Source organism: Mobula hypostoma, chromosome 3 (assembly GCF_963921235.1).
Source record: "Mobula hypostoma chromosome 3, sMobHyp1.1, whole genome shotgun sequence".
In the NCBI taxonomy this organism is placed as follows: Eukaryota; Metazoa; Chordata; class Chondrichthyes; order Myliobatiformes; family Myliobatidae; genus Mobula; species Mobula hypostoma.
Window position 1 is genome coordinate 226,895,084 of NC_086099.1, and position 110,496 is coordinate 227,005,579.

Sequence of the window (110,496 nt, forward strand, 5' to 3'; positions counted from 1 at the left end):
GGACTATTACCTAAATGGGGAGAAAATTCAAATTTCAGAGATGTAGGGGGCCTTAGGAGTCCTTGTGCAAGGCTCCCAGAGGGTTAACTTACAGGTTGACTCTGTGGTAAAGTGGCCAAATGCAATGTTGGTATTTATTTCAAGGGGAATAGAATATAAAAGCAAGGAGATAATGCTGAGCCTTTATAAGACACTAGTCAGGTTGCACTTAGAGTATTGTCAACAGTTTTGGGCCCCGTATCTCAGAATTGTGTTGTCATTGGAGAGAGTCCAGGAGGTCCACAAGGATTATTCTGGGAAAGAAAGGGTTAACATACGAGGAGCATTTGGCAGCTTTGGGCCTGTACTCACTGGAAATTAGAAGAGTGCGTGGGAATCTCATTGAAAGCTTTGAATATTGAAGGGACTAAATAGGGTGGATGTGGAGAGAAAGTTTCCTCTAGTGCAGGTATCTAGAACTGGAAGCACAGCCTCAAAATAAAGGGGCAACCTTTTAGAACTAAGGTAAGGAGTAAGTTTTTAACCAGCGAGTAGTGAATCTGTGGAATGCTCTGGCACAGACCGCGGTGGAAGCCCAGTCCATGGGTGTATTTAAGGTGAAAGTTGATTGTTTTCTGATCAGTCACGGCATCAAAGGAAATGGTGAATAGGCAGGTGTATGGGTTTGAGTGGGATCCGGGATCAGCCATGATGGAATAGCAGAGCAGATTCGATGGGCTGAATGGCCTAATTCTGATCCTATGTCTTAAGGCCTTATAACATAGGAGCAGAATTAAGCCATTCAGCACATTTAGTCTTCTCTGCCATTCCATCATGGCTGATTTATTATCCCTTTCAACCCCATTCTCCTGCCTTCTCCTAAGTATATCCAATGCTGTATATCCAATGGCTTGGCCTCCACAGCCGTCCGTGTCAATTAATTTCACCACACTCTGGCTAAAGAAATTCCTTCTCATCTCTGTTCTAAAGGAGCATCTTGAGGCTGTGTCCTGTGACCCTAGACTATAAACATCCTCTCCACATCTACTCTACCTAGGCCTTTCAATGAAATCTAACCTTATTCTTCTATACTCCAGTGAGTACAGGCCCAGAGCCGTCAAACATCCTTCATACATTGAGCATATCATTCCCGTGAACTATCTCTGGACCCTCTCTGAAGACAGCACATCCAAAGTGCAAAGTTAATTAATTATCAAAATACATATATGTCACCATATACGATCCTGAGATTCATCTTCTTGTGGGCATACTACATAAATCCATAACAGAATAATAATCATAATAGTATCAATGAAACACCGCATCAACTTGGGCTTTCAACTGATGTGCAAAAGACAACAAACTGTGCAAATAAATAAATAAATAAGCAAGGAATAAATATTGAGAAAATGAAATGAAGAGTTCTTGAAATTGAGCCCACAGCTTGTGGGAACATTTCAGTGATGGGGCAAGTGAAATTAAGTGATGTTATTGTAATGTATGGATCTATTTCTTTTAGAGCCATGCCCCCACTCCTTAGCAGTATGTATCGATCTGTTATCTGTGCATGTGCACTGTTCGTTCTCTCTCTCTCTCTCTCTCTCTCGCTGCAATGTAAACACACCAATTCAAGCCATCATGAACTGCAACAACATTTACAGTACCAAACAGCAGGAGTCAGACAGTACAGAGAAAGCCATCATGGACACTAACAAAGGCACGAGTACATTACATAGTACTCAATGAAAGAAGCAACGAATTTTAAGTGAAAATAACATGGTGATGACATCAGTTGGGAAAATTGGCAAATTTGATAGCACTAATGAAGACTGGGAGTCGTATATTGAGACGGTTGAACAGTATTGTAACGTAAACAATGTGGAGGAGTAAAATAAAGTCCCTACACTTTACTTAATGGGTGCAAGAACATACCGTCTCTTACACAACTTAGTAACCCCTGAAAAGCCAGAAAGCAAGGCATTCGCCAAAATTGTTACAATTTTACATAATTGCTTGAGCCCTGGTAACTGCTGAAAAATTTAGATTTTACAAATGGAACCAGTCAAAGGATGAAAGCATTTCTGAATACATTGCAGAACTGCACAAACTTTCCCAGTACTGTGACTTTAGAGATGGACTTTCTGATGCATTACGAGACATGTCCAAAAGAGAGCTAACCTTTGACTATTGCAATATCGTTAGAGACTACAGCAAAGGATACAGCAGAACTACAGAAAAGAGGTTAGAATATTAAATGCACAAAATGTCCCTGAATGGTGCAAAAAGCCAAAGATGTCATCGATGTGGCAAATCCTCCCATGATACAAATGACTGTTGGTTCAAAGAAAGTGTTTGCAGAAAATGTCACAGACCAGTTCACATAGAGAGAATGTGCAAGGCAGAGAAAAGGCACAACTGAGTGAAAAGTCTCTCAAACACAAAACCAAGCAAATGAAACTGAATCAGACAACACAGAGTGTGACAAAGGTGTGCTATCACACCGAAAACTGCATAGTATAACTGAAGCAGATCACAACATCATATGGATCACAATAGAAGTGTCTGGTGTAAAACTGAAAATGGAGCTGGATACAGTGCCAGCTTTGTCTATAATTCCAGAGGATGGCAACAAGCAACTGTTTTCTAAGATACCATTAGAGAAGACCTAAGTGATGCTAAAGACTCACACAGGTGAAAAAGTCTCTCTCAAAGGCAAAATGAAAGTAAACGTGATGCATGGAGGCCAAACACAGCAGTTAGAGCCTTATGTATTGAAAAGTGGAGGGCCAGTACCTTTCAGATGTGAATGACTGAGGAAAATCCAACTAGACTGGCACTCAATGTGGCATCAACAGGCAACTGCAGACCAAACAGTAGCATTAACCAGAGACTGTCACAGCTTCTTAATGCTAATGAGAAGCAAATAGATAAACAGATTGAAGACTTGGCCAAAAGCTGTTTGGGATGCCAAAAAGTTCAAGTGAACCCCCAGGCACTGCTACACCAGTGGGAGTGGCCGTCATCACCACGGCAAAGAGTACATATTGACTTTGCTGGGCCATTCAATGACTCCACGTTCCTGATTGCTGTAAATGCTTATTCGAAGTGGCCAGGGGTTATACCAATGAAGTCAACCACCTCAGCAAAGACCATCTCCACCTGGAGGATTATCTTCACCGGAAAAGACAGCAGAACAAATTGGAGTGACAATAGACCATAATACATGTCAGCAGAGTTACAGCTGTTCATGAAGTTTTATTTGCTGTCATTTTAATTTTTTAAGTGTGGGCACATGGCCAAGTGGTTAAGGCATCTGTCTAGCGATCTGAAGGTCGCTAGTTCGAGCCTTGGCTGAGGCAGCGTGTTGTGTCCTTGAGCAAGGCACTTAACCACACATTGCTCTGCGATGACACTGGTGCCAAACTGTCAGTCCTAGTGCCCTTCCCTTGGATGACATCGGTGTCGTGGAGAGGGGAGACTTGCAGCATGGGCAAATGCTGGTCTCCCATACAACCTTGCCCAGGCCTGCGCCCTGGAGAGTGAAGACTTTCCAGGTGCAGATCCATGGTCTCGCAAGACTAATGGATGCCTTATTATTAATTTTTAATTTTTCGTATTTGTATCAAGTAAACACGTGTAGCAGGGCCTTAAGTTGGCCTAAGGGTTTGGTTGACCCTTCCCTTGCGATTCGCCCCAGGTCCAGCTGACCCGGCTGGTAGCACCAGGTAAGGGTCCCTTGCTCAGGGTTACGAGCGATGGCCAACAGCGGACCCAGCAGGAGACTGGTGGAGAAGGCGGAAGGGTTACCACCTTGGAAGACAATGGTTGCTTTACAAGCAGACGATCTACCGAGAAGAGAGGTGGTGATCTCTTTAAACTCACCCAGCAGAAGGCAAAGGCAAACCACTGCTGTAACCTGCCAAGTACAAGATTTCCCAATATGTCAGTCTCAATAAAGGATCAAAACAACGGTGTTAATGGAGCCACGAATAACAGTCGCGTCCGGCAACGGTAGGAATGACTCTGCCCTCAACTGTGTGTATGGAAGACGGTAGTGGTAATCCATGAAGAGATCATGGACAGATGGGTTGAGTACATCTCGGAATTATTTGAAGATAGGAGGATTGAGGATTTACCAGAATTAAATCAAATGACTAATCAACCTAAAATGTTGATGTCAGAGATGGAAAGTGCGATTTGGAGTCTAAAAGTCAGAAAGGCGGCCGGTGAAGATAAGATTTCCACTGAAATTCTGAAATCACTTGGTCCGAAGGGAAAAGTGAACCTTTTAGTGATATTAAACAACAGTTATATGACAGGAAATCTTCCAGAGGACTTTCTCGAATCGGTATTTATCACCTTAGCAAAAAAAGCCAAGGACGATAAAATGTAACGAACACGGGACGATGAGCATAATGTCTTACTGCGTCAAGCTACTGTTGAAAATAGTGTTCGGCAGAATGAAAGGTACAATCAGCGATGAAATTGGAGAAACACAGTTTGGTTTTCGTAAAGGCTCAGGAACAGGGGAAGGAATATTCGCGTTGAGAAACATCATGGAGAGATGCATTGAGGCACAAAAGACCATCTATTTATGCTTTATTGACTATGAAAAGGCTTCTGATGAAGTAAGACATGAGAAAGTAATAGAGGTGCTGAACAAGTATGATCTGGGATGGGAGAATGTGCAGATAATAAGGAACTTGTATTGGAAACAGAAAGCGGCGGTCAGGGTAGAAAATGAGCTATCGCCCTGGGCGATAAACGAGGCGTAAGGCAAGGCTGTGTTGGCTCACCGGATTTGTTCAACCTCTACGGAGAATGGATTTTTCAGGAATGCGACCATCAGGAGACAGGTATTCCAATCGGAGGCCGGAAGGTGGATAACGTCAGGTATGCGGACGACACCGCGTTGTTAGCTGACAGCAAAAGCGAACTGCAAATTATGCTGAATAAAGTGAATGAGAAAAGCCTTGACTACGGACTTAAAATCAACCCTAAGAAAATCAACGGTGGTAAGCAAAACAAACACTAAAGACTCATTCAAGATGGTATCGTTACAAGTGAATGGACAAGACATTGAACAGGTGCGAAAGTTTGAATATCTTGGCAGTTGTCTGACAGATGACGGGAGATGTGCAGTTGAGATCAGAAGGAGAATAGGTATGGCTAAGACCCAGTTCATGAAACTAAAAGATCTACTATGCAATCGGAAGGTAGACATCCGAAGTAGAATCCGCTTCCTCGAGTGTTACGTACGGTCGGTGTTGAGGTATGGATCAGAAACATGGACCCTGAAGAAGGATGACATGAAACGAATTAATGCTTTTGAAATGTGGTGCTATCGATGAATATTGAAGATAGACATAGACATAGACATACTTTATTGATCCCAGGAGAAATTGAGTTTCGTTACAGCTGCACCAACCAAGAATAGAGCATAAATATAGCAATACAAAAACCACAATCAAACAACAATATGCAAACTATGCCAGATGGAAATAAGTCCAGGACCAGCCTATTGGCTCAGGGTGTCTGACTCCCCCACGGGAGGAGCTGCAAAGTTCGATGGCCACAGGCAGGAACAACCTCCCATGACGCCCAGTGTTGTGTTGTATCTCGGTGGAATATGGCCGGAGTCCAACAGCAAAAAGTTCAAGATCAGCTGGGTAGAGAAAGTTTCAAATGAGAGGGTTTTGTCTGAAGTTGATAGACCACGGATATTGCTGGAGAAGCTCATGAAGTTAAAAGTTGCTTATTGTGGACACGTTACGCGGAGAGATAACATCTTGTTGGACTTGCGATGTGGAAAGGTGGAGGGAAAGAAAGGAAGAAGAAGGCAAAGAACAACGTGGCTGGACAACATCAAGGATTGGACCAAACTGGACAAGACTACGGATGATGTGGACAAGTGTCGGGGCGGAGCGGCGTGGAGAGAATTCGTCCGCCAACTGGAAATTCCAGATGCGACCTAACGACGACATGAAGAAAAATGGCATCAAACATTTTAAGTCAGCTCCTCCCCACCCTGCAATGAATGGGTTAGTTGAAAGGTTCTTCCAAACCTTCAAGTAGTCCATTAAAGCTATGGATAAGGAGGACATTTTTCTATAGCACAAGGAGGACAATTTCCGTTTTGTGTATCAGAATTCTGTCCATGCGATCACAGATCAAACACCTGCAATGCTGCTCATGAACAGGAATTTGAGATCTCACGTCGACCTCCTGAAACCAGATCTACAGAGGGAAGTGCAGAATAAACAATTCAGCCAGTTGCCAAGTGAAGCAGCAAGGAGCTTTAAGGTTGGACAGAAAGGCTTAGTGCATGATTACTAAAAGGACAAGTGTACACCCTGCAGGATAACTACAGGAACTGGACCTCTGATGCACACTGTGGATGTTGGAGATCAGATATGGAGACGTCATGTTGGATCAGATACTGGATACTCAACTGCAGAGCACTCCTGTGTCGAATGCATCCAACAAGACGGACACATTACAATCACTGGACTTGCCTCTCAGTGATGATCAAGTCACTGACACAGGAAACCAAGGAAGTTGTCATTGACAAGACCCCTGCCAAACCTGATGCCTCTCCATAGGTCCAGAGGCACTATCCTGAAAGACACAGAGCACCACCCAGAAGACCGAACAATTAGGGTCATGGAAAGGTCATGATTAGCCATGTCACATGACATGGCACATAATGAAGTTGATGACAACTGAACTGTGGGTTAGTACTCCTTCCATCAGTGAACTAAGCTACTCAATATAGCCTTCATAAAACTAAGTATTGACTACAGGATGGGGTGTTAGTTGAAGTTGGACAAGAAGTTGCTGAGGCCTAATTTGGAGTATTGTGTTCAGTTCTGGCCACCTACCTACAGGGAAGATGTTAATAAGATTGAAAGAGTGCAGAGAAAATTTACAAGGATGTTGCCAGGACTTGAGGACCTGAGTTATAGGGAAAGGTAAGATGGGTTAGAACTTTATTCCTTGGAGCGTAGGAGAATAAGGAGAGATTTGATAGAGGTGTACAATACTATGAGGGGTATAGCAAGCAGGGGCTGGCTGGTGGTGAGGTGGCATCAGCACTGGACGTCAAGGCGGATGGTCCTGAGTTCATTCCCAGCCGGGTCCCAACCTGGGCAGCAGTGTCTGTGCGGAAGAAAGGCCTGGCAATCTACTTCCATATCTTGCCATGAAAACACTGTGGACCCTATGGTCCATGAGGTCACGAAGAGTCGGACTCAACTTAACAACAACAAACAGAAGCAGGCAGTTTCCACTGGGGTTGGGCAAGGTCGAACTAGAGGTCATAGGTTAAGGCTGAAAGGTGAAATGTTTAAGGAGATCCTGAAGGGAGCAACTTCACTCAGAGGGTGGTGAGAGTGTAGAACAAGCTGCCTGAGGAAACGGTGGATGTACGTCTGATTATAACGTTTAAGATTGGATGAGTACATGGATGGGGGGTGGTGTATGGAGGGCTACGGTCAAGGTGCCAGTTGATCGGACTTAGGCAGATTAATAGTACAGCATGGACTAGATGGGCTGAAGGACCTGTTTCTATGCTGTAGTGTTCTATAAGGCAATGAAAATTGTCACTTTGGCCGATCCCTTTTCCCTCTTCTACCTTTTGGGAGAAGATACGGGAGTTTGAAAGTCCCGATTGCCACTGTTAAGACTCCTGAACTAGTCACGTCTTCCACATCGCCTTCCCGCTGAAGCTGCCAGTTTATTTACTGATTTAGAGATACAGTGTGGGACAGGTCCTTCCGGCCTACGAGTTATGCCACCCAGCAACCACCTAATTAACCCTGGCCTAATCTCGGCATAATTTATAATGACTGATTAACCTACCCAGCGGTACATCTCTAGATCGTGGAGGGGGAAGAACCGGCGCACTCGGAGGAAACCCACGCGGTTCAGAATCAGGCTTATTATCACTGGCAAATGTCGTGAAATTTGTCAACTTTGCGGCAGCCGTTCAATGCAATTCATGGTGAATATAGAAAACATTCCAAATTACACTACCCAGGCTAGAGCCCATGATGGAGCTGACTAATTCCCCAACTCTCTGCTGCGGGAGGAATGTACGCTCTCCTCACAGATAGCACTGGAAATTAAGTCGCGGTAAACCTTCTGGCCACTGAGTTTCCCCTCAGACGCCGAACTCCATTGCCCTCTCCTCAGCATCGCTTTGTATGCTACTTATTTTATTTATCGTACCTTTTTTTTAGGTCTTGCCCTCCCCTGCTGCCTTGCAGCTGTACCCACTCAGGAGCAAGGTTTCAGGTGACAACCCGGGGGGGGGGGCAGAGCTGGAGTCCCTAAGTTGGCACATCTCACTCCCGTCCTACGTCTAGTTCAATGGCTGCCACAGCGCTGTTGCCCAACTGTATGGGTCTTTGGTGTTCCTTTGGATTATCAGTTGCCTGGGCAACAGCTTGCTCTCCATATCGTGCTGCCCTGGCTAGCTGGGGGCCAACATCCATGGCTGACCCCGACCAACGGAGGCCTCGTGTCTTACACTGTACTGATACAACAAACTTCACGCCAAACCTCGGTGAAAAGAAACTTGATTTCTGATTCTGACATCTTGATGTCCAGCCTTGGGTTAACTTCAGGCATCGAGTGCAGGAGCCCCTGCCCTAGACTGGGCAGCCCCATCGGTCAATGGTGCGGGTCCATGGCACAAAAAAGGCTGGGAACTCCTGATCTAGTGGGAATGGGAACGCTCTGGGTGTGGTGATGAAGACGAGCTCTTCACAGCGCACCCAGCGAGACAGGCAGCTGGAGCAACTCCTGGCTTTAGGAATGATTTTCTGCACAGGAACGGCTCGGCAAGGTTGGTTTTGTGAACAGCCAGGATAGTAAGAGGCATTGATCGATCTAGATGGGCCAAAGGGCCTGTTTCTGTGCTGTGGTACTGAACAGACAGCCAGAGGCTTTTTTTGTCCAGGGCAGAAATGGCCAATACGAGGGGGCATGATTTTAAGGTGTTTGGAGGGAAGTGTAGAGGAGGATGTCAGAGTTAGGCTTTGTTTCACAGAGAGTGGCGGGTGCATGAAACACCCTGCCAGGGTCAGCACAATGTCGTGGGCTGAACGGCCTGTACGGTTCTGTGTACTTGAGATCACACTACAATCTTCGCACCACTCTGGTTTCCGCCAGTAACATTCTACCGTTTATGTTTTGACTCCTGTCGAAAACTGCACCTCATGCTAAACGTCAATCGTCTGGAACGATCTGTGATGGGCTGGGCTGTATCCACCCTTCTCAGGGGTTATACACACTGTGTTGTGCACCTTGGTCCAGTGGAACATCGTTTCATTTGGTGATGCACGCATGTACGACTGAATGACAATAAACCGAATTTGCTGTACGTTTAACGTTTACTCCGAGCTTCACACGAGCAAGGAATTCCATCACACTCCGCTGTAATCTGATTTGCTTCCTTAAGGAAATCATAGCGGGGGGGGGGGTAAATGGGAATGAGCTCCCACTACGTACTAAATGCTCCCAATGGTGCGCACCTCAGATAGCCTCTGACAACCAAGTCCAACTCCTCTCCTTCACGTGTGGGTCAGCTACTGAACCCAACAGAACTGTTTCTGCTGACAAGGGGAAAGCGGCAAAGGCCGGTTACTGGCACCTTAAAAGCAGCCACTCCAGGCAGATGGAACTTGTCAGCCATACTTAGCAGTTCATCTAGGAGAAGGAAAATTCAGATCTCAAACCTCTACTGCCTTGCATGGGAAAGGCTTCGGGAATAAACCCGAGGAAAAATCCCGAGCTGGAGTCCCTAAGGCAGTCCTACGTTGAGTTCAACGCTGACTGGCGACTCCTGTAATGCTGCTGGTACCAAACTGAATCGGTCTCTGCCGGTCCTTTGGGTTCGTCCGCTACGTGAAGAGAGGGAGCCTGTTGCAAGGGCAACAGCTCGCTCTCCATATCGTACTGCTCTGCCTTGTGTATCACGTAGACAGCTAGGACACAACATCCGTCAACGAAGGGACTCACAATGTGATTCACTTTTCCCCCTAGGGAGCGAGGAAAGGGGGTGCGCAGTCTTCCTCACCGACTAATTGTGGCCATTAGTAAGCTGACTGCTGCACGGCTTAACCTAGCAAACAGCAATCAAGGTCATGGCCAGTTATCTGTGCCAAGGACATAAATATCAGACCCCAACCCATTCTCCCCTGTATCCGACCCGTTTAAAACAAGAGACGGCCAAGTTGTGGTCTAACCGTGGGTTTATTGCACACTGACACTACGCAGAATGTATCTCCTTTTACCGTAGATTTGTAAACGGTCTTCCCAAGTTTCACCAGTCACCAGCCTGGAGAGAAAAAAAACTTTGTATCTTCTCGGAGGAACTCCGCAGGTCTCGCACCATCGATGGAAACGAATGAACAGTTGACGTTTCAGCCCCTGACCCTTCATCAGGACAGGAGGGAAGGGGGAAGAACCCAGAATAAGGTGGTGGGGGGAGGGGAAGGAGAACAAGCTAGAAGGTGAAGCCAGGTGAGTGGGGGAAGGGGAATGAAGTAAGAAGCTGGAATGTGATTGGTGGGAAAGTTTAAAGGGCCAGGAATATGAGACGAGAAGATAGTAGGTCATGGGAGAAAGAGGTGGAGGTGGGCACCAGGGGGAGGTGATAGGTAGGTGACAGCTCCTGGTAACCCTCCTTCTTCCCTTTCTCCTGTGGTCCACTCTCCTCTCCTATCAGATTCGTTCCTCTCCAGCCCTTTACCTTTCCCACCCACTTGTCTTCCCCATCACCTATCTTCCTCCCCTTCCCAACCTTATTCTGGTGTCTTCTCACTTCCTTTCCAGTCTTGAAGAGTCTTGGCCCAAACGTCAACGGTTTAATCATTTCCACAGATGTTATCTGACCTGCTGAGTTCCTCCAACATTTTGTGTGTGTTGCTCTGGATTTCCAGCATCTGCAGGATCTTGTGTTTATTTCTTCTTGTCCTGATGCTGGGTTCGACCTGAAATGATGACAGTTTCTTTCCTCCCGCAGAGGCTGCTGGAGTCAGTTATCAAGGATGTGATAACAGCACATTTGGAAAGCGGTGAAATCATCGGACAAAGTCAGCATGGATTTGTGAAAGGAAAATCATGTCTGACGAATCTCATAGAATTTTTTGAGGATGTAACTAGTAGAGTGGATAGGGGAGAACCAGTGGATGTGGTATATTTGGATTTTCAAAAGGCTTTTGACAAGGTCCCATAACAGGAGATTAGTGTGCAAACTTAAAGCACACGGTATTGGGGGTAAGGTATTGGTGTGGGTGGAGAATTGGTTAGCAGACAGGAAGCAAAGAGTGGGAATAAACGGGACCTTTTCAGAATGGCAGGCGGTGGCTAGTGGGGTACCGCAAGGCTCAGTGCTGGGACCCCAGTTGTTTACAATATATATTAATGACTTGGATGAGGGAATTAAATGCAGCATCTCCAAGTTTGCGGATGACACGAAGCTGGGTGGCAGTGTTAGCAGTGAGAAGGATGCTAAGAGGATGCAGGGTGACTTGGATAGGTTGGGTGAGTGGGCAAATTCATGGCAGATGCAATTTAATGTGGATAAATGTGAAGTTATCCACTTTGGTGGCAAAAATAGGAAAACAGATTATTATCTGAATGGTGGCCGATTAGGAAAAGGGGAGGTGCAACGAGACCTGGGTGTCATTATACACCAGTCATTGAAAGTGGGCATGCAGGTACAGCAGGCGGTGAAAAAGGCGAATGGTATGCTGGTATTTATAGCGAGAGGATTCGAGTACAGGAGCAGGGAGGTACTACTGCAGTTGTACAAGGCCTTGGTGAGACCACACCTGGAGTACTGTGTGCAGTTTTGGTCCCCTAATCTGAGGAAAGACATCTTTGCCATAGAGGGAGTACAAAGAAGGTTCACCAGATTGATTCCTGGGATGGCAGGACTTTCATATGAAGAAAGACTGGATGAACTGGGCTTGTACTCGTTGGAATTTAGAAGATTGAGGGGGGGATCTGATTGAAACGTATAAGATCCTAAAGGGATTGGACAGGCTAGATGCAGGAAGATTGTTCCCGATGTTGGGGAAGTCCAGAACGAGGGGCCACAGTCTGAGGATAGAAGGGAAGCCTTTTAGGACCGAGATTAGGAAAAACTTCTTCACACAGAGAGTGGTGAATCTGTGGAATTCTCTGCCACAGGAAACAGTTGAGGCCAGTTCATTGGCTATATTTAAGAGGGAGTTAGATATGGCCCTTGTGGCTACGGGGGTCAGGGGGTATGGAGGGAAGGCTGGGGCGGGGTTCTGAGTTGGATGATCAGCCATGATCATAATAAATGGCGGTGCAGGCTCGAAGGGCCGAATGGCCTACTCCTGCACCTATTTTCTATGTTTCTATGTAAACCGTTGAGTTCATCCAGATTCCAACATCTGCACTCTCCTATGTCTCCCTCGTCCTCTCCTCCTCCGATGCTGCCTGACTGGCTGACTCTTTCAGCAGATGTGGCGGTTTGCTCTTCACCTGGATTGCTTCATTGGGAGAAGGTGTCGTCGTCGCGTGAACACAGTTCCAACACCATCAGGTCCGCAAGGTGGAAGTCTTGTTGGGAGATCGCTGGGGGACGTAGCCCAGGCTGCAGGACAACGTGCTGAGCAGTGGATCAGGGTCAGAATCACTGGCATGTCGCAAAGTTTGTTGTTTTGCAGCAGCAGTATATAGTGCAATACATAAAAACAAAAACTATAAATTACAATTTTAAAAAATAAACACACATCTATAAATTAAGTAGTGCAAAAGAGAAGGGAAAAATACTGAGGTAGTGTTCATGGGTTCACTGTCCATTCAGAAATCTGATGGCAGATGCTCCTGACACATTGAGTGGGTGTCTTCAGGCTCCTGTACCTCCTCCTTGATGGTAACAATGAGAAGAGGGCATGTCCTGGGTGATGGGGACCTGAATGATGGCTGCTGCCTTTTTGTGGCATCAGATTTTGAAGATGTCCTCGATACTGGGGAGGTTGGTGTCCAGGATGGAGCTGGCTGAGTTTACAACTTTCTGCAGCTTTTATCGATCCTGTGCAGCCACCGGATGGGCTGCTGTGGGAAAAAGATGACAGCTGCCACTTGACACCGATGGTCTGGGCCCACAAACAGGCCCCAGAACATTCCACAGGTACACGATAAAGCATAGAGAGAGTGCCTTTGACACAGGGCAATGGAGGATAACATCAGAAAAGGCTGCAGAAAGTTTCAAAGTAAGCCGGGCACTCGCCTCCCCAGGATCCACACTGAAAAAGTGACGCCTGATAAAAGGGACCCCATCACCCAGTACTGGCCATCGAGGAGGAGGTACAGGAGCCTGAAGATTCACACTCAACTTTTCAGGAACAGCTTCTACTCCTCCGCCATCAGATTTCTCAATATACAATGAACCCATGAACACTGCCTCACTATTTTTTGTCCCCCTTTTGCACATCATTATCTACATCTACACACACTATTCCTCACTGTAATTTATAGCTTTTATTACTAAGTATTGCAAGTACTTTGCTGCTGCAAAACAACAAATTCCACAACCTGTGCCAGTGATATTAAATCCGATTCTGACTCGGAGTATGGAGATGTTTAATGAAGAACATAAAAACATCCACTGATTGTATTTCCTGTACAAAGAATAAAATATACTTGTATATTTTTGGAAGAAAAAATGGACCCCATCCACAGTGGGGATGAGATTACCCGCCGTTGATAAGGAAAGAGTCTGCAGAGCGGTAACTGAGCAAGGCACAACGCCCCAGTACACTTCAGTATCAGCGTGTGTCCGAATGTCTTCTGAATCTTCCGAGAAGAGAGTTGGAGCGATTGAAAGCACAGAACCCAGTGCAGTGGAAGATCCCAGCGAAGCGACACATCTAAACTGTATAGGGTGCAAACGAAATAAAAATTATGTGGACTGGGTAGGAGAGGCTTGACAGGCTAGGACTGGTTTCCCTAGAGTGACGGAGGCTGAGGGATGACTCTATAGATGGTTATAAAAACACAAGGGCCCACTCTCATGCTCACCTCCCAGTCTCCACCTGGCTAATAGGATCCACCTGCCGCTCACTCCAGACACGTCACCGGCAGCCTATTTAACCCCAGTTTTCATCCACAGTCCTCGTTCACTCATCGAACCAGCCAGCCCCAGAGTTTCTCCTAGTTTCACCCCCCCTGTCTAAAGTTGACCTTGTTCCCTGTCGTGTTTAGTTCCTGTTCTCTCTCGTTTTGTGGCCCCTCGTGGCTTGTTGTTTTGCGATCTATTATTGGAGTTATCGCTCACCGCTGAATGGTCTCCACTGCTCTGCTTTTGGGACAAGCCTCCTCTACCTTTCCTGACAGGCTGCAGGTTGTCATTGTTTTACCCTCACCCTCCACCCCTGGGGAGGAGGGGTGCAAAACTGGAGGGCATAGTTCTAAGGTGAGGTGGGAGATGGTTAATAAGCAGCAACTTTTTCTACAACTGCTATCTCTCACAACCCCACTCTCCAGTGTTCTCCCCGTAACCTTTGACACCCTGACTAATCAAGAACCTGACAGCCTCCCCTTTAAATACACCCAATGACTCGGCCTCCACAGCCGTCTGTGGCAACGAATTCCACAGATTCACCACCACCTGGCTAAAGAAATAATGGATGCCCACCTATTTTAAGGCTGTTCCCTCTGGCCCCAGACTCACCCATGATTGGAAACATCCTTTCTACGTCCACTCTATATTGACTTCCCAATATTCAATGAGATCCTCTCTCATTCTTTTAAACTCCAGCAGGAACGGGCCAGAGCCATCAAACATTCCTCATACATTGACCCTTTCACTCCCAGAATCTTGTATCTGTCCTAGTACCTTGCCTCAACCACTTCCTCTGGCAACTCGTTCCACAATTAACCGCCCTCTAAGCGGAGAAGGTCCCCTCATGTCTCTGTTAAATTTCTGCCCTCTGGTTCTTGATTCCCTGAGCCTGGGAAACAGACCGTGTCTGTTCACACCTCTCTAAGGTCAACTCTCAGTCTCCTGCACTCGACTGAATAAGATCCCAACACCCTCGACATCCTTGTGGATCTCTGCACTCTGCCCACTCTAAAGGCATCGTTCCTACAGCAGGGGGAACTAAAATGCAACACAGCATCCTGTACTCAGTACCCTGACCAGTGTGCCAAATACCTTCTTTGCCTCCCTGTCTCTTTGCAACAGTTATGTCAAGGAGCCACATAATTCACACTGGTCCTTTAGGGGGTCAGGAACAGGGCTGGCTACACCCCTCACCCCCTCCCACCCTGGTTCACGTACTGGCGGCACCAGGCGCATGGGAGCCAGTGCCCGCGCCTCGTTGCCGTGTTCCCCGGCCCATCCCCATGCCACTACCTTCCCCACCCCCTCGAAACTGTGTTCCCTGTGCTCACACCCTTGTGGGAACCCCTGCCACTGCTCCCACCCCCCCACCCACCCCGGTGAGCTGCTCCACTGGTTCAGCGGGTCACCAGCCCCCGACAGCACCAGGCAGGGGTAGCTGCTGTCCCACAGGCAGCCCACCTCCCCCTCCGCAACGGTGTGGACCTCACCCCTGCAGACACGGCCAATGGCTTTGACAGTCGATCGCCCAGCTGGGCTGCGTCAGAAGAGGTGGAGAATGGGAATAAGGGAAATATATGTGGCCAAATACAACAGCAAATTAAACTACATTCACAGGTACTGTCCGACTTGCTGAGTTCCTCCAGTATTTTGTCCATTGCTCGGGACCCTCCAGCACCTGCAGGACCTCGTGCCTATAATAAACCTAATTCCGATTCTGTGTGGTTGGACAGTCACACCATCTTCTGGTGTGCTAAGCTAACCAGAATAACATCTCCACTTACCCTGACATCCTCAGTCCTCATAGCGGATCACAGACCAGCGGGCACCTGGGAGATCTCGGTCTGCATTCGCTGCTGGAAAAGGTGCAACACAGAGAGATTTAATACCCAACAGTTTACAGGGTCCTGGGCAAACACGCAAAATGCCCGAGGAACTCAGCAGCCCAGGCGGGCTCTATGGAAACGACTAAACAGTCCGGGTATAGCTGGGAAAGGTAAAGGGCTGGAGAAGGAATCTGATAAGAGAAAGTGGGTCGTGGGAGAAAGGGAAGGAGGAGGGGCACCAGGCAGCCAAAGAGAAGAGGTAAGAGGCCACAGGATCAAGAGAAAGTTCCCGCTCTTTGTTGCTGGTTGAAAAAGTTTAAGAAAAGTTCTGGTCAGGCCAATGGCTTAATCATGGCTAATATGAGGGGGAGAATGTTAGGGTGTTTGGAGTGTTAAGGTGTTTGGAGTGGAGGAAAGTACGGGGGCAGATGTCAGAGGTAGTATCTTTTCTCTTTTTTTAAAAAACACACAGAGTGGTAGCTGCACGGAATGCCCTGCCAGGCTTGGTGGTAAAGGCAGATACATTAGAGACATTTAAGAGACTTAATTTATCACTTCCAATCTGCGCCTTGTAAGGCATGAAAATGCCCGACGCAGGCCTCTCATGGTCTGAGTCGACGTTCCCTCCCCCTAATTAATCACATGGATGATAGAAAAATGGAGGGAAGGGTTAGATTGATCTTGGGTCATATTAAAAGGTCAGCACAATGTTGTTCTAAGCTGTCAGACAGCACCAGACTGTGGGAGTCGTCCCCTTTTACTCTGGAGACCTGGTCTGGAGGGTGTTGCATAGAGCAGTGTATTGCACAATTCCAGTCCACCAGCTGCTTCTATGTTCAGGAGGAGTCCACGTGAGCCCACACACACACACACAGGCTGAGTGTGAGAGGTTACAGACCCCCCCCCCACCCGAGTGACTGAAGGGGGCTGCTCCTCACATCCAGCCCCACATTCCTGATCTCTGGTCACCCAGCGCGCACAGAGTGGGTCAGTGGACAATGCCATATCAAACTATTCCCGGGCCGGGCCGGGCCAGGCCAGGGTCGTGGTTCACGGGTTTGATGATGCCCCTGGAGGTTCCACCTGAGCTGACTGCCTACCCGCTCCTTGGAGTCCTCGCAGGGCTGCCGGATGCCTCAGCCTGATCGAGAAATCTCTCATTTACAGTACATACATGTCATGTTCTGGACTTCCCCAACATCGGGAACAATCTTCCTGCATCTAGCCTGTCCAATTCCTTTAGGATTTTATACGTTTCAATCAGATCCCCCCTCAATCTTCTAAATTCCAACGAGTACAAGCCCAGTTCATCCAGTCTTTCTTCATATGAAAGTCCTGCCATCCCAGGAATCAATCTGGTGAACCTTCTTTGTACTCCCTCTATGGCAAAGATGTCTTTCCTCAGATTAGGGGACCAAAACTGCACACAATACTCCAGGTGTGGTCTCACCAAGGCCTTGTACAACTGCAGTAGTACCTCCCTGCTCCTGTACTTGAATCCTCTCGCTATAAATGCCAGCATACCATTTGCCTTTTTCACCGCCTGCTGTACCTGCATGCCCACTTTCAATGACTGGTGTATAATGACACCCAGGTCTCGTTGCACCTCCCCTTTTCCTAATCGGCCACCATTCAGATAATAATCTGTTTTCCTATTTTTGCCACCAAAGTGGATAACTTCACATTTATCCACATTAAATTGCATCTGCCATGAATTTGCCCACTCACCCAACCTATCCAAGTCACTCTGCATCCTCTTAGCATCCTCCTCACAGCTAACACTGCCACCCAGCTTCGTGTCATCCGCAAACTTGGAGATGCTGCATTTAATTCCCTCATCCAAGTCATTAATATATATTGTAAACAACTGGGGTCCCAGCACTGAGCCTTGCGGTACCCCACTAGTCACTGCCTGCCATTCTGAAAAGGTCCTGTTTATTCCCACTCTTTGCTTCCTGTCTGCTAACCAATTCTCCATCCACATCAATACCTTACCCCCAATACCATGTGCATTAAGTTTGCACACTAATCTCCTGTGTGGGACCTTGTCAAAAGCCTTTTGAAAATCCAAATATACCACATCCACTGGTTCTCCCCTATCCACTCTACTAGTTACATCCTCAAAAAATTCTATGAGATTCGTCAGACATGATTTTCCTTTCACAAATCCATGCTGACTTTGTCCGATCATTTCACCGCTTTCCAAATGTGCTGTTATCACATCTTTGATAACTGACTCCAGCAGTTTCCCCACAACCGACGTTAGGCTAACCGGTTTTTATTCCCCGGTTTCTCTCTCCCTCCTTTTTTAAAAAGTGGGGTTACATTAGCCACCCTCCAATCCTCAGGAACTAGTCCAGAATCTAACGAGTTTTGAAAAATTATCACTAATGCATCCACTATTTCTTGGGCTACTTCCTTAAGCACTCTAGGATGCAGACCATCTGGCCCTGGGGATTTATCTGCCTTCAATCCCTTCAATTTACCTAACACCACTTCCCTACTAACAAGTATTTCGCTCAGTTCCTCCATCTCACTGGACCCTCTGTCCCCTACTATTTCTGAAAGATTATTTATGTCCTCCTTAGTGAAGACAGAACCAAAGTAATTATTCAATTGGTCTGCCATGTCCTTGCTCCCCATAATCAATTCACCTGTTTCTGTCTGCAGGGGACCTACATTTGACTTTACCAGTCTTTTCCTTTTTACATATCTATAAAAGCTTTTACAGTCCGTTTTTATGTTCCCTGCCAGTTTTCTCTCATAATCTTTTTTCCCCTTCTTAATTAAGCCCTTTGTCCTCCTCTGCTGAACTCTGAATTTCTCCCAGTCCTCAGGTGAGCCACTTTCTCTGGCTAATTTGTATGCTTCTTCTTTGGAATTAATACTATCCCTAATTTCTCTTGTCAGCCACGGGTGCACTACCTTCCTTGATTTATTCTTTTGCCAAACTGGGATGAACAATTGTTGTAGTTCATCCATGCAACCTTTAAATGCTTGCCATTGCATATCCACCGTCAACCCTTTAAGTGTCATTTGCCAGTCTATCTTAGCTAACTCACGTCTCATACCTTCAAAGTTACCCCTCTTTAAGTTCAGAACCTTTGTTTCTGAATTAACTATGTCACTCTCCATCTTAATGAAGAATTCCACCATATTATGGTCACTCTTACCCAAGGGGCCTCTCACGACAAGATTGCTAATTAACCCTTCCTCATTGCTCAAAACCCAATCCAGAATAGGCTGCTCTCTAGTTGGTTCCTCGACATGTTGGTTCAAAAAACCATCCCGCATACATTCCAAGAAAAATGTTCTTGTTATGGTTTTATTACTATTTATTATTTATGGTGCAACTGTAATGAAAACCAATTTCCCCCGGGATCAATACAGTATGACTATGACACATACAACCCTGAGATTTGTTTTCTTGCAGGCATTCACAGTAAGTACAATAGAATCAATGAAAAGTGACACATAAAAGATGGACTAAAAACCAGTGTGAAAAGGGCAACAAACTCTGCAAATACAAAAAGAATAATAATAAATAAATAAATAAGCAATAAATATCAAGAACACGTGATGAAGAGTGAGTCGGTAAGGAGTGGGTACAGTTCAGTGACGGGGCGAGTGAGGTTACCCCCTCTGGCTCAGGAGCCCGATGGGTGAGCTGTAATAACTGTTCCTGAACCTGGCAGCCTGGGCCCTGAGACTCCTGTGCCTCCTTCCTGGTGACAGTAACGAGAAAAGGGCATGTACACACAAAATGCTGGAGGAACTCAGCAGGTCAGGCAGTGCCTATGGAAACAGTCGATGTTTCAGAGCAACAGCCTTCGTCGAGACTGGATAGAAAGATGAGAAGTCAGCGCAAGAAGCTGGGAGGAAGGGAGGAAGAAGTACAACGTGGTAGGTGAAGGTGAAACTGGGAGTGTGGCGGGGGGTGAAGATAAAGTAAAGAGCTGGGAAGTTGATTGGAGAAAGAGATACGGGGCTGGAGAAGGTGGTTTTGATAGGAGAGGACAGAAGGCCGTGGAGGAAAGAAAAGGAGGTGGAGCACAAGAGGGAGGGGATGGGCCAGTAAGGAGATAAGGTGAGAGAAGGAAACAGGACTGGGGAATGGTGAAGTGGGGGAAGGAGAGGCAATTACCAGAAGTTCGAGAAATTGACTTGCCATTAGGTTGGAGGCTTGCCAGATGGAAAATAAGGTGTTGCTTCTCCAACCTGAGTGTGGCCTCATCATGGCAGTGGAGGAGACTATGGACTGACATGTCGGAATGGGAATGGCAGTCGAGTTAAAATGGGTGGCCACCAAGAGAACCCACTTACTTTGGCGGATGGAGTTTAGCTGATCAGCAAAGTGGCCCCCAATACATTAGGTCTCACTAATATACAGGAGGCCACACCAGGAGCACTAGGTACGGTAGATGACCCCAAAAGACTAACAGGTGAAGTGTCGCCTCACCTGGAAGGACTGCTTGGGACCCTGAATGGCAGTGAGGGAGGTGGTGTAGGGGCAAATGTCGCACTTACAAGTACCAGGATCAAGTGGGGAGGGATGAATGGATGAGAAAGTCATTTATGGAACGATCCCTGTGGAAAACAGAGAGTGAGGGGTAGGGAAAGCTGTGCTTGGTGGGATCCCGTTGGAGGTGGCAGAAGTCGGAAGTTTCGGAGAATTGTGTACTGTATGCAAAGTCTGGTGGGGTGGTAGGTGAGGACAAGAGGAACCCTATCCCTGGTGGGGTGAGGGCAGACATGCGCATAATGGAAAAGATGCGGTTGACGGTGGAGGAGGAAAACCCCCTTTCTTTGAAGGAGGAGAACATCTCATTAGTTCTGGAATGAAAGGCCTCATCCTGAGAGCAGATACAGCAAAGGTGGAGGAATTGAGAGAATTGTTTGGTACAAGTGACAGGGTGGGAAAAGGTATACTCCAGGTAGCTGTGTGAATCAGTGGGTTTATAGAAGATGTCTATAGAAAGACTGTCTCTAGAGATAAAGACAGAGAAATTGAGAAAGGGGAGGGAGGTGTCAGAAATGGACCAGGTAAACGTGAGGGCAGGGTGGAAGTTGGAGGCAAAGTCGATGAAGTCGATGAGCTCAGCATGGGTGCAGGAAGCAGCACCAATGCAATTGTCGAAGTAGCAATGGAAAAGTGGGGTAGTGATATCAGTGCAGGCTTGGAACATAGACTGTTCCACGTAGCCAACAAAAAGGCAGGCATAGCGGGGACACATGTGAGTGCCCATGGCTACACCTTTGGTTTGAAGGAAGTGGAAGGAGCCGAAAGAGAAATTGGTGACAGTGAGGACAAGTTCTGCCAGATGGAGGAGAGTGGTGGGGGAGGGAAACAGATTGGGTCTGGTGTCCAGAAAGGAGCGGCGAGCTTTGCAGCCTTGCTGGGGGGGGGGGGGGGGCGGAGGTACCCAGAAGGAGGTGGAGAGCTTTATGGCCTCCCCCCCCCCAATGGGGGATGGAGGTGGAACCTGGCCTGCTGAGTTCCTCCAACATTTTGTGTGTCGCTTTGGATTTCCATCACCGGCAGATTTTCTTGTTTGTGAAGAGAGCACAGCCTGGGTTGTGTGTGCACGTGCGTCCTCAGAGATCTTACACCCAGGAACTTGAAACTGCTCACTCTCTCCACTTCTGAGTCTTCCTCTTACCCTTCCTGAAGTCCACAATCAGCTCCTTCATCTTACTGACATTGAGTGCCAGGTTGTTGCTGTGGCACCATTCCACTAGTTGGCATATCTCACTCCTCTACGCCCTCTCGTCACCACCTGAGATTCTACCAACAATGGTTGTATCGTCAGCAAATTTATAGATGGTATTTGAGCTATGTCTAGCCACACAGTCATGGATATATAGAGAGTAGAGCAGTGGGCTAAGCACACACCCCTGAGGTGCGCCAGTGTTGATCATCAGCGAGGAGGAGATATTATCACCAATCCACACAGATTGTGGTCTTCCGGTTAGGAAGTCAATGATCCAATTGCAGAGGGAGGTACAGAGGCCCATGTTCTGGAACTTCTCAATCAGGATTGTGGGAATGCTGGTATGAATGCTGAGCTATAGTCAATGAACAGCATCCTGACATAGGAGTACGTGTTGTCCGGGTGGTCTAAAGCCACATGGAGAGACATTGAGATTGCATCTGCTGTTGACCTATTGTGGTGATAGGCAAATTGCAATGGGTCCAGGTCCTTGCTGAGGCAGGAGTTCAGACTGGTCATGGCAAACCTCTCAAAGCATTTCATCACTGTAGATGTGAGTGCTACCAGACGATAGTCATAAAGGCAGCCCACATTATTATTCTTAGGCACTGGTATAATTGTTGCCTTTTTCAAGCAAGTGGGAACTTCCGCCTATAGCAGTGAGAGATTGAAAATGTCCTTGAATACACCCGCTAGTTGGTTGGCACAAGTTTTCAGAGCCTTACCAGGTACTCCATCTGGACCTTCTGCCTTACGAGGGTTCACTCTCTATAAAGACAGCCTAACATCGGCCTCTGAGACAGAGATCACAGGGTCATCAGGTACAGCAGGGATCTTCACAGTTGTAGTTGTGTTCTCCCTTTCAAAACGGGCATAGAAGGCGTTGAGTTCATCTGGTAGTGAAGCATCGCTACTATTCATGCTATTGGGTTTCGCTTTGTAGGAAGTAATGTCTTGCAAACCCTGCCAGAGTTGTTGTGCATCCGACGTCGTCTCCAACCTCGATCGAAATTGTCTCTTCTCTCTATATATCTCCCCCCCTATACTTGACTCTAATCTCCCTACATTATGTTCCCTTTTATTAACCATTTCCACTCTTGGAAAATGTCTCTGGCTCTCAATACAAGGTGTATGTCACCTTATACATGTCAATCAAGTCACCTCTCATCCTCCATTATTCCAAAGTGAAAAGCCCCAGCTTGCTCAACCTCTCCTCATATAGACATGCTCTCCAAATCCAGACAACATCTGGGAAATCTCTTCTCCACAGCCTTTAAGGCTTCCATATCCTTCCTATAACAAGGAAACCAGAAGTGAACGCAATATTTCAAAGTGTGGTCTAATCAGGGTTTTAGAAATTTGCAACATCTTCTCACTGCTCTTGAACTCATCCCCTGACTAACGAAGGCCAAAACAGCATATTGTCCTCTTATCCTCCCTGACAACATGCTCAGTAACTTTGATATGGAGAAGGGCAGAGGAGCTTAGGACGATGGCGCCTAAGGCAACTCCTTTGCTTGCAACTTCGGAAACAGTTCTATCTCTATCTTTCATATCTCCATTTTTCCCTTTCAGGGTTCTTTTGACCTGGAGTCCCAGTCTGTCCAACCTCAAACCTTCCAGTCCCGGTAACATCCAGCTGAATTTTTTCCCGCATTTTTTCCATCTTAGAGTCATCCTTCCTATACGAAGGTGAGCAGAACTATACACAATACTCCACGGTCTGAGTACTAGAATGGTAGCACGACATCCCAACTCTAGTACCCACTTCCCTGTCTGACAAAGGTAAGTGTGCCAAGCACCTTCTTCATCTTCCCACCAATGAGCACACTTACAAGGAGCGCAGACACAAGACCCCCCACCATAAAGGGCCATACCCTCTTCTTGCTGCTGCCATTGGGCAAGAGGTGCAGGAGTCTCAGGACTCACACCACCGGGGTCAGAAACAATCATTACCCTACAACCATCAGGCTCTTGAACCAGAGTAGATAACTTCACTCACCTGAACTCTAAACTGATTCCCATGGACTCACTTACAAGGATTTTTACAATTCATGTTCTCAGTATTTTTAATTTGCACTATTTGTCTTCTTTTGTACATTTGTAGTCAATGCTGCCGCTGATGAAGGCAACGGACGAGGAATCTCCCCCAATACCAGAACCTCCCAAACCCATCGCCCTCCACCTGCACCCCCCAACCCACCGGAGAAGCCTGCCCACCACTCGTACCTGCTCAACCAGCTGCACAGAGGGTATCTGGTTTTCAATCATCCTCTCAAACAACGAGACGTTCAGACCCATCTTGACCGCGTTCTCATAATCCACCACCTTTGGTTTCACCTATAGGATGATTCAAGATTGTTTAATGTCATTTCCAGAACACAAGTACACGGCAGAACAAAATAATTGTTACTCTTGATCTGATGCAGCACGGAACAAGAAAACACAGTAAAGATAAAGAACACAACTTTAAAAAAAACACAATAAATACAAAAGACAGCTTATTTACATAGATTGATTGCATGTCCATAAAGTGACACTAGGCACAGGAGTGTCTGTACTTAAGGTGACTGACAGTAGTGGTGGTTGGGGGTGTGGAGGGGTGGGTTGGTGGGTGGAGGTGTTGATCAGCCTTACTGCTCGTGGAAAGTAACCGTTTTTGAGTCTGGTGGTCCTGGTGTGGATGCTAAGTAGCCTCCTCCCTGATGGGAGTGAGACAGACAGTACATGAGCAGGGTGGGTGGGATCCTTCATGATGTTACTGGCCCTTTTCCAGCACCTTTCTGTCCACATGTTCTTGATGGTGGGTAGACTGATGCCGGTGATACGTTGGACAGTTTTAAACACCTGCTATAGAGCCTTCCTGTCCACTGCAGTGCAGTTTCCATACAAAGTAGTGATGCAGTTTGTGAGGACGCTCTCCACTGCGAATCAGTAGAGTGATACGAGTACAGATGTGCATAGTCCAGCTCTCTTCAGCTTCCACAGAAAGTAGAGATGTTGGTGAGCTGTCCTGACTTTGTAGGATGTGGTCTGGGACCATGAGAGGTTGTGTGTGATGTGCACTCCAGGAGTTAAAACTGCTTGTTGTGGAAGACCAGAAGACCATAAAATGTAGGAGCATAATTAGCCTATTGTGTTTCCTCTGCCATTTGATCATGACTGATTTATTTTCCATCTCAAACTCACTCTCCTGCCTTTTCCTCTTACATGCCCTTACTAATCCAGAACCCATCAACCTCCATTTTAAAAACACCCAGTGACTTGGCCTCCACAGCCACCCGTGGTAATGAATTCCACAGATTCACCACCCTCTGATTAAAGAAATTTCCCCTCATCCCTGTTCTAAATGGACATCCCTCTATTCTGAGGCTGTGCCCTCTGGTCCTAGACTCCTGTACTACTCAGAACGTCCTCTGCACCTTTAGGCCTTTCAATATTCAAAAGGTTTCAATGAGATTCACCCCGTGCTTCCAAACTCCCGTGAATGGAAGCAACAGAAATGAGTGGGACACCAGCTTTGGGACCCCCACCTTCCATCTGCGGCCGATGACCTGGAAACCCACACCCTCCCCACCAGCAGCAGGCTTTTCACCGCCATCTCGCCCATTGCCCTGTCCCACCTCGGCTCTTCTTCCTAGGGCACCCCAGGGGTTGCTCTCAGTCTTGTTCCACTGTCCTCTGTGACAAGCTTAGGAGTACCCTTCCACAAACTATGGGAGTTTGGCCCAAGCAATGAGGTTAAATAGGTGATAGGGAGGTGAAGGTGGCATTTGCTATGTTGAGCATATGGTATGTTGGCCCAGGGCATTTAGTGATGGGGCATTTATTCTGCAAAACAACACAAAGTAGGCACTTCTGGCCCTTCGAGCTGCACCTCCACTCCCCAGCAACCCCAGAACACTGATGAACCCTAACCTAATCACGGGACAATTTACAATGACCATTTAATCTCCCCAGTATGTCCTTGGACTGAGGGAGGAAACTGTGCCACCTGTGGAAAACCCACGCATCCCACTGATAGGATGAACGGAGACTCCTTGTGGAGGATTCCGGGATTGGACTCCTGATGACACCAGCAGTAATAACGTCGCACCAACGTTTCAATAATTTTCAGATGACATGAAAGCTACTGGTGTGGATAATGTAGAAGGCCGTCGTAGCTTATCACGGGCCATTGACAGGACGCAGAGCCGGGATGAGAAACGACAGATGGAGTTCAACCCAGATAAGTGTGAAGTGATTCACTTTGGAAGGTCAAATTTGAAAGCAGTTTACAGGGTTAATGCCAGGATTCTAACCAGTATGGAGGAGCAGAAGGATCTTGGGGTCCATGTTTCTATGGCTCTTGGTACCCTAATCCCAAGTCTATCCCCCCAATGCAAAATTCGCCACGCTCTCCCCCCTCTGACGCACCAACAAGCCTCTCCAGTTCCAGCAGTGAAGAGTGTTCAGTCCTTTGAGTCCATTCTGTTTTCCAGTAGAATGCTCCACATCTCAGCCCCCAATCACCATCTCCCCCCCCACCCCTCGGCAGACCCACGCCATCCCAGATGCCAATCACTCCCAACACCGCTACCTGTCGATCACCGATCATAATGAGGTGTTGGCAGGCTGGAGTGAAGGTGGTCACTACTTGGGCCTCCAGAACCTTGGACACGTCATCGAAGACCACAATCCGTGGCTGGATTTGCTGCAGCAGGGCCCTGTGCCTTGCCGTACCTGTGGCACAGAAGCGGTATTGATTTATTTCTTTCACACGCTGAGATACGGTGCATTCAAAAGCTACAAAATTAAAGATTCCAGATGATTCATCCCCCATTCTTCAGTACATGAGTTTAACGGGGAACAAAATAGTTGCTGCTCTGGATCCGATGTGACACTAAAAACTACACAATTAGCATAAAGAGTATAATAAAAAGCAAAAATAGAAACCAGAATAAATACAGTGGATTCCAGTTAATAGGCCCATTTGATCATTTTAACTGCCACATTAAGACAATTACAAAGTCAGTTTACTACCATCTTGAAAATATAGTGAGAGTTAAAGGGCTTATGTCTCAGCAAAACTTGCCCATGCATTTAATTTAGTGGCTTGACTACTGTAATGTGTTTTCCCAGGTGTCTAAAAAATCCCTGACAGCTGCAGTTCATTCTGAACGTTGCTGCTGCAGTCCTCACTAAGGCCAAGAAAGTAGAACATATCACTCCAGTTCTCCGATCACTACACCGACTTCCTGTCTATCAGAGGACTGACCTTAAAGTATTACTACTGGCTTATAAAGCATTGAATGGTCTAGGGCAGGGGTACCCAACCTTTTTTGCACCGCGGACCAGTTTAATATTGATAATATTCTTGTGGACCGGCCAACCGGGGGGGGGGGTGTCCAAGTGGGGTTAAACTCACCTCAACATGTCTTTTACAGTTAGAGTTGCCATCTTTCTCACTCCCAATAAGGGACAAAAGTAGCAGTCAAATCCCGGGACACTTTACCCCGGGAAAAGACTACTATGACCATGAAGCCTTGCGCGGGCACCTGTGTGCGCATGCGCGCACGTGCTGATTCTTCCCCCCACAAATCGGTTTTGCCTTCATCTTCCCGACTATACTGTACATACATTATTTCTACTTTATATAGACTGTGTATTTATCAGGTCATTCCTGCTTTTACTATATGTTACTGTTACTTTAGCTTTTATGTGTTATTTGATATGATTTGATAGATTATTTTTTGGGTCTGGGAATGCTCAAAAATTTTTCCCATATAAATTAATAGTAATTGCTTATTCACTTTACGCCCTTTCAGCACGAAAGGTTTCATAGGAACGCTCTACCTTAGCGAGGGAAATACGGGATAAGGGCGGTCCTGTATGGGACAAACCAATTTAGCCCAATATACGGGATGTCCTGGCAAATACGGGACAGTTGGCAACCCTGTGTTCAAGTTCAACAGTGCGTGACAGGGAATGAGGAAAGGTGCAGCTGACTCGTATCGTTTCCTCACGGTCCGGTCGCGCATGCTTTGTGGCCCGGTGGTTGGGGACCAAAATACATCTCTGATCTCTTACTGCATTATGAGCCTTCCCCATCTCTCAGGTCATCTGGGGTGGTTCTGCTTACTGTCCCCATGGTTAAAACTAAACATGCTGAAGCAGCAATTGGTTACAATGCTCCACATGTCTGGGATAACCTTCCAGAGGATCTGGTCTGCCCCAACGTTAAGGCTCCATTTAAAAAAGCTTAAAACTTTTCTTTTCACTGTTGTTTTTAATTAGAATCTCCTGCACTGTAACTTCTATTTATCATGTCTATTTTTGTGTGATTTTATTCTCTTATATATTGTCTGAAATCTGATGTTTGACTTTTATATCTTATTCTATGTAAAGTACTTTGAACTGCCTTGTGTTTGAAAACTGTCATACAAAATTTCCTGTGCTATACCTGTTAGAATTCTTTGAGGCAATTACAAGGAGATAAAGGGGATGCAGTGGATGTTGTATATTTGGACTTTCAGAAGGCTTTTGACAAGGTGCCACACATGAGGCTGCTTACCAAGTTAAGAGCCCATGGTGTTACAGGAATGTTACTAACATGGTTAGAGCATTGGCTGATTGGTAGGAGGCAGCAAGTGGGAATAAGAGGATCTTTTCTGGTTGGCTGCCAGTGACTAGAGGTGTTCCGCAGGGGTAAGTGTTGTGACCACTTCTTTTTATGCTGTATATATATGATTTAGATGATGGAATTGATGGCTTTGTTGCCAAGTTTGCAGATGATATGAAAATTGGTAGAGGAGCAGGTAGTGTTGAGGAAACAGGTAGGATGCAGAAGGACTTAGGCAGATTAAAAGAATAGGCAAGAGAGTGGCAAATTAAATACAATGTTGGAAAATGCACGGTCGTGCATTTTGGTAGTTGAAATAAATGGGCAGAATATTTTCTAAACAGGGAGAAAATCCAAGAATCTGAGATGCAAAGGGACTTGGGAGTCCTTGTGCAGATCACCCTGAAGGTTAACTTACAGGTGGAGTCGGTGAGTGAGGAAGGCAGATGCATTGTTAGAATTCATTTCAAGAGGTCTAGAATATAAGAGCAAGGATGTGATGCTGAGGCTTTATAAGGCACGGGTGAGGCCTCACAATGGGTATTGTGAACAGTTTTGGGCCCATCATCTTAGACAAGATGTGCTGGCATTGGAAAGGGTCTAGAGGAGGTTCACAAGGACGATTCCAGGAATTAAAGGGTTATCATACGAGGAATGTTTGATGGCTCTGGGTCTGTACTCTCTGGAATTTAGAAGGACAAAGGGGGTTCTCATTGAAACCTTTCGAATGTTGAAAGGCCTTAACAGAGTAGAGGTGGAAAGGATGTTTCCTATTGTGGAGGAGTTTACAGCAAGAGGTTACAGCCTCAGAATAGAGGGGTGTCCATTTAAAACAGAGGTGCAGAGTAATTTCTTGAGCCAGAGGGTGGTGAATTTGTAGAATTTATCACCACAGGCAGCTGTGGAGGCCAAGTGGTTGGGTTTATTTAAGGCAGAGCTTGATAGGTTCTTGATTGGACGTGGCACCAAAGGTTTCTGGGAGAAGGCCAGAGAGTTGGGCTGAGTGGGGGAAAGAAGGATCAGCCATGAGTAAATGTTGGAGCAGGCTCGATGGGCCAAATGGTCTAATTTTGCTCCTATGTCTTGTGGTCTTCTGGTGGTCCTGGTGTGGAGGCTACGTAATCTCTTCCCTGATGGGAATGGGACAAACAGTCCATGAGCAGGTGGGTGGGATCTTTATGATGCTGTTGGCCCTTTTCTGGCACCTTTCTGTATGTACGTGTTGATCACCTCATTATCGGAAGGAGAGGGTGCAGAGGAGATTCACCAGGATACTGCCTGAACCAGAGGCCATGTCTTATGAGGATGGGTTGAGGGAGCCAGGGCTTTTCTCTTTGCAGTGAAGGAGGTTTGACAGAGGTGTAACAAGATGATAAGAGGCACAGATCGAGTGAACAGTCAGAGACTTTATCTCCAGGCAGAAATGGCTAATGCCATGGGACATAATTTCAAGGTGATTGGAGGAAAGTATAGAGGGCCCTTCAGAAAAGGCTGTTTTTTGTTTTTGCGCAAAGATTGGAGGTGGATCACACTGCCGGGGTGGCGGTAGAGGCAAACACACTGGGGGCATGTAAAAGACTTTAAGATAGGAATGGATGATAGAAAAATGGAGGGCTATGAGGGAGGGAGGTGTTAGATTGATCTTGGAGTAGGTTGAAAGGGCTGCACAACTTTGTGGACAGTAGGGTTTGCACTCTGCTGCAATGTTCTATGGTCTAAGGTCTACTTGTACCTAGAGCCGTCATGCCAACCACTTCAACCTCGCCCAAGAGCATCACTGTTTCCTCGAGGTCCAGTACAGAGAGGTCCTGTGCCAGACTGTCATACAGCTCCAGGTTTTCATTCATGGAGGCATTCAGTTTATCCTGGTAGGCTGTTCTCCATCTCCTGAACAAATAACAGAGAGCAAGCTCAGAGAACAGGTAGGAAGAACACTGTTACAGTCTTTGTGTTCATGTTAGAGACAGAGTATTAGATCTCACTCACTCAGGGCAGCTCCAGCATGTCCTATCACACACCCAGTGAGGGCTGGATGTAGTACATAGCTTCCCCTGAATTGTCCCTCAGTTAGACACAATGTGAAGCTCCCTCTGCATCGTCCCATTGTGCATTCCTGGGATTATATACAGAGTGAAGCTCCCTCTGCACCATCCCATCAGATGTTCCTGGGAGTGAAGCTCCCTCTACACCGTCCCGTCACACACTCCCGGGGTCAGACACAGAGTGAAGCTCCCTCCACACCGTCCCATCACACACTCCCGGGGTCAGACACAGAGTGAAACTCCCTCCACACCGTCCCGTCACACACTCCCGGGGTCAGACACAGAGTGAAGCTCCCTCCACACCGTCCCATCACACACTCCCGGGGTCAGACACAGAGTGAAACTCCCTCCACACCGTCCCATCACACACTCCCGGGGTCAGACACAGAGTGAAACTCCCTCCACACCGTCCCATCACACACTCCCGGGGTCAGACACAAAGTGAAGCTCCCTCCACACCGTCCCATCACACACTCCCGGGGTCAGACACAGAGTGAAACTCCCTCCACACCGTCCCATCACACACTCCCGGGGTCAGACACAGAGTGAAACTCCCTCCACACCGTCCCATCACACACTCCCGGGGTCAGACACAGAGTGAAACTCCCTCCACACCGTCCCATCACACACTCCCAGGGTCAGACACAAGTGAAACTCCCTCCACACCGTCCCATCACACACTCCCGGGGTCAGACACAGAGTGAAACTCCCTCCTCACCGTCCCATCACACACTCCCGGGGTCAGACACAGAGTGAAGCTCCCTCCACACCGTCCCATCACACTCCCGGGGTCAGACACAGAGTGAAACTCCCTCCTCACCGTCCCATCACACACTCCCGGGGTCAGACACAGAGTGAAACTCCCTCCACACCGTCCCATCACACACTCCCGGGGTCAGACACAGAGTGAAACTCCCTCCACACCGTCCCATCACACACTCCCGGGGTCAGACACAGAGTGAAACTCCCTCCTCACCGTCCCATCACACACTCCTGGGGTCAGACACAGAGTGAAACTCCCCCGGTCACACACTCCGGGGTCAGACACAGAGTGAAACTCCCCCGGTCACACACTCCGGGGTCAGACACAGAGTGAAACTCCCCCCATCACACACTCCCGGGGTCAGACACAGAGTGAAACTCCCTCCACACCGTCCCATCACACACTCCCGGGGTCAGACACAGAGTGAAACTCCCTCCACACCGTCCCATCACACACTCCCGGGGTCAGACACAGAGTGAAACTCCCCCCATCACACACTGCCGGGGTCAGACACAGAGTGAAACTCCCTCCACACCATCCCATCACACAATCCCGGGGTCAGACACAGACTGAAACTCCCTCCCCACCGTCCCATCACACACTCCCGGGGTCAGACACAGAGTGAAACTACTCCACATCGTCAGAAGGCAGTGACTCAAAAGGCAGCTTCCATTATTAAGGACACTCACTATCCAGGACATGCTCTCCTCCCACTGTTACCATCGGAGGGGAGGTACAGAAGCCTGAAGACACACACTCAATGATTCAGGAACTGCTTCTTCCCCTCTGCCTTCCGATTTCTGAGTGGACATTGAACCCATGAACCTTGCTCTCTTCTTGCACTAATTCACCCTTTTAAATATATCTTTATTGCGATTTATAGGATGTGTGCTGGGTCAGCAGGCTGAGGGTGGCAGACACCAACAGAATCAACAAACTCATTCGTAAGGCCAGTGACGTTGTGGGGATGGAACTGGACTCTCTGACGGTGGTGTCTGAAAAGAGGATGCTGTCCAAGTTGCATGCCATCTTGGACAATGTCTCCCATCCACTACATAATGTACTGGGTGGGCACAGGAGTACATTCAGCCAGAGACTCATTCCACCGAGATGCAATACAGAGCGTCATAGGAAGTCATTCCTGCCTGTGGCCATCAAACTTTACAACTCCTCCCTTGGAGGCTTAGACACCCTGAGCCAATAGGCTGGTCCTGGACTTATTTCCTGGCATAATTTACATATTACTATTTAACTATTTATGGTTCTATTACTATTTATTATTTATGGAGCAACTGTAACGAAAACCAGTTTCCCCCGGGATCAATAAAGTATGACTATGAATTGCACTGTACTGCTGCCACAAAACAACAAATTTCATGACATATGTCAGTGATATCATAATATAAAGTTTGGTATGGGCCCCCAGATCCTAAGAACTTTCTATAGAGGCAGAATTGAGAGCATCCTGACTGACTGCATCACTGCCCGGTACAGGAACTGTACTTCCCTCAATCACAGCATAAAAGCCAGGACTGACGGGCTCCGACAGCTTCTTCCTCCAGGCCATCAGACTGACTAATTAGATTATGAGAACACTCAGTCCTCTTTTATTGTCATTTAGAAATGCACACATGCATTAAGAAATGATACAATGTTCATGCTGATACAATTGTACTTCTATTTTATATTGACTGTCCTGTTGTACACACTATTTATTATGAATTACTATAATTACACATTGCACATTTAGAAAGAGACGTAATGTAAATATTTTTACTCCTCATGTACGTGAAGGATGTAAAAAATGAAGTCAATTCAATTAAAGACATACCAGTTAGTAGGTTAATTGGTCATTGTAAGTTATCCTGTGATCAGGCAAGGGTTAAATCGGTGGTTGCTAGGCAGCGTGGCTCATTGGCTGGAAGAGCCTGTTCACTGTTGCATCTCTAAATAAGTAATTACTACACCTGATTGTGATCATTCTGATCCTGTCTGGTCGAGATTCCCAGGCCATCTCCTCTACTCCTGCCTCTGTGGTCTCACTGTGCCCTTCTCCACGTCAGTGAAAGTAGGGTGGATTGGGTGACCACTTTTCTGAGCACCTGTGCTCCAGTGTCATGGGCTTCTGGACCCCATTCGCACCTCTTCCCATTCACACGCTGACCTGTCTGACCTCGAGCCCCTCCTGTGCCAGGGTGAGGTTAAACTCGAGCTGGAGGACTGCAACCTTGAGCCCCTCCTGTGCCAGGGTGAGGTTAAACTTGAGCTGGAGGACTGCAACCTCGAGTCCCTCCTGAGCCAGGGTGAGGTTAAACTCGAGCTGGAGGACTGGCACCTCGAGCCCCTCCTATGCCAGGGTGAGGTTAAACTCGAGCTGGAGGATTGGCACCTCGAGCCCCTCCTGTGCCAGGGTGAGGTTAAACTCCAGCTGGAGGACTGGCACCTCGAGCCCCTCCTGTGCCAGGGTGAGGTTAAACTGGAGCTGGAGGACTGGCACCTCGAGCCCCTCCTGTGCCAGGGTGAGGTTAAACTCGAGCTGGAGGACTGGCACCTCGAGCCCCTCCTGTGCCAGGGTGAGGTTAAACTGGAGCTGGAGGACTGGCACCTCGAGCCCCTCCTGTGCCAGGGTGAGGTTAAACTGGAGCTGGAGGACTGGCACCTCGAGCCCCTCCTGTGCCAGGGTGAGGTTAAACTCGAGCTGGAGGACTGGCACCTGTACTCTGCCCGGGACGGACCGGTTCACAGCGGCAGTGGGTGGGGTTCAATCCCCGTCACTGTCTGTGAGGAGTTTGTACATTTTCCCAGTGACCGCGTGGGTTTCCTCCGGGGGCCCTGGTTTCCTCCCACAGTCCAAAGACGTAGCGGGTAGGGTGAGTGAGTTGTGGGCGTGCTATATTGGCACTGGAAACATGGCAACACTGACAGGCTGCCCCCAGAACATCCTCGGACTGCATTGGCTGTTGATGCAAGTGGCACATTTCACTGTACGTTCGATGGCATGTAACAAATAAAGTTCATCTTTCATTTTGAACCTGATGGCATTCTCCATTTTCAGGCGCCCTTGTCCACCCCCCCCCGCCCTCTCTCTCCCCTCCTGGTCTACCCAGCTCTTCCTCCGCCCACTCCAGCCCCTATCACGCTGTTTCTTTGTTCCTCTACCTGCACACGCTCTCCCCAACCCCCTCATTTCGTCCAACCTCCCTTCCTACAGGTCCCACCACCTGCAGCCCTCTCTCGCCTCCATCCATCACCTGCTGGCCTCTACTTTCCGCTCCTCCATCTGCCCATCGCCTCCCCTCACCTGGATCCACCCATCAGCCGTTTATCCCTCACCCCATTATACCTCCCACCTCTCAGTCTGAAACATCACCTATCCATTCCCTTCCACACATACTGCCTGACCTGTTGAGTTCACCCAGCATTTTGTTTCTCCGGATGAACTGTTAGCCAATTAGCCAATCAGGGGCTAATATGCCTGCTCGAAACTGGGATTGCACTGTGCACTAAAGCAATGGTGAAATGCTGAGCAGGGAGAAAGGAATTGGGCAACATCCTGGGAGGCTGTAAAGCCACCCCTCCTACAGAGCTTCCTCCCTTTGGCCCATCAGCAGGACTGCTTTCCCAGTCGCAGGGTGACAGGGCAGGTACCTGTAGAGGCGCCAACGGTGCTCCAGGGACAGGTCCCACACGCTCTCGATCTTCTGCACTTCCTCTGCGGTCATGACGCTCTGATCAGTCAAGTGTCTTTGAATGGCCAGCTCCTGCTGGTCCCTGCAGGCCGGGAGAGGGGGTGATCAGTGGGGCATCATACACATACCTTTCCCCACCGATGGCTCCTCCCTGCTGACAACCCCTCCCCACCATCCCCAGTCACAGTGGGGCACCACACACACACACCGTTTCCCACCGACAACCCCTCCCCACCATCCCCAGTCACAGTGGGGTGCCACACACACACTGTTCCCCACTGACAACCCCTCCCCACCATCCCCAGTCACAGTGGGGCGCCACACACACACACCGTTCCCCGACAACCCTCCCAACAACCGTTCCTACCTCTGACAGCCCCTCCCACCCACAGAAAAGGTTAGGGAAGATGCCAGGTGTAGTTTTTTCAGAAGTACATACAGTGAGAGTGGTGGGTGTGTGGAACACCCTGCTAGGAGTGGTAGGAGAAGCAGATACATTAGGAACATTTAAGAGACACTCAAGATGGGCACGTGGACGATAGAAAAATGAAGGGTTATGTGGGAGGGAAGGGGTAGATTGATCTTAGTGTAGGTTACAAGGTTGGCACAATATTGCAAGCTGAAAGCTCTGTACTGTGCTGTAATGTTCTGTTTCACTCTCTAGAAACAGTGAGGACAATTCCCTGGATTGGGAAATCTATAACTGGAGGACAGAACTCCACACAGAATTTCTCATTTAAGACCTGAAAGGAGAACCGAGGAAAGTGTTAGATCAGTTGAAGCAGGCTTATCTAGGTTGGCAACATTGGGAACAGAATGGTCTATATTATTCTGGAGTCATAGAACAACACAGCACAGGTACAGTCCTTCAGCCCATCTCATCAGAGCCAGACTACTAACCTGCCTAATGCCATTGGTCTGCACCCAGATCAGAGCCCTCCCTCCATACCGCACCTATCCAGGTACCCATCCGAATTTCTTTTCAACGTTAAAATCAAACCAGCCTCGACCCCTTCTGCTGGCAGCTCGTTCCACACATCACCACCCTCTGAGTGAAGTTTTACCTCATGTTCCCCTCAAACAATTCCCCTCTTACCTTTAACCTATGACCTCTAGTTCTAGTCTCATCCAACGGAATCTCCCTCATTCTTCTACGATCCAAGGAGTAAATATCCAACCTTTCCCTAAAACTCAGGTCCTCAGCAGGCTTGTACATTGTACTGTTCTATGCTCCCACTTGGCCGTTGAGAAACATCGGGCACTGGGAGCTGAGCACAGGTCCAATCACTCAGACAGGACACCGGTTTGCAGCTGGCGTACCCCAGTGACGTTTCGCTACGTTGCGAGCAGCCTCCGTGAGCCACGGGCACTGTACCTTGTGTTGGCGTCGACGATGCAGGCAAACTTCTCACTGGCCCACTGCTCTGCGCTGCACGGAGACGACTTCCACTCACCCTCCTCTTCGTCAGAGGCCGCAAAGTCGGAGTTAGCTGCAGCGGGAAAGGGAGAGGCTTCGATTGGTTCATCGCTGTGAAAAGCTCGTTTTGCACAGATCAGATCAAGCACACGGTGCACTCAGGTAGAACGGTATCAGAATGCAGAAGGAAGTGTCACAGTGCCCGTAAACAGTAAGGTGCAAGACCATAATGAGATAGATCGTGAGGCCCAGAGTCCATCTCATTATACCAGGAGACAGATCAATAGTCTGATAACCATGGGATAGAGCCTGTCCACAAGCCTCGAGGTGCGTGCCCTCTGGCTTTTTTATCTTCTGCCTGATGAGAGGGGGAGAAGGGTGAATGACTGGGGCTGGGTGTCTTGTTTTTTTTTTAAAAAAGCCCCTCTCTCATATCCTCTCAAAACCACCTTCCTTTTATCTGAAACCTTATGCCTTCTCATTTTTGATACCCCAACAGAAGGAAATTGGGTGGTGAGGTGGAGATACGTCTCCACCAAGCGAGGTGTAAGGCACTGATTCCATCCACTAGCCTCCCTTGGGCAAGGTGTAGCAGCTGCTCAGCTCTCCCCCACCACCCCCACCTCCACCACGAGCAGGGTGACATGTAGCCATGGGAGCAGGTGGTGGACGGTCGTACGAGCAGCTGGTGCATATCACAAGTCCTGGTTATGCGATCACCGATGCCAGGCAGACAATCTCTGAAGAGTATTGATAATGGCAGGGGTCACCCATCTTGTAAAGACACTGCCCAGAAAAGGCAATGGCAAACCAGTTCTGTAGAACTTGCCAAGAACAATCATGGTGACAGAAAGACCACGATCGCCTACGTCATCCCACGTGGCAGGTAACAAACGCACAGAGGGAAAAGATTCCAACTATCTGCCCAGGTTATTTCTTGAGCAGTTTGATTGGGGCATGACTGCGCAAGCGCGTGGACATCAGCCAGTGAGAACAGCAAGAAGAGCTAAAAGGAAGACACCTTATAGAGCAGGCGAGAAAGTAAGGAGGCATGGGATCCAAGGGGAAATTGCTTTGTGTATCCAGAACTGGCTTGCCCACAGAAGGCAAAGAGTGGTTGTAGAAAGGTCATATTCTGCATGGAGGTTGGCTCCCAATGGTGCGCCTCAGGGATCTGTTCCCAGACCCCAAAGCTGTGCTTACCTGAGAAATTATCTAGGGTTACCCATAGCCCTCTTTTTTTTTTTGAGCTCCATATACCTGTCCAGGAGTCTCTTAAAAGACTCTATTGTATCTGCCTCCACCACCGTCACCAGCAGCCCATTCCACGCACTCACCACTGTGTAAAAAAAAACTTATGCCTGACATCTCTTCTGTACCTACATCCAAGCACCTTAAAACTGTGCCCTCTCGTGCTAGCCATTTCAGCCCTGGGAAAAAGCCTCTGACTATCCACACGATCAATGCCTGTCATAATCTTATACACCTCTATCAGGTCACATCTCATCCTCCTTCAGTCCAAGGGAAAAAGGTCAAGTTCACTCAACCTATTCTCATATGGCATGCTCTCCAATCCAGGCAACATCCTTGTAAATCTCCTCTGCACCTTTCTATGGTTTCCACATCCTTCCTATACTCCAAGTGGGGTCTGACCAGGGTCCTATATAGCTGTAACATTACCTCTCAGATCTTGAACTCTATCCCACGGTTGACGAAGGCCAGTACACAATATCCCTTCTTAACCACAGAGTCAACCTGCGCAGCAGCTTTGAGTGTCCTATGGACTCGGACCCCAAGATCCCTCTGATACTCCACAATGCCAAGAGTCTTACCATTAATACTATATTCTGTCATCATATTTGACCTACCAAAATGAACCACCTCACACTTATCTGGGTTAAACTCCATCTGCCACTTCTCAGCCCAGCTTTGCATCCTATCAATGTCCCACTGTAACCTCTGACAGCCCTCCACACTATCCACAACACCCCCAACCTTTGTGTCATCAGCAAATTTACTAACCCATCCCTCCACTTCCTCATCCAGGTCATTTATAAAAATCACAAAGAGAAGGGTTCCCAGAACAGATCCCTGAGGCACACCACTGGTCACCATCCTCCATGCAGAATATGACCCATCTACAACCACTCTTTGCCTTCTGTGGGCAAGCCAGTTCTGGATCCACAAAGCAATGTCCCCTTGGATCCCATGCCTCCTTACCTTCTCAATGAGTCTTGCATGGGGTACCTTATCAAATGCCTTGCTGAAATCCATATAGACTACATCTACTGCTCTACCTTCATCAATGTGTTTAGTCACATCCTCAAAAATTTCAGTCAGGCTCGTAAGGCAGGACCTGCCTTTGACAAAGCCACACTGACCATTCCTAATCATATCATGGCTCTCCAAATGTTCATAAATCCTTCCTCTCAGGATCTTCTCCATCAACTTACCAATCACTGAAGTAAGATTCACTGGTCTATAATTTCCTGGGCTATCTCTACTCCCTTTCTAGAATAAGGGAACAACACTCACAACCCTCCCATCCTCCGGAACCTCTCCCATCCCCATTGATGATGCAAAGATCATTGCCAGAGGCTCAAGAATCTCCTCCCTCGCCTCCCACAGTAGCCTGGGGTATATCTCATCCGGTCCCAGTGACTTATCCAACTCGATGCTTTCCAAAAGCCCCAGCACATCCTCTTTCTTAATATCTACATTTTCAAGCTTTTCAGTCCACTGCAAATCATCCCTAGAATCGCCAAGATCCTTTTCCGTACTGAATACTGAAGTATTCATTAAGTACCTCCGCTACCTCCTCCGGTTCCATACACATTTTTCCACTGTCACACTTGATTGGTCCTATTTTCTCACGTCTTATCCTCTTGCACTTCATGTACTTATAGAATGCCTTGGGGTTTTCCTTAATCCTGTCTGCCAAGGCCTTCTCATGGCCCCTTCTGGCTCTCCTAATTTCTTTCTTAAACTCCTTCCTGCTAGCCTTATAATCTTCTAGAATCTCCCTCATTACCTAGTTTTATGAACCATCCGTAAACTCTTCTTTTCTTCTTGACTAGATTTACAACAGCCTTTGTACACCACAGTTCCTGTACCCTACCATCCTTTCCCTGTCTCATTGAAACATACCTACGCAGAACACCACGCAAATATCTCCTGAACATTTGCCACATTTCTTCCGTACATTTCCCTGAGAACATCTGTTCCCAATTTATGCTTCCAAGTTCTTGCCTGAGAGCCTCATATTTCCCTTTACTCCAATTAAACACTTTCCTAACTTGTCTGTTCTTGTCCCTCTCCAATGTTACGGTAATGGAAATAAAATTATGATCACTATCTCCAAAATGCTCTCCCACTGAGAGATCTGACATCTGACCAGGTTCATTTCCCAATACCAGATCAAGTACAGCCTCTCCTCTTGTAGCCTTATCTACATATTGTGTCAAGAAACCTTCTGGAACACACCTGACAAACTCCACCCCATCTAAACCTCTCACTCCAGGGAGATGCCAATCAATATTTAGGAACTTAAAATCTCCCACCACAGCAACCCTGTTATTATTACTCCTTTCCAGAATCTGTCTCCCTATCTGCTCCTCGATGTCCCTGTTACTATTGGGTGGTCTATAAAAATCACCCAGTAGAGTTATTGACCCCTTCCTGTTCCAAACTTTCACCCACAGAGACTCCATAGACAATCCCTCCACGTCTTCCTCCTTTTCTGCAGCTGTGACACTATCTCTGATCAGCAACACCACGCCCCCACCTCTTTTGCCTCCCTCCCTGTCCTTTCTGAAACATCTAAAACCTGGCACTCAAAGTAACCATTCCTGCCCCTGAACCATCTAAGTCTCTGTAATGGCCACAACATCATAGCCCCAAGTACAGATCCACACTCTAAGCTCATCTGCTTTGTTCACAATACTCCTTGCATTAAAATAGACACATCTCAAACCATTGGTCTGAGCGCATCCCTTCTTTATCACCTGCATATCCTCCCTCACACACCGTCTACAAGCTTTCTCTATTTGTGAGCCAACAGCTTCTTCCCCAGTCTCTTCAGTTCGGTTCCCACCCCCCCACCAATTCTAGTTTAAACTCTCCCCAGTAGCCTTAGCAGACCTCCCCGCCAGGATATTGGTCCCTCTGGGATTCAAGTGCAACCCATCCTTTTTGTACAGGTCACTCCTGCCCCAAAAGGGGTCCCAATGATCCAGAAATCTGAATCCCTGCCCCCTGCTCCAATCCCTCAGTCACGCATTTATCCTCCACCTCATTCTATTCCTATACTCACTGTTACGTGGCACAGGCAGTAATCCCGAGATTGACTACCTTTGAGGTCCAGCCTCTCAACTTGCTTCCTAACTCCCTGTAGTCTGTTTTCAGGACCTCCTCCCTTTTCCTACCTATGTCATTGGTACAATATGTACCACGACCTCTGGCTGTTCCCCTTCCCACTTCAGGATATTGTGGAACGCGATCAGAAACATCCTGGGCCCTGGCACCTGGGAGGCAAACTACCATCCATGCTTCTTTCCTGCGTCCACACAATTGCCTGTCTGACCCCCTAACTATAGAGTCCCCTATCACTGCTGCCATCCTCTTCCTTTCCCTACCCTTCTGAGCCACAGGGCCAGACTCTGTGCCAAAGGCATGGCCACTGTCGCTTCCCCCAGGTAGGCTGTTCCCCCCCCCCCGCCAACAGTACTCAGACAGGAGTACTTATTGTTAAGGGGGACAGCCACTGAGGTACTCTCTAGTATCTGCCTCCTGCCCTTCCCTCTCCTGACTGTTACCCACTTATCAGTCTCCCCAGGCCCCGGTGTGACCACCTGCCTATAGCTCCTCTCTATCACCTCCTCACTCTCCCTGACCAGACGAAGGTCATCAAGCTGCATCTCCAGTTCCCTAACCCGATCCCTAAGGAGCTGCAGCTCGACACACCTGGTGCAGATATGGCTGTTTAGGAGGCTGGGAATCTCCCAGACATCCATCTGACATCCAGTACAGAACACTGGCCTCACACACATTCTTCCTGTCTGTATTCTACACAGATAACCTACCTCGCCTCAACCCGTTATCACCGAAGCCCCATTGAGCCAAAGCCTTCCTACTCTGTTCTCCTCTACTCTGATGCCCACTCTATATATCCCTTTTAAACTCTTCTCGCTGTTCTCACTGGCTGACGTCCACGCGCTTGCGCAGTCATGCCCCGATTAAACAGCTGAAGAAATAACCGTCTCCCTTTAAACTCTTCTTGCTGTTCTGACTGGCTGATGTCCACGTGCTTGCACAGTCGTGCCTTGATCAAACCGCTGATAACCAACAACATCCCATGCACCATCGGTCCACAGGACATGACACACAGGGACTTGGGGGCTCGATTACATTTTTTGTGTGTTTGTTGCTATCTTATATGTGCTTTGTGCTGTGTATGGCCATTGGTATTGTGTTTTGTACCTTGGCCCTGGAGTAATGCTGCTTCATTTGGCTGCATTCATGTGTGGTTAAATGACAATTAAACTTGAACTTGATTCAAGAGTCCTGATATAGATTATTCCTCTCCATAGATGCTGTGTGACCTGCTGAAAGACTGGGAGTGGGGTGAGAATATTCCCTGGGAATTCCAGCCCCTTCCCTCAGTAACCCACCGAATAGCCTTGAGGAGGGTTTGAAGACTGGCCGCTGGTCATTGGCCAAGTTCCAGACCCCAGCAGGCATGAGGTCCACTGGGATGGTGAAGCAGACTTGCCTGATGTGGCTGCCTCTGGCACTGGGCCCAGTGGACAGTGGTCGATGGGACTGGTGCTTCCCTGTGCCTGTTCCCTGCCCACATCCTGCAGTTCAGGATTCCAGTCCGTGTCCATCGGAGACCAGAGGTGGAAGGGTATATTCAGCCAGTCCAGGATAACCCCGCTCTTCGAGTCACTGAGGGGAATCTGTAGCGTGGGGAAAGGTGCCAGAGAAAGTGTAACTGCCTGTCCAAGGGCTCCCAGTCAAACCCTAACCTTGTCCATGCACCAGCTGTCCTCCCCCGAATCCCTTCTGTTCTCTCTCCCTGTGACCATCCCCTCCCTCACTCCACTGGTAAAGCTCCACCATTCTCCCCTCGATCCCTCCCCCCCGTCCCCATGACCATCCCCTCCCTCGCCCCACTGCCAAACCTCCATTCTCCCCAATCCCTCCTCCCCTCCTCCCTCCCCATGACCATCCCCTCCCTTGCTCCACCTGTAAAGCTCCACCATTCTCCCCTCAATCCCTCCTCCCCTCGATTCCTGAAACCCTTCCTCTCTCCCCATGACCATCCCCTCCCTCACACCACCGCCAAACCACCATTCTCCCTTCAATCCCTCCTCCCCTTGATTCCTGAAACCCTTTCTCTCTCCTGACCATCCCCTCCCTCACACCACTGCCAAACCTCCATCATTCTCCCCTCAATCCCTCCTCCCCTTGATTCCTGCATCCCTTTCTCTCTCCTCATAACCATTCCCTCCCTCGCTCCACCGCTAAAGCTCCACCATTCTCCCCTCAATCCCTCCTCCCCTCGATTCCTGCAACCCTCTCTCCTCATAACCATCCCCTCCCTCACACCACCGCCAAACCTCCACCATTCCCCCCTCAATCCCTCCTCCCTCCTCATGACCATCCCCTCCCTCGCCCCACCGCTAAAGCTCCACCATTCTCCCCAATCCCTCCTCCCCTCCTCCCTCCCCATGACCATCCCCTCCCTCACACCACCACCAAACCTCCACCATTCCCCCCTCAATCCCTCCTCCCTCCCCATGACCATCCCCTCCCTCGCCCCACCGCTAAAGCTCCACCATTCTCCCCAATCCCTCCTCCCCTCCTCCCTCCCCATGAACATCCCCTCCCTCACACCACCGCCAAACCTCCACCATTCCCCCCTCAATCCCTCCTCCCTCCCCATGACCATCCCCTCCCTCGCCCCACCGCTAAAGTTCCACCATTCTCCCCAATCCCTTCTCCCCTCCTCCCTCCCCATGATCATCCCCTCCCTCACACCACCGCCAAACCTCCACCATTCCCCCCTCAATCCCTCCTCCCTCCCCATGACCATCCCCTCCCTCGCCCCACCACTAAAGTTCCACCATTCTCCCCAATCCCTCCTCCCCTCCTCCCTCCCCATGACCATCCCCTCCCTTGCCCCACCACTAAAGCTCCACCATTCTCCCCAATCCCTCCTCCCCTCCTCCCTCCCCATGACCATCCCCTCCCTTGCCCCACCACTAAAGTTCCACCATTCTCCCCAATCCCTCCTCCCCTCCTCCCTCCCCATGACCATCCCCTCCCTTGCCCCACCACTAAAGTTCCACCATTCTCCCCAATCCCTCCTCCCCTCCTCCCTCCCCATGACTATTCCCTCGCCCCACCACTAAAGCTCCACCATTCTCCCCAATCCCTCCTCCCCCTCCCTCCCCATGACCATCCCCTCCCTTGCCCCACCACTAAAGCTCCACCATTCTCCCCTCAATCTCTCCTCCCCTCCTCTCTCCCCATGACCATCCCCTCCCTCACACCACCGCCAAACCACCATTCTCCCTTCAATCCCTCTTCACCATCTTGCCCTCGATTCCTGCAACCATGACCCTCATCTCCCACTTCCCCATCTCCAGACTTCCATTGCTCTTCGTCCCTCCTTCCCTCCCCCGAATCCCTGGAACCCCTTACTTCCCTCCCTCTCTCCCTCTGAGTCTCCCTTCCCTCCCACCACACCACCAAACCTCCACCATCTTCCCCACCCTCCCTGGGACCTCTCACAACTCTCCCCACCACCTGCCCCTCCCTCCACAAGACCCCACCACTCGCTTGTCCCTCACACAAATCCCCCACCCCCCAATCTTCCTCGGAAATCGCCCACCACTTGCTTGCTCATCGTTAACCTCCACTCCCTCCTGGGAACAGCTCCCACCCACTTACTTCCCCACCAATTCTCCCTCCATGGAACATCACCTATCCCCATATCCCTTCCTCCGCACACCCTTCACTTTCCCACTCCAACCTACAAAAGGGGGTGCCTAAGGAAGGCGGCATCCATCATTGAGGACCCTCATCACCCAGGAGATGCTCTCTTCTCAATGCTACCACCAGGGAGGAGGTACAGGAGCCTGAACACACACTCAACGATTCAGGAACAGCTTCTTTCCCTCTGCCATCAGATTTTTGAATGGACAATGAACCCATGAATACTACCTCATTGTTTTTGCTATTTTTACACTACTTATTTAATGCACAGAAATCTACAACACATAACAGGCCCTTCAGCCCACAATGTTGTGCCGACCATGTAACCTACTCCAGAAGCTGCCTAGAATTTCCCTACCCCATAGCCCTCTATTTTTCTAAGCTCCATGTACCTTTCTAAACGTCCCCTAAAAGACGCTATTGTATCCACTTCTACCACCATTGCTGGCAGTGCATTCCACGCACCAACCACTCTCTTGCCGCTGACATCCCCTTGTACCTACTTCCAAGCACCTTGAAACTATACCCCCTCGTGTTAGCCATTTCAGCCCTGGGGTAAAGCCTCTGGCTATCTGCATGATCAATGCCTCTCATCATCTTATACATCTCTATCAGGTCACCTCTTAGCCTCTGTCGTTCTGAGAAGAAAAGGCCAAGTTCCCTCAACCTATTCTCATAAAGCATGCGCTCCAATCCAGGCAACATCCTTGTAAATCTCCTCTGCAATCTCTCTATAGTATCCATATCTTTCCTGCAGTGAGGTGAGCAGAAATAAACACAGTACTCCAAGTGGTGTCTAACCATGGTCTTCTACAGCTGTAACATTACGTCATGGCTCTTGAACTCAGTCCCACGGTTGATGAAGGCCATCACACCGTACACCTTCTCAACCACACTGTCAACCTGCACAGCAGCTTTGAGTATCCTATGGGCATGGACCCCAAGATCCCTCTGATCCTCCACACTGCCAAGAGTCTTACCATTAATACTAGATTCTGTCCTCAAATTTGACCATCCAAAATGAACCACTTCACACTTATCTGGGTTGAACTCCATCTGCCACTTCTCAGCCCAGTTTTACATCCCATCAATGTCCCGCTGTAACCTCTAACAACCCTTCAGACTATCCACAACACCCCAAACTTACTAACCCACAACTTACTAACCCACCCTTCTATTTCTTCACCCAGGTCATTTATAAAAATCACAAAGAGGAGCAATCCCAGAACAGATCCCCCGCGGATCACCACTGGTCACCAACCTCCATGGAGAATACGAACCATAGACAACCACCCTTTTCCTTCTGTGCACAAGCCAATTCTGGATCCACAAAACAAGGTCTCCTTGGATCCCTTGCTTCCTTACTTTCTGAAGGAGCCTTGCATGGGAATCTTATCAAATGCCTTACTGAAATCCATATACACCACGTTCACTGCTCCAACTTCAATTTGTTTTGTTACCTCCTCAACGAATTCAATCAGGCTTGTAAGGCGTGACCTGCCTGTGACAAAGCCATGCTGACTATCGCTAATCAGATTATGTCTCTCCAAATGTTCACAAATCCTGCTTCTCAGGATCTTCTCCAACAACTTGCCCACCGCTGAAGTAAGAGTCACTGGTCTATAATTTCCTGAGTCATCCTTTCTCCCTTTTCTGAACAAGAGAACAACATGTCAAAAGCTTTTCTCTTCTTCTTAAACTAGATTTTCTACATCCTTTGTACACAATGATTCTTTTCCCTGCCTCAATGGAACACACCTATGCAGAACTCCATGCAAATGTTCCCTGAACATTTGCCACATTTCTGCCATGCATTTCCCTGAGAACATCCGCTCCCAATTTACGTTCCCAAGTTCCTGCCGAATAGCATATTTCCCCCTACCCTAATTAAATGTTTTACCAAATTGTCTGTCTCTATCCCTCTCCAGCACTATGGTAAAGGAGACAGAATTGTGATCACCATCTCCAAGAGATCTGACACCTGAGCAGGTTCATTTCCCAGTACCAGATCAAGTACAGCCTCTCCTCTAGTTGGCTTATCTACATATTGCATCAGGAAGCCTTTCTGAACACACCTAATATACTCTACCCCATCTGATCCCCTTGCTCCAAGGAGATTCCAGTCAATATTAGGAAAGTTAAAATCTCCCATCACAACAACTCTATTATGATTGCACCGTTCCAGAATCTTCCTCCCTATCTGCTCCTCGATGTCTCTCTTACTATTGGGGGTGGGGCTATAAAAAATAACACCCAGTAGAGTTATTGCCCCTTTCCTGTTTCTGACTTCCACCCACACTGACTCAGTAGACCATCCCTCCATGACTTCCTCCTTTTCTGCAGCCACGTACACATCTTTGATTAGCAATGCCACACCCCCTCCTCTTTTTGCCTCCCTCCATGTCCCTTTTGAAACATCTAAAGCCCGGCATGTTCAGCCGCCATTCCTGTCCCTAAGACTTAAGTACATTATTTAGTTTTGTAATTTATAGTTTCTTAAAAAATTAATACGAATTGTAACGTACTGCTGCCACGAAACAAATTTCAAAACAACAGATGCCAGCAGTATTATGCCCAATTGAAATTCTGATTCTGAACCCACCATCTTCCTTTTCCTATCCCCATCTTACCCCCTTTTCCTACCTCCCCAAGACCCAGGCATGCCCTCTTGTCCCCACCCAGCTGTAACAACCCTGCACCGACCCACTGACACACCCTTCCCTCCACTGACCAAGGATCCCCGGCCTCATTTACCGAGGGCAACCCCAGTTCCTTCGCATCAGCCTCCATTTCGGGGGCCAGCTCGTCGTCTCGCAGGATTCCCAACTGGAGCATCTCCAGGACCTTGGAGCAGTCAGCGATGTTCGCCTTGGTGACTTCGATCTTCTCTTTAATCTGCAACAGGTCAGAGCCGTCACAGGGACCTGGCCTCTTGAGGGTTAATTATACATTGTAATTCTACCTGCCTCTGGCATTTCAAAACTGCCCACACCTTGTTTTCTGGCATCTCCTCAAAGTCCTTCCCTCCCTCCCTAGAACAGCTCCTCCCTCACCTCCATTTCCTTCATGAAACAGCACCATGTACACTGCATTCCTGTTAATTGGGTCATCGGTTAGTTGAGGCAGCTTCTCATTTGGGACAACTCTAAACGAATAAAAACTAATGGGGAAAAGAGCCGTGATTCCCTTCATTTTTTTTTTGGGACACTATGCCACTTAATTACAACAGGAGAAGGGTGCCAAAGTTTCTAACTAATGTCAATCTTGTGCTGTTGTCTAGCCGTGAGTCACTGCACCTTGCTTAGAGCGATCAGTTTCTGAAATAGTGATCAGTGTTTGTGTTCAAAAAGCAGTGATTTTTGTCACTGATAGCAGTAAGACAATTCAGAACAGTTTTCTGCCTGGCCTGCTGCGTTCACCAGCAACTTTGATGTGTGTTGCTTGAATTTCCAGCGTCTGCAGAATTCCTGTTGTTCCAGAACAGTTTTGCTCACTTTGGTTTCAAGAATCCAGGCCCTGGAGATGCCAGAAACTGCAAGGAGTGAAAACGAAATGATTTCACCACTTCAGCCAGTTAGGAACTACAAATAATCTGAAGGGATCCACAGTCATCTTGAATGTTACCATGAAAATGGAGAGTACAACCCTCAAAAGCAACGTATGAAGGCAGTCCATTATCTGCGCTGATTTGGTTCATGTACGATCCATCAAAATAACATGGCTACGTAGACTGATGAATTCCTCCATCAATAAATAAAAGACAACAGACAATAGACAATAGGTGCAGGAGTAGGCCATTCGGCCCTTCGAGCCAGCGCCGCCATTCACTGTGATCATGGCTGATCATCCACAATCAGTATCCAGTTCCTGCCTTATCCCCATAACCTTTGATTCCGCTATCAGAGATTAAGGGAGCTAGGGCTTTACTCTTTGGGGAGAAGGAGGATGAGAGGAGACATGATAGAGGTGTACAAGATAATAAGAGGAATAGATAGAGTGGATAGCCAGCGCCTCTTCCCCAGGGCACCACTGCTCAATACAAGAGGACATGGCTTTAAGGTAAGGGGTGGGAAGTTCAAGGGGGATATTAGAGGAAGGTTTTTTACTCAGAGAGTGGTTGGTGTGTGGAATGCACTGCCTGAGTCAGTGGTGGAGGCTGATACACCAGTGAAGTTTAAGAGACTACTAGGCAGGTATATGGAGGAATCTAAGGTGGGGGCTTATATGGGAGGCAGGGTTTGAGGGTCAGCACAACATTGTGGGCCGAAGGGTCTGTACTGTGTTGTACTATTCTATGTTCTATCTTTAAGAGCTCTATCCATCTCTTTCTTGAAAGCATCCAGAAATTTGGCCTCCTCAGCCTTCTGGGGCAGAGCATTCCATACATCCACCACTCTCTGGGTGAAAAAGTTTTTCCTCAACTCCATTCTAAATGGCCTACCCCTTATTCTTAAACTGTGGCCTCTGGTTCTGGACTCACCCATCAGCGGGAACATGCTTCCTGCCTCCAGCGTGTCCAATCCCTTAATAATCTTATATGTTTCAATAAGATCCCCTCTCAGCCTTCTAAATTCCAGAGTATACAAGCCCAGTCGCTCCAATCTTTCGACATATGACAGTCCCGCCATCCCAGGAATTAACCTTGTGAACCTACGCTGCACTCCCTCAATAGCAAGAATGTCCTTCCTCAAATTTGGAGACCAAAACTGCACACAGTACTGCAGGTGTGGTCTCACCAGGGCCCTGTACAGCTGCAGAAGGACCTCTTTGCTCTTATACTCAATTCCCCTTGTTATGAAGGCCAGCATGCCATTAGCTTTCTTCACTGCCTGCTGTACCTGCATGCTTGCTTTCAGTGACTGATGTACAAGAACACTTAGATCTCGTTGTACTTCCCCTTTTCCTAACTTGACCATGCATCTGCCCACTCACCCAGCCTGTCCAAGTCACCCTGCATTCTCATAACATCCTCCTCACATTTCACACTGCCACCCAGTTTTGTGTCATCGGTAAATTTGCTAATGTTACTTTTAATTCCCTCATCTAAATCGTTAATATATATTGTAAACAGCTGCGGTCCCAGCACTGAACCCTGCGGTACCCCACTGGTCACCGCCTGCCATTCCGAAAGGGACCCGTTAATCGCTACTCTTTGTTTTCTGTCAGCCAGCCAATTTTCAATCCATGTCAGTACTCTGCTCCCAATACCATGTCAGTACTCTGCTCCCAATACCATGTGCCCTAATTTTGCTCACTAATCTCCTATGTGGGACTTTATCAAAGGCTTTCTGAGACTCCAGGTACGCTACATCCACTGGCTCTCCCTTGTCCATTTTCATAGTTACATCCTCAAAAAATTCCAGAAGGGACTAATACAGTTTCATAGTGTTGTTGAAGTATTGAGAGTATTCTGATTTAAACGCATAATTTGTTACTTAAATGGTAGTTTGTCCTTTTTATATGTTTTTAACCATTTCCATGAAACTTCAGCTAATTGGGGCAAACGCTTAATTGGGCCAAATTGTACTGTTCTTGTTGTGTCCCAATTAACCAGAGTCAACTGTATTGTAAAAGTGTTACAAACCCGCAGGTTTTGTTTGCTGTGGACTGTCACTTCAAAAGAGCGCTTCAGTGAGGCAGGGCTATGCTTTTGTTCACTGACTGGCTTGCAGCTTGTTTGAAAACAAGGGGGGAGAGGGGAGAGGGGAGACGGGGGAAAAACCTGAAAACGAGTAGCCGCTCTAGCTTGTCGAAGCTGGGTTTTGGAACTCTGCTATACCCACACAGGTGGGTTGCTTATTGATCCAATGCACATCGAATGTGTGGCTGTCACTTCGTATAATCCATAGGAGTGGATTAAGGAATGTCCTGTGGGACCACTCGAAGTTAACCCTTGCCTGGGTATGTTATGTGATAAACCCTTGAAGACGACATCCCTGTGACAGATCACTCTGGTGGTAACTTGTACGTGGATTTGGAACGGCTCGACGGAGGATCTTCGACAACTGATATTTATTAATTACCATCATGGAACCTGTGGAATTCAACGCAATTGCCTTCTCTCTACGTTTCACCCTGGATTACAAATAACTCTCTCCCATCATTCCTTCTGTGGATGAACTGAACTTTCATACTTTACCATCTCAAGACTCTAAGCTTTGTTTCCCCAAGCTTAACTTAATTTAGGAGCTATATTACACACGTAACACTGTTAACATCTGTTTATCTTGGTTAAGTTACAATATTATAAATAGATACTAATAAAGATAGTGGTTTTAACATTAAAACCCGACTCGGTGTGAAATCCATTGCTGCTGGTTTATTTCTAAAACATTACAGTTCGTAACAAAATTGGGGCCTGTGTCTGGGATATGAACAAATTTGGGGGCTTATTGATTGATTAATTATCGATTTGATTGGGGAAATCCTTTTTGATTTATTTGTGTGTGGAAATCAGCAGCAATGGATATTAGTATTGAGGAGTTTTTGGGAGATCCAACCCCGGAGGCATTAGGAAAAGCCAAAAAGGATGAAGTGTTGGCTATTGCTAATGCGCTGCACCTTACTTGGACAAAGCGGGCTATGAGGAAGCCAGAGATTCAGAGGAAAATAGTTGAGCGCTATACAGGTGTCCCCGTTTTCTGAACGTTCTCTTTACGACATTTCGCTCTTACGAAAGACCTACATTAGTACCCATTTTCGTTAACCGAAAGAGGATTTTTGCTTTTACGATAAAAGACGCTCGCTTTAAACTTGTGTTTACCCTGAGAAAGACTACCATGACCATGAAGCCTTGCGCGGGCATGTATGCGCGCATGCATGACGTGTGAATGTGTGTACGTGTGCATGCGTGACGTGCGTGTACGTGCAAATCCATGACGTGCACATGCGTGTACATGCGATTTTTTTTTCGACAAATCGATTTTGGCTCAAACTTCCCGATTCTGGTAAGTGAATACTACACTGTACCTATGTTATTTCTACTTTATATAGGCTATGTATTTATCATATCATTCCTGCTTTCACTATATGTTAGTGTTATCTTAGGTTTTATGTGCTATTTGGTATCATTTGGTAGGTTATTTTTTGGGTCTGGGAACGCTCAAATAATTTTCCCATATAAATTAATGGTAATTGCTTCTTCGCTTTAAGCCATTTCAGCTTACGAACTGTTTCATAGGAACGCTCTACACTCGGATAGCGGGGGAAACCTGTACATCTATGCAGGTGTTTGATGAGGTGGTGTTAAAAAGGTTTCCTGTGAGTAAAGAGGAGATCCAGTTACGACTGGAACAATTGAAGTTTGATAGTAGAGGCTCAGGAAAAACAAAGACAGGGGCAGTATGATGCCAGAGAAGCAGACAGACAGAGGCAGTTTGCAGCTGAAGAGGCTGACAAACAGAGGGAAGGAGCGGAAAACAGGTGGTTTGTATTGGATAAGTTAAAGCTCAAGAAAGAAGCTACTGCTTCTAAGGAGTTGGTTGTACCGTTTATTGACAGCTAGGCAGTTAAACTGGTTCCTCCATTTGATGAGACTGAGGTTGATAAATACTTCCAGCATTTTGAGAAAGTGGCTCACAGTCAAAAGTTGTCTGAAGAAAGCTGGTCTCTCTTGTTACAGAGTGCATTTAGGGGTGAGGCTCAATAAGCTTACTCTGCTTTGTCAATTAGAGATGCAGCTAATTATGAGGTAGTGAAACAGGTCGTACTCAAAGCCTATGAAATGGTTCCAGAAGTCTATAGACAAAGGTTTAGAAATTTGAGGAAATCTGTGAACCAGACTTATGTGGAATTTGCTTATGACAAGTTTGTGTGTTTTGACCGCTGGTGCACATCAAAAAATGTGAATGATGATTTCGACCGCTTGAAAGAGTTGATTTTAATTGAAGAATTTAAAAGGTGCCTCCCTGATGACATAAAGACATATTGAGATGAAAAGGATGCTGCCACTTTGCAGGAGACTGCTAGATTAGCAGATGAATTTGCTTTAACCCACAAGGTTAAGTTTACCCCGAGTAAGAGCTTCCGAAAGAGTAGCAGGGATAACCCGGGTAAACCAGAACTTAAATCTGGGACTAGTGACAAAAGTAAAGGTGAAGGGAAGCAAGTGAAGGAGAAATATTCTGGTCTTACTTGTTACTATTGTAAGAAAGCTGGTCACATTATGGCTAATTGTTCCATCCTGAAGGAGGAGGAAAAGGAGGCGGTCCTAAATGCTTGTATTCAGCAGGCTGAAACACCTATAAACCCACAGGGTTCTGAAGATTCTGATGAGGCTCAATTAAGGACTGGGAAGTCTGGCCGAGTTAAGAAAGGATTCGATCATTTTATGTCAGATGGGTTTGTCTCAGTAAAGGAAGGGTGAACCCTGGTACCAGTGAAAATTCTTCAAGTTACTGGGGCTTCTCAGTCACTTATGTTAGACAGTGTTCTAAAGTTTAGTGATGAGACTGACATTGGTGAGGTAAACCTTAAAAGGCATTGAAGGCCACGTTGTTTCGGTACCTCTGCACAAGGTAATTCTGAAGTCAGGATTAGTTTCAGGACCTGTTAAAATAGGACTCTGTTAACATCTGCTTATCTTGGTTAAGTTACGATATTATAAGTAGGTACTAATAAAGAAAGTGGTTTTAACATTAAAATCTGACTCAGTGTGAAATCTCTTGCTGCTGGTTTATTTCTAAAATGTTACAGTACGTAACAAAGGGTTAATCATCCTCCAATTTATGACATTTACTGGGAGTATTGTTATGAAGGGCCCGAACATTGTTGAGGATCCCTAATACCCAGCCCACAATCTCTCTGACCCACTACCGTCGGGAAGGAGGTTCAGGAGCATCAGGACTAGGATTGGCAGACTGGGAAACAGCTTCTTCTCTCAGGCTGAACCCTGCCGCTATTGAGGTCTCATCACTAGGGCAGGGAGCTGATTACTGCTTACCCATGCTAAATGCATTTTGAATTATATTTTATTAACTTTTCATGATTAATGGGTGGCAGGGTGGAAATAATTCTCTACCTAAGGAGGTGTAAGGCGCCCCTTCCCTCCGCTAGCCTGCAGGTCACCCTTGGGCAAGGTGTAGCACCTGCTTAACCCCCCCTCTACCGATCAGGGTCAGGTGAAGCCATGGGAGCAGGTGGTGGACGGTCGTCTGAGCAGCTGGTTATGCGACCACTGACTGCAGGCAGACAATCTCTGAAGAGTATTGCTAATGGCTGGAGTCACCCATCTTGTAAAGGCATTGCCCAGAAGGCGGCAAAGGGAAACCTCTTCAGTAGAAAAGTTTGCCAAGTACAATCCTGATGAAAGGTCTCAGCCCGAAATGCCAACTGTTTATTCACTTCAGTAGATGCTTCCTGACCTGGCCAAGTGGCAGGGTGCGCCACCCGGCTTCTGATCTTTATAAGTCTTTTACGTAGCACCTTATCAAATGCCTTCTGGAGATCCAGAAATAAAACATCCACCTGTTGCCCTCTGGCCACTGAATGAACTACATTCTACAAGTTTGTCAAACCTGTCTTTCATGACATCATGCTGAGTCTGTCTGTAAGAAAAATACCTTCCTTAATTACAGCTTCAAGCACTTTTGCGGCAATTGACTAAGCTAACTGGCTTGCAGTTACTGCAAGACCAAAGCACAGGAGCAGAATTAGGCCATTCAGCCCATCAAATCTGCTCTGCCATTCCATCATGATTGATTTATTATCTCTCTCAAGCCCACCCTCCTGCTGGAGCGGAGGAGTTTCGGAGACTGTCCATCAAAACTGGGAGCAAGGTTGGATTGGTCTAAGTGCCGAGCTGGTTTGGAAAGGTCGGACATGGGTCGGAACGTTGCTGGGGCCCGCTGTATTGTTGTGGCAGGGCTTGGGTCCCTAGTGCAGGGTTTGGACAGTCCAGTTAGACTGATAAGGCAGGGTGTCAGGACTGGAGGCGAGGGTTCGGACGATCATGCTCACTGCTCCCAGACGTTTGCTCCCCTCTCCGTGGCGCTGAGGCTGTGAGGACGGCTATGGCTGCTCCAGGCTTCGTGTCTGTGAACTTCACAGTCCGCAGTTTGATGGGCCGAGACTGAGGCTATGGGCCTACTCTGGGCTCCGGGTCTGTGAACTTCACAGTCCGCAGTTTGATGGGCCGAGACTGAGGCTATGGGCCTACTCTGGGCTCCGGGTCTGTGAACTTCACAGTCTGCTGTTTGATGGACCAAGACCAAGGCCATGGGCCTGCTCCAGGCTCCAGTTCTGTCAACTCAATTTGGCTCTGAATGCTGTTGCTTGCTTTTATTGATTGCGCAATTGTGGTTTTTTTCCATTTCTCTCACACATTGGGTGTTGGCCTCTTTTTTAAAAAATTGTTTTTCTGTAAGCAGATGAATCTCAAGGTTGTTTGATTTATACATACTTGAATAATAAATGTACTTTGAACTTTGAATTGGCTGTCTGTGGCAATGAATTCCACAGACTCACCACCCCTGGCTAAAGAAATTCCTCCTCATCTCCGTTCTAAAGGTACGTCCTTGCATTCTGAGACTGTGTCCGCTGGTCATAGGCGCCACTACTATTGGAAAACACCCTCTCAACGTCCACTCCGTACCTGACCAGAGGCCCTCCGTTGGTCAGGGTCGACCATGAATGTAGCGTCCTTTGCTGTCCAGATACACAAGCTTGGGCAGTACGATATGGAGAGCAGACATCCCACCCTGCAAAAACTCATTTCAGGGAGGTAGCACCATCAATTTGCGGGAGACCTCCGGGAGAGGTGGGATGTCTGCAATAGAGTAGCTCCTTTGCAGCCAGCCAGCTAGTTTAAATAACGTTAGCTATGCTAATGAACGAATGACACCTGTTAAACTCACCTCAACATGTCTTTTACAGTCTTAACCCACCATGGGCAATAGAAAAGTCACTGTTGCAAACAGTGCAGCGAGCAACACTGTCATTATTTTGACCCCTATTAGGCAGGGGTACACTTTAGGGTAGTCTGGAGTGATGTACGATTTATATTTTATTTTTTTGGAACACTCTCCCATGGTGCGTTCTTTCTTTTCTCTCTCTCTCTCTCTCTCTCTCTCTCTCTCTCTCTCTCTCTCACGCACGCTCTCTCTCGTGGTGGCTCTCGCGCTCGCTCGCTCTGAAAAAAATTGATTTCCGTGTTATTGTATATAATCTGTGGGCATCAGGGAGCCACTATTCATATGCAGGAGACTTCCGGAACTTTCGGGAGAGGTGGGATGTCTGGGAGAGCAAACTGTTGCCCGTGTAGCAGGCTCCCCCTCTCCACACAGCTGACAAATCCAAAGGAATGGCAGAGACCCATACCGTTTGGTACCAACAGTTGCCAGTCGGCGTTGAACTCAATGTAGGGACTCCAGTTTCAGATTCTCCCCCTCAGGGTTTACTCCTGAAGCCTTCCCCATACGTGGGAACAGCAGAACAAATGATTTTTAGATGTGACTGTTCCTGCCTCGATCACTTCCCCTGTCAGGTCTCTCCGTAAGCGACAAGGAGCGTGATGGAGACATTGCCCGAGACCCGCAACAAATCCAGGTGATAAGACAGACCCACCTCTTTGAATCGGCGTCTCTGCAGGGGCGTCAACGTTGCCTGCAGCCTCTGCTTGCGAACGTTCTCCAGCGTGAACTGCTGAAGTTGCTGGCTTTTGCAAACCCCACCAATCCGCACGATACTGCAGCAGTAAGACTCAAGGAGCCCTGAAGGAGTTAAGGAGGGAAAATCAGTGTGGTTCCCAGGAAAGGTGCTCCCGAACAACAGGAATTCTGCAGATGCTGGAAATTCAAGCCACACACATCAAAGTTGCTGGTGAACGCAGCAGGCCAGGCAGCGTCTATAGGAAAAGGTACAGTCGATGTTTTGGGCCGAGACCCTTCATCAGGACTAACTGAAGGAAGAGTTAGTAAGAGATTCCTAACGTGGTTGAATTTCGCAATTGCTTCATTGTTAATCAACCTCTATGCCAAACCATTAATCTGTCTCTTCCTAACAACCTGCATCGGGGCCACAGCCCCCCCATACCCCTCCCATCCAAACTTCTCTTAAATGTTGAAATCGTCACACGTCCACCACTTGCACTGGCAGCTCTCACTCTCCACACTATCACCGCCCACTGAGTGAAGATGTTCCCCTTAAACATTTCACCTTTCACCCTTAACCCATGCCCTCCAGTTCTCATCTCACCCAACCTGAGGGGGAAAAGCCTGCTTGCATTTGCCAAATCTATACCCCTCAGAATCTTCAATAGTTCTATCAAATCTCCAAGGGATAAATAAATAAAGGCATCCATTAGTCTTGCGAGACCATGGATCTGCACCTGGAAAGTCTTCACCCTCCAGGGCGCAGGCCTGGGCAAGGTTGTATGGAAGACTGGCAGTTGCCCATGGTGCAAGTCTCCTCTCTCCACGACACCACTATTGTCCAAGGGAAGGGCATTAGGTCCCATACAGCTTGGCACCAGTGTCGTCGCAGAGCAATGTGTGATTAAGTGCCTTGCTCAAGGACACAACACGTTGCCTTGGCTGGGGCTCAAACTCGCGACCTTCAGGTCGCTAGTCTAATGCCTTAACCACTTGGCCACATGCCCACATCAGGGGATAAGTCCCAACCTTTCTCTATAACTCAAGTCCTCAAGTCCTGGCAACATGCTTTGAATTTTCTCTGCACTTGTTCAATGTTATTTGCATCCTTCCTGTAGGTCGGCGACTAAAACAGCACACAATCTCAAAACTAGGCCTCACCAGCATCTTATCCAATTTCAACATAACATCCTAACTCCTGCACTTTATACTTTGATTTATGAAGGACCATGTGCCAGAAACTTTCTTCATGACCCTATCTACCTGTGACAGTACTTTCAAGAAATTATGTATCTACATTCCCAGATCTGTCTGTTCTACCATACTGCTCACCATGCAAGATCTACCCAGTTGGTAACCCCAAAGTGCAACACCTCACTCTTGTCTGCATTAAATTCCATCTGCCACTTTCCAGCCAATTTTCTAGCTGGTCTAGATCCCACTGCCAGCTCTGATTGTCTTCGCTGTCCACTACACCCCCAATCCTGGTGTTATCTTGTCATAATGTCAGATGTCCCGAGACACAGAGAAGCTTTGGTCACCTGCCATCCAGACAGATCATTGTATGAGGCACAAGATATTAAGACATACAGATTGAAAGAATGCAAACACAAGGAAATCTGCAGATAACAGGAATTCTGCAGATGCTGGAAATTCAAGCAACACACATCAAAGTTGCTGGTGAACGCAGCAGGCCAGGCAGCATCTCTAGGAAGAGGTATAGTCGACGTTTCAGGCTGAGACCCTTCGTCAGGACTAACTGAAGGAAGAGTTAGCAAGAGATTTGAAAGTGGGAGGGGAAGGGGGAGATCCAAAATGATAGGAGAAGACAGGAGGGGGAGGGATGGAGTTAAGAGCTGGACAGGTGATTGGCAAAAAGGATATGAGAGGATCATGGGACAGGACGTCCGGGGAGAAAGACAAGGGACGGGGGTACCAGAGGATGGGCAAGGGGTACAGTCAGAGGGACAGAGGGAGAAAAAGGAGAGAGAGAGAGAAAGAATGTGTGTATAAAAATAAATAATGGATGGGGTACGAGGGGGAGGTGGGGCATTAGTGGAAGTTTGTAAAGTCAATGTTCTTGCCATCAGGTTGGAGGCTACCCAGACGGAATATAAGGTGCTGTTCCTCCAACCTGAGTGTGGCTTCATCTTTACAGTAGAGGAGGCCGTGGATAGACATGTCAGAATGGGAATGGGATGTGGAATTAAGATGTGTGGCCACTGGGAGACCGCTTTGCTGAACACCTACGCTCTGTCCGCCAGAGAAAGCAGGATGGCCAGAAGGAGTGTGTGGGGTCCCAGAAAGGGTAGGGAAGAGAGTGGAGGTTTGTTGATGGAGAAGAAAGGGATGAGAAGGTGGTTGGGGGGGGGGAGGGAGGGATGGAGGATGGAGGATATGGAGGAGGTTTGGTAGTGGCCAGGGAGGGAACGAGGATGTGTCGCTGAGACTTTATAAGCCATTGGTCAGAACACACTTGGAGAACTGCAAGCAGTTTTAAGCCCCCAGCCCCAGCTAAGAGAAGATGTGTTGGCATTGGAGAGGGTCCAAAGGAGGTTCATGAGAACGATTCTGGGGTTGGAAGGGTTAATGTCTAAGGAGCATTTGGCACCTCTGGACCTGTACCTGCTGGAATTCAGAAGGATGAGGAGATCTCTTTGAAACCTATCGAATACTGAAAGGCCTGTAAAGAGTAGCTGTGGAGAGGATGTTTCCTATAGCACGAGAGTCTATGACCAGAGGGCACAGTTTCGGATTAGAAGAACATCATTTAGAATAGAGATGAGGAGGAATTTCTTTGGCCAAAAGATGGTGAATCTGTGGAATTCATTGCCCCAGACAGCTGTGAGTGACAAATCATTGGGTGTATTTAAAGTAGAGGTTGATAATTTCTTGATTAGTCAGGGTGTCAAAGATTACAAGGAGAGGGCAGGAGAATGGGGTTCAGACGGGAAAAAAATCAGCCTTGGCGGAATGGCAGAGCAGACTCGATGGGCTGAATGGCCTAATTCTGCTCCTATATTTTACGGTCTTATGGGTGTCTCAGGGAGGAAGGGGTGTGTGTGTGTGTGTGTGTGTGTGTGTGTGTGTGTGTGTGTGTTGGGTGGCTGAGTGGGATGGAGAGAGGGTGACTGGGCTGGGAGTCTTGCAGCGTCAGGCAGGATCGGCCAACTAGACACGAGGCCCTTCTGCAGTGCCCCCACCATGAGCAGATAATGACAAGGGTCAGCGAGGACAGCGTGCTTGATGATGGACTGCAGGGATATTACTGAATCTTGAAGACGACTTGCAAAAGTAAGCACCAGGGTTAGTCAGCTGGGGAAGTGGCAGGTGAAATTTAACCGACAGGCAACGCTTCAGAGAAGCTCTCACAGAGGTGAGGTTATGTTGATTGGCTAATTGCTAAATACAAGCTATTCTGCAGATGCTGGAAACCCAGAGCAACACAGCAGATCAGACAGCATCAAACAGTTGATGGTTCCGCTCGAGTCTGGTCGTCAGGACAGGAAAGGCAGAGGACGAAAGCCGGGGAAGGGGGGGTAGAGAGGAGGGGAAGAGGGGAAGGAAGACAAGCTGGAACTGACAGGTGAAGCCAGGTGGGTGGGGAGGGTTTAATGGACGAAGAAGCTGGGGGGTGATAGATGGAAAAGGAAATGGTCTGAAGAAGGAATCAGATAGGAGAGAGGGTGGACCTTGCGAGAAAGGGAAGGAGGAGCACCGGGGGGGGGGGGTGGGGGAGGCAATAGGCAGGTGAGGAGACAAGGTTAATTGGTATTTGCTTTATCATTCCCACGTGTACCAAGATGGTGAAGAACAGGAGCACCTCACCTTCCAAAAAGAGGTCCAGCTCGTGGTCCGTGTGGCAGACGACAAGGATGGTGTTGCCCTGCCCCAGCCTCTCGGCATTCTGCCACAGCCCCTGATTGTGAAGCAGCAGCTGCACTAGCATCCGTTTAACAAAGGTCTTCCCTGGAGAACCAAGAATCAGGATTAAAATCACTGGCATCGGTCATAAAATGTGCTGTTTTACAGCCGCAGAACATTGTAATACACAACAAAAACAACTAAATTACAAGTATACAGTATGTACTATGGAAGGGACCAATAGACAATAGGTGCAGAAGTAGACCATTCGGCCCTTCGAGCCTGCACTGCCATTCTGAGATCATGGCTGATCATCTACTATCAATACTTGGTTCCTGCCTTGTCTCCATAACCCTTGATTCCCCTATCCATAAGATACCTATCTAGCTCCTTCTTGAAAGAGTCCAGAGAATTGGCCTCCACTGCCTTCTGAGGCAGTGCGTTCCACACCTCCACAACTCACTGGGAGAAGAAGTTCCTCCTCAACTCTGTCCTAAATGACCTACCCCTTATTCTTAAACTATGCCCTCTGGTATTGGACTCTCCCAGCATCTGGAACATATCTCCTGCCTCTATCTTGTCCAATCCTTTAATAATCTTATATGTCTTAATCAGATCCCCCCTCAATCTCCTTAATTCCAGCGTGTACAAGCCCAGTCTCTCTAACCTCTCTGCGTAAGACAGTCCGGACATCCAAGGAATTAACCTAGTGAACCTACGCTGCACCTCCTCCACAGCCAGGATGTCCTTCCTTTACCCTGGAGACCAAAACTGCACACAATACTCCAGGTGTGGTCTCACCAGGGCCCTGTCCAAATGCAGAAGGATTTCCTTGCTCCTGTTTAAGAGATACAGGGCTGGAGAAGGGGAAATCTAATAGGAGAGGACAGACGGCCATGGAAGAAAGGGGAAGGAACCTCAGAGGGAGGCGATGAGCAGGTAAGGAGATGAGGTGAGAGAGGGAAAAGGGGATGGGGAATGGTGAGGGGAGGGGCATTACCCAAAGTTTGAGAAACCAATGTTCATGCCAGCATGTTGGAGGCTACCCGGACGAAATATAAAGTGTTGCTCCTCCAACCTGAGTGTGGCCTCATCGCGACAGTAGAGGCCATGAACTGACATGTTAGAATGGGAATGGGAAGTGGAATTAAAATGGGGCAGCTACTGGGAGATCCCACTTGTTCCTCTAGCCACCTCACCAGGGACAGAGCTCCTGTAGTCCTCACCTATCACCTCACCAGGAACAGGGTTCCTCTTGTTCTCACTTACCACCCCACCAGCCTCCGCATCCAGCACATAATTCATCATAACTGCTACCATCTGCAATGGGATCCCACCACCAAGCACATCTTTCCCTCCCTCTCACTTTGTGCTTTCCATAGAGATCGCTCCCTATGCGACTCCCTTGCCCATTCCTCCCTCCCCACTGACCTCCCTCCTGTCACTTCTCCCTGCAAGTGGAACAAGTGCTACACCGGCCCCTACACATCCTCCCTCACTACCATTCAGGCCCTAAACAGTCCTTCCAGGTGAGGTGACACTTCACCGGCAAGTCTGTTGGGGTCATATACTGTATCCGGTGCTCCCGGTGTGGCCTCCTCTATGTATCAGTGAGACCTGACGTAGATTGGGAAACCGCTTCGCCAAGCACCTACACTCCGGCTGCCAGAACAAGCGGGATCTCCCAGTTTAATTCCACTTCCCATTCCCATATGTCAATCCATGGCCTCCTCAACTGTCGTGATGAAGCCACACTCAGGTTGGAGGAGCAACACTTTAGATTCTGTCTAGGTAGCCTCCAACCTGATGGCATGAACATTGATTTCCTTGCACTCCCAGTAATGGTCACCCTCCCCCCCACCTTCACCATTCCCATTTCCCTCCCTCCCTCCCTCACCTCCCTCTGGTGCTCCTCCCCCTTCCATGGCCTTCTGTCCTCTATCAGACTCACCCCTCTCCAGCCCTTTCTCTCTTTCACCAATCCACTTCCCAGTTCTTTTCTTCACCCCTCTCCCCCACCCCTCCCCTGGTTTCTCCCATCACCTTGTATTTCTTCCTCTCCCCCCCCCCCCACCTTCTTCCTATGACTTCTCACCTTTTTTCTCCAGGCCTGATGAAGGGTTTTGACCAAAAGGATTGACTCTTTACTCTTTTCCACAGATGCTGCCTGGCCTGCTGACTTGCTCCAGCATCTTGTGTGTTGCCTTATCATCTTGCACACTTCTATCAAGTCGCCTCTCATCCTCCTACGCTCCAAAGAGAAAAGCCCTAGCTCCTCCAACCTATCGTCGTATGACATCACTTCTGCAACTCCCTCCCCTTTCTCAATCTCTCGGTCTCCATTTCTGCAGACAAACTGTTGACCCCCATCTTTTATAAACCTACCGGTTCCCACGGCCACCATGACTATACCTCTTCCCACCCCTTCCCAGATAAAAATACTATTCCCTTTTCTCAGTTCATTCGCCTCTACCACATCTGTTCCCAGGACGAGGCTTTCCTTTCCAGGGCATCAACGGTGTCCTCCTCCCTCAAAGAGCAGGGCCTCCCTTCATCCACCACTGATGTTGCCCTCACCTACATCTCCACAATTTCCAGGACATCCACTCCCACCTCACCATCCCGCCACCTTAACAGTGACAGAGTTCCTAACACCCCATCACCCTCCACATTTGAAGTTAGAAACAGGAAAGGAGCAATAACTCCACTGTTTTTTTATGGACCCCCCCCCCAATAGTAAGAGAGACATCGAGGAGCAGATAGGGAGGCAGATTCTGGAACGGTGCAATCATAATAGGGTTGTTGTGACGGGAGATTTTAACTTTCCTAATATTGACTGGCATCTCCTTAGCACAAGAGGTTTAGATGGGGTGGAGTTTGTTAGGTGCGTTCAGGAAGATTTCCTGCCACAATATGTAGATAAACCAACTACAGGAGAGGCTGTACTTGATCTGGTATTGGGAAATGAACCTGGTCAGGTGTCAGATCTCTCACTGGGAGAGCATTTTGGAGACGGTGACCACAACTCTATCTCCTTTACCACAGCGCTGGAGAGGGATAGGAGCAGACAATTTGGGAAAACATTTAATTGGGATAGGAGGAAATACGATGCTATTAGGCAGGAACTTGGGAACATAAATTGGAAGCAGATGTTCTCAGGGAAATGTACGGCAGAAATGCGGCAAATGTTCAGGGAATAATTGCATGGTGTTCTGCATAGGTATGTTCCATTGAGACAGGGAAAGGATGGTCCGGTTAAGAACCATGTGTACAAAGGATGTAGAAAATCCAGTTAAGGAAAAAAAGAGCTTACAAAAGATTCAAGAAACTAGGTACTGTTAGAGGTCTAAAAAATTACAAATTTGTCAGGAAGGAGCTCAAGAATGAAATTAGGAGAGCTAGAAGGGGCCATGAGAAAGCCTTGGTGAACAGGATTAAGGAAAACCCCAAGGCATTCTACAAGTATGCGAAGACCAAGAGGATGAGCCGTGTGAGAATAGGACCAATCAGGTGTGTTGGTGGAAACATGTGCATGGAGTCAGGGGAGGTAGCGGAGGTACTTAATGAATACTTTGCTTCAGAATTCACCAGGGAAAAGGACCTTGACAATCGTGGGGATGACTTACAGTGGACTGAAATGCTTGAGTGTATATACATTAAGAAAGAGGATGTGCTGGAGGCTTTGAAAAGCATTAAGTTAGATAAATTACCAGTACCAGATGAGATATACCCCAGGCTACTGTGGGAAGCGAGGGAGGAGATTGCTGAACCTCTGACGATGACCTTTGCGTCATCAAGAGGGACAGGAGAAGTACCAGAAGATTGGAAGGTTGCAAATGTTGTCCAACCACAAACAAGAGAAAATCTGCAGATGCTGTCCTGCCGAAGGGTTTCGGCCCAAAACATCAACTGTACTCTTTTCCTAGATGCTGCCTGGCCTGCTGAGCACCTCCAACATTTTGAGTGTTGCAAATGTCATCCCCTGGTTCAAGAAAGCGAGAAAGGGTAACTCAGGAAATTATAGACCAGTGAGTCTTACTTCAGTGGTGGGCAAGTTGTTGAAGAAGATCCTGAGAGGCAGGAATTATGAGCATTTGGAGAGACAAAAATCTGATTAGGGATAGTCAGCATGGCTTTGTCAAGGACAGATCGTGCCTTACAAGCCTGATTGAATTCTTTGAGGAGGTAACAAAACACGTTGATGAAGATAGAGCAGTGGATGCAGTGTATATGGATTTCAATAAGGCATTTGATAAGGTTTCCCATGCAAAGCTCATTCAGAATGTAAGGAGGCACGGGATCCAAGGAGACCTTGCTTTGTGGATCCAGAATTGGCTTGCCCACAGAAGGAAAAGGGTGGTTGTGGATGGTTTGTGGGGACTTCCGGTAGCGCTCATGGAGTGAAGTCGCGTTCTTGACTCGCTCCATTACCTCTGAGTTTTTTTTCTTATGATCAGCTATATTTTAATTAACCATTAAGGCATCAACTTTTACAATACTTTGAAATAAATTGGGCTCTCCGATAATTGGATGCGTTTAAGGTCTGCTATGTCTAAGAATGGAAAAAACGGGAAGGATGGCAAACCTCCGGTTAAACCGAAAGGTACTGATTTCCCTCCGACTGAACCACCGGTGACTTTGAAAGCTATATCGGAGCTAATTCGGGAGGAAATTTCAACTCGTCTCCAGAAAATTACCGATTCAATTGAGAAGATACAAATATCTATTACAGAACATCGGTTGGCTATATCTGATCTTCAAAAATCCACGCAACAAAGTGAGCTCAAGATGGAGAAAATCGAAGAAACAATTAATGTAATGAAGAAGAAACTCGACTTTCCGACCTTTAAAAACTCTGACTTAGAATCTAGAATGCGACGGCAGAATCTTCGAATGATTGGGGTGCGCGAAGCTGTTGAATCCGATAACCCTATGAAGTATTTTTCTCAACTTTTAAAAGATACATTTCCTACTGTATTTCCTGACCAACCACCGTTATTGGATCGTGTTCACAGAGTTCCATCATACTCGCCTAGGTCAGATAAACCTAGACATGTCATTTTACGTTTTCATTACTTTCAAGACAAGGAGAAACTGTTTCATTTCGTTCGATCTAAAGGTTTCATTGATTTTTTGGATCTTAAGTTCCGATTCGTGGAGGATTTCAGTAAACCAATCCGGGATCAACGGGTTCGTTACAGATCTGTGATGTCGGAACTCTACAAGATGGATTTAAAACCAGCGCTGTTTTATCCTGCACGTTTAAGGATTCGTACGTTGGATGGAGCCCTCTGTTTTTTTGAATCTCCATCGGATGCCCAGAGTTATCTGGATCAATTTTCACCTTCAACATCTTAATCGTAATATTTTAACTATCTCCGTTGATCGGAGGCTGTGAATTTGTCGGTCTTAATTTTTTTTTTGCCCTATTTGGGCAGAAAAGTTTATTTTTGATTACTTAATATGGTTGCTAAACTTTCTTTTTAACTGCGTCATTTCTTTCTTTTTCCCAGGGGATTCTGGGTGGTTACTTCCTTATCGTCATTTTACGTATTTCCTTTGTGGCCTTAAATTTTGTAGTTTTTTAAAAATCTATTTTGTTTTGTAGGTTTTTATAACTAGTTTATGTTAATAATTTCTTTTTTTTTGTTGTTTTGTTTACTCATGGGTCTGGGGTTTATTGCGGTTTTTTTATATTTTCTGGCTTTTATTCTGTTATGTGTTTATTTTAATTGAGTTATCTTTTTTTTATTCTTTTACTGTTTTATAATCAGCTGATCTTTTTTATATTTACACTTTTTTTTAGGGAGCGTATACCGGAAGTCATGGGGGTAGTTTTAGTGCTTGCTTCTTTCGGGCTGGTCTGCGTTAGATTTAGCCTTGGGGTCATGGGGTGGGGGGTGGTGGGAGGGGCTTCACGTTTTAGTTTCTTTCTTCTTGGGCTATATACATTATTGAAGTATTGGTTGCGTTCTCCTTCCCGGTATCTCTTATTTGTTCTGTTCCCTTTCCGGGTTCGTGGGTCGAGCCTATCGTCAATCCTCCTTGTTGCGGGTTGACTTTAGGGTTTATGGAGTCTATTATTAATTTTGTCTCCTGGAATACTAATGGTCTTAATCATCCTATTAAAAGGAAAAAAGTTTTTAAAGTGTTCCGGAGACTTAAAGCACAAATTTTATTTTTACAAGAGACCCATGTGCGGAGGGGGGACAGACTACGTTTTTTTAAATTCTGGAAGGGACAACAGTTTCATTCGAACTCCAATGCTAAGATTCGAGGCGTCTCTATTTTTATAGACTCCTCAGTTACTTTTATACAACATGATATTATTTCTGATCCGAATGGTAGATTTCTATTGGTTAGTGGTTTACTATTTAATAAAAAAGTAGTTTTGGTTAATGTTTATGCTCCTAATATGGACTGTCTGGAATTTTATAAATCATTATTTAATCAGTTTCCGAATTTGAATGAGTTTTCATTGATCTGGGGCGGAGATCTTAATACCTGCTTGTCTCCAGCTTTGGACCGTTCGGCTCCTTTACGGACCTTACCTAATAAATCTGCAACTTTGATTAATTCATTCCTTTCTGATTCTGGGTCGACGGACATTTGGCGTTTTTTGCATCCTCAGGAAAAAGATTTTTCTTTTTTTTCACATGTTCATCATTCCTATTCAAGAATTGATTATTTCTTTATTGATTCTCGTCTTATTTCTTCAGTGATTAAATGTGATTATGACTCTAGAACCATTTCAGATCATGCTCCACTTAAGCTTTCTATTAAAATTCAGGCCAATATACAAAATAATAGACAATGGCGTTTTAATTCGCTGTTGCTTCAGGACTCGGACTTTGTTAACTTTATGAATGAACAGATTGATCTTTTTTTTTACAAGTAACTTTACAGAGGATATTTCTGTCAACATTCTTTGGGACACTTTTAAAGCTTATATTCGTGGTCAGATTATCTCATATTCTGCTGCTTTGAGGATGAAGCTGAAGCAGGAGGAGTTGGTAATTGTGGACAAGATTAAGGAAATTGATAAGAAATATGTTATAGCTCCTTCTGAGAAGTTATATAAACAAAGAACTGAACTTCAAATGGAACACAGTTTATTACTCTCGTCCTCGATTGTAAACCAATTAAAGAAAACAAGAAGTGAATTTTATGTACACAGTGACAAAATTGGCAAACTGTTGGCTAATCAATTGAAGTCTAATTATGCTAAATCTCAAATTAATCAGATTTATAACCAAAATGATCGACTGATACTTGATCATGTGGGGATTAATCAAACCTTCTGTGATTTTTACTCTTCCTTATATCAATCAGAGTCTCCTCGAGATTCTAAATATATGAATGATTTTTTAGATAATTTAGACTTCCCTGAGATTTCACAGGATATGTCTTCTATGTTAGATACTCCCATTACCATGGATGAGATTAAGAATGTTATTTTCTCTATGAATTTGGGGAAAGCTCCTGGCCCTGATGGGTTTACCGTAGAATTTTATAAATGTTTTGCTCCTTCGTTAATCCCTTGGCTCTGTAGGGTTTTTGAGGCTTCATTGAAACTTGGTAAACTTCCTGAATCTTTCAATAGAGCGTCAATTTCTCTAATATTAAAGAAGGATAAAGATCCTGCTCAATGTGCATCTTATAGACCAATATCTTTATTAAATGTTGATTCTAAAGTTTTTTCTAAGTTATTAGCAAATAGATTAGAAAAAGTACTTCCTTCTATTATTTCGGAAGACCAAACGGGTTTTATTAAAGGTCGTTACTCTTTTTATAATATTCGCACACTGTTAAATATCGTTTATACTCCATCACAAAATGTTCCTGAGTGTGTTATCTCTTTAGATGCTGAGAAAGCTTTTGATAGAGTAGAACGGCCTTATTTATTTAAGGTGCTTGAAATGTTTAATTTTAGCTCGAAATTTATATCCTGGATTAAACTGTTATATCATTCTCCTGTGGCCTCAGTCCGACTAACTCTTTAAGTTCACCTTTTTTCCCTCTTTTTCGAGGTACTCGACAAGGTTGTCCTCTTAGTCCCTTATTATTTGATATTGCATTAGAACCTCTTGCAATTGCCATTCGAGAATCTCCAAATATTACTGGGATAACTCGGGGCTTAAAGTCCCATAAATTATCACTCTATGCTAATGATTTACTTTTATATATTTCCAATCCTCAGAAATCCATCCCGGCTGTTTTAGAGCTATTAGCACAATTTGGTCTTTTTTCAGGTTATAAATTAAATCTTAGTAAGAGTGAACTCTTTCCGATTAATAAACAACTTCCCTTATATTATAAATTTCCATTTAAATTGATTAATAATTATTTTTCATATCTTGGGATTAAAATTACTTGTAAATACAAAGATTTATTTAAGACTAACTTTTTACCATTAATAGACCATATTATTTAACTTTCATCTAAATGGTTTCCTTTATATTTAACTTTGATTGGTCATATTAATGCAGTTAAGATGGTTTTTTTGCCAAAATTTTTATATATATTTCAGGTATTACCAATCTTTGTTCCAAAATCCTTTTTTTGACAAAGTTGACTCTAAAATTTCTTCATTTATTTGGCAGAATAAAAATCCAAGACTGGGTAAGATACATTTACAGAAAGCTAAGAGAGATGGAGGCTTAGCATTACCTAACTTTAGATTTTATTATTGGGCAATTAATATTCGACATATGAAATTCTGGTTACTTGACCAGGATATACTATCCATTCCTAAATGGGTAGCATTGGAATTACAATCTGCTCAGGGTTTTACACTTGGCTCTATTTTAGGTTCCTCTCTTCTTTTTGATTGGAAACGCCTTAAACAGGTGTCTAACCCGATAGTTAAATATACCTTACGTATTTGGTTTCAATTCAGAAAATTTTTTGATCTTAATCAATTTGGGTTAGCGATTCCTATTTTAGGTAACATATTTTTTCCTCCCTCTTTTACGGATCGTGCTTTTCAAATTTGGAAGACTAAGGGTATTTCACGGTTTTTGGATTTATTTTTAGATGGTTCCCTTATGTCTTTTGAACAATTATCTAATAAATATAACTTATCAAGAATACATTTTTTTAGATATCTACAAGTTAGAAATTTCCTAAGTACTATACTTTCTTCCTTTCCAATGCTTCCTCCTACATACATTTTAGATACTATAATCAACCTTAATCCATGCCAGAAAGGTGCATCGGCTATGATTTATAATATTATTATGAAACTTAGGAAAGCTCCATTTGATAAGATTAGGGTAGATTGGGAACAGGAATTGGGGTTTACCATTTCCGTGGATGACTGGGGGCAGATTTTACAATTAGTCAATACTTCCTCTATCTGTGCTAAACATTCCCTAATTCAATTTAAAGTTGTTCATAGAGCTCATATGTCCAAAGATAAGTTAGCGCGCTTTTATTCTCATATTAATCCTTTTTGTGATAGATGTATGGGGCAGATAGCCTCTTTAACTCATATGTTTTGGTCTTGCCCTACTTTGGAAACTTTTTGGAGAGACATTTTTAATATTATCTCCAAGGTATTGAATATAGATATCTCTCCTCACCCTATTACTGCTATCTTTGGACTACCTAAAATTTCCAGTAATCTTTCCCCTTCAGCCCATAGAATGGTTGCATTTCTTACTTTAATGGCGAAAAGATGTATCTTACAACATTGGAAAGAGCTTAATGCTCCAACTACCTTTTTTTGGTTTTCTCAGACGATATTATGCTTGAATCTGGAGAAAATTAGAAGCAATCTTTATGACTCCTCATTTAAATTTGAACAGACTTGGAGATCTTTTATTCAATATTTTCATTTAATGTAATATATACCCTTCTTGTTTTTTTTACTGTTTTTAATGGAGGTCGGGATTGAGGACGTGATTTTAAGTTTAACTCTGTTTAGTTTCAAGTTAGCCCATTGCTTTGCTTTGCTTTTAGTTAGTTGCACGGTGGGTTTTTTTTGGGGGGGGTGGTTTTCTTTTCTCTATTGATATATATATAAAATTAGTATACTATTATGTTACCTTGGTATGTTATGTTTAAATTACATTGTTTGTAGTATTTTTTTTTGCATTAATATCTTCTGTAATTTTATTATATTCTAACAGTGTATTAGTGTCTATATGGCTTACCTTTTTGTATACTTATTTAATAAAAAGATTTAAAAAGAAAGGATGGTTTGTATTCTGCATGGAGGTTGGTGACCAGTGGTGTTCTGCAGGGATCTATTCTGCTATCCCTCCTCTTTGTGATTTTTATAAATGACCTGGATCAAGAAGTAGAAGGGTGTGTTAGTAAGTTTGCTGATAACACACAGGTTGGGGGTGTTGTAGGTAGTTTGGAGGGTGGTCAGAGGTTACAGTGGGACATCAATAGGATGCAGAACTGGGCTGAGAAGTGGCAGATGGAATTCAACCCAGTTAAGTGTGAAGTGGTTCATTTTGGTAGGTCAAATTTGAAGACAGAATATAATATTTATGGTAAGACTCTCAGCAGTGTGGAGGATCAGAGTGATCGTGGGGTCTGAGTCCATAGGACACTCAAAGCTGTTGCGCAGGCTGACAGTGTGGTTAAGAAGGCAGACGGTGTGTTGGCCTTCATCAACCGTGGGATTGAGTTCAAGAGCCAAGAGGTAATGCTACAGCTATACAAGACCTTGGTTAGACCCCACTTAGAGTACAGTGTTCAGTTCTGGTCACCTCATTACAGGAAGGATGTGGATACTATTGAGAGAGTGCAGAGGAGATTTTCAAGGATGTTGCCTGGATTGGGGAGCATGCCTTATGAGAATAGGTTGAGTGAACTCGGCCTTTTCTCCTTGGAACGACGGAGGATGAGAGGTGACCTGATAGAGGTGTATAAGATGATGACAGGCATTGATCGTGTGGATAGCCAGAGGCTTTTTCCCAGGGCTGAAATGGCTAGCACGAGGGGGGCACAGTTTTAAGGTGCTTGGAAGTAGGTACAAAGGGGATGCCAGAGACAAGTTTATCACACAGAGAGTGGTGGGTTTGTGGAATGTACTGCCAGCAATGTTGGTAGAGATGAATACAATAGGGTCTTAGAAGAGACTTTTAGAAAGGTACAAGTTTAGCAAAATAGAGGGCTATGCAGTAGGGTAATTCTAGGCATCTTCTAGGCTAGGTTATATGGTTGGCACAACATTGTGGGCTGAAGGGCCTGTAATGTGCTGTAGATTTCTATGTTCAACCCAACATACTTCACAGTTTCTACCATCTGCAAAGGGACCCTACCACCAAACACATCTTTATCTGCTCCCCCCCCCATTCTCTGCTGTCTACAGGGATCACTCCCTCCATAACTCCCTTGTCCATTCATCCCTCCCAACTACCTCCTTCCCGACACATATCCGTACAAGCGGCCAAACTGCTACACCTGCCCATTCACTTCCTCCCTCACCTCCATTCCGGGCCCCAAACAGACCTTCCAGGTGAGGCAACACTTCGCCCGCAAATCTGCTGGGGTCGTGTGTTGTGTCCGGTGCTCCTGGTGTGGCCCCCTCTACGTTGGGGAGACCCATCCGCTCCCTCCACCAAAAGCGGAACATCCCAGTGGCCAACCACTTTAATTCTGATTCCCATTCCTACATATTGGTCCATGGCCACCCCCACCCGCACCCCACCCAGAAACAGCATGTATAGCGTTAATGCTCTGCACGTGTACCACCCCTACCGCGCCCACGCACCTGTGCCGGGCGAGCCCTCGATGATGGCGAACTCCCGAGTCAGGGCTTTCTGCAGAGCCTTGAGCTGCAACCTGTCAACGTGCTTCAACCACGGCACCGCGCGGAGGTCCTGTCTGAAGGGGTCGACCATGTACTTGCTCCCTTTGGAGGGGCTTCCCGTCGGACTGGGGACCACCCTGTCATGCTGGACGGGAGGCCTGCTCTTTGCTCCCGACCGCTGGTCCGTCTTGGCGCCTTCCTCCTTCACGATGCTGATAAACTCTTCCAATGCATCCCACGTGCTATGCCCTTCAGTGACCTCCTCCCCTTCCTCCTGCCTGCCAGTCCCTGTGGCAGGGTGACCCATCTCATCCCCCGCACACTCTCCCACCTCTGCTGAGGATTCCCTCGAACCTACAGCCTCAGGGTCATCCTCAGCAGGGCAGTCATGTTCCTCCGATGTACTGACGTGATCCATCTCCGTCCCCTCCTCCTGCAGCAGCCCCACGTCCTCATCCGGTCCATTCCACGTCTAGGGGAAAAAGGCAAGATTGTCAAAATTAAAGTCAAGTTTACTGTGTCATATGTACGTATGCTACAGCACAGTACAGGCCCTTTGGCCCACGATATTGTGCCAGATTTTTAACTTACTCTAAAAGTCAATCTAACCCTTCCCTCCCATATATGTAATTCTATTTTTCTATCATCCATGGTCCTGAGAGTCTATTAAATGTCTCCAATGTATTTACCGTTACCACCACCCCTGGCAGGGCATGGCACACACCCACCCACCACCCTGTGTAAACTAATGTTACCTCTGACAGACCCCACCCCGCGATTTTAAAATGATGCTTCCTTGCATTAGAGATTTCCACCTTGGGGAAAAAGTCACTCGGGCTACACTCAGTGGCCACTGTATTGGTCACCACCTGCACCAAATAAAGCAGACGCCGAGTACGTTTGCAGTCCTCTGTCACTGTAGCCCATCCACTTCATAGTTCAACACGTCGTGTGTTCAGAGATGCTCTTCTGCACACCACTGCTGTAACCTCTGGTTACTTGAGTTACTGTCACATTTCTCTCAGCTTGAACCAGTCTGGCCATTCTCCGCTGACCCCTCTCGTTAACAAGGCATTTTTCTTTTTGCCAACCGAACCGCCGCTCCCTGGATGTTGTTTTGTTTCTCGCACCATTCTCTGTAAACTCTAAAGACAGTTGTGCACGAAAAGCTCAGGGCAGCACCATTTTCTGAGATACTCAAACCACCCTCTCTGGCACCATCATTCATTCCACGGTCAAAGTCACTTAGATCACATTTCTTCCCCATTCTGATGTTTGGTCTGAACAACAACTGGCCAAGCGCCAGATAAGCAGCGTCACAAGAGGTAAAGTAGACATTTCGTCAAAATCTTTTTTGACAAAAACTGCTGCACTTTATTCTGCATTATTACTTTCCCTTCGTACTACGTCAATGATCTGATCTCTATGAACAGGTTTTTCCACTGTACATGGAACAATAAACCAAATCCCATCAAAACAGAAGGAGATGACGTGCTGTCAGTGGAGAGAGTTCAGAGGAGCCTCACAAATCCCACCTGCCTGAAGCAGCTGGTTATCACCTGCATTCACCACTTGTATTGGTAGAAAGGGATCCACCCACCTTCGCCCCCTCCCTTGTCAGTAGAACCACAGAAAACAATAGCACAGACACCGGCCCTTTGTCCCATCTAGTCTGTACCAAACCATTTAAACGGCCTACTCCCATCAACCTGCACCAGGCCCAAAGTCGTCCATACCCCCGGCATCCGCGTACCTATCTGAACATCTCTTAAACTTTGAAATCAGACCGGCACGGACCACTTGTGCTGGCAGTTCGTTCCACTCTGTCATGACCCTCTGAGTTTTGAGGTTCCCTCTCATGTTTCCCTCAAGTTTTTCACTTTTCATCCTTAACCTATGACCTCTAGCTGTCGTCCCACCCAACCTCAGTGGAAAAAGCCTGCTTGCGTTTACCCTATCTATACCCTCATAATTCTGTATCCCTCCATCAAATCTACCCTCAATCTTCAACATTCCAGGAATAAAGTGCTAACCTATTCAATCCTTCCCTATAACTGCAATATCCTTGTAAATTTTCTCTGTGCTCTTTCAACCTTATTTACATCCTTCCTGAAGGCAGGTGACCAAAACTACACCCAATACTCCAAATCAGACCCCACCAACATCTTAGATAACATCCCATCTTCTGTACTCAATACTCTGATTTATGAAGGCCAATGTGCCAAGAGCTTTCTTTACAACCCTATCTACCCGTGATGCCACTTTTAATGAATTATGTACCTGTATTCCCAGATCCCACAGTAGAAAGGATTCTAACCGCCTTTGCCCCTTTTCCTGTCAGTAGAAAGGGCTTTGCCCACCTTTGCCCCCTCTCCTGTCAGTAGAAAGAATTCTGCCCATCTTTGCCCCTTCTCCGGTCAGTAGAAAGAATTCTGCCCACCTTTGCCCCTTCTCCTGTCAGTAGAAAGGATTCTGGCCAGCTTTGCCCCTTCTCCTGTCAGTAGAAAGAATTCTTCCCACCTTTGCCCCTTTTCCTGTCAGTAGAAAGGATTCTGGCTGCCTTTGCCCCTTCCCCTGTCAGTAGAGAGGGCTTTGCCCACCTTTGCCCCTTCCCCTGTCAGTAGAGAGGGCTCCACATCCCTTTATTCCATGGTTTCCTGCCCTCTCGTGGCCAATTCCTTCCTTAGCCCTTTGCCCCTTCAACATATCGCTTCCCGACTTCTCGCAGTTGGTGCCCCTAGTCCATCTACCTTGGCTACGCTGCTGCTCCCAAGCAGAGGTTGCATGTCGAAATGGGCGGCGTGCGGTGGGAGATACGGTGGTGGGCGGACGTGGCGTCTGCACCTCACCAGGTACCGCTGGAAGGGGAGGTGGGCAGGCTTCGTCTCCTGCAGACCCCGCAGGACGTGGCGGTAGAGCTCGAAGAAGGCTGGGGACTCCACCATGCAGAAGGTGTGTCGGTAGAGATGGCGGGACAGGTCCCGGTGGCTGGCAGTGAAGCGCAGCCACAGGAAACCTTGGGCATTTCTTTTCACCACAGTGGCGGGGAAGACCTGCTCGCAGTCAGTGGCGAAGAGGCAGACCAGGGAGCCCTTGGCCAGACACTTCGGGGGCAAGCCACGGCCGAGTTTCAGAACAGCCTTGTACGCGACTCCTTCCCACTGGCAGTCCGGGCCCAGGAGCCGCAGCCCCCGGAAGGCCTTGAGGGCGCCGGGCAGTTTGCGGCGCAGGGCAGGTGCGATCAGGCAAGCAGCCAGCCCGTCCCTCAGTGGCCTGAGCACGTCCTCGCGCAGCAGGCGATAGAGGGCATCCAAGTAAGCCCGGGTACTGGCGTGGGGTCCCTGCACCACGTTAGGCTGCAGCCAGGGGTCCGGGCCGCACAGCAGTTCCTCAGGCGTGGGGACGACGGGGAGCTGGCGGATGTCCCGGGGGCGCAACTCGCTGAAGGCGGCCTCCTCCGGGAGCAGCTGAGCGGCAGGGGGGAACTGAGCGTTGACGGTCTGCCGCAGGTCGCACAGCCGCCGCCGGGTGGGCCAGGGGAGGCTGAGCCCCTGGCTCTGCAGCCTCTGTAGCCGAGCGTGCAGCAAGTCAGCCGGCACGTGGACCAGGGGCCGAACGGCCTCGGGGTCGACCAGGATCAGTTTCCGTAGGAGGGTCTCCACGGCATCCACCTCCACCTCCACCTCTACCACCACTGCTGTGGCCTCCCCGATCCCGGCCACGAACCGGAGCAGGTGCCGGAGCAAGAAGGAGGATTGGAGTACCGGCTGGAGGATGGCCAGCAACAGCCCCTTGCCCTTCCGCTCCTCCTCCTCCCCCCCCTCGCCCTCAGGGATCTCTGCCACCGCCTCCCCCAGCGCCCGGATCAGCAGCAACACGTCTATCCGCCTCAGCTCCGTCGAGCCAACGGCCTGCTCCAGCTCGTCCTGGCACTCCAGCAGCAGGGGCAGGATGGGCAGCCCCTTCCGCAGACGGCTCTCCAGCGAGTCCAGCAGAGACCGGTGCTCCGGGGAGGAGCGGGGGTAGCCAGCGCCCCGCTTCCCATCAGATCGGCAGGGGCACTTTTCCGAGGGGCGCCCGAAGCCTTTGTCCGGCAGGTTAGGGTGCCCCCGCTTCCGGCTGCCCATCTCAGGCCAGAGGCAGTGTCACTCTGGAAAACACAAATCAACAAATGGGTTTGTTATTGTTAGATGCACCTCTGAGCTGGGGCCTCCGATATTCAGAGGTGACCATCGATATTGTGTCCCAACTGTCTCGCTACGCAAGCCCGGCCAGTACAATACGTTATACTTTATTGTCGCCAAACAATTGATACTAGAACGTACAATCATCACAGCCATATTTGATTCTGCGCTTCCTGCTTTCTGGATTACAAATTAACAGTAAATACTAAAAATTTAAATTATAGATCATAATTAGAAAATAGTAAAATGGGAAGTAAGGTAGTGCAAAAAAACCGAGAGGCAGGTCTGGATATTTGGAGGGTATGGCCCAGATCCGGGTCAGGATCCGTTCAGCAGTCTTATCACAGTTGGAAAGAAGCTGTTCCCAAATCTGGCCGTACGAGTCTTCAAGCTCCTGAGCCTTCTCCCGGAGGGAAGAGGGACGAAAAGTGTGTTGGCTGGGTGGGTCGTGTCCTTGATTATCCTGGCAGCACTGCTCCAACAGCGTGCGGTGTAAAGTGAGTCTAAGGACGGAAGATTGGTTTGTGTGATGTGCTGGGCCGTGTTCATGATCTTCTGCAGCTTTTTCCGGTCTTGGACAATATGGAGACCAAGCTGTTGCTCGTGTAACAAACTCCCCCCCTCCACACATCTCATGAACCCAAAGGAACGGCAAAGGCCACTACGGTTTGGCACCAGCAGCATCGCATGGGTTGCCAGTCAATCTTGAACTCAATGTAGGACTCCAGCTCAGGATTTTTCCCTTGGGGTTTACTCCCGGATCCTTCCCCGTGAGTGGGTACAGTCGCAAGGCAGCAGAGGTTTGAGATCAGAGTTTTCCTTCTCCTGGATGAGCTGCCGAAAGCGACTGGCTTTAAGGCGCCAGTAACCTGCCCTTGCCCCTTCTCCTGTCAGTAGAAATGGTTCCGCCTAGCTTAGTAGCTAAGCCACAGGTACAGGCCAGGAGCTGGACTTGGTCATCAGAAGCTATTTGAGGTACACGCCATTGAGAGTATTTAATAGGCAGTGTGAGCTTGTCCCCATTACCACCCCTGGCTGTAACAACCTTACGAAACCATGTACCAAGGTACAGTGAAGGGCTTGTATGCATCTCTGCAATAAAGCAGAGAGTCCATTGGATAAAACAAGGTAAAACAATACAAGTAATTTTAAATTCATGGGCATTACTGGGGTACCGTGGTAGCAGCGCAGTTCGTGTGACGCATTACACCTTGGGGCATCAAGAGTTCAGAGTTCAATTCTGGTGTCCTCTGTAAGAAAGTTTGTACGTTCTCCCCATGAGTGCATGGGTTTCCTCCGGGTGCTCCAGTGTCCTCCCACAGTCCAAAGTAGGTTCATTGTTTAGGTTCTACTGCCATGCCAAAGCTAAACTTGGGTTAGAGGTGCAAGTCCTCAATCTGTCTGGACAGCAACCTGATGGCATGAATATCATTTTCTCTAGCTTCTGGTAATTACTCCCCCCCCCTCTCTTTTCCCATTGCCCATTCTGGCTCCCCTCCCACCTCTTCCCTTCTCCTCACCCCACCTGCCCATCACCTCCCACTGGTGCCTCTCCTCCTTCCCTTTCTCCCCGGTCCAACATCCTCTCCTATCAGATTCCCTCTTCTCCAGCTCTTTACCTCTTCTACCCATCACCTCCCAGCTTCTCAAATCATCCCCTTCTCCACCCACTCACCTTCCCCTCACCTGGCCTAACTATCACCTGCCAGCTTGTCCTCCTCCCCCACCTTCCTACTCTGGTTTCTTCTGTCTTCCAGTCCAGTCCTGATAAAGGGTCTTGACTAGAAACATCCCTGTTTCTGTGCTATGGTCTCAGTAAGCCTCCAAAAGGCATCCACCACTAGCAATAATTATTATCCAGGAGATTAATTATCGAGGAGATTTGATACGTCACCAAAGACACTTGCGAATTTCTACAGATGCATTCTAACTGGCTGCATCACCATCTGATATGGAGGGGCCACTGCACAGGATCAAGACAACCTGCAGACAGCGGTGAACTTGGACGGCTCCACCATGAGCAACAGCCTCCCCGGCATTCAGACATCTTCAATGGACCGTGCCTCAAAAAGGAAGCATCCATCATTAAGGACCCCCAACACTCAGGATGTGCCATCTCTCATTGCTACCATCAGTGAGGGAGTACAGGAGCCTGAAGACACACAGATACAGTACGTATGCCTGAGCACATATTTACTTTTGTCCTATTATCTACAATATTGTGTAACTCTCGGTTCAGCTAGCGGCTCAGTCTAGGGGAAGACAGCCCTTGGCCCAGCCAAACTTGAGAAATCTTGTTTGGGTGGATGCTGTGCGGCATGTCCCCGTTACAAACAGTACACAATATGCAATTAAACGATTGAGCTTTATAATTCTTAATTTGACTATATGGTTAGTAAAGAAACAACAACAAAAAAGAAAAGGGCCCATTATCATGAAACAGTCTACTGTGCAACGTTGGAGCATAGCCGACCCTCGGACCCTCGCTCCAAGTCCACTCTGTCCAGCGGTCTACCAACTCTCCCCATTCGCGTCTTCTCTCTTCATCTCTCCCCGGCAAAAGACCGCGAAATCTCTGCTCCCAGACCCACAAGAAAGAACAACATCCCTCTCATTGGACAGCTCCACATTCCAAAGCCCCGTTGTCCCTCGGCATAACCCAAACATTGCTGCAACAGAGAAACCATTACCTCAGCAGTGGGACATTAAAGCACATTACAATTGATAGTACTACTGCTGCAAAGTCAGATTTCCTGACATATGGCACTGATATTAAACCTGATTCTGATCAGATAAGGAACATTAACTAGAAAACGTAAATTACCCAAAACAAAAGCCTTTCTTTTTACAATAAATTAAATAGAATAAATAAAAAAGTCCCTCTTAGTGCAAGGTGGTCATACTGTCGCTGTACTAAGGCAGTGATTAGAGCTGTGCTGGTCGGTTGAAGAACCTGGTGGTGTGGGACTTCAGGCTTCTGCCCGACAGGAGCTGTGAAAAGACGGCGTGGCCCGGACGGTAGGGATCTCTGGTGATGGATGTTGCCAGGGCCTCCTGTAGATAATGCCGATGGTGGGGAGGGATGTGCCTCCAAGTATTGGGAACATGAACAGGGCAAATCCAGGGCAAGCATCAAAAAGGGCCACTTTTCAACATAATTGTATAAGGGCTAAGAGAGTTGTAAAAGAGCGCCCGAAGGCTTTGTGTGTCAATGCAAGGAGCATTTGTAACAAGGTGGATGAATTGAAAGTGCAGATTGTTATTAATGATTATGATATAGTTGGGATCACAGAGACATGGCTCCAGGGTGAGCAAGGATGGGAGCTCAATGTTCAGGGATATTCAATATTCAGGAGGGATAGACATGAAAGAAAAGGAGGTGGGGTGGCGTTGCTGGTTAAAGATGAAATTAACACAATAGAAAGGAAGGACATAAGCCGGGAAGATGTGGAATCGATATGAGTAGAGCTGCGTAACACTAAGGGGCAGAAGACGCTGGTGGAAGTTGTGTACAGGCCACCTAACAGTAGTAGTGAGGTCAGAGATGGTATTAAACAGGAAATTAGAAATGTGTGCAATAAAGGAACAGCAGTTATAATGGGTGACTTCAATCTACATGTAGATTGGGTGAACCAAATTGGTAAAGGTGCTGAGGAAGAGGATTTCTTGGAATGTATACGGGATGGTTTTTTGAACCAACATGTCGAGGAGCCAACTAGAGAGCAGGCTATTCTAGACTGGGTATTGAGCAATGAGGAAGGGTTAATTAGCAATCTTGTCATGAGAGGCCTCTTGGGTAAGAGTGACCATAATATGGTGGAATTCTTCATTAAGATGGAGAGTGACATAGTTAATTCAGAAACAAAGGTTCTGAACTTAAAGAGGGGTAACTTTGAAGGTATGAGACGTGAATTAGCTAAGATAGACTGGCAAATGACACTTAAAGGATTGACGGTGGATATGCAATGGCAAGCATTTAAAGGTTGCATGGATGAACTACAACAATTGTTCATCCCAGTTTGGCAAAAGAATAAATCAAGGAAGGTAGTGCACCCGTGGCTGACAAGAGAAATTAGGGATAGTATCAATTCCAAAGAAGAAGCATACAAGTTAGCCAGAAAAAGTGGCTCACCTGAGGACTGGGAGAAATTCAGAGTTCAGCAGAGGAGGACAAAGGGCTTAATTAGGAAAGGGAAAAAAGATTATGAGAGAAAGCTGGCAGGGAACATAAAAACTGACTGTAAAAGCTTTTATAGATATGTAAAAAGGAAAAGACTGGTAAAGACAAATGTAGGTCCCCTACAGACAGAAACAGGTGAATTGATTATGGGGAGCAAGGACATGGCAGACCAATTGAATAATTAATTTGGTTCTGTCTTCACTAAGGAGGACATAAATAATCTTCCAGAAATAGTAGGGGACAGAGGGTCCAGTGAGGTGGGGGAACTGAGCGAAATACATGTTAGTAGGGAAGTGGTGTTGGGTAAATTGAAGGGATTAAAGGCAGATAAATCCCCAGGGCCAGATGGTCTGCATCCTAGAGTGCTTAAGGAAGTAGCCCAAGAAATACTGGATGCATTAGTGATAATTTTTCAAAACTCGTTAGATTCTGGAGTAGTTCCTGAGGATTGGAGGGTGGCTAATGTACCCCACTTTTTAAAAAAGGAGGGAGAGAGAAACTGGGGAATTATAGACCGGTTAGCCTAATGTCAGTGGTGGGGAAACTGCTGGAGTCAGTTATCAAAGATGTGATAACAGCACATTTGGAAAGTGGTGAAATCATCGGACAAAGTCAGCATGGATTTGTGAAAGGAAAATCATGTCTGACGAATCTCATAGAATTTTTTGAGGATGTAACTAGTAGAGTGGATAGGGGAGAACCAGTGGATGTGGTATATTTGGATTTTCAAAAGGCTTTTGACAAAGTCTCACACAGGAGATTAGTGTGCAAACTTAAAGCACACGGTATTGGGGGTAAGGTATTGATGTGGATAGAGAATTGGTTAGCAGACAGGAAGCAAAGAGTGGGAATAAACGGGACCTTTTCAGAATGGCAGGCAGTGACTAGTGGGGTACCGCAAGGCTCAGTGCTGGGACCCCAGTTGTTTAGAATATATATTAATGACTTGGATGAGGGAATTAAATGCAGCATCTCCAAGTTTGCGGACGACACGAAGCTGGGCGGCAGTGTTAGCTGTGAGGGGGATGCTAAGAGGATGCAGGGTGACTTGGATAGGTTGGGTGAGTGGGCAAATTCATGGCAGATGCAATTTAATGTGGATAAATGTGAAGTTATCCACTTTGGTGGCAAAAATAGGAAAACAGATTATTATCTGAATGGTGGCCGATTAGGAAAAGGGGAGGTGCAACGAGACCTGGGTGTCATTATACACCAGTCATTGAAAGTGGGCATGCAGGTACAGCAGGCGGTGAAAAAGGCGAATGGTATGTTGGCATTTATAGCGAGAGGATTCGAGTACAGGAGCAGGGAGGTACTACTGCAGTCGTACAAGGCCTTGGTGAAACCACACCTGGAGTATTGTGTGCAGTTTTAGTCCCCTAATCTGAGGAAAGACATCCTTGCCATAGAAGGAGTACAAAGAAGGTTCACCAGATTGATTCCTGGGATGGCAGGACTTTCATATGAAGAAAGACTGGATGAACTGGGTTTGTACTCGTCGGAATTTAGAAGATTGAGGGGGGATCTGATTGAAACGTATAAAATCCTAAAGAGATTGGACAGGCTAGATGCAGGAAGATTGTTCCCGATGTTGGGGAAGTCCAGAACGAGGGGTCACAGTTTGAGGATAAAGGGGAAGCCTTTTAGAACCGAGATTAGGAAAAACTTCTTCACAGAGAGTGGTAAATCTGTGGAATTCTCTGCCACAGGAAACAGTTGAGGCCAGTTCATTGGCTATATTTAAGAGGGAGTTAGATATGGCCCTTGTGGCTACGAGGATCAGGGGATATGGAGGGAAGGCTGGTGCAGGGTTCTGAGTTGGATGATCAGCCATGATCATAATAAATGACGGTGCAGGCTCGAAGGGCCGAATGGCCTACTCCTGCACCTATTTTCTATGTTTCTATGAAAGGAATGGAGGGATGTGGATCATCTACAGACAGATAGGTTTAGCCTACTTTGGTAACATGGTTGACCAAAGGGCCTGTTCCTGTGCCTCAAACCACAGACACAGGAGCAGAGTTAGGCCAGCCACACCTCTGCTTTAAACACACCCAATAACTTGGCCTTCACAGGCGTCTGTGGCAATGAATTCCACAGATTCATCAGCTTCTGGCCAAACTATTTGCTCCTCCCCTCTGTTCTAAAGGGACGTCCTTTTACTGGGAGGCTATGCCTTCTCGTCCTAAACTCCCCCACTACTGGAAACATCCTCTCCTCATCCACCCTACCTGGGCCTTTCAATATTTATCGGCTTCAATGAGAACCGCTCCCACCATCGTTTTCCTCAACTCCAGAGCCATCAAATGCTCCTCGCATATTAACCCTTTCATTCCTGGGATCATTGTCATGAACCTCTCCAATGCCAGAACATCTTTTCTGTTCCATAAGGATGGCATCGAGGGCCACCACACGACTGTGGTATGCCACATTTCAGTTTTGAGTGTAGTTCCAGGAAGAACGTGGTTGAGAGAGGTTACAGACTAATTAATAGACTTAACTGCAGTGATCCCGGACACTGTCTCTTCGACCTCCTCCCTTCCGGCAGAAGATACAAAACCCAGAAAGCCCACACCATCAGGCTCGAGGACAGCTACTGCCCTGCAAACTTCACTCAGAAGCATCGTTCCTGCTGTTTGACTCTCACCACTGCTTACTGCCGGATCAGACAAGCAGCCCACCCCGGCACAGCATTGCTGGGTACGGCAACTGCCCTGCCCGTCACCGCAAGAACTCGCAGAGAGTTGTAGACATGGCTCAGCGCATCATGGAAACCAGCACCCCCCCCCCCATGGACTCTTTCTGCACTTCTCAGTGTCTCAGTAAAGCAGCCAGCCCAACCCAGACGTTCTCTCCTCTCCTTCCTCCCATTGGGAAGATATAAAAGGCTGAAGGCACATTCCACCAGGCTCAGTGACAGCTTCTGTCCCACCGACCTCTTGTTGCCCTCACAGTAAGTAAAAACTGTTAAAGGGATCACCAGGATCTCCTCCCCACTATTTGTGGCATTTTCTGGGATCGTTGTATACGAAGGGCCCCAAGCATTGTTGAGGATCCCTACCACCCATCCCACAATCTCTCTGACCCACTTCCATCATGAAGGAGGTACAGGAGCATCAGGACCAGGACTGGCAGACTGGGTAACAGCTTCTTCCCTCAGGCTGGGAGACTAATGAATACCAAGGTCTCGTCAGTAGGACAGCGAACTGTTTACTGTTTACCTCTCCTCAGCACTGCATGCATTTTGAAATACACTTCATTATCTTGTTTGTGGTAATATTTTGTTTTGTGCGCTGTGTAACAGACTTTGTGAGGGTTCACCGTGGTCCGTAGGAACGCCGTTTCATTTGGTTGCACTTTATCTATGTACAGTCAGATGACAACATACTTGAACTTAGCAGACGTATTACGAGGGGTTTGATAGGGTAGGCTAAATCTTTATACTTTATTGTCACCAAACAATTGATACTACAACGTACAATCATAACAGCCATATTTATTCTGCGCTTCACACTCCCTGGACTACAAATGTTAAATATTAAAAATACTTAAAATTAGTAAATATTAAAAATCTAAATTATAAATCATAAATAGAAAATAGAAAATAGAAAAGTGGGAAGTAAGGTAGTACAAAAAAACCGAGAGGCAGGTCCGGATATTTGGAGGGTATGGCCCAGATCCGGGTCAGGATCCGTTCAGCAGCCTTATCACAGTTGGAAAGAAGCTGTTCCCAAATCTGGCCGTACGAGTCTTCAAGCTCCTGAACCTTCTCCCGGAGGGAAGAGGGACGAGAAGTTTGTTGGCTGGGTGGGTCATGTCCTTGATTACCCTGGCAGCACTGTGGTGTAAAGTGAGTTCAAGGGCGGAAGATTGGTTTGTGTGACATGCTGTGCCGTGTTCACGATCTTCTGCAGCTTCTTTCGGTCTTGGACAGGACAGGACAACTTCCATACATCTTCTCCCCATGGAGGGGTGTTCAGGACGAGAAGGCATGGATTCAAGGTGAAAGGTGGGAGGTGTAAAGTGAATGTGGGAGGGGAGAGTTCCCACACAGGCCTGTGGAGCACACTGCATGAAGGGAGGGTGTGTGAAGGCACAGACTCTCATAACGTTTATAAGTACTGTATACAGATGAGAGCTTGAATTGTCAAGGCCCAGACAGTTACAGATGTGAGGTAGGTAGATAGGATTTGTATGTACACACCCAGTGGCACTTTATTCTGTACCGCCTTGTTCATGGTCTTCTGCTGCTGTAGCCCATCCACTTCATAGTCCGAGGTGTTGTGCGTTCAGAGATGCTCTTCTACACACCACTGTTGTAACATGTGATTATTTGTGTTACTGTCACATTCCTGTCAGCTTGAACCAGTCTGGCCATTCTCCTCCGACCTCTCTCATTCACAAGGCATTTCCACTAACAGATCTTCCAGTCACTAGATTTTTTTTGTTTCTCACACCATTCTGTGTAAACCCTAGAGAATGTTGTGTGTGAAAATCCCAGGAGACCAGCAGTTTCTGAGATACTCAAACCACCCCATCTGGCACCAACTATCATTCCACAGAAAGTCACTTAGATCACGTTTCTTCCCCAATCTGATGTTTGGTCTGAACAACTGAACCTCTTGACCATGTCTGCATGCTTTTTATGCATCCAGTTGCTGCCACATGATTGGCTGATTAAATATTTGTATTAATGAGCAAGTGTACAGGTGTACCTAATAAAGTGGCCACTGCACAGGTGCAAGAAGTAGAAGGAACGGGGTGGGCCGAAAGGCCGGTCGCCCTGCTGTGGAGCTCTATGACAGAGCGTTACCTGAAGCAGTATTGCACGAAAACTCTAATGAACAGCAATAAAGCAAGGTGCTAGAGGAGACACGCGAGGCTGGAATCCGGAGCAACTATCAAAATGCTGGACAGTGGGTCAGGCAGCATCCAAGCAGGGGAATGGACAGTCGGCGTTTCTGGCCAAAATGCTTCTATACATTTAGATTCAAAGTTCAATGTCTAAAGTACATTTATAATCAAACTACGTATATGTCAGCATATAGTACCCTCGGATTTAATTCCCTGCGCGCTTTCACAGCAGACCGCGCCCTACTAGATTCGAAGTGCATTTATACATTCCTGAAATTTGTCCTTCCGCAGGCAGCCGTGAAACAGCACGGAATCCGTTCAAGAAAAGATCAAATACCCAACGGGTGAAAAAAAGAACAAATTGTGCAAGCGGGTAACTCGTAGAATATCAAGATCAGTTCAGCGTCGCGCCGCTAGCCCAGACCTCATCGACCGCCCCGATCAAACCGCTGAAAAACAGCACAAAAGTAACCAGAATCCAGGAACACGTCCAACATCAACCCCCCAAAACACTGCAGACACCGCATCGCCCATCAATCCTTGCAATGTGATTCCCAAGGCTTCCGCACAGGCAGGCAGCGCCGAACACCCGCCCAACCAGGGTGCAAAATGCACCGGGCTCTGCAAATACAATAATCATAACAACAAGCGATAAATATCGAGAACATGAGATTCAGAGTCCTTGGAAACGAGTCCATGGGCTGTGGGAACATTTCAGTGATAGGGCGAATAAAGTTGAGTGAATTTATCCCCTTTGGTTCAAGAATCTGATGGTTGACGGGTAATTTTAACGCAAACAACAGGAATTCTGCAGATGCTGGAAATTCAAGCAACACATATCAAAGTTGCTGGTGAACGCAGCAGGCCAGGCAGCATCTATAGGAAGAGGTGCAGTCGACGTTCGGCCTGAAACGTCGACTGTACCTCTTCCTGGAGATGCTGCCTGGCCTGCTGCGTTCACCAGCAACTTTGATGTGTGTTGGTTGACCGGTAATAACTGTTCTCGAACCTAGTGGCGGAAGCTCCGAGGCTCCTGTACCACCTTCCTGATGTCTACAGCGAGAAGACAGCATAGCATGACCCTGGTCGGTGGAGTCCGTGATGATGGATGCCGCTTTCCTGAGATCGGCTCCTTGTTCTTCACAAACAAGAGAAATCCAAGCAACACACACAAAGTGTTGTAGGAACTCAGAGCGCAGACAGTATAGAAAAGAGTACAGTTAACGTTTCGGACCGAGACCCTTGGAGAGTTGCGAGGTTGAACAGAGTAGGAATAAGTGTTCAACAAGAGAAAAACTGCAGATGCCAGAAATACAAGTAATATGCTCATTTGTACTGGGGACCTTTCTACACTCACCTCAACAGCAACGGCACTGACAGCGACTCCGCATCATTAGCTCCGCATACCGGCGCCGTCCTTTTAAGTACAGTTCCCGACTGACAGGCTGCCTCCTGGGTCCTGCCGCCCGACCGCGTCACGTCGCTGGTTCCGAATGGAATCCCTTTATTCAATTTCTGGTTATCTATATTTAAAGGCAAGAAGTTCTCTTTGTAAATATCATGTTTTCTGTTCCGTTTCGCGTTTAAAACTCCCGGCTTGCAGATTCCCACAGGTGTTTAGACTGTGGAAGAATGTTTTACTCTTCCTGGGTACGTGGTGTAAGGACCAAGAACCGGGTAAGGCACTGGAAAGGTCCTCTGTAGCCGGCATGTTACTGTGATGTGGAGTTTGCTCTCCGAGTAGGACGGTGCCAGCAAGTACAACCAGGACTGGATAAATCTAAATGGGCAAACTCCCTAAATGTTAACATGCAGATTAACGGCGGTGAGGAAGGCAAATGCCTCGACAGAGTGGATGTGGGCAGGATGTTTCCTATAGAGGGGGTGTCTAGGACCAGAGGGCTCAGGATCAGAATAGAGGGACGTCCATTTAGAACAGAAATGAGGAGGAATTTCTTTGGTGAATCTGTGAAATTCATTACGGAGGTCAAATAATTGAGTATATTTAAAGCGGAGGTTGATAAGTTTTTAATTAGACAGGGTGTCAAAGCTTAGGGGGAGAAGGAATGAGAATGGGATTGACCTGAGATCGCATTGGTTTCCTCCGGGTGCTCCGCTTTCCTCCTACAGTTCAAAGACGTACCTGCTCATAGGTTAACTGGTCATTGTAAATTGTAAACAACAGGAATTCAGATGCTGGAAATTCAAGCAACACACATCAAAGTTGCTGCGTTCACCAGCAACTTTGATGTGTGTTCATTGTAAATTGTCCCCTGATTAGGCTAGGGATAGGAGATTGCTCGAATGTCCAGTTCTGTGCTGTATCTCAATAAATACATAAATCCGTCAAGATTGAATGGCGGAGCCCACCCAATGCGCCGAATGGTCCGATTCTGCTCCTAATGCTCAGGAGCAGGAGATACAGGGAACTGTGCAGGCACTAGGACCCAAAGAGAGCAGGACGTGAGGTAAATAAACACTGAACTCGTGCGAGTTGAGAATAGCGTAAAACGCGAATCCGAGAGAAATCGAAACTCTTCAGCAAAACAGAAACTTAGTTGCAAATATTTCCTGCTACCAAACGCCATAGACAACACTCGGTTTAAAAAAACTATCACAATCACCGTTAAAACTCAAACAGTAGTGGCAATCAAGAAATTAGAAGTGCGCGTAACAAGGGTATTACAAACCAGATGAGCAAACTTGCGGGTGACACCAAGATTAGGGGCGTGGTGGACAGCCAGAAAGATCAAGGATCGGGGTTCACGATTGCTTAATGTTATTTCTGGTACACACGTGCAAAAAGAGAAAGAAAACGAGAAGATTTGCAGATGCTGGAAATCCTAGCAACACACACAGAATGACGGAGGAACTCAGCAGGCCAGGCACCATCTATGGAAAAGAGTAAACCATCGACGTTTCTGCCGGTCCAAAACGTCGACTGTACTCTTTTTCCACGGATGCTGCCTGGCCTGCTGAGTTCCTCCAGCATTTTGCGTGTGTTGAGTAGATTTAAAAGGTGGGGGTGGGGAGAATCACAGAGTGATGGGTGAATCCGGGAGGGGGAAGGGTAATTGGCCTTATCTCAAATAATGAGGCAGCCTACAGAGAAGAAGTCATCACCCTGACACAGTGGTGTCAAGAAAACAACCTCTCCTCAATGTCACAAAAACAAAGGAGCTGGTTGTGGACTACAGGAGGAATGGAGACAGGCTAGCCCTTATTGACATCAATAGATCTGGGGTTGAGAGGGTGAACAGCTTTAAGTTCCTCGGTATACACATCACTGAGGATCTAATGTGGTCTGAACAGCCCCTCTTTCACCTCAGATAGTTGAAGAAGTTTGGTATTGGCCCCTAGATCCTAAGAACTTTCTTTCAGGGCACGATTGAGAGCATCCTGACCGGCTGTATCACTGCCTGGTATGGGAACTGTACTTCCCTCAATCGCAGGACTCTGCAGAGAGTGGTGTGGACAGCCCAGCACATCTGTAAATGTGAACTTCCCACTATTCAGGACATTTACAGAGACTGGTGTGTAAACAGGGCCTGAAGGATCATTGGGGACCCGAGTCACCCCAACCACAAACTGTTCCAGCTGCTACCATCTGGGAAACGGTACCACAGCATAAAAGCCAGGACCAACAGGCTCCGGGACAGCTTCTTCCACCAGGACATTAGACTGATGAACTCACGCTGACACAACTGTATTTCTATGTTGTATTGACTGTCCTGTTGTACATAATATTTATTATAAATTACTATAATTGCACATTGCACATTTAGACAGAGATGTAAAGATATTTACTCATGTATGTGAAGGATGTAAGAAATAAAATCAATTCAATGAAGTAAAGAGCTGGGAAGTTGATTGGTGAGAGAGATGCAGGGCTGGAGAAGGGGGAGTCTGATTGAAGAGGACAGACGGCCATGGAAGGAATAAAAGGGGGAAAGAGCACCAGAGGGAGGCGATGGGAGGGCAAGGAGATGAGGTGAGGGAGGGGAAAGGGGATGGGGAATGGTTACTCCTGATTCAATGCAGCAAAAAACCCCACAATAAGGAACACAATAATAATAAAAACACAATAAATATAAAAACATAAGCTAGCTTATTTATCATTTGTATGTCTATAAAGTGATGCTAGGCTGTACAAAGTTGTAGTTACTTTCAAGGACTCTCTCATTATCTCATATTCTCGGTATTTATCGCTATTTATTTATATTTTCATTTGCCTTTTGCACACTGATAATTCATTGATCCTGTTATAGAAACTATGCAAACACAAGGAACTCAGAGTTCAGCAGAGGAGGACAAAGGGCTTAATTAAGAAGGGGAAAAAAGATTATGAGAGAAAACTGGCAGGGAACATAAAAACTGACTGTAAAAGCTTTTATAGATATGTAAAAAGGAAAAGACTGGTAAAGACAAATGTAGGTCCCCTACAGACAGAAACAGGTGAATTGATTATGGGGAGCAAGGACATGGCAGATCAATTGAATAATTACTTTGGTTCTGTCTTCACTAAGGAGGACATAAATAATCTTCCAGAAATAGTAGGGGACAGAGGGTCCAGTGAGGTGGAGGAACTGAGCGAAATACATGTTAGTAGGAAAGTGGTGTTGGGTAAATTGAAGGGATTAAAGGCAGATAAATCCCCAGGGCCAGATGGTCTGCATCCCAGAGTGCTTAAGGAAGTAGCCCAAGAAATAGTGGATGCATTAGTGATAATTTTTCAAAACTCGTTAGATTCTGGACTAGTTCCTGAGGATTGGAGGGTGGCTAATGTAACCCCACTTTTTAAAAAAGGAGGGAGAGAGAAACCGGGGAATTATAGACCGGTTAGCCTAACGTCAGTGGTGGGGAAACTGCTGGAGTCAGTTGTCAAAGATGTGATAACAGCACATTTGGAAAGCGGTGAAATCATTGGACAAAGTCAGCATGGATTTGTGAAAGGAAAATCATGTCTGACGAATCTCATAGAATTTTTTGAGGATGTAACTAGTAGAGTGGATAGGGGAGAACCAGTGGATGTGATATATTTGCATTTTCAAAAGGCTTTTGACAAGGTCCCACACAGGAGATTAGTGTGCAAACTTAAAGCACATGGTATTGGGGGTAAGGTATTGATGTGGATGGAGAATTGGTTAGCAGACAGGAAGCAAAGAGTGGGAATAAACGGGACCTTTTCAGAATGGCAGGCGGTGACTAGTGGGGTACCACAAGGCTCAGTGCTGGGACCCCAGTTGTTTACAATATATATTAATGACTTGGATGAGGGAATTAAATGCAGCATCTCCAAGTTTGCGGATGACACGAAGCTGGGTGGCAGTGTTAGCTGTGAGGAGGATGCTAAGAGGATGCAGGGTTACTTGGATAGGTTGGGTGAGTGGGCAAATTCATGGCAGATGCAATCTAATGTGGATAAGTGTGAAGTTATCCACTTTGGTGGCAAAAATAGGAAAACAGATTATTATCTGAATGGTGGCCGATTAGGAAAAGGGGAGGTGCAACGAGACCTGGGTGTCATTATACACCAGTCATTGAAAGTGGGCATGCAGGTACAGCAGGCGGTGAAAAAGGCGAATGGTATGCTGGCATTTATAGCGAGAGGATTCGAGTACAGGAGCAGGGAGGTACTACTGCAGTTGTACAAGGCCTTGGTGAGACCACAACTGGAGTATTGTGTGCAGTTTTGGTCCCCTAATCTGAGGAAAGACATCCTTGCCATAGAGGGAGTACAAAGAAGGTTCACCAGATTGATTCCTGGGATGGCAGGACTTCCATATGAAGAAAGACTGGATGAACTAGGCTTGTACTCGTTGGAATTTAGAAGATTGAGGGGGGATCTGATTGAAACGTATAAAATCCTAAAGGGATTGGACAGGCTAGATGCAGGAAGATTGTTCCCGATATTGGGGAAGTCCAGAACGAGGGGTCACAGTTTGAGGATAAGGGGGAAGCCTTTTAGGACAGCGATTAGGAAAAACTTCTTCACACAGAGAGTGGTGAATCTGTGGAATTCTCTGCCACAGGAAACAGTTGAGGCCTGTTCATTGGCTATATTTAAGAGGGAGTTAGAAATGGCCCTTGTGGCTAGGGGGATCAGAGGGTATGGAGGGAAGGCTGGTGCAGGGTTCTGAGTTGGATGATCAGCCATGATCATAATAAATGACGGTGCAGGCTCGAAGGGCCGAATGGCCTACTCCTGCACCTATTTTCTATGTTTCTATGTTTTTTCTATGTTTCTAACTCTGCAGATAACAACAGGAATTCTGCAGATGCTGGAAATTCAAGCAACACACATCAAAGTTGCTGGTGAACGCAGCAGGCCAGGCAGCATCTCTAGGAAGAGGAACAGTCGACATTTCGGGCCGAGACCCTTCGTCAGGACTAACTGAAAGAAGAGCTAGTAAGAGATTTGAAAGTGGGAGGGGGAGGGGGAGATCCAAAATGATAGGAGGAGGGAGGGGGATGGAGCCAAGAGCTGGACAGGTGATTGGCAAAAGGGATACGAGAGGATCATGGGACAGGTTTCTCCCCAGAACGACTTCTCTAACTTCCGCTAATGCCCCACCTCCCCCTCGTACCCCATCCGTTATTTATTTTTATATATACATTCTTTCTCTCACTCTCCTCTTTCTGCCTGTGTCCCTCTGAATATACCTCTTGCCCATCCTCTGGGTTCCCCCCCCCCCGTCTTTCTCCCCAGACCTCCTGTCCCATGATCCTCTTGTATCCCTTTTGCCAATCACCTGTCCAGCTCTTGGCTCCATCCCTCCCCCTCCTGTCTTCTCCTATCATTTTGCATCTCCCCCTCCCCCTCCCACTTTCAAATCTCTTACTCACTCTTCCTTCAGTTAGTCCTGACGAAGGGTCTCGGCCTGAAACATCGACTGTACCTCTTCCTAAAGAAACTATGCTATAGATTTGACGAGTATGCCCACAGGAAGATGAATCTCAGGGTTGCATGTGGTGACATATGTGTACTTTGAGAATAAATTTACTTTGAACTTTGAGGTTTTGGGTGGGGCTGCTGATGAGCCTCACTGCTTGGAAACGTAACTGTTTCTGAATCTGGTGGCCCTGGCGTGGGTGCCTCGTGACCTCAGCAGGTCAGGCAGTATCTATGGAAATGAATAACCAGTGCAGTTTTGGGACAAGATCCTTCATCGGGACTGGAAAGGAAGATGAAGAAGCCAGAACAAGAACAGTTCAGCACAGACGAGGTGGCTAATAAACCCGTTTCTGTGCCGTGGTACAGAAAAAAGCAGAGAGCAGCACGTAGAGAATGAACAATGAGTTTGAGGAGATGAAAATTTGTAGACGTACAGAATGGGAGGAATTGAAACTGAAACATGATATGCAAGGCTCAAAGAATTCTACCATGGAGAGCATTCTAACTGGATGCATCACTGTCTGGTAGGGAGAGAGGAGAAAAATCTGCAGAACGTTGTAAACTCAGCCAACTGCATCATGGGCACTCACCTCCCCAACATCGAGAACGCCCTCAAAAGGTGATGCCTCAAAAAGGGGGTATGCATCACTGGAGACCCCCATCACCCAGGACATGCCCTCTTCTCATTGCTACCATCGGGGAGGAGGTACAGGAGCCTGAAGACACACAATCAACGTTTCAGGAACAGCTTCTTCCCCTCCGCCATCAGATTTCTGAACACATGGACACTTCTTTGATGTTTTTCCCTCTCTTTTTGTACTACTTACTTAATTTATTTTTATCCATATATTTACTGTATTTTACAGTTATTATTAATTATTACAATGGACAGCTGCTGCAAAACAACAAATTTTATGCCATATTGCAGTGATATTAAGCCGGATTCAGATTCTGCTATGCTCAAGTTACTCAGTGCACCAAGCAGCTTTTAGGAAGGAGAAGAGAATTAATGTTTCAGATTGAAAATTTTACCCCAGGTTTTGGCATTTTTATTTTGAAACTGAATGAAATAATAGAATAGAAAGACATGATATCCCTGAGACTTTGTGACCCACACAGACTGTTATTGTCCAAAGTTCCACAGATCACTGGCATCTTCATATTACTGACTGAAATTTGGGGCAGCTTGGTAGCAGTGCGGTTAGCACAACACGGGGTGTCAGAGCACCAAGTTCAGTTCCAGCACTGTCCGTAAGGAGTTTGTACGTTCTCCCCGTGACTGCGTGGGTTTCCTCCGGGTGCTCCAGTTTCCTCCCACAGTCCAAAGACGTACCGGTTAGTCAGTTGGTCATTGTAAATTGTCCTGTAATCAGGCCAAATTAGGGGGTTGCCAAAAGTCAATGGGAATGTGGCACTTAGACCCTTAAGATATAGAAGCAGAATTAGGCCATTTGGCCCATCAAGTCTGCTCTGCCATTTCATCATGGCTGATTCAATTTTTCTCTCAGCCCCAATCTCCTGCTTTCTCCCTGTATCCCTTCATAACCTGACCAAACAAGGATCTATCAACCTCTGCCTTAAATATACATAGAGACTTTGCCTCCACAGCTGCCCGTGGCAAAGAATTCCACAGATTCACCACTCTCTGGCTAAAGAAATTCCCCCTCATTTCTGTCCTACGTCCCTGTATTCTGAGGCTGTGTCCTCTGGTCTTAGACTCTCCCACCACAGGAAACATCCTCTCCACATCCACTGTATCAAGACCTTTCACTATTCGATAGGTTTCAATGAGGTCACCCCTCATTCTTCTGAATTCCAGTGAGTACCGGCCCAGAGCAATCAGACACTCTTCCTACGACAAGCCATTCAATCCTGGAATCGTTTTTGTGAACCTCCTTTGAACCCTCTCCAATTTCAGCATATTTTTTCTAAGATAAGTGGCACAAAACTGCTCAAAGTACTCCAAGTGAGGCCTCACTAGTGTTTTATAAAGTCCCAGCATTAGGTCCTTGCTTTTCTATTCTAGTCTTCTTGAAATGAATGTTAACATTGAATTTGCCTTCCTCAGCACAGGTGTAACCTGCAAATTAACCTTTAGGAAATCCTGCACAAGGACTCCCAAATCCCTTTGCACCTCAAGTATGAGTATGTCAACTTATACGACCAAGACCCATTTGGTAAAGACACAATTGAAATTGGAGAGTTAGTTCTGTCCCTACTGAGCCAAGAAAGACAACAACATTGGCAGGAACTGATAGAAAACACAGACATGACCAAGAACAGTAAGAAGGCATGGGCAACTGTTCGGAAACTCAACTCAGACAATAGACCACCACAGAGAATTGCTGCCATAACACCCAATCAGGTAGCCCACCAACTGATACTAAATAGTTGACCAAATAACAAGGAACGGAGGCAAAAGAAAAAGCAACATCAGGAGATGGAGTCAGCTCTCTCAAACGGGAATAACATCTTCCACCTCTCACCCTAGAAGAATTAAAGGATGAAGTACCACAGCTAAAATCCAAAGCTGCTGGCATAGATGGGATTCTTAATGAATTCCTCAAACACCTTGGACCTAAAGCACTCCACTGGCTTCTGTCCCTTTTTAACTGCTGCCTAAGATCATTCAAAATACCTAAAAAGTGGAGAAGAGCCAAAGTTGTTGCTCTCCTAAAACCTAATAAAGACCCCACATTCCTAAAAATTACAGACCGATTTCCTTGCTCTGCACCTTCTATAAACTCTACGAGGGACTCATACTGAAAAGAATATCCCCCTTAGTCGAAGATCTTCTAACACCAGACCAAGCCGGGTTCAGGCCAGGCTGCTCTTGCTGTGGTCAAGTCATGAACTTAACCCAGTATATTGAGGATGGCTTTGAAATGCGACAAGTTACAGGGGCAGTATTCATTGACTTAACAGCAGCATACAACACTGTGAATCACAGAGGCCTTCTACTGAAATTATCTAAAATGCTAAAGAATGAAACCACAGTCAAAGTAATAAGAAGCCTCCTAGAAAATCGCAGATTTTATGTAGAAATGAATGGAATTAAGAGTAGGTGGCGTCCACGAAAGAACGGACTACCACAGGGATCAGTTCTGGCACCTCTACTATTTAATGTTTATACAAACGACCAACCAACCTTTCCTAACATACGCAGCTTTATCTATGCAAACGTCCTATGCACAGCAACACAAGCTAACTCCTTCCAAGAAGTTGAAGTACGACTTACAGCAGTCCTCGAAGCAATGAAGCAGTACTATGAATAATGGTCTCTGAACCCAAATCCATCAAAAACTCAAGTGTGTGCATTCCACCTGAGGAATCGAGGAGCAGCTCGGAAACTCAAGATCTTCTGGTGTGGGAAGGAGCTCGAACACCATCGGACTCCAATTTACCTGGGCGTGACACTGGATAGGATGCTCTCATTTGCCACCCACATCCAAAAACTCGGAGGGAAAGTTGGCTCTCGCAATCCTCTCTTGAAAAAATTAGCAGGCACGAAATGGGGAGCTAATGGTCACACACTTAGACCAACTGCCCTAGCACTCTGCTATGCACCTGCAGAATACTCTGCACCTGTGTGGGGCAGATCAGCCCATGCGAAGAAAATAGGCCCATTGCTTAACAAAGCCTGCCGAATAATCACGGGCACACTGCGCCCCACACCCACTAACATCATTTACAGACTTGCAGGCATTGCTTCCCCAGAGACCCGAAGACACACTACAACAAAAATTGAAAAAGGTAAACAGAACTCGGATCCACGGCACCCACTACACAGTGGCGGCGCCAGAGATTTTTCTTGCTGGTGCTACAGTGAGGCTGAATTATTCAGTGATGGTGCTGAGAGATGTACCCTATGGTAATATGTATTCGCAAGGCCAGAAGCGTGGCGTTTAAAAGTCAGTTTCAAGCATTATGTGCCTACTATAAATGCCTCTGTTGATTCACAAGCAACAGCAATTAATAAATATAATATGGAAGTGAACTGTGACAGTTTCAACAGCATCAGAGACAACCCGGGCTACACAGAGCATAAACAAACAAACCAACAGAGCATCTGACCCACAGCGCACAACGTGAATCACACACCAATCCCACAATCAGCGTCAAATGCGTGCTTTTCAACTGAAAAACACAACACTAACCCACAATGTCCACTGCTATTCGCGTTACATAGACAGACAATGTCAAAAGATACACCGTTATTAAAGTCAAATAAGGCAAACAACAGATGCAATGCTTTACCAGGAGTTGGACAAATCGTACTCTGACCATGCAATACTTCAATTAATTCGGCTACTGAATTTAAAACAAAAATCAACAGAATCACCGCTTGGAAGTCTAAGCAAAACCAGTAGGCTTAATAGCAGTAAATGTAATAGTTTAGAATTTGCAGGAAACATAAGGACTGTGGGGTATCCACCACAAAATAATAATTATAATCAGCATTAGTCTAGGCCCAAATTTTTAAAAAATTCAACTACACTCACCATGGATGTTTTCAGAGAAGCACAATCCGTCAGTTGTTGTGATTGGTTGTAAAAGCACAATGTGTGTGTGTCATCCGTTAGTCTCGCGAGACCACGGATCTGCGCCTGGATGTATACTATCAATCTCTCGTGTGAGTGAGAGTGAGTGACATCACCACCTTAAGTGATCTGAGATCAGCTTAACTGATCTGAGGACAGCAACGGCGAGACACTGACAACGAACGAATAGGCAGAAGTGTAGGGTGGATCTGACAGAGTTTATAACTTCATTGCTGCGTGGGTGCTATGGTAATTGGGGTCACTGTTTCATTAGATCAACTGGAGAAACAAGCTGTATTCAAAACTATGCAGAGAAAGCAAAGCAGCTGCAAATTGCATGTGAAATTTCAGTTAATTTCTTGGTGGTGCTACGCTGGTGCTATTGCAATTTCTGCTGGGGCTATAGCCCCAGCTAGCACCACCTTAGCGCCACCCCTGCCACTACATCATCATGTGCCAGTTTCCTACTGCCTAAAATTGAGGAAAAGCTTTGCTACAATGGAGGAACTACCGCACGGAACATCCCCCCAAACACACAGGATTGACCTCTGGCAACAAACAGAAGCCAGAACCCCACCAAACAATACGGTGCAAGACCCCACAGAAATGTTGCCAGACGGGGCACTGCTTGACAGACAGAAGTGGGGCACTCTCAACAGAGCGAGAGCGGGAGTTTGTAGGACGGGAGACAATATGGTGAAGTGGGGTTTAAAGACCAGCGAATCCTGTGAGTGTGGCGAAAGGGTGCAGAACATTGAACACGTTCAGCGCAACTGCCCACTCTCACCTGATTGAGCTGACACTGACCTGCTCAACATCAACCAAACAACACTAGAGTGGCTGGCTGTCTGGGGTGACAAGCTGTAATGAGGATGATCTAAATGGGGAGAAGATTCAAACATCAGAGGTGCAGAGGGACTTCGGAGTCCTCGTGCAAGACTTCCAGAAGGTTAATTTACAGTGTGTCTGTGGTAAAGAGGGCAAACACAATATTAGCAATCATTTCAAGGGGAATAGAACATAAAAACAAGGAGATAATGCTGAGGTTTTATAGGACACTAGTCAGGCTGCACTTAGAGTATTGTCAACAGTTTTGGGCCCCATATCTCAGTAAGGATGTGTTGACATTGGAGAGAGTCCAGAGGAGGTTCACAAGGAAGATTCTGGGAATGAAGGGGTTAACATAAGAGGAGCGTTTGGCAGCCTTGGGCCTGTACTCACTGGAATTTAGAAGAATGAAGGGGACCTCATTGAAACTTACCGAATGTTAAAAGGACTAGAAAGGGGGGATATGGAGAGGATGTTTCCTATGGTGGGGGTATCCAGAACTGAAGGGCACAGTCTCAAAATTGAGGGGTAACCTTTTAGAATGGAGGTAAGGAGGAATTTTTTTTTTTTTAATCCAGAGAGTAGCGAATCTGGGAATACTCTGCCACAGACCAAGCCACGGGTATATTTAAGGTGGAAGTTGATTGTTTCCTGATCGGTCAGGGTATCGAAGAAGGCAGGTATATGGAGTTGACTGGGATCTGGGAAAAAACCATGATGGAATGATGGAGCAGACTTGATGGGCTGAATGGCCTAATTCTGTTCCTATGTTTTATGGTCTAATCCATGACCTCTGGTTCTAAAAGCCTGTTTGCCCCTATCTATACCCCTCATAATTTTGTATACTTCTATCAAATCTCCTCTCAATCTTCTACTTTCTAAAAAAATACATCTCTACCTATTCAATCTTTCCTTATAACTCAGGTCCTCCAGACCCAGCAACATCCTTATAAATTTTCTCTGCACTCTTTCAACCTTGTTTATATCTTTCCTGTAGGTAGGTGACTAAAACTGCATACACTACTCCAAATTAGGCCTCACCAACATCTGATACAAGTTCAACATAACATCCCATCTCTGTACTCAATATTTTGATTTATGAAGGCCAATGTGCCAACAGCTTTCTTAACATCGCTATCTAACTGTGATATCACTTTCAATGATCCCAGATCCCTTTGTTAAACCACATCCTCAGTGCCCTACCGTTCACTGTGTAGAACTATCCCGGTTGATTCTACCGAAGTTCTGCATTAAATTCCATCTCCTATTTTTCAGCCCAATTTTCCAGCTGAGACAGATCCCTCTGCAGGCTACGATAGCCTTCCTTGCTGTCCACCAAACCCCCAGTCTTGATGTGACCCACAAGTTTGCTGATCCAGTTAACCATATTATCATCCAGATCATTGATATAGGTGACAAACAACAAAAGACCCAGCTACGATCCCTGCAGCACACCACTAGTCACAGGTCTCCAGTTAGAGAGACAACCCTCTACTACCACTCTCCAGCTTCCCCCACAAAGCCAATGTCTAATCCAATTTACTACGTCTTCCTGAATGCTGAGCAACTGAACCTTCTTCACCAGCCTCCCATGTGGGACCCTGTCAAATGCCTTGCTAAAGTTCATGTAGACAACATCCACTGCCTCGCCTTCATCCACTTTCCTGGTAACTTCCTCAAAGTACTCTAAAGGCTTGGTTACACATGACCTACTACACACGAAGCCATGCTGACTATCCTTAATCAGTCCATGTCTATCAAAATACTAGTACCTTAGAATACCTTCCAATAACTTCTGACAGCTGATGTCAGACTCACCAGCCTATAACTTCCTGGTTCCTGCTTAGAGCCTTTTTTAAACAGTGGAACAACATTAGCTATCCTCCAATCCTCTGGTACCTCACTTGTCTTAAAGGAAGTTTTAAATATTTCTGCTAGACCCCCAGCAATTTCTGTTCTTGCCTCCCGTAGGATTCATGGGAACACCTCGTCAGGCCCTGGGGATTTGTTTACCCTGATTTGCCTCAGGGTAGCAAACACCACCTCCTCTGTAATCTGTAGAGGCTCCATGAAGTTGATGCCAAGTACAGATGCGATGAATCCATTTCCGATCTCCCCCAACTGTTTAGGCTCCACACATGGATTACCATTCTGGTCTTCCAGAGGAACAACTTTGTCTCCAGCAATCCTTTTGCTCTTAACATACCTGTAGAATCCCTTAGGATTCTCCTTCATCGTGTCTGCCAGAGCAACTTCATGCCTTCTTTTAGCCTTCTTTTCTTTAAGTGTTCTCCTGCATAAGCACCACATCTGTTCCTACCTGCCTATACCTGCTATGCACCTCCATTGTTCTCTTAACCAGGGCCCCAATATCTCTTGAAAACCAAGGTTACCTATGCCTGTTATCTTTACCTTTTATTCTGACAGGAACATATAAGCTTTGTACTCTCAAAATTTAATTTTTGAAGGCCTCCCGCTTTCCAAGTACACCTTTGGTGGAAAAAAAAATCCACACTTGCCAGATCATTTCTGATACCATCAAAATTGGCCTTTCTCCAATTTAGAATCTCAACCTGCAGACCAGACCGATGTCTTTGCATATTTACTTTGAAACTAGTGGCATTGTGGTCACTGGATGCAAAGTGATCCCCTACATAAACTTCTGTCACCTGCCCTGTCTCATTCCCTAACAGCAAATCCAGTATTGCATGCTGGGACTTCTATGTGCTGATGAAGGAAACTTCCCTGAACACATATGGCAAACTCTAGTCCTTTTCCCAGTCAAACTGTGCAAAGTTAAAATCACTTAGTATAACAACCTTATGTTTCTTGCAACAGTCTGTGACCTCTCTACAAATTTGTTCTTCTAGGTCCCTTGGATCATTGGGTGGTCTGTAATACAGCCCCATTAACATAGTCATACCTTTCTTATTTCTCAGTTCTACACATAATGCCTCACTAGTTGAGTTTGCCAGTCTGTCCTGCCGGAGCACTGCTGTGACATTTTCCCTGACTAGTAACGCCACCCCTCCTCCTTTAATTCCTCCCACTCTGTCATGTATGAAACAACGGAACCCTGGAATATTGAGCTGCTAGTCCTGCCCCTCCTGCAACCAAGTCTCACTAATGGCTACAACATCATAATTCCAGGTGTCGATCCATGCCCTGAGCTCATCCGCCTTTCCTACGATACTTCTTGCATTGAACTTTGCATATGTACTTGCATAATAAATTTACTTTGAACTATGAACAGCCGCCACTCACTGTTGCACGTACTGCACTAGAATAAGTGGATCCCAAATCTACAGCCATCTGAGGACCAACCAAAAGGCAAACCCTTAGGAGAACATCACACCTGATCCATGTCATTGTACTACTATGGACCATTCAGAAACCTGACGATGGAAAATCTGATATAAATTGGTGAGGGTCAATGGGAACATGCCGAATATCTTTAGCCTCCTGAGGAAGCGAAGGTGTTGGTGAGCATTCTTGGTGGTGACATTAACGTGATTGGACCAAAACAGGCTACTGGTGATGTTCACACCTAGGAACTTGAAGCTCTCAACCTCAACACCATTATAAGGATCTGTTATCTTGCATTAGGTCACCCTCATTCAAAACTTCAAAGATTAACAGGCTTAAGCTATCTAATCTGTCTTGACAGGAGAACCCTCTCATCCCTGGTGAATTTTCTTTGGATTAACTTCAATGCCACTATATCCCTTTGTTTACAGTTCAAAGTAAGTTTATTATCAAAGTACTGTATATATGTCACCATATACAACCCTGGGATTCATTTTATTACAAGCATGGAGTAAATACAAAGAAACACAATAGAATCAATGAAAGACCACACCCAACAGGATGGACAACCGATGTGCAAAAGACAACAAACTGACCCTCTCCACCTCTGATCCCCGAATGAGGACTGTCTCTTGGACCTCCAGTTCCCTCCTGCTGAAGTCAATAATCTGGTCCTTGGTCTGGCTGACATTGAGTGAGAGGTTGTTGTTTCAATCTCCCTTCTATATGCTGATTCCTCACCACCTTTGATAAGGCCAACAACAGTGATGTCCTCAGCAAACTTAAATATGGCATTGGAGCTGTGCTTAGCCTCACAGTCATAAGTATAAAGCGAGTAGAACGGGAGGCTAAGCACACAGCATTGTGGCGCACCTGTGCTGATAGAGATTGTAGAGGAAATGTTTTTGCCAATCCAAACCGACTGGAGTGTGAAGTGAGGAAATCGAGGATCCAATTGCAAAAGGAGAAGATGGCGGCGTGACGCAGCTCGCAGCGGCCACTCCGGTGGTGATATCTGTTATTTGTCAAGTAGGGTGCCGTGCACAATCCTGATTTGATGGAGACGGACGTGAGAGCATGGAGGAACATCTGGTGAAACTTCTGAAATGCCTGCTTTGCTGCTGCTGCTACTGTGTGGTCCAGAATCTCCAGAGGAGAAGGCCCCGAGTCCTCGGCTTTGCTTGTTGCTCGGCGGCTGGGGCGGGGTCAAAGCGCTCGGCAGAGGACGGTGCTCGGAGAGGCTGTGTCGGAGGGGGCTGGTCGGAGGCTCGAAGTTTTTGGACGGACTCAGAGTCCGCTGCGGTCAGGTGCTTCCAATGGTGCTGCATCGGCAAGTTAGCAGCGCTTGGAAGTTCATGGCAGGAGGGTTCCTCCCTTCTGCCGCCTGTGTGAGGTGATGAGGCTATCAGGACTTTGAGACTTTTTTACCATGCCCATGGTCTGCTCTTTATCAAATTATGGTATTGCTTTCCACTGCTGTAATTATATGTTATAATTATGTGGTCTTGTCAGTGTTAGTCTTTGGTTTGTCCTGTTTTTTTTGTGATATCACTCTGGAGGAACATTGTATCATTTTTTAATGCATGCATTTCTAAATGACAATAAACGAGGACTGATTGTCCTCATAATCTAATCTAATGTAAAATGTAAATGTAGAACTCATGAAGTGATGTACTGGCCAAGAATGAACCAAGATATCAGCCAGATCTTTGCTTCATGTGAAATATGCCTTACCTACAGACCAAAGCAGCAAGCAGACCCACTTACATCATACCCTGTACCAGACAGGCCGTACTTCAAAGTTGGATTTGACTGATTGTAATGGGAAGAGTCATATTGTTGTAATAGACTACTTTTCCAATTACCCAGAGGTTGTAACACTGCAATCAACGTCCAGCAGAATGATCATCACCTTCCTGAAAGTTGTGTTTGTGAGGCATGGAGTTCCATGTGAGGTGGTATCGGACAATGGTCCACAATTTGAGCTGTGAATTTGAGTCCTTCGCCAATGATTGGGGGTTTCAACATATCATTTCAAGCCCACATCACCCAAAATCTAATGGCCTAGCAGATACTTCAGTCAGGGTAATGAAGAAAGCACAAGATGGATGAGAGGATTTCCACGGAAGTCTAAAGACTTACAGAAGCATGCCACTCCAGAATGGCGTTTCACCAGTCCAACTGCAAATGCACTAACCTTCCAGTGCGTGAAAACCTGCTGACACCTAAAGGAGCACACAAGATCAGATTGGCTAAAGTGAAAGAGAAAGATAAATAGAAACATTATCATGACAAGACTGCGAAAAACTTACCAGTCCTGAAGCCTGAGGATCAATTGTGAATCTGAAATCATGGTTCATGCAAGGATATGTGCAAGAGGAAGTGGCTCCACACTCTACTAGATCCAGATGGAGCAAGGGATGCCTCTGAGGAGGAACCCAGTGAATTTATGACCACAAACTCAAACCCATTGCTGTGACACGTCACCTGTCAGTACACCAAAGAGAGCAGCAAATGTAAAAAATGAACTTGTTGATCAGAGTTCTCAGAAAGACACAAATATCAATGCAGCAAATGAAAGCAATACATCTGTGGAAACAAATAGCATACCAAAAAGGATCATAAAACCACCTCTGAGACTGATTGAAAGTTGATTGAGTGAATACGGGTCTGTATTTGCTTACTGCAATTGAAGTTAATGTCGATATCTTTGTTGGAAAGAATTATTATTTCTTGCAGGTTTATGAGGACATAGTATTGTGTTTGTTTTTCTTTAAAGGGGGAAGGTGTGTGATTATGTGGTACGTAATAAAGAATTTCAGTTACCAGTGGGCAATGAGGAAGGTTCACTCTGGAATCAGAAGCTTTGATGGTGAGCTAGTCACACGCACTCAATGTTGAGCTGAAGCTGTTCCGTAAATAAAATAATCTAGCGTTTACCCATGCTAAGTTTGTCCTTATTAAGAACAAACACAACAGTGAGGGTTCATTGGAACTGGCGGAAATGGCAAAGAATGTTATAGAGGTTAGTGGAGTAAAAGGTGAGGACCAAGGAAACTCTATCCCCATTCGGCCTCAGAATAGGGAGGGAAAGATGTGCAGGAAATGAAGAAAAAGTATGCGGGGCTCCACCAACTATGGCAGAGGAGGAGACATCCAGAGGGAGGAAGACATTTCAGTAGTCTAAGGCCATGTACTTTGAAAACAAAAGGTGGATTTTATCTTCAGCAACACACACAAATGCAGGAAGAACCCAACAGGTCAGGCAGCATCTATGGAGAGGAATAAAAATTCAACGTTTCAACCGAGACCCTGGACGCTGGACATCAGGACTGGAAAGGAAGGGGGCAGAAGCCAGAATAAGAAGATAAGGGGAAGAGAAGGAGTACAAACTGGCAGGTGATAGGTAAGACCAAGTGAGAGTGAACGGTGGATGGGTGGGGGGGGGGAAAGGAAAGATCTAAGAAGCTGTGAGGTGATAGATGGAAGAGGTAGAGGGCTGACGAAGAAGGAATCTGACAGGAGAGGAGATTGAATCATGGGAGACAGGGAAGAAGGAAGGGAACGACAGGGAGGTGATGGGCAAGTGAGAAGAGAAGGGGTAAGAGGGAGCCAGAATGGGGAATGGAAAAGGAGAGAAGGACAGAAGTTGTTGGAGAAATCAATATTTATGCCATCAGGTTGGAGGCAATCCAAACGGAATAAGAGGTGTTGCTCCTCCAATCTGAGTGTGGCATCATTGTGGTAGAAGAAAAGGCCAACAACCAAAGTGTCAGAATGGAAAGGGGATGAGAATTGAAATAGGTGGCCACAGGGAGTTATGGATTTTAGTTAAATGGACAGAAACCAGAAATGAGTGTTCAGATAGTTCTATATCTAGTGTATGACTCGCTCAAAGTTAGGTCCAACAGGTAGTTAAGAAGGCAAGCAATGTTTGGACCTGTTGAGTCAAAGTTCAGTTCACTGTCGTATGCACAGATGCATCATAGTCACACAGCATCAGAGATACAGTACACAAGAAAAGCCTACATTATGCATACATTTGAAAAAAAGCACACCATAAGAACAAAAAAAGTCCATTTTAGTGCAAAGTGGTTAGTGTGGTCATAGTGTTGCTATTACTGAGGTAGTGATTGGGGTTGTGCTGGTTAGTTCAAGAACTGAATGGTTGAAGGGAAGTACTTGTTCCTGAACCTGGTGGTGTGGGACTTCAGGCTTCTGTACCTCTTTCCCAATGGTAGCTGCGAGAAGATGCCAATGCCTGGATAGTGGGATCTGGAATATGAGAATTTAAGAATATGAGGATCTATTCCAGTTGAACGGGTGTTGTGAGGCTGACCTGGACTACCGTGCAGTTATAATCCCCTTACCTGACACACCTACCTGAGAAGCAACTTGGATATGCTTCAATTTGCCTACCGTCACAATGTGTCCACAGCAGATGCCATTTCATAGGGTCTTCACTCATCCCTGGAATATCTGAACAGTAAAGCCACGTACATCAGGATGGTCTTCACTGACTACAGCTCAGCATTCAATACCATCGTCCCCTTAAAACCAATCCAAGTCCTTGGTCTCAATACCTCCTTCCTCTGTTCTCTCACGTCTGTCTCCATCAAATCAGGACTGTGCACGGCACCCTACTTGACAGATAACAGATATTCATCACCGAAGTGGCCGCTGCGCGTTGCATTGCACCACCATCTTCTCCTCTCCTCTCCATTCTTTCTCAGCAAGATGCCCTTCTTTTATTTTCTGTAGCATCTCCTTGCATAGCAACACTGGAATCATAAACCCGTTCCCTTTGAAGACCATATCTTCCACCACTGACAGTTCGGTTCTGCATGCCCAATAATTCTGAATACACATTAGATAGTCATTCTTAGTTGCTGGTCGTTCTTTCTGTATTGTATCTTTGAGTACATTCATTGTTTCATCTGTCCCTGCTGCTTTTCTAATCCTCTCTAGTTGATCAGGAGGTGACAATCATGTCAACATAGGCCTGTACATCTGTGCTAATCTCTTGGTCACTCTTTTCTTTCTTGATGACTGCTCGAGACAAAGCATCAGATGCAAGTATATATTTTTCCAGTGTGTAGATCACCTTTACATCGTATTTCTGCAGCCTTGTCAACAGGTGCTGTATCACCATGGGACAGTCATTCCGTGGTTTGGACATAATTGAGACCAGTGGTTTATGGTCCGTCTCCAAAGTTTGCCCATAGATGTACTGATGGAACATTTTACATGCATATGTGCTGGCGAGAAGCTCTTTCTCTATCTGTGCATAATTGGCTTCCACACTTGTTAAAGCCCTTGATGCACAGGCCACACGTGTCATCGTGCTGCTGCAGTAGTTCTGCTCCAAAGCCATGCTGGGACCCATCAGCCAAGATCCTAGTACACCTTTCTAGTGTTACGTAATCTGCAGCAATGAATATCAATAGAGACAGGTTATATAAAAACAACCAAACATTTATTAAACACAGATAAATGAAACGAAAACTTTAACTGAAAGTTAACTGTTATGCAGCCGCTCAACAAATCGTCACTCAGCACTGCTTCTTAAAGCGTTAAATGCGAAAACAGTTCTTAAAGCAATAAAGTCAGATATAGTTCTTAAAATGGTAAATTCGAAAGTCCAACAGATCTATACGTTCAATTGGGAGAGACTTCTCTGGAGAAGGATTTCTTTATAGACGCGATTTTCCTGCTGGTTCTGTCCACAGGATTCACGATGCAGTAAATAAACAGTTTAAAACAACTGACCTTAATTTCTTTTAGAGAGAGCAAATCCCGCATGAACTCTTTGCTCTTTTGGCAAGAGTTATCTTCAATGCAGGTCACTACTCCTTCAACAAAGACTCAATAAGGTCGATCCTTTGTTAAACTGCCGAACGATACCGACTCCTCTCAATCCTTCGGGTTCTGTACTTCGATAAAGTCTTCACTCTCCCTTCTACTGCTGGAATAGGGTAAATCAGCACATCTAGCCAAAAATTTCCAGTCCAGTAATATTGTATCTTGCAACAGAACGTAACAACCGTTTTAAAAATGAAACTGCGCCATAAAAACAAACATGCAACAGAAACGGAGACACAGCACGTTCTACCTGGAAATCTAAAAACTAACTGTGTCATCTGGGGTCTACCCTTATATACCCGTGGTGCACATGTCATCACGTGACCTCACATCGGCGGGAAAATTACATCAGGTGACCTCCAAAAGACCATTACATCATTCTCACAAAAAAAACACAGATCTCCTTCAGGCATGTAACATTTCAGCACAGGTTCTTCAGTTTGGACTCGTTTCAGCATCTGGAAGCACTCTTCTTGCTCACGAGACCAAATCCACTCACTTTGCTGCTCAAGGAGTGACATAAGTGGTGATGACATAGTAGACAGTTGAGGGATGAACTTAGCTGGGTGAGTCACCATCCCCAAGAAACATCTCACCTCCTCCTTGCTTTGGGGCCTCTCTCTGTTTTCAATGGCAAATGTTATTCTTAGGTCAGGCTTCACTCTCTCTTCTGATATATCTCCTATGAAATTCAATGTCTTAACACCAAACTCACATTTCTCTTTATTTAATTTCAAATTGACATTCCGTGTCTTGTCAAGCATCTGTCTCAGTTGTACATCAGGTTCATCCTTGGTGAACCCCCAGACAATGATGTCATGCCTCATGGTCTCGATACCAGGTATATTCTCAAAGGTCATGTTTTATGGTAGACTTCTGGTGCAGACAGAATCCCATACAGTAGCCTAAGAAAGTGATATCTTTCCTGTGGGGTGTTAAAAGTACATAGCCTCGAACTTACTTCATCAAGCTTCATCTGCCAAAACCCAGAAGCACTGAGTTTGCTAAACCACCTGGAACCTGCAAGCCAGGACATGATCTCCTTCTGTGTTGGTACATTAAAATGCTCTCTCTTGAAGATTTTATTGAGATCTTTTGGGTCTAGACATAGCTGCAATGCTCCATTTTTCTTTTGCACAATGACCAGCGAGCTCATCCAATCTGATTCCTCTTCCCACAATTATTGTGGGGCTTTCCATAAGCAGGAATCATCTTTGGAATGTGCCTACCTCCACACTTACCGTTTGAGCCTACCTCTTTGCTATGCTGTTGCTTTGGGAAACACCTTGTGCACTGCTTCTCTGTTTTCAAAGCATGCACTCGTGTGTCTGCCTTGTGTAACGCCTTAGCCCGAGCTCATGTGGTTTCTGCTGTCCCACACATCTCCACAGCATTTTCCAGTGTCAAATCTTTTTCACAAAGCAATCTTTCTCTGAACCCAATATCCAGGATTCTGCAGACTCTCTTGACTCTAACGAGTGAGTCTCTCAAATCTCCAAACTCACAGCACCTCCTCAAGTGTGTGAAGCCCAGCTGAGCATTGGTCAAAACTAACAACTTGTTTCTAGTCACAGGAAAAGAACTTGTATCTCTCAAATGTGATGTTTTTACTTGGGACACGATATTTCTCAACTTTTCTCATCAGGGTATCCACTGTAAAGACTGTCTGATCGAGTTGAAAGCTGTTATAAATGTCCAAAGCATCCTCGCCAATTACATTTGTAGAAAAATAGATGCTCTCGATTTTTCATCGGCCTCTCCCACTCTGCTAGCTGCTAATTATATACTAAATCTCTGTTTGAAGCGTTCCCAGTTATCAGTTAGATTGCCAATAAACTGCATAGGTGTGGGAAGACTTAGCTTATCCACGATGGGAACTTTTGGCCTGTTACCAGAATTTCTTGGTAATCCTGCTGAACTTCTGAACACTACGTACTCTGTCACCTCACTGGTTAGCCTCTCTCCATCACTAGTGTCTCTTTCTCAGTCTCCGCGTTCAGACCTCACGTTGACTTCTGACACCATGTTAAGATTGTTTTTAATAAAGACAAACTGAACACTTTATTTACAGAACAGCTTCAGCTCAACACTGAGTGTGTGTGACCAGCTCACCATCAAAGCTTCTCGTTCCGGGGTGAACTACCCTCATTGCCCACTGGGAACTGAAGTTCTTTATCATGTACACACCTGCCAACAGTTATAGAATAAAGTGATCAGCTTTATTTGTCACACAAGTATCAAAACATAGAGTGAAATGCATCTTTTTGCATTAGTGACCAACACAGTCTGAAGATTGTGCTGGGGACAGCTCACAAGTGTTGTTACTCTTCCAGTGCCAACATAGCACTTCTTGTTCATCTGCCTCTCTACCAGAGGCCTTCAGGTTCAGACCCAGGGAATAACCGTCAAACACAGTTTACTTAAAAGTACATACTGTTTATTAGCAAGCTTGCGTTTTCAGTTGAGAAAACAGAGTGCCCACTCACAGAGCCTGAGAAAATCTGCAGCCAAGTGAGCCCAGAATACTGTGTGGAGCTGCTGATATACATTGTTATCACATACAGATTTTGATAAGGGTAGACACAGAAGTTTTCTCAGCAACAAACACTTCTTTGTTCATACATTATTTTCACAGCACGACTTGTCAAGCTACTGGGAAGTCAGTTAGGCTTTAGCCCTTTTAATTCTGCACATAATTCCTCATTCCTTCCTTTAGGGTTATTAATGTCAGGATTGTTGTACATGTTAATTTTCACATTCGTGTAAGAAGGGTGGATGGTAACCCTTAGGATAAGCTGAATGGCCTCTGCATCGTCGTAGTTTCCATCCCCATCACTTGCACTTCAGTCTCCCTGAGGCGTTGGGCACGTGGCCAAGTGGTTAAGGCATTCGTCTAGTTACCTCAAGGTCGCTAGTTCGAGCCTCGGCTGTGGCAGCGTGTTTGTGCCCTTGAGCAAGGCACTTAACCACACATTGCTCTAGTCTGTGCAAGGAGTGGCGCCCCACACAGACTTCCAATCTGCGCCTTGTAAGGCTGAAAATGCCCGACACAGGCCTCTCATGGTCTGAGTCGATGTTCACTCCCCGCTCCCTGAGGTCCCCTTCCTTCCAGGGGGACTCTTTGTATAAATATCCCTGTGGGTGTAGGGCAAAAGCACAGGCTGACAAGGGGCCATAAACACCGGAAATGTGCATACGTATGATGATGATCGCATAATATAGCAGTATACCACTCCATCCTACGAAGATGCCACTGAAAGGCCACAATCCTCCTTTTATGGGGCGAGTAATGAAAACCAATTTCCCCCGGGATCAATAAAGTATGAATAAGACTATGACTTTGAGCTAAAGCCATGTAGGTCGGCCCCGATTTTCCAGATTTTATTTACCTCCTTTTGAATGTGAGCGGAGAGAGAGGTAATGTTCTTTGATTCATCTGGGATTGTGGTGCAGCACTCTTGTCCTATAACGGCACGTGCACCTCCTTTTTCAGCCAGAACAAAACTGAGGGACATTTGGTTCTGTAAAGCCGTCTGTTGTAGCACATCATTTCAGTGGCGATGGCCCTCACCTGATCCTGGACGCCATCCATGGCCTTAGTGATACTATTGGACATCTCCAAAACTGCGGCCAGGTTGATGATTTCCCTTGAATTGCGGGCCGCCCCATAGAAGGGGAAAGTTATCATCCAGAAGTGCTCCATTTGTGAGATTCCTGGCTTTTGCCGTAAGAGGGAAGGTCTCCAGGTTTTCGGCATTTGCATGTGGGGTACAAGGTAAGCCAGGAAGCAGCATCCCATCCAATTTCTACTCTCTTGTTGGGTGTCCCATCGGCTAGCTGTCTCTCCTGGGAGCCACAAGTAGGTCCTTTCCCCACAAACCCATTGAGTTCCGTTCGGGGGTGCGGTGGCACAAGTGCTATTGCCCAGAAAGTAAGTCCCCCTTATCTTCAAAATTACAGTAGCAGATAGTATTCGCTGGTTGGTCAGATCTGACAATGGTGGAGTGCCATGATGTCTGACCTCCCCATCGGATGGCTTTTTCCGGGGGTGGGGGTACGAATATACCAACCATCAAAGCAGTGGCACCCACAGTCTCCAGTCACATCACAGGTGCCTCACTAGTCTGAGTGTCATTAGAAAAGGCCCAGACTGACTGTTGTTCACTGCTGTTCAGCGGAGTGGCTGTTAGGGGAACCCCTATCTTCCCAAGGGGAGGAATCGCTGCACACACCCAGCAGGCAGAGGAGTTAGATTTCCCAGCGTAACTATAGCAAAGCGACAGGAAGGTGTTTGGCTTGTTTACTACAAGTGCAAGCTTGAGATTACAAGTATAGACAGTAATAGCTTAGTCGTTGTTTGCACACGTTCGATGTGTCCTAGATACGCCCATTTCGGAAGTCCTGGTAGTTTGACTGCTGTCGGAGTGGTCAGTAACACTTGGTGGGGTCCTTTCCAGTGAGGCTCAAGCTTCTTTCTAAGATGGTTCT

At 46.5% G+C, this 110,496-nt stretch overlaps 1 protein-coding gene across 1 annotated transcript; it reads right to left on the reverse strand.

The window, feature by feature from the left end:
• Positions 1-10,231: 10,231 nt before the first annotated feature.
• Positions 10,232-85,988, reverse strand: LOC134344592 (NFX1-type zinc finger-containing protein 1-like). Its single transcript, XM_063044669.1, has 14 exons — positions 85,934-85,988; positions 74,109-75,508; positions 71,320-71,830; positions 59,553-59,693; positions 55,699-55,844; positions 46,891-47,031; positions 41,906-42,092; positions 36,094-36,208; positions 34,678-34,800; positions 29,957-30,111; positions 26,203-26,345; positions 23,853-23,963; positions 15,871-15,942; positions 10,232-13,897 (listed from the first exon to the last, which is right to left on the reverse strand). Exons 2-13 carry the CDS (start codon positions 75,483-75,485, stop codon positions 15,898-15,900), a joined length of 3,195 nt encoding a protein of 1,064 aa, XP_062900739.1. The 5' UTR covers positions 75,486-75,508; positions 85,934-85,988; the 3' UTR covers positions 10,232-13,897; positions 15,871-15,897.
• Between the last annotated feature and the right edge of the window lie 24,508 nt (positions 85,989-110,496).

Bases quoted from the DNA above. Each gene is read 5' to 3' on its own strand.
- LOC134344592 (XM_063044669.1), bottom strand. From the start codon at position 75,485: ATGGGCAGCCGGAAGCGGGGGCACCCTAACCTGCCGGACAAAGGCTTC. The intron at 59,694-71,319 runs GTGCGTGGGCGC...TTGGTTCTCCAG, and splicing joins CGAGGGCTCGCCCGGCACAG to GGAAGACCTTTGTTAAACGG. The intron at 42,093-46,890 runs GTAAATGAGGCC...CCCACGCTACAG, and splicing joins AGGAACTGGGGTTGCCCTCG to ATTCCCCTCAGTGACTCGAA.